Source organism: Salvelinus namaycush, chromosome 21, assembly GCF_016432855.1.
Source record: "Salvelinus namaycush isolate Seneca chromosome 21, SaNama_1.0, whole genome shotgun sequence".
Taxonomy (NCBI): Eukaryota; Metazoa; Chordata; class Actinopteri; order Salmoniformes; family Salmonidae; genus Salvelinus; species Salvelinus namaycush.
The window spans coordinates 14,269,525-14,413,703 of NC_052327.1; the positions used below are offsets into that span (position 1 = coordinate 14,269,525).

At 42.2% G+C, this 144,179-nt stretch overlaps 3 protein-coding genes across 6 annotated transcripts; 2 read left to right on the forward strand and 1 right to left on the reverse strand.

The window, feature by feature from the left end:
- Nucleotides 1–8,858: 8,858 nt before the first annotated feature.
- Nucleotides 8,859–31,943, reverse strand: LOC120066624 (plasma membrane calcium-transporting ATPase 1-like). The gene is made up of 19 exons (XM_039018050.1): nucleotides 31,745–31,943; nucleotides 27,044–27,241; nucleotides 26,048–26,305; nucleotides 25,570–25,695; nucleotides 24,281–24,517; nucleotides 16,292–16,438; nucleotides 15,940–16,154; nucleotides 15,583–15,825; nucleotides 15,043–15,284; nucleotides 14,697–14,934; nucleotides 14,295–14,474; nucleotides 14,114–14,201; nucleotides 13,889–13,995; nucleotides 13,560–13,751; nucleotides 13,164–13,377; nucleotides 9,904–10,115; nucleotides 9,693–9,800; nucleotides 9,383–9,571; nucleotides 8,859–9,230 (listed from the first exon to the last, which is right to left on the reverse strand). The coding sequence occupies exons 1-19, from the start codon at nucleotides 31,941–31,943 to the stop codon at nucleotides 8,859–8,861; spliced, it is 3,765 nt and encodes a 1,254-aa protein (XP_038873978.1).
- A 27,025-nt stretch (nucleotides 31,944–58,968) lies between these two features.
- LOC120066128 (GRAM domain-containing protein 4-like) lies at nucleotides 58,969–102,125 on the forward strand. 4 transcript variants are annotated; one of them, XM_039017263.1, is made up of 20 exons: nucleotides 58,969–59,062; nucleotides 70,572–70,779; nucleotides 72,630–72,753; nucleotides 79,065–79,188; nucleotides 79,478–79,542; nucleotides 84,987–85,119; nucleotides 87,751–87,776; nucleotides 87,979–88,070; nucleotides 88,562–88,653; nucleotides 88,763–88,811; nucleotides 88,998–89,069; nucleotides 89,215–89,258; nucleotides 91,324–91,433; nucleotides 91,613–91,767; nucleotides 93,521–93,538; nucleotides 96,228–96,375; nucleotides 96,613–96,706; nucleotides 97,704–97,794; nucleotides 98,361–98,429; nucleotides 99,467–102,125. In XM_039017263.1, the coding sequence occupies exons 2-20, from the start codon at nucleotides 70,615–70,617 to the stop codon at nucleotides 99,572–99,574; spliced, it is 1,779 nt and encodes a 592-aa protein (XP_038873191.1). In that variant the 5' UTR covers nucleotides 58,969–59,062; nucleotides 70,572–70,614; the 3' UTR covers nucleotides 99,575–102,125. The 4 variants fall into 4 exon arrangements, with proteins under 4 accessions (XP_038873191.1, XP_038873193.1, XP_038873192.1 ...); XM_039017265.1 differs by having other exon boundaries at nucleotides 88,562–88,626; XM_039017264.1 differs by lacking the exon at nucleotides 93,521–93,538.
- A 13,208-nt stretch (nucleotides 102,126–115,333) lies between these two features.
- LOC120066129 (L-amino-acid oxidase-like) lies at nucleotides 115,334–121,782 on the forward strand. Its single transcript, XM_039017268.1, has 8 exons — nucleotides 115,334–116,387; nucleotides 116,887–117,095; nucleotides 117,228–117,340; nucleotides 117,807–118,008; nucleotides 118,150–118,218; nucleotides 120,057–120,193; nucleotides 120,543–120,840; nucleotides 121,139–121,782. Exons 1-8 carry the CDS (start codon nucleotides 116,357–116,359, stop codon nucleotides 121,613–121,615), a joined length of 1,536 nt encoding a protein of 511 aa, XP_038873196.1. The 5' UTR covers nucleotides 115,334–116,356; the 3' UTR covers nucleotides 121,616–121,782.
- The last annotated feature ends 22,397 nt before the right edge of the window (nucleotides 121,783–144,179 follow it).

Consider the following 144,179-nt stretch of genomic DNA (forward strand, 5'->3'; position numbering starts at 1 on the left):
CAGTCATTTCAAAAGGTGGTAAAGTAATTAAGTTAAATTAATCTGCAATTCATACCTTCAGGAAGGGGAGCAACTTTCACTGGGAATGGGGGGACATGGATCAGACCACATTCTGAAATTGCATTTTTGTCCTCCCCCAGTTTTAAAAACAAAACGCCGCAACGGTGTGCGTTAGGACCATGCGGACGCCTCCAAGCGGTCGGGTAGGCTTTTTGGAGTGTTTATCAGACTGGATTTAGGACCACAAGGACACCACAGAGACTGTGTGAAAGGCTGTGTGAAGGCAACGCTTCTGGAAGGCTGGCTGGACCAGCACAGGAGAGTTGAGCATAGTTCAGTGTGCACTGGCTACTCTTTAGTTGACTGATGTAGTTGGCAAGGTAACTTTCAGAAGTAAATTAACTTGGCAAGCTTTCGCCAGTTGATGCACCTTTAGAGAGAGAGCTGGCCAAAAGTTGGTTTACATTAGCTATTATTTTTGCCTCAATCAAACTAGACCTGAATCAAACGATGAAACCATCGGCCAAACGATTGAAGATTGATATTCTGACGTTTTTTTCAGTGCAATCTGAGTTGTATTAGCAGTGGCGACCCGTCATTCATGAGTCCCACATTTTTAGCAAAAAACATTTTTTGCATGTTATTTTGGCATTAATACGTGTCACATATCAGTTTGCAAACAATGTAAAAAAGAAAAAAATCATTGCGTTAATAAAGCCTCTATACAAACATGGTCTCTTTTTTGCTTTCTTGAGTAAGGCAGATCCAAAATGCAGGTGTTTCAGCCTAGCTCAGTGCTTTCTGTGGTGGTGGGGCAGCCAGCGGAAAATACGGAGCGTAGGAGTTGGTAATGTTCTCCAGTTGCACCGTGATTGGCTCATTGTTCTGTCACTCATGGGGACACTACTCCACTGACAAATCTAAGGGTAGAGCTCCAAAATTCAAGCCCCTTGGGTGCTGCCATAGAGTTACATTAGAAGTGCCCATCGGAGAAGGCACTGGCCACAGATCAAGGTCATTGGCCACAGATAAAATGACTCCAAATCACGTTATACCTACAGTAGCTTTGATTGGACTGTCAACTTCATACTTTCAAAATCTTAGCTAGCAGTTATCATTATGAATCAAGTCAACAATCTACTGGCAAATCCTGTTTAATCCTTGTCAAATGAAGAGAAATAATGAAGAGAAATTATAGATAAAACGTATCAGTGCTCATTGGCCATTGGACATAAACATTACACAACAAGTTGGAAATCGCAAATTCAAGTGGTTTGGAAGGAATCAGTGGCTAACTGCAAGCATTACAAAGCAGTCACTAGCCTGTTATTCAGTGGAGTGGGTGTGTGGTCCCAATTCTGGGTTTAAGGGTCTCTTTTCCAAGCTTAAAATGATAAACATTGGCCATGCTGTCAATCCAGCATGATTTCTGCCGTGCTCAAAATACATTTTGAATGGTCATCCAACTTGGAATTGTAAGTCAGGAACTCAGGGAACTTCTAGATCTACGACCTGAAAATCACTGACGTTTGTTTCCGAGTTTCCAGTTGTCTTGAAAGCACCATAAATCCAGTGAATGCCAGACTTTGATGACAAAGTTTGATGACCAAATTTGCCCATGAAGGAACACTGCGCCACCTTCTTGTTCAAGTGAGCACAGCACAACAAGGTGAGCCCAAAAATGTCTTGCATGCTGCTACATAAATTATGTAATAAGCCAGAGAGATATGCATACTGTAGCTAAGAAAGTAATACCAAGTGTATGTTGTGTAGTAAGCTTTTAGTAGCCCATGTGCCTCACCCTAGTAATTTGGTATATTTTCCCCTCCTAATTTCGCCTACTGTTTTGACTTGGTGGTGCACATGTAGCCTATAACCTGTTTTAGAGAAATGTAATCATCGAATATTGTAAGAGCTTTCATTGTCTGCTTATGTGCCCCCTTTATTTATCCTAAGGTTCTGACTTGGTGTACAGGGAGAACACTGTAAGAATGGTCCCTGTTCTGAATTGTGTCGCTGTACATTTCAAAAGTGCTGAACAAGTAGTTATATTGACTACGTCCTTCCTAACTCGCTCATTAATGTCTTCATCGCAATTAGGGATTGCCTCTTATCCGTTTGTCGTCCCTTTATGCCAAAGTTCATACATCTCAATTGTCAGTAGAAATCACATTTATTTAAGCAAGTCAGCCATATCAGCTATGTTTTTTTAAAAGGCAGTAAATGAGGCTGAATGAACTGTTTCGCTGTCATACAATGCTCATCTGATAGCCAGGTGTAGCAGTGGTAAGGTGTTGGGACTGCTGTTGGGACTCTGCTGGGACAGCTTTATGTAGGCCCTAAACATTTGTCACCGTTATAGTGCAATTAATGTATTGTTTAGTGTTGTGTTGTGTAGTGGCTTTGATGACATGCCACTGTGTATTAGTCAGTATGTCAGTGTAACGGTATTGATCTGTCAATTTCCCAAGATAATTCCCTACTTTTCAGTTGTTCTTTTGTTAGGCTATTAGTGAAAGGTGCCACACAATATTGATTATTGTATTATCATGGATCTAGTTCAGTCTTATCAATCACTTAAACATATTTAATAATCTCTTACCTAGCTTGATGACTGTGGGCTTTTTTGCTTACTTTTTGTTGTTATAAATAGAGATGCTAGAAGGGTAATGGGTCATATTAGATTGTGTAGAAATGCAGGAAATGTGCTTTAGATGCCCCCCCAAAAATGGGAGGACCCCCAGACCACTGCCAAGTTATCCTTTACTGCTCCAGCGTTCCGCCAGCGGAACTCCTCCCACATTCCACTGAAAAGGCAGAGCGCGAAATTCAAAATATATTTTTTAGAAATATTTAACTTTCACACATTAACAAGTCCAATACAGCAAATTAAAGGTACACATCTTGTGAATCCAGCCAACATGTCCGATTTTTAAAATGTTTTACAGCGAAAACAGCACGTATATTTATGTTAGCTCACCACCAAATACAAAAAAGGACAGACATTTTTCACAGCACAGGTAGCATGCACAAAGCCAACCTAACTAACCAAGAACCAACCAAACTAACCAACAAACAACTTCATCAGATGACAGTCTTATAACATGTTATTCAATAAATCTATGTTTTGTTCGAAAAATGTGCATATTTCAGGTATAAATCATAGTTTACATTGCAGCTACAATCAGAAATTGCACCGAAAGCAGCCAGAATAATTACAGACACCAACGTCAAATACCTAAATACTCATCATAAAACATTTCTGAAAAATACATAGTGTACAGCAAATGAATGACAAGCATCTTGTGAATCCAGCAAATATTTCCGATTTCTTAAGTGTTTTACAGCGAAAACACAATATAGCGTTATATTAGCTTACCACAATAGCCAGAAACACAAGCCATTTCCCAGCAGTAAAAGTTAGCGATCGTGACACACCAGCAAAAGATATATAATTTTTGACTAACCTTGATAAGGTTCATCAGATGACAGTCCTATAACATCAGGTTATACATACACTTATGTTTTGTTCGAAAATGTGCATATTTAGAGCTGAAATCAGTGGTTATACATTGTGCTAACGTAGCTATTTTGTCCCACAACGTCCGGATTTTTTTCTGACACTTTTTCCGACACACATATTCTGACCAAATAGCTATTCATAAACATAACTAAAAAATACATGTTGTATAGGAAATGATAGATACACTAGTTCTTAATGCAATCGCCGTGTTAGAATTCTAAAAATAACTTCATTACCACATAAGGCTTACGTTATGTCGACCGAGTGCCCAAAACCTGGGCGCAAAACTAATAGTACACAGTTCGACAGATATATGAAATAACATCATAAAATGGGTCCTACTTTTGCTGATCTTCCATCAGAATGTTGTACAAGGTGTCCTTTGTCAAGAACAATCGTTGTTTGGATTTAGAACGTCCTTTTCCCTCTTGAATTAGCAAGCGCACTAGCCAAGTGGCGCGAAGCTCTCCTTTCTGAACAAAGGCACACAACGCAACACGCTTAACGTCCCGAATAAATTTCAAAAGTCTAATAAAACTATATTGAAAAAACATACTTTACGATGATATTGTCACATGTATCAAATAAAATCAAAGCCGGAGATAGTAGTCGCCTATAACGACAGCTATTCAGAAGGCAAATCCAGGTCCAACTTCGCGCCTTCCTGAAAACATGAAATGGGTGACACGTCATTCCAAGAGGACGTATTCCATCTCAGACCAAGATAAACACTCCATTTCTTCTCTCACTGCATCTTGACATCCAGGGGAAGGTGTATGACGTGCATGTATACTAATAGGTATCATGCCCATTTATAGGCAGGACCCAGAAGAGAGCATCGATTTCAGATTTTCCACTTCCTGGTCAGGAAGTTTGTGCCAAATGAGTTCTGTTTTACTCACAGATATAATTCAAACGGTTTTAGAAACTAGAGAGTGTTTTCTATCCAATAGTAATAATAATATGCATATTGTACGAGCAATAATTGAGTACGAGGCCGTTTAAATTGGGCACGTTTTTCCCCCAAAGTGAAAACAGCGCCCTCTGTCCTCATCAGGTTATGTCAAACAAAAGATTGTAAAATATACTGTGTCCGTAAAATGTATATACTATGCATACGCTGGAAGTATAAACCTAAGTCTTGTTGTCCATTAGTTTACTCCAATTAGGGGACGGATGGTAGGGTTAGGGGAAAATAATAAAGGAAAATGTATATTTTTATATTTTTTATTTTATTTTTAAAATCTATATATATTTACAAAAAAATACAGTGCCTTCGGAAAGTATTCAGACCCCTTGACTTTTTCAACATTTTGTTACGTTACAGCCTTATTCTAAAATTGATTAAATAATAAAATGTCTTCATCAATATCATCAACACAATACCCCATAATAACAAAGCGAAAACAGGTTTTTAGAAATGTTTGCAAATTTATAAAAAATGTAAAACAGAAATACCTTATTTACATAAGTAAGAGAAGGGCCTTGGTCAGGGAGGTGACCAAGAACCCAATGATCACTCTGACAGAGCTCTAGAGTTCCTCTGTGGAAATGGGAGAACCTTCCAGAAGGACAACAATCTCTGCAGCACTCCACCAATCAGGCCTTTATGGTAGAGTGGCCAGACGGAAGCCACCCCTCATTTAAAAGGCACATGACAGCCTGCTTGGAGTTTGCCAAAAGGCACCTAAAGGACTCTCACACCATGAGAAACAAGATTCTCTGGTCTGATGAAACCAAGATTGAACTTTTTGGCCTGAATGCCAAGCGTCACGCCTGGAGGAAACCTAGCAGGGACTGGGAGACAAGTAAGGATTGAGGGAAAGATGAACGGGGCAAAGTACAGAGAGATCCTTGATGAAAACCTGCTCCAGAGCGCTCAGGACCTCAGACTGGGGCAAATGTTCACCTTCCAACAGGAGAACGACCCTAAGCACACAGCCAAGACAACGCAGGAGCGGCTTCAGGACAAGTCTCTGAATGACCTTGAGTGGCCCAGCCAGAGCCCGGACTTGAAACCCGATTGAACATCTCTGGAGAGAACTGAAAACAGCTCTGCAGAGAAGCTCCCCATACAACCTGACAGAGCTTGAATGGATCTGCAGAGAAGAATGGAAGAATCTTCCCAAATACAGGTGTGCCAAGCTTGTAACGTCAGACCCAAGAAGAGTGGAGTCTGTAATCGCTGCCAAAGGTACTTCAACAAAGTACTGAGTAAATGGTCTGAATACTTATGTAAATGTTATATATTCATTTTTTGAATATTTATACATTTGCAAAAAATTCTAAAAACCTGTTTTTACTTTGTCATTATGAGGTATTGTGTGTAGATTGATGGGAAGAAAAAAATATTAAATCCATTTTAGAATAAGGCTGTAACGTAACAAAATGTGTAAAAAGTCAAGGTCTGAATACTTTTCGAATGCTCTGTATTTGATACCATTTCACTTATTCCACTCCAGCCATTACCACAAGCCAGTCCTCCCCAATTAAGATGCCATCAATCACCTGTGCCAGTAACTGCCGATCATCCCTTGAGCAAGGCACTTAACTTGCTCCAGGGGCGCTGCTCTGACCGTGCTGCTCCAGCCTGTTGTGTGTAGTTGTGTGGTACTGTGACACCAAAAATTAACAAATCTGGATTTGGATTTACAGCATTCAACTTTATTTAGACTACATGACATTTAATTTTTTTTAAAATCTTTTACTCATGGGTTTTTCAATAATAGGGTATTGTAATGCTAGCATTGCAGACAACTGGGAGGACCACATACCAGTAGGCATACATGTGTTGTGGTTTTTTTCAGCAACATGTCTTGCTGCACCTACATTTCTTATGACACTGATGACCAAATTCAATAGCATTTTTCAATTCATTGAGTATGTTGCAACAATGACTGACAGTTGAGAAAATAGAGAACAGATTCAATACCATTTTTAGGTAAGCTAAATATGAATCCTTTATTTTCAAAAACCATACACAGCACTCAATAAGTTTCAAAAATAAATATCAACCACAAGAACCATTTACACTGCTCAAAATAAACAGACATTAAGTACTTTTTAAAAAAACAAATATTGAGATATAAAAATGTATAATCCATAAAGAGATTGATAAACATTCATTCCCAATTGTGGAATGAAACTACAGAGAAACACAAAAGTGACCTACGGAAACGTTCTCCCATTTTTACCACCTAAGTACTTTCTTTGGATTTATACCTATCTTTCGATGCCGTTTGTAATTGCAACACAGGGAAGAAATCCAAAATAATTATGTCTTCAAATAAAATTGATCCTATACTGTGAAAAGTTGCATTAAAAAAGTGTAATGAAGTTAATCATTTTTAGACCATAATGTAACAAAACTATTTTTTTTAAATACAGGTCTCCACTGCCCAGGACCTCTTTTTTTGTTCTAGCATTCCTGGTTATTAGGTTTCTCTCCTTTTTTATAGCACTTGGTAAACATTTAGGCTATTTCCAATGACAGTGTGAGGGTATTTGGACTTTTGGCTTGCAAAACGTTTTAAATAATTTTCCATCCTCTCCCAACTGATGATACCTTGACTTTTGTGACAGATGAAAGCTACAGCTCTCTCTAAGAAGATACAAAGCTAGGCTATATTTTACAAAATGTAAGTCTCCCTAAAGGAGGTTTAGTGCAATAAAGTACTCTGTGCTGAGAGTCTTTTGTGTCTTGAGTATTTTCTGTTTCCTAAAAAATACAACATTCTCCAAGGTCACGAGAGAGATCAAAATTAAACGAGTATCACTTAATCAACTCATACTGTACATGTTAATGATATGGAGAATCAAGTTATTTCTGTTCGCTGGACGAACCCATTGATACTATTTTGTGAAATACCACTCAGGTCCTTAAAACCATTCAATAAATGTAATTCCTTTGAATTAGGTTATTTTTGATCAAACAACAACTTTCTCTTGATTTCAAAATCCTAATAATAACAATCTACTCGCTTTACAAAATGTTCTCTACAGAAAAATCTGAAACAGTAATTGGTTTCTCCTCTCTTTTTCTGTAATGTATGGATCTTATCCTTGATTCATAATGAGCCTTTCAATGGATCAGTGGTCAGTGCTTATGATCAGTGGTCTAGATTGAAAGCACTAGGGACACAAATAGGAGCTCCACCACTTTCTAGTAATCATGAAATTGAGTTTTGGAATGATTTGGGAACAAAGTTAAAGAGATTCTCCGGTACTTTAGTTTACTTTTTAGCCAGTAGTTCTGAAAGTAGCAGCACTCACGAGCCAAAAGCGGTCCCTGAAGATTGCTTACTACGTCACACATGTGCGTAAATGTGCACCATGTCATTGCTATATCTCTCGCTCTCTCTCTCTCTCTCTTCTGTGTCCACTGAGCCGGTGGGCCTGCCCTGCAACTTCATTGGATAACACTGGGCAGGCCTCTTGCTAGCTGTCACTCAAATGCTGAAGCTCATTGGCTAGAACTTGAATTGCTAGGGGGCTGACCCACGTGGGGGGAAATGTAGGGACAATTGCTCTGCAAAGCTTCAAGAAAACAATCACTATCAAAATAAGGATTTCTTGGCTAATTGAGATAAGACAGTAATTATGCTCATAGATTATGCAGGTATGTACTACATATTGACACATTTAGCCCAAAGCTCGAGGTTTATAAAACAATTTCTTAGTCGCCAAAGTACCGGAGCATGTCTTTTAATATTTACAGTGTGGAAGTGTGAACATGGATATTTGAGGACATTTTCCAGTTTTCTCAATGTCTTCTTATAAACATTGAAAACCAATTTCTTCTTACTTCACTAGATATTTATATGTACCTAGAAAAAACCCTACCAAATAGAACCTGCAGGCATATTAGTTCAGTTTCAACAGAAACCTTGCTTTTCTCCTAAAAGACAGCAATATCTAAAATACATTATTCATTTTTTTCATTTCGCAGTATGCAGCCCCACTTTGTACATATTATAACGTTGGTTTTTCACGGACACTCAAAGTTTCACAAACGTGTAAACAGGGTTGCTTTCACAACATGAATGAAATCATAAAAATATATAAATAGCCAATGCATGAATTCTTTAGAAGTACTGCTGATGTACAGCAATGCATACCAGTCTCCCTGTTCATTTAATTACACCAAAAAACGGTCTATAATTATTCCATGCAAAATGTGCACCTCTCCTCGATACAAGACCCAAAAATGTTTTAGGAACCAAACATATAAGTAAAAACAGAAACCCATGAGGCTTCCAGAAGCCCTCTCTCCCCACGTCTTGGTATTGTGAAGTGGGCTGAGGTGAGTGGGTAATTACTGGTATTAGGGCCCAGCTCAGAGGGAGGTCTCCAGGCTGTGCAGCGGGCTCCCAGGGCGCGGCGGCAGCACAGCACTCTGGGGGATCCCGCCAGTCTTTGGGCTCTCTTTGTAGAAGGGGATGATCCTGTCCACAGCATTATTGTTCTGGTTGGGCGTGGATGGAAGGGTGGCCAGCGTGGAGGGTGGGGGCAGGGTCTGTGCAGCGTTGCGCTTGGTGGGAGCATCGTTCTCCCCCTCTGTGTCGTCGATGAGGGGGATCTGCGGCTCCGAGTCTTCTATCCGGAACTCCGGGGTGGTCATGAAGTTGTGGATTGAGTTGCGGGACTCAGGGGTCTCCAGGCCTTCGTAGGGGGACAAAGTGTCTTGGAAGGCATTCACTACGCGGATCTGTATGGTTTGGGGATGAAGACACAGTCAAAATTTTAGTATTGAGTCCCCATCGAAAGTTAAAGCACAATCCTGCGTTTGTATCCTTGGTTTGGTGTAAAGCTGAGGGATGATTGTGAGCTGAGATGTAATTATGAGTTGATCAAACAAACCTGAGTCTGGATCCTGCCTAGGCCTCTGCACCAGAGCACCTGCCCCCTTCTCATCTCCATCTCACCATGGTCAATCTCATCCAGGTCCTCCATCTCCTCCAGCTCATCCTCAGGGATCTCCTCCTGCTGCGTGCCATGACCTGCAGACTTCAGGAACTTCAGCCGGCTGGTGGGGACAGTGGTGACCACCTAGAAATGAACAGACAGGAACTCAAATGTTGTCACTAATTTGTGACAAAACATTTGTGACAAAGCTTCATAACAGCCAAGGAGATCATTGGAAGACATTAGAAACCTGTGAGAATCTCACCTGGCCCCATAGAAGACATCCAAAGCCCAAGAACACACACCAGAGCCACTGGTCGATGCTGAGGCCCACACAGCTGAAAGGTTTCCCTCCAAACTGAACGATCACAATCTGGACAAGAAAACACAGGTTGATTAGAGAGCAATGTTATTTTCTGTCCAATGTGAAATCTCCTCTGTGTGAATATCCTGTATGGATCTGAAGGCTAGCTCACCTGGATAATGAACGTTCCGAACACAATGGAGCAGAAGATCATGTTTTTGAAAATGCCGTCAAAGACGTTACGCTCGCCGTGGATCTTGCGAGCGTTGATTTCGTTGAAGAGCTGCATCATGACGAAGGTGTTGAAAACAATGGTGTAATGTTCCGAGGGAGGGGCATGGAGAGGCGCATACCTCCCGCTGTCAATATCGAAAATCTGCTCCCCTGTGGTGGCAATATACAGGTACATAAATAACAAGGCCCACTGGAGACAAGCAATACGGATCAAGTCATTTATTAGATCAATACATTTGCTTTCATATCTTCATAAAGAACAAAGTTAGATGTCCAATTGGCACGACTAACTAATTTGAACCCAGGCGGTACTCACCAGTAAGGATGCAAAGCTACTGGTAATTTACCAAAGTTACCGGAATCTTTGGCAATCTATGGCAATCTATGGCAATCTATGGTAATTTATACTTGAATAACTTGAATTTAAAAAATGTATTCATATATAGTAAACACTTTTTATATCAAAGGGCAGTGGTGGAAAAAGTACTCAATTGTCATACTGTAAAAGTAAAGATATTAAAAGTGAAAGTCACCCAGTAAAATACTACTTGAGTAAAAGTCTAAAAGTGTTTGGTTTTAAATATACTTAAGTATCAAAAGTAAATGGAATTGCTAAAATGTACTTCAGTATCAAAAGTAAAAGTATAAATAATTTCAACTTTCTTATAAACTCAGCAAAAAAAGAAACGTCCACTCACTGTCAACTGCATTTATTTTCAGCCAACTTACATGTGTAAATATTTGTATGAACATAACAAGATTCAACAACTGAGACATAAACTGAACACGTTCTTCAGATATGTGACTAACAGAAATTGAATAATGTGTCCCTGAACAAAGGGGGGTCAAAATCAAAAGTAACAGTCAGTATCTGGTGTGGCCACCAGCTGCATTAAGTTCTGCAGTGCATCTCGTCCTCATGGACTGCAGCATATTTGCCAGTTCTTGCTGTGAGATGTTACCCCACTCTTCCACCAAGGCACCTGCAAGTTCCCGGACATTTCTTGGGGGATTGGCCCTAGCCCTCACCCTCCGATCCAACAGGTCCCAGACGTACTCAATGGGATTGAGATCTGGGCTCTTCGCTGGTGACGGCAGAACACTGACATTCCTGTCTTGCAGGAAATCACACACAGAACGAGCAATATGGCTGGTGGCATTGTCATGCTGGAGGGTCATGTCAGGATGCACCTGCAGGAAGGGTACCACATGAGGGAGGAGGATGTCTTCCCTGTAACGCACAGCGTTGAGATTGCCTGCAATGACAACAAGCTCAGTCCGATGATGCTGTGACACACCGCCCCAGACCATGACGGACACTCCACCTCCAAATCGATCCCACTCCAGAGTACAGGCCTCGGTGTAACGCTCATTCCTTCGACGATAAACGAGAATCCGACCATTACCCCTGGTGAGACAAAACTGCGACTCGTCAGTGAAGAGCACTTTTTGCCAGTCCTGACTGGTCCAGCGACGGTGGGTTTGTGCCCATAGGTGACGTTGTTGCCGGTGATGTCTGGTGAGGACCTGCCTTACAACAGGCCTACAAGCCCTCGGTCCAGCCTCTCTCAGCCTATTGCAGACAGTCTGAGCACTGATGGAGGGATTGTGCGTTCCTGGTGTAACTTGGGCAGTTGTTGTTGCCATCCTGTACCTGTCCTGCAGGTGTGATGTCCGGATGTACCGATCCTGTGCAAGCGTTGTTACACGTGGTCTGCCACTGCAAGGACAATCAGCTGTCCGGCCTGTCTCCCTGTAGTGCTGTCTTAGGCGTCTCAAGGTACGGACATTGCAATTTATTGCCCTGGCCACATCTGCAGTCCTCATGCCTCCTTGCAGCATGCCTAAGGCACGTTCACGCAGATGAGCAGGGACCCTGGGCATCTTTCTTTTGGTGTTTTTCAGAGTCAGTAGAAAGGCCTATTTAGTGTCCTAAATTTTCATAACTGTGACCTTAATTGCCTACTGTCTGTAAGCTGTTAGTGTCTTAACGACTGTTCCACAGGTGCATGTTCATTAGTTGTTTATGGTTCATTGAACAAGCATGGGAAACAGTGTTTAAACCCTTTACAATGAAGATCTGTGAAGTTATTTGGATTTTACCTAATTATCTTTGAAAGACAGGGTCCTGAAAAAGGGACATTTCTTTTTTTGCTGAGTTTATTAAGCAAACCAGACAGCACAATATTTTTTTTATGTTTTAACGGATAGCCAGGGGCCTACTCAAACACATAATTTACAAACAAAGCATCTGTGTTTAGTGAGTCTGCCAGATTTAATGAAGTACTTTACACCACTGTCTAGGGATGGATCGAAATATAGAGAAGGGTTACCTGGAGGAAAATGGGTGAGGGTCATGCTTTTTGAATTTCAACCAAGGAGAGGGTTTAGTCTTTTTTTAATCTAGTCCAGGGGAGGGTCATGTAATTTGTCATTGATGAAATCTCTATATTTCTCAGTGTTTGAGTTGTTTATCTTTGTGTGCCTGATGCTGCCCCTTATCTCTGATTCTCCGCTGGGCGGGCAATATCAATAGGCTATAGGCTACGAAGTGCATCCTCTGAGAGGCACAGAGCAAAGTTATATTTCTAAGATAGCTGCTGGGATGGTATAAATACAACTAGGCTGCATTACACCCATTACTCCCTGAGCCCCGGCCTGCTCTGTTCTTGCTGATCAAAAACATTTTTGTGTGCTGCCTAACCAATGGCTCTGCTGTGTAGGCCTAAAGTGGCAGTTCAGGAGGAGAGTCAAAGGCTTCTTCCGAATATTTTATTTATTTATTAGGCCTAGTCCAAAAAATCTTGCTCCCGGACTAGCCTATAGCCCAGGTCTTTCCAACCCTGTTCTTGGAGAACTACTCTTCTGTAGGTTTTCGCTCCAACCCCAGCTGTAACTAACCTGATTCACCTTATCAACCAGCTAATTATTAGAATCAGGTGTGCAAGATTACGGTTGGAGTGAAAACCTACAGAACGGTAGCTCTCCAGGAACAGGCTTGCTGAAACCTTCATTTTAAACACAAATTGTATCCACTATTTATTCTTAGGATAATGTTTTAATTAATTGCATTATTTTATATATTAGGCCACACATAGGGCCAGACATAATTTCAGACACCTGTGATAATATGAATTACCCAAAAGGGCCACTTTGAAAGTTTCCAGTAATATACCCTCCCTTTGCAACACTACTCACCGGTGAAGAGCAGGGTGAAGATGACAGTGAGCTGGTAGACAGCATGGCCCAGGATGTTCTTCATCATGGTGCGGGAGATGAGGGGCTTGTTGCGGCCATACGGTTTCCTCAGCAACAGAGACTCGGTGGGGGGCTCAGTGGCCAGGGCCAGGGAAGCAAAGGTGTCCATGATCAGGTTCACCCACAGCATCTGGACAGCTTTGAGAGGAGAGTCCTGGGGGGAGATGTAGTTTGTGTTATGTATAGCTCCCCACTTTTCAAAGACCGTTGTAACTTGTAGACTTGATAAGAAAAACTCCCTATAGTGAGTCAGCCGCTCTCTAGACCTATGCATCCCCTTTTCAAGCAGAAAGACAAGATGGGAAGGATGAACATGACAGCAATACGGTGTCTCACCTGTGTGATGCATGCTCCTGTGAAGGCCACGATGACAGCCACCACGTTGACTGTCAACTGGAACTGGAGGAACTTGGAGATGCTGTCGTAGACGTTCCGCCCCCACATCACCGCCTTGACGATGCTGCTGAAGTTGTCGTCTGTCAGGATGATGTCTGAGGCCTCTTTGGCTACGTCCGTGCCCGCAATGCCCTGTGGGGACAGCATGTCACAGCGCATTAGTCACAGGACCAAAAGTACCCGTCTGGTCAAATCAGAGAGACAACATACTCATGAAATATTGATGGGATATAACATACGCCAGATCTTGAAGTATAAAAATACCATACCATGGCAAATCCAACATCCGCTTTCTTCAAGGCAGGGCCGTCATTAGTACCATCTCCTGTTACAGCAACAACTTGTCTTGGTTCTAGTACAGTGCTGTCCATTATACCTGTGAACAGAGGCAAGCATCATCTCTTTAGATAATAATAATAATAATAATAATAATAATATGTAAGACCTAAAAATGTATCTGTAGTGATAAATGAAAAAATACCCCCCAAACATACCTTTTACTAAAGTATGTTTGTCAGTGGGTGAGGATCTTGCAAGCACACGGAGTTTAGGCCAAATCTTATCAATGCGTTCTTGCTCAATCTGGAAGTAGATTGCTTCTTGGGTCACTCTATCATCACCATTTTTTTTTCACAGAAACAGATTCATTTTGTGAGAGAAAGAGAGGAATATTACCTCTCCCAGTTGGTTTCTTATCCGTCGGTTGAACTCTTTGCCGTCTATACAGAGGAAGTCATCTCCGGGGTGCACTATGCCACACTTACTGGCAATGGCGCGAGCCGTGTCGATGTTGTCCCCTGTGACCATGCGCACCGTGATGCCAGCGCGCTGACACCTCTTAATGGCGTCAGGAACCTAGGGTGGAAGAAGAATACTTTATTTTTCAGATTATGGATATGTGTGTTTTGCTTATAATCTAACACCCCAAGACACACTCAGAAAGACCTGCTCTCCCCTTTAGGGGGATTATACATGTACATTGTTGAGGGTTATACCACCACAAGCATCTACCTCCTTGAATTAATTGGACCTTTGCAACAAGGACCTTGATTGGGCATATCCCGCTTGCCCTTTTACCTCTGGCCGTACAGGGTCCTCGATGCCCACCACACACAAACAGGTGAGGCCGGTGAGGATGTCAGTTTCATTTTCCCAGTCAGGCTCGCCGTCGACCGGCGGGAAGTCCCTGTAGGCCAGGCATATGGTCCTCAGGCCCTCGGAGGCCATGGGCTCGATCACATTCTTCACCACATTGTCTCTGTCCCTGGGCTTGAAGACCTTAGCCTCCCCGCTTGCTGTCATGATCTTACAACACCTGCGATGAGATAAAGAGGAAATCTATATTACATTTCGGACAAATAATACTGGGGAAGTTCATTGAGTTAATTTGCAAGAAAGCAAGAAACTGAAAGTGCCAGCCTACTTCTTTAGGAGGATCTCTGAGGCTCCTTTGCTGAACATGCGGTAACTCCCGTCTGCGTTCTTCAGCACTGTGCTCATGGACTTCCTGACTGAGTTGAAGGTGTAGACCTTAAAGAGCTTCTCCTCTGGGATCTCGTTGCGGATGGTCATATAGTCACGTCTCAGATCCAAGACAAAGCCCAGCAAGGCACATTCGGTCTTGTTGCCCACCTGGCGTGGCAGCCCGCCCTCCTTCTCAGGAGACTGAGACAAACCATTTACACGTTAAGGTCAGTTCCAAACTTCAAATCAACTAACATAACTGATACTTTATACGAAAATGTCCCATTATATCAATGCATGATTTAAATTAAAATCTGAGTTCTCAGATTTCAAGAGGATTTGGCCCTGGCTTGAAATCCCTGACCTGGCACTCAACGTATTTGCTCAGGTGTCAAGGAACGATTGCTATGAAAATAACTGTATTGCACATCTCTTTGTGTTCTGTTTGACAGAGGTGAAAACCTCAACTCGGAGTCTCAAGTGAAGTATGTCCACTTACCATGATCTTGGATGTGTAAGCACAGTTGACTCCGATGCCCATAATGAGCAGGTCCAAGACTTTGCCTGGGATGAGGTCAGACTCAGGAACCTTCCTGTAGTGCCTGTCTCCCAGATAAGCCTGGACCACGGTCATCCTGTTCATGGTTAATGTTCCCGTTTTGTCAGAGCAGATGGCTGTGGCGTTGCCCATGGTTTCACAGGCATCCAGGTGCCTCACCAGATTGTTGTCTTTCATCATTTTCTGAGGAAGATAGGAGGCTATGATTTGGGATCTGGCAATGCCTTTCTTAATTGCTCCTGTCTGTAATATATATATACTACAGTAACATAGTAGTGACAAAGTAGGGATACCTACTTTGACAGAATACGCAAGTGAGATGGTGACGGCCAGGGGGAGACCTTCGGGCACGGCCACCACAAGCACAGTAACACCAATGATGAAGAACTTGACGCAGAACTGAATGTAGATGGGTGTGCAGTCTGCGACCCACGGTAGTCCCTGGATCCAGAAAGTGTCCACCATAAACAGAGTTATCAGGATGATGACTGTCAACCCTGACATGAACAGGCCTGGACAGAGGAAAGGATAGTAGTGTACTGTACACCATGAAATAATACAATATTTGCAATAATGACAAACTGGGACAAGCTGCTGCTGAAAATCAAACACACTTTCAACATTCAGAATTCCCTTGTGATGGTCTTACCTGCTTTGCCGATCTGCACCGCTAATTTGGTCAATTTCCCCTGGAGCACAGACTTCTCCTTCTTAGGGTGGGCTTTCTTCTTCTCCTCTCCTTCGTCGTCACTGTTGAGGGCCTGCATCTCCACGCCTGCACCATCCTGAGACTTACCTGAGGGAGAGGAGATGATGGGTCCAAAGACGTTAAGTTTAAATAGGGACATTTAAATATGAATTGTTGATGCAGCCAATAAAAAAAGTATGAAATGGGACAAATAGTCAAAAAATTGTACATTGGTGTTTAAGGGTTCATAGTGAGATGGCACTGCTACTGCTTGGAAACAGATAGGGGGTGCTATTCTATGTGATACACCGCACGACACTATGCTGTTTGGTTCACAGTCCTTAATCCGAGTCTGGGGATTATTGCTCCTTCTAGGCTGAGATTCTTTACAAACAAATTCTTCCACCATCATCCCAAAACATGCCCACGTTCTGTAATAGTACAAACACACATGCACCAGAACACTAACTACTCAAAACTTTTGTAAGTGAAGTAAAGGGACATTGTTCATCCAGGCAAATGTGTCTAAGTGTGTACAGTATGTGTGTCTGTAAGTGTGTACAGTATGTGTGTCTGTAAGTGTGTACAGTATGTGTGTACAGTATGTGTGTCTGTAAGTGTGTACAGTATGTGTGTCTGTAAGTGTGTACAGTATGTGTGTACAGTATGTGTGTCTGTAAGTGTGTACAGTATGTGTGTCTGTAAGTTTGTACAGTATGTGTGTCTGTAAGTGTGTACAGTATGTGTGTACAGTATGTGTGTCTGTAAGTGTGTACAGTATGTGTGTCTGTAAGTGTGTACAGTATGTGTGTCTGTAAGTGTGTACAGTATGTGTGTCTGTAAGTGTGTACAGTATGTGTGTCTGTAAGTGTGTCTGTAAGTGTGTACAGTATAGGTGTCTGTAAGTGTGTACTGTAAGTGTGTCTGTAAGTGTGTACAGTATGTGTGTACAGTATGTGTGTCTGTAAGTGTGTACAGTATGTGTGTCTGTAAGTGTGTACAGTATGTGTGTCTGTAAGTGTGTTGATCCAAAAACAGTACATAAGGTTGTTAGCTAAGGGAAGAAAGGCACGGGGAAAAATCAGCTGCTGAGCTTAAGAGCTGTAATCTCCTTGGTCCTAATCACCATGAACGGAGTCAAGAGCACCTGCTGCTCGGACCACAGGAACACACACATGACCATATGGCCAGACTATACACACCTTATGCACAAACCGGAGCCCTATACTATGAATTTAGTTTGGTCAACTCTGAGTTCAACTTGGGATAACCAATACCACGAAAGTGGCTCACCTTAAAGCAAGGTCAATTTCTATGCCAACGAATCCTTCAGATCTAAACTGAGCCATATACTACAAATCTAGTTTGAGGACTTAGTGAGGTACAGTGCTTTCAGAAAGTAGTCACACCCCTTGACTTTTTCCACATTTTGTTGTGTTACGGCCTTTAAGATTTTTTTTGTCACTGGCCTCCATACGATACCTTATAATGTCAAAGTGGAATTATGTTTTTAGAAATATTTACCAATTAACTAAACATGAAAAGCTGTAATGTATTGAGTCAATAAGTATTCATCCCCTTTGTTCTGGCAAGCCTAAATAAGTTCAGGAGTAAAAATGTGCTTAACAAGTCACATAATAAGTTGCATGGACTCACTCTGTGTGCAACAATTGTGTTTAACATGATTTTTGAATGACTACCTCATTTCTGTATCCCACACACACAAATATGTCTAAGGTCCCTAAGGCGAATAGTGGATTTCAAACAGAGATTCATCCACAAAGACCAGGGAGGTTTTTCAATGCTTCATAAAGAAGCGCACCTATTGGTAGATAAAAAATAAATTAAAAAAGGAGACATTTAATATCCTTTTGATCATGATGAAGTTATTATTTTCCCTTTGGATGGTGTATCTATACACACAGTCACTACAAAGATACTGGCGTCTTTCCTAGGTCAGTTGCCGGAGACAGAGGAAACCACTCAGGGATTTCACCATGAGGCCAATTGTGACTTGAAAAAGGTTGAATGACTGTGATAGGAGAAAACTGAGGATACATCAACAACATTGTAATGCTAAACAATACTAACCTAATTGACAGAGTGAAAAGAAGGAAGCCTGTAAAGAATACAAATATTTCAAAACATGCATCCTGTTTGCAAGGCACTACAGTAATACTGAAAAAAAATGTGGCAAAGGAATTACATTTTTGTCCTGTATACAAAGTGTTGTGTTTGGGGCAAATCCAATAAAACACATTACTGAGTACCACTCTCCATATTTTGAAGCATAGTGGTGGCTGCATCCTGTTATGGGTATGCTTGTTAAGGACTGGAGAGTGTTTCAGGATAAAATACTAACAGAATGGAGCTAAGCACAGGCAAAATCCTAGGTTCAGTCTGCTTTGCACCAGACACTGGGAGATTATTTCACCTTTCAGCAGGACAATAACCTAAAACACAAGGCCAAATCTACGCTGGAGTTGGTTACCAAGAAGACAGTGAATGAGTGGCTGAGTTACAGTTTTGACTTAAATCTACTTGAAAATCTATGGCAAGACCTGAAAATGGTTGTCTAACAACCAATTTGAAAGAGCTTGAAGAATTATGAAAACAATAAATAGTCAAATGTTGCACAATCCAGGTGTGGAAAGCTCTTAGACACTTACCCAGAAAGACTCACAGCTGTAATCGCTGCCAAAGGTGCTTCTACAAAGTATTGACTCAGGGGTATGAATAATTATGTAAATTCGATTTCTGTATTTAATTTTCAATAAGTTTGCTAAAATGTCTAAAAACATGTTTTCACTTTGTCATTATGGGGTATTGTGTGTAGATGGGTGAGCAAAAAAAGTATTTAATACATTTTGAATTCAGGCTGTAACACAACAAATTATGGAATAAGTCAAGGGGTATGTATGAATACTTTGGTCAACTCTGAGGTCAATCATTTAGAACCACACCAAAGCACACCTAAGAAGCCATTAACAATAAGTAATAACATAAAGAAGGCACTTCTAAAAGTCTAGATAACCTGCTGAATTTGCAAGATAACTTTTTTTTCATTTTGATTTCGGGAACAAATGAAAATATGGCACTGACCCACCCATGGATTGATGTTTCAGCATTGAATCAATGACGAGTACTTTGTTCGACTAGCCACGTGCTGCATGCATGCGCAGTTACAGCTGTAGGATCTTAATCTGATCACTCTTTTTTGTTGCTGAGAATTTTCCTGCACAACAGGAAATGCAAATGTGTATGAGGTTTAAAAAGGCATCGACATTTTTTAATTTTCACTTTGAAATTTCAGACTTCATTTGCCCTAACGAAAAACTTATCAACCCATAGAAACATTTCCATGAATTATAATCCACATAATAATTTACAATTCCTGTTGCTGCAGGTTTATTTTCCTGCTGTAGTAAACTGGCTCAAATTAAGATCCTACATCTGTACAAGCCTGCAAGAGTTAGTGTCTGAGCAATGTACACCGTCGTAGTATGGATGAAGCTAACTGAAGCTGGCTAGCTTTAGAAAATCTGAGTAGATCTAGCTTGCTTCGCAGTATACCCCTCCGACCATACAGATTCTATATACTGTTAACACACACAAACTAAACTAGTAAGTACCCAATATAAACACAACATGGTCATGGAGTGCACACAAACTAAACTAGCAGTCTCAATATAGATATAACACACAATGAGTACGGTTACATGCACACAATAATGTGATTATTGTGGATAGTACGATTAATAGTTATATTACAACGTTTACATGCTTTGCAAAAATAACGATTTCCCTAATAATCCTGTTTACATGGACACAACTGAAATAAGGCTATTTGATGGCACTGATAAATGCATTTGATTCTGAGTTTGTACATATAAAGTTTGTATGTGAATACTACTTCTAAGACCATACATTCAGTATGTTCAGAGTTTGCTCTGAACTCACTTCACTTTGTTTTTTCAGATCAAATACACCGCTGGAATGCCAATTAAGCTGTTTTCATGTCATAATAATTTGAAACATAACTCAGAAAACCAGGTGTTTTAATCTGTGTATACTTACTGCGATTTTGACCTTTGGCCGATTTAAGATAAGCAAAGTAAGGTGTTTACATGACTATTGCATAATCTGCCTACTGCCATAATCAGTTTAATATCAAATTATTACTGTGGATTTAAACGCACTCATTGACAAACTTACCTTTCTTGTTTTTCTCATCTCTTTTATCTGTGGAAAAATAAACGACTGCAGTTAATAATTTGACCATTTACACATCGGCAAAGAGCTTCTCACTTTTGCAGAGTGGCAAAACACTTTTAGTTCTAATATGTTCCCTTGGATGTGAGTTCCCTTGATGGCTAGCCCTTAGACACTGAATTGGAAACTATGAGGTGTGAATGCTCTGACATGCATTTCTGTGTTAACTCCCTGATACAGTCCTCACTCACTCTGAGAATCCCCTGATCAATGATACTGCGACTACAAACGTAAACAAAACACTCCCCTAACACACTTAGCAGCTATGCACCAGGTTGGTTAATTCACAGGCGGTAACTTTTCTTTTGCCTTGGTATGGCAGGTTAGGTAACGTCCATAGTCCAACTGACCCAACTGCAGTCAGTTAACTAACTGAGATGTTAACCAACTGTGTCTAAGTCAGCATCCTCTATAGCGCTCTCACATGCCATAATTAACCTGCACCAAGATTCAGCTACAGATACTCTGTCTGTGTATTGTGGTGTAAGGTGGGAACTTCCTCTATTTGGCCCAGCATCTGAGTGTGAATGTTGAATGTGCATGTCACTCTCACGCCACTGGCAGACACATCATATAATTCAAGATAGTTGAACAAAAAGCATAATTTCATTTGACTACTTTCATGAATTATTCTTTGACCCTTTCAGTTAATACAGAGTTAATGTTGCAGGGCTTTCAAGCTATCACAGATTACAAAGGAAAACCCAGCCGTGAAATGCCCACCGGTGCTAACCTAACAGACGAGCTTAAAGCCTTCGACCCTCACTTCAAGGCAAGTGACATTGAACCAAGCAACACTCCTCCGTAGCACATCAACACCATCATCCCAGACACCCTGTACCCACTCCAAATTCCATACCACCCCAACAGATCCACAGATGACGCAATCTCTATTGCACTCCAACTGCCCTAGCCCACCTGGACAAAAGGAATACATATGTAAGAATGCTTTTCATTGAGTACAGCTCAGCAAGTTTGACAAACCCCATCATCAAGTTTACTGACGACCCGGCGATGGTATGACTGATTACTAACAACAATGAGGCAGCCTATAGGGAGGAGGTCAGTGTGGCGCCAGGACAACAACCTCTCCCTCAATGTCAGCAAGACAAAGGAGCTGATCGTGGACTACAGGAAATGGAGGGATGAGCACGCCCCCATCCACATCGATAGGGCTGTAGTGGAGTGGGTTGAGAGCTTCAAGTTCCTCAGTGTCCACACCACTAAGGAATTAACATGGTCCACACACACCCACATAGTTGTGAAGAAGGCACGACAGTGCCTCTTCCCCCTCAGGACGCTGAAAATATTTGGCATGGGCCCAGAGATCCTCAAAGTTCTACAGCTGCACCATTGAGAGTATCTTGACTGGCTGCATCACTGCTTGGCATGGCAACTGCAAGGCACCTGACCGGAAGGCGCAACAGAGGGTGGTGAGCTCCCTGTCATACACGACCGCTATACCAGGCGGTGTCAGAGGAAGGCCCCAAAAAATGTCAAAGCCTCCAGCCACCTGAGCTATAGACTGTTCTCTCTGCTACCGCATGGCAAGTGGTACCAGTGCACCAATTCTGGAACCAACAGGACCCCGAACAGCTTCTACCCCCAAGCCATAAGACTGATAAACAAGACTGCTAAATAGCTAATGAAATGGCTACCCAGACTACCTGCATTGATCCTTTTTGCACTACCTAGTGCTGGGCGATAAAACAAACAAACTAAAAAACATTTCAGTTAAACAACTGATTGACCAACATCTGTTATATTATTTGAATTCCATTTCCTTTATTTTCTTTTCTTCTGTGAGCTCAATACGCAGTTTCTGTAGAGATAAATCGTTTTTGCGCAGTTAACGTGCTAATTAACTACAATGAGCAAAATCCATTGCATTCGTACTTGTCCGGTCTGTGTTTTTCTTTATTACCTGCTAAGTTAGGTTAGTGTGGGGGCAGACATGGAGAGAGAGAGAGAGAAGAGCCAAAAGAATGAGCGATCGAGAGGGATAGAGAGCAGTTCCTTCACGAGGTATCTCTACCTGAAAATACATGATCTAAGTGATTGATAGTTGGTATTCAGCATTCATAAAAGTATGCCTTATTTACTTTGAAGAACTACTAAAATAGTGATTTTGTCCAACAGCATAGGCAGCAGCTCAATGGAGATAAGATGTTGACTTGGAATGAAATAATAAAGTCACCAAATAAAACAAATGTAATATACAAAACAACTGAAATATTTTATTAAAGTAATGTAATGTGAATAAATGAAGGTTAATAAGCAGTAATTGTCATGCCCTGATCTGTTTCACCTGTCCTTGTGCTTGTCTCCACCCCCCACCAGGTGTCGCTCATCTTCCCCATTATCCCCTGGGTACCAACACCTGTGTTCTCTGTTTGTCTGTTGCCAGTTCGTCTTGTTTGTCCAGTCAACCAGCGTTTTGTCTCAGCTCCTGGTTTTCCCCAGTCTCTCTTTTTCTCGCCCTCCTGGTTTTGACCATTGCCTGTCCTGACTCTGAGCCCGCCTGCCTGACCCCTCTGCCTGCTCCTGACCCTGAGTCTGCCTGCCATCCTGTGCCTTTGCCACTACTCTGGATTATCGACCTCTGCCTGCCTGGACCTGTCGTTTACCTGCCCCTGTTGCTGTAATAAACATTGTTACTTCAACACAGTCTGCATTTAGGTCTTACCTGAAACGTGATAGTAATGGGCAGTCACTACCATCATGGGACTTTTATTAATTGTTTTATTCTGTGTTGTTACAGAATTCAACCCACATAATGCATAGTGCATTTACTGTTTAAAAAAAATATGGAAACCGAAATAGAAAACCGTGATTACAAAAAAAAATATAGAACCGAAACGACCTCAAAAAGCACTAAGTGCTCAGCACTAGCTCTCTTGCACTGACTCTATGCACACACACACTTAACTCTACACACTCACACATAATTACACTGACACCCCAACATATACACACACACTATATGTACCCACACACACACATAACATGCGCACACATGCATGCTTACACCACACAATAGCTGCTGCTATTGTCTATTATCTATCCTGTTGCCTAGTCACTTTACCCCTACCTATATGTACATAGTTACCTCAATTACCTTGTACCCCGGCACATCGACTGGGTACTGGTACTCCCTGTATATAGCCATGTTATTTTCTACTCCCTATGTATATATATAGCCCTGTTATTTTCTACTCCCTGTATATAGCCATGTTCTTTTTACTCGTTATTGTTATCCGTTATTCCCTGTGTATTTTGTATCTTTATTTTTAACTCTGCATTGTTGGAAAAGTAAGTAAGCATTTCACTGTTCGTCTACACCTGTTGTTTACAAAAGCATGTGACAAATAACATTTTATTTTAATAACCTTGTCTGACACCTTCTATGGTGGCAAATAGCTTTATGTCATGCCACTGGCAAAATGTAACTTAATAGAATCTGTAGGCCCTATAGGATAGCATCATGGAATATCTCATAACACATATTGTTGGACAGGGTTTTTCAAAGCAATTATATTCTACGCTTACTCCTATGATGGTGAGTCTCAACCAAAAGCAAGTAGGCCTATATTTCACAATTAATACAATAGAGATGAGGTTAGTTTTACAAATGTTGTGTAACAGATGACTATAAAAGTAGAATCCAGTTCCACATACTTTTCTTGTCCAGTTTGTCCTTCTTGTCCTTCTTTTCTTTCTTCTCTTTCTTTTCCCTCTCTTTCTCCTTCTTCTTCTCCTCCCTTTCCCTCTTTTTCCTTTCCTTCTCTGCTTTTTCCTCCTCATCGTCATCTTCGTCTTCCTCGGCTCCGAGCAGGGTGAAAATGATGCCCGTCTGGGAGTTGACACCTACTGCTGTGATCAATATCTTCCCAGAACCCTCCATGACGTGGGTACCTGACGAAAGACAAACATGGACAGTCATTGAGACATGGTCATAGGAACCTGACAAATATAATATAACTAAAATGGGATAGTAAAAGATGCTTCTTTCTTTTACAAGTAAGGCCATACAAATGCATTTAAATGTTTAACGGATAACATTTTTGTGAGGTGAGCAAGCGAATAACATTTGATTCGATTTTTTTGAAAAGTGAAGAGGGGCATGCATTAAATATTTACTGACATGTGTATGACCAAACATTATTTATGCAGGAATAGCAAGATCATGCTGTTTCAAGTAGTTGTTAACTTCTAAGCGCTCTTATGAAGATTGATTGATTGAGTAATAAGATGCCAGGGTAAACAACAAATGAAAACAACAATGGAAAAGCAAAGGGACCCAGTGGTGTAAAGTACTTCAATAGTACTTTAAAGTATTTTTACTTTACTTCACTATTTATATTTTTGACATCTTTTACTTTTACTTCACTACCTTCCTAAAGAAAAGAATGTACTCTTTACTCCATACATTTTCCCTGACACCCAAAAGTACTCATTGCATTTTGAATGCTTAGCAGGCCAGGAAAATTGTCTAATACATATCAAGAGAACATCTCTGGTCATCCGTATTGCCTCTGATCTGACGGACTCACTAAACACGAATGCTTTGTTTGTAAATGATGTCTGAGTTTTGGAGAGTGCCCCTGGCTATCTGTAATTTAAAAAAACAAGAAAATTGTGCAGACTGGTTTGCTTAATATAAGGAATTTGAAATGATTTATACTTTTACTTTGATACTTAAGTATATTTTAGCAATTCAATTTACTTTTGATACTTTAGACTTTTACTCAAGTAGTATTTTACTTGAGTCATTTTCTATTAAGGTGTCTTTACTTTCACTCAAGTATGACAATTGGGTACTTTTTCCACCACTGCCACCACCTTAATTCATAGTTGAAAGAACAAACGAAGCGATGCCTCTGGGCGATGCCCAGCTTGATCCAAATTGGACCTGCATCTAGACATCAGCCATATTACATGAAGAGAGGAAGGTTCATCATCATTACCTGACAGCAGCATTGGATCGTTGTCCAAAGTCTTCTTGACATGGTCAGATTCACCAGTGAGAGAGCTTTCATCGATTTTCAAATCATTTCCCTGGATCAACATACCATCAGCAGGAAGAAGGTCACCTGGGAAAAACGTACATACTATACATGAACATCAGACAGTCCAGATGGGAAAAACGTACATACTATACATGAACATCAGACAGTCCAGCTGGGAAAAACGTACATACTATACATGAACATCAGACAGTCCAGCTGGGAAAAACGTACATACTATACATGAACATCAGACAGTCCAGATGGGTGAGTTAGCTCATTTAACCCAGATTCAGACAGAGTAGTGGAAAAAGAAGGGTAAGGAAAGTTATATCAAAAGTAGGATTGAAGATGCTCTTTGTTTTTAAGGCACACGCGCATACGTAAGCTCTCATGGACACACACACATATACAGGTCACTTTTCCTTCAGGACCATACCGTATTTCACTTGTGCAACGTCGCCGACTACGATCTCAGCCACGTGGACCTGGATGACTTGGCCTCCGCGGACCACCGTAAACTTCTGCTCCTGTTCGATGCGGCTCTGCAGCCCGCGGAACTGCTTCTCTTTACTCCAGTCGTTGAACGCTGTCACCAGGACCACACAGACGACGGACAGGAGGATGGCTGCACCCTCAATCCAGCCCGCGTCTGCCTCCCCCTCATCCTCCACCCCTCCCGCTGCCTTTCCACAATCTGAAAAGAGGGACAGTTGTCACTATCTGGACATGCTACAAAGAACAGAAGTACAATGCAATCCCTCCAGAATTGTGTTTTTAAGCCTAGGCCTAACCCTAAATCGAGGACAAATGGCTAATTCATTCTGACGACATTGCCAATGTTGTCGTTGGTAGCATGGCCATCTAGTGATTACCCAAGGGGACAGATACAGTGAGTCCCACAGAAAGTAGCCTACAAAAGTAACCTACAATGATTATAAGACAGGAAGTATCACTGTCTTGATCGCAGGAAGTTAAACTGGCTACCCACTATGCCTCTAAAGAGTCCTTTGAAGAATGGGATTATGGATTGATTGATGTGTATCAAGAGTATCAGAGTAAATCCCTTTATGATTATTCAATGGGCAGGATACTCACATTTTGTACCAATTGATATCTCTTTGTGCCAATAAAGCCAGAGACATGAGATCAAACCAAACTTTGTGAGCATCCTCGGGAAGACGCAGCAAAACATCTGAAATTAGATCTAGGCTACTTGTTTTGGCCTCCAATGAATTCCAAAGTATCTGTCCAATAAACAATTACCAGAAAGTGCACAAACCAGACACGTGGAAATTGCATCACTGCATGCATGAAGTTTACAGGTGCAAAGTAGCAACAATCTGATCATTTGGTATTAGACTGAGTAAATATTCATTATCTGGTGACGAATCAATTAGAATACATGACATTTCAAATGAGAGGAGATACTTACTTTCTCTTTCGGCATCTGGAGGTCTATAAAAAGAAAGGCCTAATGAAATGATGGCTGCCACTTCTAGGATGATTAGTGTCACATCTTGCAATGCTTCCCACACTAATTGAAGAAATGTTTTTGGCTTTTTTGGAGGTATAACGTTTTGTCCAAACTCCTCTTTCCTTCTGGCAATGTCTTCGGCATGGCCTCCTAAACCTAGAGACAAAAGAGGGAAAGGAATAATGAACAACTGTAAGGCATTTGTATGGTCTAGAATTCAAACATTAGCAAATACATGCGTCACTCTCTCCTGGCTGAACTCCCTTTTTAGAGCCATGTAGTGCAGACCTGTGTTTATATTTGTTCTATGTTCACAGACTGAACAGCAGAAACAGAACCTGTCAAGAATGGTAAGCTTGGCTTGTTTTTGGAGGCTTTCGAAGCTGAAGCTTCAGACCTTTGAGGTGGCTCTGCATGGGGGCTGTGTTCATGACAAAAGAGGGCCATGAATATAGCCCATGCAGCGTTACCACAAGGGTCTTCAGCACAGGCATTCGATGTCAACAGCAGGGAATCAATGACTTTCAAACGCACAAGCCCTCATCTGCCCTCAGACAACATACTCAACAGTCGGTTTAAAAGCAGTAGCTCTCAAAATACTGTAGTTCCAGTGAGATGGATCTCAAAACCTTTTTTTACGTTGTGCATGAGATGACGGCAATACCATGCAGAAATTATGCAAATCCCAACAGTCCGTATGGGATCATGTTTATTGATGCACTTGTGAGCTGCAATATTCCAATATCTTTGGTAATATTTTGTCATTTTGCAGACAGAACGTGTCATAAGAAAACCACCCCAATCCACACCAAAACCTTTTTGTTGGACATGTATTCTCGCTGAAAGGATTTCATCGATGAATTCCTCACTGTGACACTGTACTTTTCTTTACATTAAATCATTGACAAAGTTATAAATAACAAATACCTACATTTCCATTATGTGACTCAGCCTCTGCAGCTCTGATTCAGAAAGCAAACCAAATGAATCTCTGAGCTATATGGACAGGCAACCCGGCAAAAGACGTCACACAACGAACCATGTTTATCACTCGTATATTCTCATTCGATCTAACAGAGATGACTAGTGGCTCTATGATAACAACAAATAAAAGAGACAAGAGAAGAAAGCCTTGTGCTAATGTGAGTTACACGTGAACATTGAAGTTACAACTCTGCCCTGAGTGTGTATGTATTTAACGTACCTAAAAAGTAATGGTCAGAGCCACAAACGATGTGTGTGAAACAGAGACGCTGCTCTCTGTTGTGGCAAACATCTGGATTTAAAAAAAATCATGTCATGTAACATTTAGCAGTTCAAAATGACAAGCATTGCTGTTTGCGGGCACAAAACGTCAATCAAGGAATGAAGAGTAACAAACCGGGAAAGTTCAACTAGTGAGGAGAGATGGTCTGCAATTGATCATATGAGCCGCCCAAAACTGGTCTGCACAAAACAATTAAAAGTAACTACCAATTGGATATCACAAAATTGGGGAGAAAAAGGGGTACATATATATATATATATATATATATATATATATATATATATATATATATATATGTATATATATATATATATGTGTGTGTGTGTGTGTGTGTGTGTGTGTGTGTGTGTGTGTGTGTGTGTGTGTGTGTGTGTTGTTGTTTATGCTCCAGGAGACTAGTAGATGTAATTAAATTAGACTGAACTTTAATTGTAATCAAAGAGTAAGAGTGCAGCTCTTTGAACTAATATCATGAGACATGACCTATCTTGCGTTCCCCCTGGAGAGCTGATGACTCCATTGTTATCACTGCAGTAGGGGTCAAATGGCTGCTTTTGTGACTCCATGTAGCACAGCATTGGCCTTCTCTGACCTGAGTTGGGTTAGTATGCTTATTCCCTCTAAATCCCTCTAAGCAATGCTGCTTCTTCTGACGCTTTAAGGTTAGATTCCAACTCAGGGAAAAACCCCTGCGGTGATTCTTCACCCTATCACTGAATTGCATATTTCTTGACTTATCTTAGATTCATTCTGACTATTTTGAGGAGGTGTACTTGTTGCTACAGCGTCTCAAGAAGGACAAACAGTTATATTGCCGCTTTTTTCTCATTTTTCAAGCAAAGCTCTTTTAAGGGAGAATGCGAGGCACAGACGTTCACTTCGCCTAGCCGAGTTCTGCTAGGAGCAAACCCAACCTAGTATGCGGGTGCCTTTATACTAGCACCTGCCATTTGCATTTTATAGTGCAAAATGTATATGTGTGTCACATGGATTTGTAACTGTACTCATTTTCTTATACCGTCTTAAATTGGGAATCATGTATGCTGCAGGATTGGAAATGTTTTTTGTAATCTGAGAATCGCATTCAAATCCCATTCCCTAAGAGTTCACCAAAAGGTCATCAAAGGGATTATGCAGAAGGACAATAGAGAAGCAGTACTGAAAGGCTTGTCACAATTTGGCCTGTGTACGCTATGTGTGTGCTTGACTGACAAATTCAGGTATAGATTGGAGCAGAATAGGGCATCATCACAAGCATAGCAGTATCAAAATGGGAAAAGGTTCATGGCCAACATGTTAGCCAAACAACATCTAACATCACATAATTCCATCCACATAGGGATTTATAAAACGGCTTGGTCTGAGTAAAGCTGGTTCCTGTTTCCCAACAGCCTACAACTGGCAAAAACATACATGAAAAAGCCATTATAATTGCTAGTAAATGTGTATCAATGCATATTTCTGAATTATAAAAAAGGATTTTAGTTGTCATGCTTTTAATGCTTATACATGTTTACAAATGAATGTATTAATTGTATGTACAGTGCCAACAGAAAGTATTCACACCCCTTGACAGTTCCCACATGTTGTTGTGTTACAGCCTGAATTTAAAATGGATGCATTTGAGATTTTTGGTCACTGGCCAACACACAATACCCCATAATGTCAAAGTGGAATTATGTTTTTTCGAAATTGTACCAATTAACTAAAAATGAAAATCTGAAATGTCTTGAGTCACAATAAGTATTCAACTCCTTTGTTAAGTTCAGGAGTAAAACTTAGCTAAATACGTCACATAATAAGTTGCATGGACTGTCGGCAATAATAGTGTTTAAAATGATTTTTGAATGACTACTTTATCTCTGTACCCCACACATACAGTACAATTATCTGTAAGGTCCCTCAGTCGATCATTGAATTTCAAACACAGATTCAACCTCAAAGACCAGGGAGGTTTTCAATGCCTCACAAAGAAGGGCACCTATTGGTAGGTGGGTAAAAATAATACCTTTGATCATGGTGAAGTTATTAATTACACTTTGGATGGTGTAGCAATACACCCAGTCTCTACAAAGATACAGGCGTCCTTCCTAACTCAGTTGCCGGAAAGGAAGGAAACCGCTCAGGGATTTCACCATGAGGTCAATGGTGATTTTAAAACAGTTTAATGGCTGTGAGGGGAGAAAACTGATGATGGATCAACAACATTGTAGTTGCTCCACAATACTAACTTAATTGACAGAGTGAAAAGAAGGAAGCTTGTGCAGAATAAAATATATGCTGCAAAGCAATTCACTTTAATTCCTTAATACAAAGTGTTGTGTTTAGGGCAAATCCAATACAACACATTACTGAGTACCACTCTCCATATTTTCAAGCATAGTGGTGGCTGCATCATGTAACGGGTATGCTTGTAATCATTAAGGGCTGGAAAGTTTTTCAGGATAAAAAAGAAAACGGAATGCAGCTAAGCACAGGCAAAATCCTAGAGGAGAACCTGGTTCAGTCTGCTTTCCACCAGACACTGGGAGATGAATTCACCTTTCAGCAGGACAATAACCTAGGCCAAACACAAGGCCAAATCTACACTGGAGTTTCTTACCAAGAAGACAGCGAATGTTCCTGAGTGGCCAAGTTACAGTTTTGACTTAAATCTACTTGAAAGTCTATGGCAAGATCTGAATATATTTGTCTAACAATGATCAACAACCAATTTGAAAGAGCTTGAAAAATGTTGAAAATAATAAAATGGGCAAATGTTGCACAAACCAGGTGGGGATATCTGTTAGAACCTTACCCAGAGAGACTCACAGCTGTCATCGGTGCTGTGTGAAAAGTGTGAGTTATCCCCATGTGTAGAGACGTGACAGCCGGGCCCTGCAGAGTGCCGTCCACTCAGAGCCCAAACCGTAGCCCACACCGGTTCCCCTCAATCAACTCAACAAGACATTGTGCTAAAGGGCTTGAGATTGGTGTAGGAGGAGCAACTCATGACAACTTCAATGGAATCAATGCAGTATCTAGAATCATTCTGCATGGCAGTTGTAGATGCTATTTCGAATTGTTCTTGTATTCAAAATGTAACCATAAACTTGTTATTGGGGGGTCGGGTTGAAGTCAATTTAATTTCAGTCACCAGATAAATCGGCAATCAACTCATAAATTGAATATGTCCATTACTTCAATTAGGGGTTTTCAATTTGAAATCATTACAATTCGCTGCAGGGGGGCCCAACCAAATCTCGCTTAGGGCCCCCGAAAGGCTTATGGCCCCCGAAAGGCTGATTGGAGCTAAGCCTATCCCCAATGAGTAATAGGAGAATTGGTGTGTGAAGCACCAGACCTGAAAAAAGAACAAAAATACAAAGCAAGATTCTCAGCAGCATATTTACCAGAAATAGGTGATGTTCTTAGTCTGGTACAGAGTCCTTCGACATCTCCGTAACATTCCTGGATTCTAGCTATTCCCTCAGGTCCCCTGAGTTCCATGAGAGACCGCAGCTCCTTGAGAGAGCAATTGAAGTCTCCAACATCATGATTGGCCTGTGCATGTCGACCACGCTTTGACCCACGGAACGAGTTGCTGGCCATGTCTCCTCTACAGCGCACCACTCAAGGGTGGTGGAGAGAGGCTTTCCCAAAAAGGCAAGTAAAATCCTCAGAGGCAAAATACGGTGTTTCCCATAAACTGCTGTTATTTCTCAGGGGTGTAGGTTGCTTGACTCCTTAGAGCATGACTTGGACATGTAGAAAGCCATTTTAATTTGATTCCTGTAAGCCCACTCTCTCATCTTGGCTGTTGATGTTGGCTTAAGTCCTCACAAGGCTACATCTGAAAAGACAAAAAAATATTGAGTAAAGGTTTTTCCGTTTATCTCTGAAGTCATTCATGTTGAAATAAGGAACTGGATCCCGCATATGGCTGAAATGCTATCTAGTAATGTCACACTAATAAACAAATACATTGAACCCCAAATCATTTAGTTACACTGATACTCCTGTCAACATACTACAATACGATCAAAACATTTGTAGTAAACATTTTACATTGCATTTACATGTTAGTCATTTAGCAGATGCTCTTATCCAGAGCGACTTACATCTGAGTGCATACATCCTCATATTTGTTTTGTACTGGTCCCCTGTGGGAATTGAACCCACAACCCTAGCATTGCAAGTGCCATGCTCTAGCAACTGAGCCACACAGGAACTCTCAGCAACATATGGAATCTGCCTTTTGAAACACACGTCTGTTAAAGTAAATATGGATATGGAGATCTTTAGCAATGTTTATGCCAAGCTTCTGCACAGCCTCTGTATAGAAAAGCTATTTGAGGAAGAAGTCACCCAGAATTCTACCATGACATGACCATGAAATCATTCCCCTTCTCCTGAAATGATGAGGACATTTTGATGGTCTCTGGTATAGCTCTAGACCTCCCATCTCAGTAAATCAATCAATCAATTGTTTTTTGACTCAATCAACTTGAAGGGAGAGTTCTGTTAGGGGTGAGCCTGTCTGACACTCACACCCACTGGCCAGTACACAAAGTGACAGCCGGCTTTAAACACAAGGCCCTGCGAAATCTATTTAAGACAGGAAGGCACAAATTAGTTCAGTTACATAAAAACTGACACTTTGGCCCTGAAATTATCAGCTTTGGGCAAAGTGTACTTGACTTTGTGTACTTAAAATTTGGAGAGAAATGCTGGAAAAAGGACCCAAAGATGTTGAGGACCTATCTGCTCATCCTTACTGACACATCTAAGCCTAGTGGGGCTAATAATAACACACAGGGTGCAACTAATTGTCGGCACGATGGGTGTGCCTTGCAATGAAAACTGTGACGCCTGAAGACATCGATCCTTGGAGTCGATTCGGTGGTCGAGAAAGTCTTGTAATTTAACAGCTGATCAGACAGTGTCTGTGACGGAGGGAGACAAGATTAGCAGGCCCCGACTCAAACACCAGACATCAGGCCTCTCTTATTTGTATCCGCACGGAGCAATAAGAAGTATAACCCCTTCAAAGAATGACACCGTGCAAGCACGGCTAACAAGTGACACTGGACGACACCTTACAGCGGTAGCAGAGAGAACCAGCTTGAGCATTATTAAAGAGACATGACACATTTTCCGTACAACAATTAACACTGACACTCACGATGGATTTTAGAGATTGCTTCTGTGTTGACCAAAAGATTGAGTGTACTTACTAGAAATCCACTCTTTTCATATCGTCATAGCAACAGGAGGTATATGACGGTAACACCACAGGTCCAATTAGGGAAGGCAGTGTCTTTCACAGAACTCCAGAAACATCCCCATAATCCCCTTAGGAGCATCTACCAGCACTTCTCAGAGGGTATCCAGTTAGTTACCCTTCTCAGGGTTACGTCCAAATTGCAACTCTTCCTTTGAAAATCAAAGTTTGACCTTCAGTGCACACGCTCGACCGACACAGGCTTCATTAGAGGGAAAAAGGCTCGCTCAATGATTATCTCAGGAAAGCTTCTTCCTTAATCTAATTAGACAATCTGTGGCATCGGTGCGCTCTACAGCCACTGCTTGCCGTCCCTGAGAGAGCCACTAACACTGTGATGGGGAGACACTGTGGAAAAGTGAAGACACAGCCACCCCATATTCTTCTCGACCAGTTTCCCTACCACTGTCCATTCAGCTCTACTTTGCCTGTGGTGAATTACATCTGTCAAAATGCAGACTAGAGAACAATTAAAGGCACTGAATTAGGATGAATATCTTACAATCACAACCAGGGAATGTACCGTGTTCTGGAATGTACCCGTCCTTGGTTGAAACCTTTCCAGGTAGACTGAACTTCCTACTCAAGGGAGGCACACTGCCTAGATATCACAGACCCCCAGATGTTTTATTCACTTCTGTTTGACACTGAATGGCCATGGAATACAATCTTCTCTTGACAATTTGGATTATATTCTGAGGACGACTTTATGCCCTCAAGCACAAACAGATGAGCGCTTTCTATTTAAATAAATAAATTGCTACACTAAATACTCTTTCACAGCCTCGACCGGTGAAAGGTTATTTTTTGGTGAAACGTTTTAATTATGTAGATCTCACTACAAGACAAACTAGAGCCATGGAGTTATAACCAAATGGTTCGAGCACATTCTAGCCTAAATAGCCTAGATTAATTGGGCCACAATACAACAACAAACAAAACGTCACAGGGTCACCTGTAACATACAGGAATGGATTAGTTGCATTGCGGCAACCAATTGTTGCGTGCCACGTCATCAACTGTGCAGTTAGGCATCAGATTGCTATATGATAAGATGTGGTAAACGTATGTGTTAAATACCTATCCAGGCGTTGTAAGATCTGGCATCGGTCTGCATTGTAGTCCTGATCTAGTGACACTACAAGTGTAATTACGCCAAATCGCGGACCGAAGCTGATTAAGTTATATTCATCAACTCCGGGACACCCTACAACTTCAGGGAGCAAGTCATTAGAAAATGAGTGTCGAATCTAGGCAATAATGTGAACAATATAAAATATGAATATTTCTATAAAAATGACTCACAGGATACAGAGCATTGACCTAAGATATATTTTGGCTGGAAGCATTCTGCTCTTTCATGTCAGGACCTTTATATCAGTTTGGACCTTCCCCCAGGATCTCTGTCTATGGCGTTCTCTGCCTTTGAATTCATACACTGCCCGCAGAAAGAATTCAGCCAAAAACACGTATGGATGTTAGTTGCATTTCAACAGAACGAAAGTAGCCTCATGATCCCGCTGATGAGCATGCATGTTTGTCTCTTCCATCCATTACACGTTTGTCTTTGTGAATCTCAGTTACTACGGAAATTATTGAAAGACCTTGTAAAGGTAAGCACCAAAAAAATGACTCTCTCGATCTTTTTCTGTTGTCTTAATGCTGAATGGAGGCTGGAGAAACACAAATGTGTGTGTGCTTGTGTGTGTGTGTGTGTGCGACGTGCATGCGTGCCTGGATGCAACGTGTGTGATGTGCATTCGTAGTGTGTGCTCTCGGGTTTGTGTGTGTGTGTGTGTGTGTGTGTGTGTGTGTGTGTGTGTGTGTGTGTGTGTGTGTGTGTGTGTGTGTGTGTGTGTGTGTGTGTGTGTGTGTGTGTGTGTGTGTGTGTGTGTGCGTTCAAGTATGATGAATTGATCACACTTCCACAACAACAAAGACAACAGGAGAAAATGAGTCAATGGATTTCTGCTGTAAAGGTCAAAGTTGGGGAGGTTAAGTAATTCATTTGGACAGCTTTCCTTCTCCACTGAGGCCATCACTACTACAACAACAGGCATAATCCTGAAATCTACTTGAAATGATAGTCCTGATGGCACCGCTAATGACTTCAGATCACACATCCCCCCCTTTGGATAGGGGTTAAATTCTCGGCAGAGCCCTTTCTGTCAACATGCCCCTCTATCTGTATCTCTCTTCTTTATTTGATGACTTCACTACAATAAATAAAGAAAAATACTTAAAAAGACAACAATTCCCACGTTGATACGTCATCAAATGGACATTATATTAAATTCCGTAAAAAACAACGTTAAGGTTCACGGAAACACGTTGATTCAAACAGCTCGTGACATGGCAACATTTTAAGCCATGTCATGTTGCTTCCAGTTACATAGATGCTTCATCTTAAAATGGTGGCACCTACCTATCCCCTTGTAAATGCATTCTCAGACAGAGAATATATTAATAACGTCTTATGTGTTGCTACGACACAGTGTGCGTGTGGTGTTAGCGTGACAGAGCAAATAACAAATAATAAAAGGATAAATAAACAATTGGTATAGCTTTTAAAATTCAATTCTAAATACAAAAAGCTCCCACAACTGGTAATGCAAATGTCTTATTTTGACCAACAAAAAGGGAATAATTTCAGAATTCTACTAAAAAAAGTAATTCTAATAAAATGATCTGCAAATCCAATGAGATCCAAGAAACCACCCAAGAGCCCACAAATGATTGTTTATGTTGGTTTGATATGATAGTTCATGTCAAGGCGGAATCACTTACAGGTGAGTCACAGAGGGGGCCGCCGGTGGGGCAGGGCTCGTGTGCAGAGGTGAAGAGAAGCCGCCATGTCAGAAACATCCAGAAGAGCCCTGTCTATCTGTCCATCAACGGTCCCACACACGAATGGAGCCCGGTCTGCTGCCCAGCTTCATCCTTTGCCAGCCCTCTCTTGCACGATGACAGCACGCAAGCGGCGCTTAACTCCGATTGCTCCGTCTCAGGGACAGTAGAGAGCACAACCTCACCGAAACAGGATTAGCTATAAATAGGCATGCATATCCGTCCACGGGCGGCTGCGTGGCAGTGGCTCAGTCTTTGCCTGTGTGGTACTCTGTAGCACTAGAGCGCTAAACACTTGTGGAGTAAACTACTAAACCTGTGTACCCTCACTCAACCCCACCCTACTTCACCCACCAGACATTGGGTTAGCTATAGCTCCAAGGGATTTAGGGAGTGATGGGCAGGGGATTATGTTAATCAGACTCCTTTCCCGTCCCCTTTGTTCTACCGAGTCCTGCCTCTCACTATGCCCCCAACTCCCCAATTAAGAGATCAAGCCAAGTATCCCATGATCAAGGCCTCATTTCACCTCACTACTGCTGTGTTTTACACATACTGAAATGCAGTGCACATATCGCACATGCATGCAAACACCCTCCCGTGCACAGATGCCCACATTCAGAGGAGGATTAAACTACACTGCACCTACACTGATGCACACACAGCCAGATTACAGACGCACATATACACACGACACAGAAGGATTATACACAAATGCACACACCCACACATACACTGCAGCTAGACAGCAGGATTAGAGGCACACACAAGTACACACACAGAAAGAGACAGACAGAGAGAGAGATTACAATGCAGTTCAGACCCGGTTGCCTCTGCAGAATGTGCAGATCTGATATGTAGGGCAGCAGAGGAAGAGGACATTATTTAATGCAATCTCTCCAAATAATATGATACCCTCCCTGCCAGTGACACTGTTTGAAAGCTACCCTAACTTGACATTCGGCCAGGGCAACCACAAAGAGTGATGAGCCATTGAAAAGCATAGCGACCAGGCTGCGTTTCTCTACCATGTCAGCTTCTTTCTGAGAGGATTGTTTGTTGCTTGTGGCTCCTAGGTATTCGACCCTTTAGACAAAGGGCAATTCCACAGTAACGGAATGCCGCTTTGACTCAGTTTTTCACTTGAAAATGCATACCAAACAAAAAACATTGATTTCAAAGATCAACAAACCATACAAGGACTACTTTTTGTACAAAAACTAATTTAGTGGAAGAACTGTCCAGACGCAAACTTTGGTAACATAATTTTTATGTGACCACGTTTTCCAAAAACGTTAAATACCTGCTCCGAATTCTGATTAGATGATATCTGCATAAAGAATGGGGTATCAGCTATGGCATGGCATCTTGAGCTTGAAAAAAATCTCTTTTGGTTATTGAACTACAGCAAGTGAAGTAGATTTACACCTGATAACTGAGTTACGGTAACAGATTTACATCATGGGTCCCTGATCTCTACTACGCAGAAATGCCTAATTATGGATACGAATGTCATTCTCCTCATGTTTCACATGTTTGGACATCAAAGCGCAGCACAGTAGAGTACAGCACAGTACAATACAGCACAGCAGGGTACAGTACAATATACTGTACTCTACTGTGCTCTACTCACTGTACAGTACTGTGCTGTACAGTACTCAGTACTGTATTGTACTTGTTATGTACTGAACTGCGCTACCCAGACTTGTGAAACAAATGTCTATGATAGGTTCAGATTTGGTAACGGAATTATGAGTTTTAATCACTTCATTATTAATAATCAAAATTGATATAAATTAAATCACTATGACTAATTGATAGGTCTACCATTACTTGTTACTTCTATGAACTTTTATTATCCTTCCTCCTCATGCAGTTTTTGATAACAGAATCACAAGCAACAAGGCAATATTCCTTAAACTTACAGACGGTAAACAATTTCTCCAAAACAACATTTTGATATGTTGGCAGGGGTCTTGATGTCAACATTATTGTGTTTTGATTTATTTCTGATACCTTTTAAGACTTTTTCTGGTAGATGTTTTCTAAGACCCCGTTTCCATCCGTTCACCTTAATCATTTTGAAAATGGAAAATGGTTGAAAAATGTAACTTTATTCAGGGAACAGTAGTTATATTCATAACTGTAGGTTTCCTTTCAGTCGGTCACTCAGTATAACATACGATGGGGAAATACAATCCCACCCCAGGCCGGCTCAGACGGTACCAATCTAGGAGGCCCATGGCAGCACAAGCACACACAGGTTCCACTGGCTCCTCCACCTTTTTCCCTAATACTTACCGAGAAACCTGAACTGTCAGACCCCCATATAGGTAACCAGAACCTGCTGCAAATTGGCTATGCGCCCTGACCATAGAGTCCAAGTCCATAGACCCCACAGTTCCAAGAACAATACTTACCTTGAGAGTCTGAAATGTCAGAACTCGTACAAGGAACCCCAAGTCTAAAACAACAGAACACCTGTCGTGACTTAGTAAAGCACGCACGCGCACTGCATAGCATCGATCAGAGTCAGGGAATTATGGTAACCCGGGTTAAATGCGCAACCTGCACAGTGGTCTAAGGCACTGCATCGCAGTGCTAGCTGTGCCACTAGAGATTCTGGGTTCGAGTCCAGGCTCTGACGCAGCCGGCCGCGACCGGGAGACCCATGGGGCAGTGCATAATTGGCCCAGCGCCGTCCGGGTTAGGGAAGGGTTTGGCCGGCAGGGATGTCCTTGTTCCATCGTGCACTAGCGAATCCTGTGGCGGGCCGGGCGCAGTGCACACTGACATGGTTGCCAGGTGTACTGTGTTTCATTCGACACATTGGTGCGGCTGGCTTCCGGGTTAAGTGGGCATTGTGTCAAGAAGCAGTGAGGCTTGGTTGGGTAGTGTTTCGGAGGACGCACGTCTCTCGACCTTTGCCTCTCCCGAGTCCGTGTGGGAGTTGCAGCGATGAGACAAGACTGTAACTACCAATTGGATACCACAAAATTGGGGAGAAATAAAATAATAAATAAAATAAATGCGCAACCTGCGGGCTGCCTAACACCCACTCCTGAACCCAGTAATAAAAACACTATGAGGCACACTGGGAGCAGTTACATCCAAGTGATACAACTGCAGCAAAGATATCACCAATTGTCATACTCCTGCAAAATGCCCAAGCAGCTGCCACACCCCTAGTGGAGTGAGAACCCTTGTCCTTTGCTTTCATACCCCAGGGAGAAAGCCTCCACAATCCAATGAGAAATACGCTGCTTAGAAAGAGCCCTACCCCTAGCTAGATTAGTGAAATAGACACAAAGCTGGTCACAAATGCAGATATCCTTGGACCTATCCAAACAAGTGCATAAAGCGCGCACCGGACACAGGCCATGCAACATCCGTTGTTCACTGGAACAAATGGAGTAGGTTAGAAAGGGAACAGCTTGAATGCCAGGGACCTGTAAGACATAGGCATAACCTTGGGAGCAAACGCTGCATTAGGACATAGCATCACCTTGGAGTCGTCAGGTGCAAACTCCAAATAGGAAGGGTGTACTGATAGCGCGGAGATCCCCAATGCGTTTGGGCGACGCCAAGGCCATGAGTAGCCCAGTCTTGTAGGAAAGGATCTTCAGGTCCACAGACTCCAATGGTTCAAATAGAGGCTCACACAGTGTCCAGGACCAAATCCAGGTCCTAGGTCGGTGCCATAGGCTTAGACACTGGTCTGAGCCGACGCGACCTTTCAGGAATCGCCCCACCAGAAGATGAGACCCCAGGGTATTTTCTTTTATTTATTTAACCTTTATTTAAATAGGCAAGTCAGTTAAGAACAAATTCTTATTCACAATGACGGCCTACCCCGCCCGATGCTGGGCCAATTGTGCGCCGCCCTATGGGACTCCCAATCACAGTCGGTTGTGATACAGCCTGGAAGGGTCTGTGGTGACACCTCTAGCACTGGGATGCAGTGCCTTAGAACACGCCGAGATGGCTGCCATATAAACCTTTAACGTGGAAAAAGAAAGGCCCTGCTTAAAAAGCTCTTGCAAGAACATCAAAATCCACCAAAGAGCTCTGAAAAGGCGTAACTGGTTTAACCTGAGAATGCGCATTTTGTCTTATAAAAGTGGGACTAAACACTTCCCTCTGAAACTGGATCCTGGACTTCCTGACGGGTCGCCCCCAGGTGGTGAGGGTATGTAGCAACAGGGGACTGCGTGCTCAGTCCCCTCCTGTACTCCCTGTTCACCCACGACTGCATGGCCAGGCACGACTCCAACACCATCATTAAGTTTGCAGACGACACAACAGTGGTAGGCCTGATCACCGACAACGACGAGACAGCCTATAGGGAGGAGGTCTGAGACCTGGCCGGGTGGTGCCCGAATAACAACCTATCCAAAATGTAACCAAGGCTAAGGAGATGAAGGTGGACTATAGGAAAAGGAGGACCGAGAACGCCCCCATTCTCATCGACGGGGCTGTAGTGGAGCAGGTTGAGAGCTTCAAGTGCATTGGTGTTCACATCAACAACAAACTAGAATGGTCCAAACACACCAAGACTAGAGGTCGACCGATTATGATTTTTCAATGCCGATACCGATTATTGGAGGGCCAAAAAAAGCCAATACCGATTAATCGGCCGATTTTTTTCCCCCGATGTATTTATTTGTAATAATGACAATTACAACAATACTGAATGAACACTTTTATTTTAACTTAATATAATACATCAATCAAATCAATTTAGCCTCAAATAAATAATGAAACATGTTCAATTTGATTCAAATAATGCAAAAACAAAGTGTTGGAGAAGAAAGTAAAAGTGCAATATGTGCCATGTAAAAAAGATCACGTTTAAGTTCCTTGCTCAAAACATATGAAAGCTGGTGGTTCCTTTTAACATGAATCTTCAATATTCCCAGGTAAGAAGTTTTAGGTTGAGGTTATTATAGGAATTATAGGACTATTTCTCCCTATACCATTTGTATTTCATATACCTTTGACTATTGGATGTTCTTATAGGCACTATAGTATTGCCAGTATAAGAGTATAGCTTCCGTCCCTCTCCTCGCCCCTGCCTGGGCTCGAACCAGGAACACATCGACAACAGCCACCCTCGAAGCATCGTTACCCATTGCTCCACAAAAGCCATGGCACTTGCAGAGCAAGGGGAACAACTACTCCAAGTCTCAGAGCGAGTGACGTTTGAAACGCTATTAGCGCGCACCCCGCTATCTAGCTAGCCATTTCACATTGGTTACACCAGCCTAATCTCGGGAGATGATAGGCTTGAAGTCATAAACAGCTGTCCTGTTTTTGTTTCTCCTCGAAACAGGCCTGTAAGGACTTCATAGCTGAGCCAAACAACCTTGTTGGCGAAACTGGCTCATGAGCGAAAGCCACCTGAGCATGTTTCCACCCTAGACAAACAGGACAGCCCTCGTGAGTATCTTTCATTTTCCTAAAAATAGGGCACGGTCAGAGGTTCAAACTCTGCTTTTTGAAATGACTCTTACCACTGGCCATCTTGGCTACACACACAGAGCAGAAAGTAACGTAAACTCGTACATCGCCTTGGTCCGCACAATTGCCCTCATTATAGCGCCCCAAAAACGTAACACTTCCAGATCAACTGTAGTGTCAATACCATTGTAAAGCACAATTTCTCCCCATCCCAACATTATCAATTACATGACCTAAACGCTGCCCGTTTCTGCATAATTCAAGCAGGCAATGAGCCCCGTCGGGTCTTTTTAAAAATGGCGGTTGGGGAAGCGAAACTAATGCGTGATAGTGAGAAGGAGAGATGTGTGTGAAAATTGCTTTTTTTCACTCGATCTGTCCAATTTATCACCTTATCGCCTCTAAAATGTAAATAAAACACTATAAAGAGTTTATATAATGTGTCATTACATACCTATTTGAAGGTTTGTGTCGAATTTGAATCGGGTTTTTAGGGCGGTGCTAAAGTGATCTTAGAAGTTGTCACATTCCTGACCTTATTTCCTTTGTTTAGTCTTTGTTTAGTTGGTCAGGACGTGAGCTCGGTGGGTGTAGTCTATGTTATGTGTTTCTATGTGTAGGTTTGTCTATTGGCCTGATATGGTTCTCAATCAGAGGCAGGTGTTTTGCATTGTCTCTGATTGGGAACCATATTAAGGTAGCCTGTTTGCACTGTTGGTTTGTGGGTGATTGTTCCTGTTCGTGTGTTCATGTATTTTGTGTTCCCATGTTCAGGACTGTAGCTTCTTTGGTTTTCGTCTGTTTATTGTTTTTGTTCGTGTTGAAAAGTATTCCAATAAATATGGAAACGTACCACGCTGCGCTTTGGTCCTCCTCTCTTTCCAACGACGAGAACCGTTACAGAATCACCCACCAAACTCGGACCAAGCAGCGTGGTAACAGGCAGCAGCGGCAGCAGCAGAAGCAGCAGCGATGTCAAGACTGGACGTGGGAGGAAATCCTAGACGGGAGAGGACCCTGGGCACAGCCAGGGGAATATCACCGCCCCAAGGCAGAGCTGGAGGCAGCGAAAGCAGAGAGGCGGCGTTTTGAGGAGCTAGCTCGACAGCAGAATGTGGACTGTGTTACAACTTGGGAAGAGATAGACAGGTGGTCGGTCGACCCAGGGAGAGTGCCGGAGCCCGCCTGGGATTCTATGGAGCAATGTGCGGAGGGATACCGGCGAATGGAGGCAGCACGGCAACGCAGTAGGAAGCCCGAGAGGAAACCTCAAAAATGTCTTGGGGGGGGGATAAAGGGGAGTGTGGCGAAGTCAGGTAGGAGACCTGCGCCAACTTCCCGGGTTTACCGTGGAGAGCGAGAGTACGGGCAGACACCCTGTTATGCGGAAGAGCGCCGGTGTCTCCTGTACGTGTGCTTAGCCCGGTGCGGTACATCCCAGCTCCACGTATCGGCCGGGCTAGAGTGGGCATCGAGCCAGGTGCCATGAAGCCGGCTCAACGTATCTGGTCTCCAGTGCGTCTCCTCGGGCCGGTGTACATGGCACCAGCCTTACGGATGGTGTCCCCGGTTCACCAGCACAGCCCAGTGCGGGCTATTCCACCTCGCCGCACTGGCCTGGCTACGGGGAGCATTCAACCAGGTAAGGTTGGGCAGGCTTGGTGCTCAAGAGCTCCAGTACGCCTTCACGGTCCGGTATATCCGGTGCCACCTTCTCGCCCCAACCCAGTACCACCAGTGCCAACACCACGCACCAGGCTTCCTGTGCGTTTTCAGAGCCCTGTTCCTCCTCCACGCACTCGCCCTGTGGTGCGTGTCTCCAGCCCGGTACCACCAGTTCTGGCACCACGCACTAAGCCTCCTGTGCATCTCCAGAGCCCTGTACACCCTGTTGCTGCTCCCCGCACTAGCCTTGAGGTGCGTGTCCCTAGCCTGGTACCACCAGTTCCGGCACCACGCACCAGGCATACTGTGCACCTCAGCAGGCCAGAGTCTGCCCTCTGCCCAGCGCCGCCTGCGCTGCCCGTCTGCCCAGCGCCGCCTGCGCTGCCTGTCTGCCCAGCGCCGTCTGAGCTGCCCGTCTGGCCAGCGCCATCTGAGCTGCCCGTCTGTCCTGAGCCTTCAAAGACGCCCGTCTGTCCTGAGCCTTCAGAGCCGTCCGTCAGTCAGGAGCCGCTAGAGCCGTCCGTCAGGAGCCGCTAGAGCCGTCATTCAGCCAGGACCTGCCAGAGCCGTCAGTCAGCCAGGACCTGCCAGAGTCGTCAGTCAGCCAGGAGCTGCCAGAGCTGCCTGTCACGCCGGCGATGCCGGAATTGCTCCTCAGTCCGGAGCTGCCCCTCAGTCCGGAGCTGCCCCTCAGTCCGGAGCTGCCCCTCTGTCCAGAGGCGCCCATCAGTACAGTGGGGTTGTTTGGGTGGGTCGTCATTAGGAGGAGGCCACGGAAGCGGGGATTAACTATGGTGGAGTGGGGGCCACGTCCAACGCCAGAGCCGCCACCGTGGAGAGACGCCCTCCCAGACCCTCCCCTATAGGTTCAGGTTTTGCGGCCGGAGTCCGCACCTTGGGGGGGGGGGGGGGGGTACTGTCACGTTCCTGACCTTATTTCCTTTGTTTAGTTGGTCAGGACGTGAGCTGGGTGGGTGTAGTCTATGTTATGTGTTTCTATGTGTAGGTTTGTCTATTGGCCTGATATGGTTCTCAATCAGAGGCAGGTGTTTTGCATTGTCTCTGATTGGGAACCATATTATGGTAGCCTGTTTGCACTTTTGGTTTGTGGGTGATTGTTCCTGTTCGTGTGTTCATGTATTTTGTGTTCCCATGTTCAGGACTGTAGCTTCTTTGGTTTTCGTCTGTTTATTGTTTTTGTTCGTGTTGAAAAGTATTCCAATAAATATGGAAACGTACCACGCTGCGCTTTGGTCCTCCTCTCTTTCCAACGACGAGAGCCGTTACAGAAGTAAACAGCGGCTTTGAGAATGATGATCGCATGCAATGATGACGCAAAAAAATGAATAGGTATCCCCCCTTACCCCCGTCACTGTCCATTTCTTGTTTTTAAACGATGAGAGAAGTGCTACACCTGGTGTAGAGAGATTGTAAAACAGAAATAGTTGCTTTATGCGTGCTGTACGTTACGACATGACACGTCACGATGTAACGGAGGGTTCGTTTTTCAACTTTTCTCCAATACTATAGAGCCATTACCATGTTGATCAACGCTTGAATAGAAACCTAGTTCACACCCCCAATTTTGAAGTCAACACAGTCGCTACAGTCCCATTCGTTTTCTTTGTAGCCTTGTGTGAATGTTGCGGTTGCGCACATTTGTACGGAATGGGGTGAGTTTAAGTTAGTGGGGTTTTACAAACACAAATTGTACCCAAGCAAGGAAGCATTAGCTACACAAGCAGAGCAGAAAGTAGTTAGCTTTTAGCAAACACAAAAACCGATACCAAGACCTAAACTTGCAACATCTAGGGGGACGAGTACTCTCTCCCCACTAACAGACTAACAGAAGTCAGAGACGAATCCCTTAGTCTTCAAATGCTTAGTAAATTAGTTAGTAAATTGCGTAACACCTACTTCCTTCAGGCGAGCTAAAGAGAGAAGCATTTAGGAAATGGATGCGAGCCCCGGTATTATAGCCAGGAAGGCGTTACTTCCAAGGGCATACTAGGTATTCATTGGCCCATTGGGCGTGATTTCAGTTTTCTTCAGGTGAATATAATTGGTTGTTGACTCCCCATATTGTGTTATGCCGAGTGACCGACTGAAAGGGAACTGAAGATGCATGCTTAGTCATTCATTTTTGTTTTTAGGCATGCAGAAATCATGGCCTGCTGGTCAGTGTGGCCTTTTGTTTTAGAGAGAGTATGTCTGTGTACACGAACCATGGTCACATGTGGGTAAGCAAGCATGTCATTAGCTTAGAACTAAGGATTGTTAGCAATTACAAATCTATAGTGTGTCTTTAAGTTAAAGTAAATATTCTGGCACAAAGCTGCAGCACTCATGTCTGCCCCAGAAACCTTACACACACACACACACACACACACACACACACACACACACACACACACACACACACACACACACACACACACACACACACACACACACACACACACACACACACAAAGCCACTGAAGAAGATTAATCATTTTAGAGGTTAATAACATCAGTATGCACACAGATTAGCCCCATGGGCATCACTAGGCAACACACATCATATGGTGGCAACCGTGGCATCAAATGAATCCACACCTTACCCACTCAACCTGTCTGCTAATCAAAGAACTGGTCATGGACACATGTTTGCAGTCCAGGTAATGACTAGAGGGTGTGAAAGGCAGTAGAACCTTCTCATTAACATTCAGTGAAAGCCAATGTCCTATCAGGTAACAGGAGAACAGGATCACGTTACTGTACATGTTCAAACTGTTTCTGTTCAAACTGACTAAATGTGGAGCTCAATAACTAATGTACTGAAGGCAGAGCAAAGATCAACGGTCAAATGGATTAGATGGTTTATCACCAGGTTTGGGGGGGTTCAATTCACTGTAATTCTGTCCATTCAGCAAATGTATTGAAAATCACTCCATCAGGATCTAATGGAGAATTTCCCAATCCATTTTAGCCAAGGTAAGTGGACAAATCTTGTTTGTAATTTGAGAGGAACATCTTTTTAATGCCTGCACCAGTCTTTAAAGGGATGTTTCACCCATAACACAATATAATCTGTGTAGCTCAGTTGGTAGAGCATGGTGATTGCAATGCCAGGGTTGTGGGTTCACTTCTCATGGGGGACCAGTATAAAAATGTATGCACTACTGTAAATTGCTCTGGATGAGAGTGTCTACTAAAATGTAAATGATTTTTGACGAAAGGGTCCTTGCTGCTTCTGTTTACATAGTACACCGTAGGCTACTAGAGAAGAATTGTCTGCATCCAAATGTTGCATTGTATTTTAGGGAGAATATATCGATTTCATTTACTTTCAATCATCCTTTCTCCAATAAAATTACATGCAATCTGCAGTGTTGGAAGAAATCAAATACATTGACCTCACAAAATACTGGCAAATATTATGTGATACTGCCTACTTGTGGTCATTGTTGACCACCTGGAATGTTTTCTCAAAACTTGTAAAACATTTTCGCGAGAGCTGCCTCAGCCACAATTTATATTGCAATGGAATACATACGAGGCTCTGAATATTTCCTAAACCTAGAAGAAAACAGTAACATTCATCACACCAAAGAGAGATACATTAACTTTACTGGCGTGGTAAATTGTTTCCCTACTTTTTAAACCGAGAATACTCAGTATATAACTCTGATTGTGCAATAGTGCATACAAGGGCACACTTGTGTGGAGAATTAGTGGCTGTATCATTTGAAGCCCTAGAAACATGTCACATTCAGTCTCACCTCACACTTTGACACATTTGATGGAGAATGCAGGCGCCCACTACTACAGGACATTAGGACTGAAGAAATAGAACTTCCCCCCCATTGGAGTGGTCAATGATCCTAAAAGAGTCGTTGAGGTGGATCTCTTCACCTGATGAAGACCATCAATGCCATATCCAGCGATGTGGTGAGGGAACTTCACCAGGCTCCCTGGGAGGAGGAGCAGGTCCATCTGAAGCGACAGAGAGCAAACCTGTGCATGTGCTGCCTGCAGCAGAGATGAGGCAGTTTAGTTTTTCATTCATCTTGTTCCAATTTATCTTGTATCCTTTTCATTGTATTCTGGTACTTTTAAAGGGGTAGTTCAGGCCCTTTATCCACTTCCCCAGAGTCAGATTTAATTGTGGATATCATTTGTATGTATCTGTGTGCAGTTTGAAAGAAGTAGCTAACCAGCATTAGCACAATGACTGGATGTCTATAGGAACAGCTGTTCCAGTCATTGGGCTAATGCTAATGCTCATTAGCATTGGCCGTGAAACTACCTCTTAACTTCCTTCATATTGGACGCAGATACATAACAATGGTATCAACGAGTTCATCTGACTCTGAGGAAGTACACAAATGGCATTGCCAGCATCCCATACTATCCCTTTAATGACCATGTTTGAGTTGTTGCAACCTAAATTAAATCTCTTGAATTTGAATGTTTACTATGAAATAATATATTTCTCAGTATTATCAAAGTAGGCTATGAAGCAAAGTATAACATTGTGGTGTCCTCCTATAGCCTTTTCCCGCCCTCCTTCCCATACCCCCAGTGCTCCTTCATGTCACACCTACAGTTGAAGTCAGAAGTTTTCATACACTTAGGTTGGAGTCATTAAAACTCGTTTTTCAACCACTCCACAAATTTCTTGTTAACAAGCTATAGTTTTGGCAAGTCGGTTATGACATCTACTTCGTGCAAGACACAAGTAATTTTTCCAACAATTGTTTACAGACAGATGATTTCACTGTATCACAATTCCAGTGGGTCAGAAGTTTACATACACTAAGTTGACTGTGCCTTTAAACAGCTTGGAAAATTCCAGAAAATGATGTCATGGCTTTAGAAGCTCCTGATAGGCTAATTGACATAATTTGAGTCAATTGGAGGTGTACCTGTGGATGTATTTCAAGGCCTACTGTAACGGCTGTCTAATGCCTCCTCCTCGGATGAGGAGGAGGAGTAAGGGTCGGACCAAAACGCAGCGTTGTATGCAGACATAATGGAATTTATTAAAGACAAGACGAACACAACAAACACTTGAATTGATTACAAAATAACAAACGACGTAGACTGACCTGAACAAGAACTTACATAAACACGAAGAACGCATGAAACAGGAACAGACTACCCAAACGAACAAACAAAACAGTCCCGTGTGGTGCGACAGACACAGGAACAATCACCCACAAACAAACGGTGTGAACAGCCTACCTTTATATGGTTCTCAATCAGAGGAAACGTCAAACACCTGTCCCTGATTGAGAACCATATAAGGCTAATTACCAATGAACCTAAACATAGAAACACATAACATAGACTACCCACCCAGCTCACATCCTGACCAACTAAACAAAGTAAAACAAAGGCAAATAAGGTCAGGAACGTGACACCTACCTTGAAACTCAGTGCCTCTTTGCTTGACATCATGGGAAAAGCAAAAAAACTGAGGTCTTGGCTGATTTATTTTGCTTTTCCCATGATGTCAAGCAAGGAGGCACTGAGGTTTTTTTTTACACCTCCACAAGTCTGGTTCATCCTTGGGAGAAATGTCCAAATGCCTGAAGGTACCACGTTCATCTGTACAAACAATACTATGCAAGTATAAACACCATGGGACCATGCAGCCGTCATACCGCTCAGGAAGGAGACGCGTTCTGTCTCCTAGTGATGAACGTACTTTGGTGCGAAAAGTACAACTCAATCCCAGAACAACAGCAAAGGACCTTGTGAAGATGCTGGAGGAAACGGGTACAAAAGTATCTATATCCCCAGTAAAACGAGATATATATCGACATAACCTGAAAGGCCGCTCAGCAAGGAAGAAGCCACTGTTCCAAAACCTCCAATAAGCCAGACTACGGTTTGCAACTGCACATGGGGACAAAGATTGTACTTTTTGGAGAAATGTCCTCTGGTCTGTTGAAACAAAAATAGAACTGTTTGGCCATAATGACCATAGATATGTTTGGAGGAAAAAGGGGGAAGCTTGCAAGCTGAAGAACACCATCCCAACCGTGAAGCACGGGATGGGCCAAAATTCACCCAACTTATTGTGGGAAGCTTGTGGAAGGCTACCTGAAACGTTTGACCCAAGTTAAACAATTTAAAGGCAATGCTATCAAATACTAAATCATTCTCTCTCTACTATTATTCTGACATTTCACATTCTTAAAATAAAGTGGTGATCCTAACTGACCTGAGACAGGGAATTCTTACTAGGATTAAATGTCAGGAATTGTGAAAAACTGAGTTTAAATGTATTTGGCTAAGGTGTATGTAAACGTCCGACTTCAACTCTACCTGCAGAAGTCCTCTTCTTCCTGAGCAGCAGACCCATTCTACCCAACAGACAGGCGATCTAACCCTCGATATGAGCAGATCAGTCCCCAAAATGCACACACCGCAGCCGCCATCCTTCCCACACATTGACCTCTCTGACCTTTCATCCTGACAGGATCACTTACTCCTGCTCATCTCAGAGGTACTCCACCTCAAAATCAAGATATATCATTTGAAATTAATGAAAAATTAGACTGTACCACTCTGTCGATGTTAAAGACAAAACTCTTCTATCATGTCAATAGCTAAGGCTACTTTATTTTTATTTGAGAGCTTCAGTGAGCCTCTCTAGGCAATGCCTAGGCCTACAATACCTGCCTACCTTTACTTTACACGAATAGGATATAGCTGTGTCACGTTCTAATTTCTTTGTGTGTAGTTCATTGAAAAGAAACACTGTGAAAACATGAATTTAAGATCACTGTCATCTACTAAATGTACTGGTAGCTAGCCTTGAATGCCTCACTGAAAGCAAACAGAACTTTGAAACAGCTTATTGTTGTGGAATGATTTCATAAAACTCTAAGAACTTTAGCGGGACTTCAACATTTTTTGTGTATGGACTTCTTGCATTGTTTGCCATAAGATAATGTTATTTATTGGGGTTCTGTGGAGGCTGGTGGGGATGGGCTATAGGAGGATGGGCTCATTGTAATGGCTTGAATGGAATTGATGGAACGGAGTCAAACATGTGGTTTCCATATGTTTGATACTGTTCCATTGATTCCATTCCAGCCATTAAAAGGAGCCCGTCCTCCTATAGCGCCTCCCACCAGTCGCCACTGCTGGAGTTCAATGTTAAAGAGAAACTTCACCAATTTTCAACTTCATATTCATCATCTCCAAAACCACCCCAACATCAACATATGTGAAAATGTGTTTCTATGTTCTGCAGTAAAAAAGATTAAGATAAGTGTTTTCGATCATCAACCAATTAGTAGACAAATTGCAGCCAATTAGTAGGCCACGCCTACTCACAATTGGTCAAAATCACACAAATAATACTGATGATGTCATTGGAAAAACTTATCTTCCTCAATTGTTTTACTACAAAACATAGAAATGCACCATTTTCACATACTGTATGTTGATATTGGAGTGGTGCTGGAGATGATGAAGTTGAAAAATGGTGAAGTTTCCCTTTAATACTTGGAATGGGGGGTTTCTTTGGAACGTGTGTCCTGAACAGCATTAGTTTGAGCAACATTAGTGGACACTTCCCTTGACAGGAGGACGGGAAGGGTCATATAGCCTAGTAACTTTTGTTGTGATAACTAGGGATGAAACGGTTACCAGACTGTAATTATTACCGTTTCAAATTTGAATTATCATTGAAACCGTGTTTGATTATTACGGTTTGAAAAACTCACAGTAAATACTGTCCAGCATCAACCAAAGTTAGCAACAGTCGGACGCAGGTGCAGCATGTAACGTGGGTTTTGTTTTGTGTGAAAACATGGCCGGAGATTTTTCACATGACGGGAGATTTTTGCCTTCTAAGAGGACCAAATCTGAAGTGTGGTCGTATTTTGTGTTTTACAAGAGTGCTGAGAGAAACTTAATCGAAGATGGTCACCCTTTCTGCAGAACATGCAAAAATAAATTGCTGCGAAAGGGGGCAACACTTAAAATCTCTTGAGTCATCTTCGTGACCACCAACCACACTACTTTATAGCGAATGCAAGGTCAGTTAACTTTTAGCTCAATGCATGATGTGAGGACTTTGGAATGGGGGAAAATGTCATGGTTTGTTTGTCTGTCTAACTTGCTAATGGCTTGTCAATAATGTAAACTGAAGCTTTCAGTGTTACCTACTGCTGTAAAAACACTACACGTTGTTCTGCGGCTGTATGCGTCATGTGTCTGTAGACTCTATTCACCCATTGCACACGATAGCACGTTATGTAGTTTAGTCACCCAACCAACATATTTTGTTCATTTAAAATCCGTCAGTCGCCGACTTGGTTGTAAAAGTGTTCCAACAGGAGAAACACTATATACTCCTATACAAGACTCCTGTATTTATGTCAATTGTTGGGCTCATTGCAATTACTATCACTGTCTTCTTAAGACTCATTTGTATTTATGTAAATTATGCATGGGGTCATTACATATACTCAAATGCAACACAGAAGTGAGTGAGATAATAATTATAATGTAGCACTAATAATAATACTACATTTGATATTCCCTTGTTTACAGAGTGGATGTGCAGCAGGCAAACCCAGTGATGCTACTGGTCCCTCATCTACAGTTGTGACACAGACACTCAAGCAAGTATTTAAAAGGCAGGTTGCTTATGCACCCACACAAAAAAATGCTCAAGACCTCACTGCAGCCCTTTCATATTACATTGCAAAGGACATGATGCCATTTCAAATTGTTGAGAGGCCTAGCTTTCTGAGGCTGAAGGTTGCCGTGCCTCACTACAAAGTGCCATTACGAACATTATTTTCCAAGACTGAAATCCCAAACCTGTACAACCAGGCTAAAGCTGATGTTGGGAAACGTTTGGCTCAAGGCACATGGTTTGCTGCAACTACTGACCTCTGGACCAGTGAAAGCAGGGCTGGTCAACCCTACACCAGCTTCACTATCCATTACCTCACCCCAGACTGGCAACTGGAATCAAACTGCCTAGAAAACACAGTTCTTCCCAGAATATCACTCAGCTCACAACATCAGAGTTTTTTGAGAATATGCTGGAAGAGTGGGGGGAAATCAACAAGAAAGACCTGGTTTGCATTACCACAGACAACGCAACAAACATGATCATGGCTTTTGAAGAGTTCCCAGATCTGTGGCTTGGGTGCTTTGGCCATCCTTTGAACCTGGCCATCTCAAAAGCTCTGAAATCAAGTCAAGGCCTGCCATCATCTGGTCCAAGACTTCTCACGGAGCTGGAAGAGAAGGAGAAAACTGAGAGAAAAGCAAGCTGCCCTCAACATGCCACAGAAGGCTCTGATCCATGATGTGGGGACCCGATGGGGATCTACACACAAGATGCTTGAGTGTTTCCTCAGTCAACAGCAGCCAGTCTGTGCGACACTGGGTGGAGAAAAAGGAACATGGCATCTGATGCTGAAATAAGTGTCACGGAGCAACTGTGCCAGCATCTTGAACCTCTGAAGTACTTGCCTCAGAGACACGAGTGACACTGTCAGCCATCAAGCCTGTCCTGGACCACATCACCCGTGATGTTCTGGTGGAAAAGGATACGGAGCCAATCCCTGACCAAGGAGATGAAAAGGGTAATGAGAGAAGACCTTAACAACAGATACACAGAGAAGACAAATAGAGTCATGCACATGGCTTGTTTCATTGACCCCCGCTTCAAAAGGAGCTTTTTAGATGAGCTTGAGGCTGTAAAAGTTAACACTGACAGCTGTGTCCAGGAGGCTTTGAAGCTGGCAGCTGCACAAGTCAGGGAAGAGCCAAAAAGCACCAGCAGCATCTCCACCACCAACACCCCCACAGCGGCATTGGAAATCCCTGGCTGGGTTTGCTGAGAAAGATTACCTCGCTGGCCATGGCAGAACACTGACATTCCTGTCTTGCAGGAAATCACGCACAGAACGAGCAGTATGGCTGGTGGCATTGTCATCCTGGAGGGTCATGTCAGGATGAGCCTGCATGAAGGGTACCACATGAGGGAGGAGGATGTCTTCCTGTAACGCACAGTGTTGAGATTACCGGCAATGACAACAAGCTCAGTCTGATGATGCTGTGACACACCGCCCCAGACCATGACGGACCCTCCACCTCCAACTCGATCCTGCTCCAGAGTATAGGCCTCGGTGTAACGCTAATTTCTTCAACGATAAATGCGAAGTTGCCAGTCCTGTCTGGTCCAGCGGTGGCGGGTTTGTGCCCATAGGCGACGTTGTTGCCGGTGATGTTTGTGTCCAGTGTGTGTCCAGTGTATGTTTCCACTGTGTGTGTGTCCTGTGTGTTTGTGTGTGTCCACACACACACACACACACACACACACACACACACAGAGGACACACCTCTCTTGATAGTGAAGCTAACATTTTAAATGTGACTCTGTACTCCAGCATTTTGGGTTTCAGATCAAATGTTTCATATGAGGTGACAGTACATAATGTCACCTTTGATTTGAGGGTATTTCCATACATTTAGAAATGAAAGCACTTCATGTATCTAGTCCCTCTATTTGAAGAAGTCACACGTATTCTGACCAATTCACTTATAGTGTATTAAACCTGCACTAGGGAAACTTTTACTTCTCATGGCCACATGGTGTCATCTTTAATGTTAATGTTATTAATTTAATGTTAATGCACACAAAAAGTGCATAGTGCTGCTAATTTAATTTGTTGGTTGTTGGTTTTCAATATAAAACTTGACGAAATGATTTCAGTGTGTGTATCAGTACTTTTTGAACATTCCCAGCACATTTTAACAATACTGCGATAATACTGATAACCGTGATCATTTAGGCCATCGATTTCATACTGTCTGGCCCAAACGAGTATGACATTGTTGCAGCACGTAGCATTGAATGTAATGCAAGGGAAGCACAAGCATTTGGCCTCCCTTGACGAAAAAAGTATTAAAAAAATTGCCAAAACTGAGCGACCTCACCTGTGAATGGTCCTGGTGTCAAGGGAAGCCAGCTTGGATGTCAAATCAAATGTTATTTGTCACATGAGCCGAATACAACAGATGTAGACCTTACTTACAAGCCCTTAACCAACAATGCAGTTCATGAAATAGAGTTGACAATTTTTGGTGTCACTCCTATACAACCGCATTGAGAGCATACAGTACGTCATTGATAGAAACAACTTGAATTGTTTCATCTCATTGTGTTGTCCTCCGGTGGCTTGCTAGCTAAAGTTGGCCCTTTCCTAAATTAGCCATGGATGGAGATAGGGATTTTGACTTGTGGTTTTACTTAATTCTCTGTATTGGCCAATGATTATAACGGCGATTCTGGTCCAACCATTAATTCATACATTGTTGTGCCCCTGGCCTGAGAGGATGGAAGTTCAGTATGTACTTTGATGTAAAAGACTAATGTTAACTAGCTAACATTGCACATGAATGGAAGTTAGGCTAGCGAGCAAGCATTTTAGCCAGGTAGCCTATGACAACAAAAAATAAAAGCGTGTACTGTATGACAGAGTGATAGACCGTTTCGTCAACATGAAAGTGAGGAGGATGGCATTGGAATATCTCTACAAGTAGGGTGAGTCAACATATTTTCTACTTGCACACATACACGCACACAGAAATCAGAACCATGGACAGGCACATCATATTTAGCTTACGTTGATTGCAGGCCAGGCTGCCAGGGTGCAGGCCAGGCAGCAGGCTGTTAGCCAGCCTGACAGTGTAGTGGAGTCTTAGTGCGGTCTGCCACTAGCACAGTCAGTGTAGTCAGCTCAGCTATCCCCATTGAGACCTTGTCTGTGCCTCGATCTAGGTTGGGCAAAACTAAACATGGCGGTGTTCGCCTTAGCAATCTCACTAGGATAAAGACCTCCATTCCTGCCATTATTGAAAGAGATCGTGATACCTCACATCTCAAAATAGGGCTACTTAATGTTAGATCCCTCACTTCAAAGGCAGTTATAGTCAATGAACTAATTACTGATCATAATCTTGATGTGATTGGCCTGACTGAAACATGGCTTAAGCCTGATGAATTTACTGTGTTAAATGAGGCCTCTCCTTGTCTCCTTGTCCAACATGTCTCCGGACATACTCACTGCCACAGTCATACTCTGGACCTAGTTTTGTCCCGTGGAATAAATATTGTGAATCTTAATGTTTTTCCTTATAACCCTGGACTATCGAACCACAATTTTATTACGTTTGGAATCACAACAAATAATCTGCTCAGACCCAAACCAAGGATCATCAAAAGCCGTGCTATTAATTCTCGGACAACCTAAAGATTCCTAGATGCCCTTCTAGACTCCCTCCACCTACCCAAGGACGTCAGAGTACAAAAATCGGTTAACCACCTAACTGAGAAACTAAATGTAACCTTGTGTAATACCCTAGATGCAGTCGCACCCCTAAAAACAAAAAACATTTGTCATAAGAAACTAGCTCCCTGGTATACAGAAAATACCCGAGCCCTGAAGCAAATTGGAGCGGAAATAGCGCAACACCAGACTGGAAGTCTTCCGACTAGCTTGGAAAGACAGTATCGAAGAGCCCTCACCGCTGCTCGATCATCCTATTTTTCAAACTTAATTGAGGAGAATAAGAACAATCCAAAATGTATTTTTGATACTGTCGCAAAACTAACTAAAAAGCAACATTCCCCAAGAGAGGATGGTTTTCACTTCAGCAATGATAAATCCATGAACTTCTTTGACGAAAAGATCATGATCATTCGAAAGCAAATTACGGACTGCTCTTTAAATCTGCGTATTTCTCCAAAGCTCAGTTGTCCTGAGTCTGCACAACACTGCCAGGACCTAGCATCAAGGGAGACACTCAAGGTTTTGACACATTAATGAAAATAGTAATGGCCTCTAAACCTCTAAACCTGCATACTGGAACCTATTACAACGAAACTACTGAAAGAGCTGTTTCCTTTGCTTGGCGCTCCTATTTTGAACATAATAAATGGCTCCCTATTCACCAGATGTGTACCAAATTCACTAAAAGTGGCAGTAATAAAGCCTCTCGAAAAAGCCAAACCTTGACCAAGAAAATATAAAAAAACTATCGGCCTATATCGAATCTCCCATTCCGCTCAATTTTTTGGGGAAAAAGCTGTTGCACAACAACTCACTGCCTTCCTGAAGACAAACAATGTATACGAAACACTTCAGTCTGGTTTTAGACCCCATCATAGCACTGAGACTGCACTTGTGAAGGTGGTAAATTACCTTTTAATGGTGTCAGTCCAAGGCTCTGCATCTGTCCTCGTGCTCCGAGACCTTAGTGCTGCTTTGACACCATTGATCACCACATTCTTTTGGAGAGATTGGAAACCGAAATTGGTCTACAAGGACAAGTTCTGGCCTGGTTTATCTGTCGGAAAGATATCAGTTTGTCTCTGAGGATGGTTTGTCCTCTGACAAATCAACTGTAAGTTTCAGTGTTCCTCAAAGTTCCGTTTTAGGACCACTATTGTTTTCACTATATATTTTATCTCTTGGTGATGTCATTCGGAAACATAATGTTTACTTTCACTGCTATGCGGACGATACACAGCTGTACATTTTAATGAAACATGGTGAAGCCCCAAAACTGCCCTCCCTGGAAGCCTGTGTTTCAGACATAAGGAAGTGGATGGCGGAAAATGTTTTACTTTTAAACTCGGACAAAACTGAGATGCTAGTTCTAAGTCCCAAGAAACCAAAATATATTCTGTTGGATCTGAACAATTAATCTTGATGGTTGTACAGTCGTCTCAAATAAAACTATGAAGGACCTCTGCGTTACTCTGGACCCTGAACATATCAAGACTGTTACAAGGACAGCTTTTTTCTATCTTTGTAACATTGCAAAAATCTGAAACTTTCTGTCCAAAAATGATGCAGAAAAGTTAATCCATACTTTTGTCACTTCTAGACTTTGACTACTGCAATGCTCTACTTTCCGGCTACCGGATAAAGCACTAAATAGACTTCAGTTAGTGCTAAAGACAGCTGCTAGAATCTTGACTAGAACCTCAAAATTCGATCATATTACTCCAGTGCTAGCCTCTCTACACTGGCTTCCTGTTAAGGCTAGGGCTGATTTCAAGATTTTACTGCTAACCTACAAAGCATTACATGGTCTTGCTCCTACCTATTTCTCCGATTTGGTCCTGCCTTACAAACCTACATGTGCGCTACGGTCACAAGACGCAGGCCTCCTAGAATTTCCTAGAATTTCTAAGCAAACAGCTGGAGGCAGGGCTTTCTCCTATAGCGCTCCATTATTATGGAATGGTCTGCCTATCCATGTGAGAGACGCAGACTCGGTCTCAGTCTTTATTGAAGACTCATCTCTTCAGTAGTTCCTATGATTGAGTGTAGTCCAGCCCAGGGGTGTGAAGGTGAACGCAAAGGCACTGTAGCGACGAACCACCCTTGCTGTCTCTGCCTGGCCGGTTCCCCTCTCTCCACCGGGATTCTCTGCCTCTAACCTATTATGTAAACCTGTCACTCACTGGCTTACTGGTGCTCTTCCATCCCGTCCCTAGGAGGGGTGCGTCACTTGAGTAGGTTGAGTCACTGACGTGATCTACCTGTCCAGGTTTGGCGCCCCCCTCGGGTTCATGCCGTGGGGGAGATCTTCATGGGCTATACTCGAGAATCCGGATTGGGACACCTCCCATAGGCCAACGTTTTCGGAGACGTGAAAATGCCCCTCTCCCCTCCCCTCTACAATATCAATCTAAAGTATAACATTTTTCCATCAATGGCCATGTAGTTGCTTTGATCGGCCCGAGCTCTTATCGCCATAACACAAACCATTAAGACACCATCAAGTCGGCATGGTGTTGGTCCATGGCACCAGTGGTGGTTCTAGACCATTTCAACTGGGGGGGCCAAGCTGGGGCCAATTGTACTGTTAGAGGGGCCAGTTACATTAGACGGTATTGTTGTCATATTTTCTTCACTGAATTGCAGGCATTAGCAGGCAAAATACCATGTTCATAATCATCATCGTTGCCACTGTCTAATAACGGATGTAAAAAAAGAATGATGGCAAAAATTAGTTATGTAAAAAGTATTTCATACTCCACATTTAGGGGGGCCACAAGGGGGTCAAGAACCCCCCCCCAGAAGCGCCACTGCATGGCACCCGACGCAGACTCTTGCCAAGCATGGCTTCACTCAAACGAGTTCGGCTAGAGTCCTGGTGCTAGCTGGGATTACAATTGATGTTTACTTTGTGTCAAATTAACTAATTTTCTTTTGTTTTACTTATATAACAGTAAAACAGTGTTTAGCATCATCTAGTCAAATTGCATCGGTTTGCATCAGTTTCAATGGGTGACTTTTAATTTGAAGGCGAGCCGCCGATTTCGCTATTGTTGTCCACAGCACACTGGTCTATGAAACACTGACAGGTGAGAAAGGGCGACCGAAGGACTAACAACAGCGTTAATGAAACTTTGTTGCTGATTTCGTTATGGGTAAGAAACTTTCTGACCGGATCTTATTTATTTAACCTCATAGTGCTAAGATCAACAGTCGCAGTCCTGTGCAATTTTTCGTGGCACCAAAAATATCTTGGTTTAATTCGATATCAGGCTCTCATTCTGCGCTCATAGAGAACATGATATTTCACAACGTGTCGTCTTCCCCTGACCACATTTAAAGTTTTTGATAGAATTCTATAATTTAGCCTAGCATAACCTACTGTTATAGTCTTTCTTATTAATATGTACCATTGCCTCATTTTACTCTTGTGTTAGCCACCACTACGACTAAAACTGGCTACTTTTGTCTGCTTTACAATAATCTAACGTTACACTGTAACAATGTTCTTTCGATCATGATTAGCTGGTGACGGCGCAACATCGTGTAACGAAATGATGTTTGTACATGTGTTTCTACAAACCCTCATCCAAACGTCTTGCACTTGAACGTTCGGATTTTTACATTTCATTTTGCAATGATATGTGGCGATGTAATCTGCCCAGCAGCTACATAATTCAGTCTTTGTTGGCCCATTTAAAAACACATAATGACCATTAACGAAGACAGTACAACCTAAAGGACCAAACAACATATACCATACTGCCTCTCTTTCATTAATATTTATAAGCTTATTGATCTCCTGTTCAAGGAGTGGTTCTTAGTGTGTTGCACCCAATGATGTACTTTTACACTAGATCACTGTAGGGGGGTGCTGTTTTGAAGCTTACGCGCCTCCATCTTGGCACAACCCACCAAGAAAAAAAAGACCAATTCACTAACTTTGTACTTTGTAATGCGAAATATGCTGATTTTAAATCTGATTGCTGCCTAAACTTTATTCATTCACTTAATCGGTCTCTCTCACAAAGATGATCTATTGCCTCAGTGAACTGACTGTGTCTGTGAATAGGGCTTCCACAGGCCACCTCGTGAATGGCCACATTACTGGTTAGAGATAGTGGGCACTTTTGTAAAATAAGCTACTTTTATGCAGATGTTGTTGATCAGTACAATAAAACAAGCTCAATAACTCAATGCATGCACACACACCTATTGAATATGCATTCAACTGTATTATGAGTAGGCCTAGGCTTGATTTACCCAATCGAGATTTACCATTAAAATACATTATCACTATGTTACCAAAGTCAAATTGATTATGATTTATTCATTAATGCATACATGGCTGTCACTGAAAAATGATGACGTGTAAAATTGAATGATATTGAACTCAAAATATTCCCAACGATTTAAACAGAGCAGAGTTTCTCTCTGGCTCAAGTGCCATTCTGTGATTTTGGTTAATATGCCTTCTTTTTTGCCGTGGTATCATTTTAGTATCGTGATGGTATTGAAAATCGTGATACTAAACCCGGTATCGATGTAAACATTTTGGTAATGTGACAACACTATGTCACATAAGACCTTTACCCTTTACATCTTCCATGATAAAGGAATTGGATTTGTGAGGGACTGTAAAAAAAAGTTGCATTATGCTCCCTTTCCTCCCTATGCTTTCCTTTCCTCCCTATGCTTTCCTTTCCTCCCTTTCCTCCCTATGCTTTCCTTTCCTCCCTTTCCTCCCTATGCTTTCCTTTCCTCCCTTTCCTCCCTATGCTTTCCTTTCCTCCCTATGCTTTCCTTTCCTCCCTTTATGCTTTCCTTTCCTCCCTATGCTTTCCTTTCCTCCCTTTCCTCCTCATCAGCAACTTGTTGCCAGGACTGAAAATAGGGTAAATCCATTTAAATTCAACCACTTTTTGTCAACATTCATTTTGATTTAAACAAAACTTTCAATACATGTTTGCTCATGGAAGAAGCGGTCAGAAATGTACTTTTTGGACCAGAATGCCAAAACATTCAGTGTATAAAGGTGCTCAAAGTTGACCCGTTTTGCATACCCCACCATACCATGTGACATTCATGTCTTCATCACTGGAAAAGATAAACGGTTGATTGATTATCATTTAAAAGCTTTTAATAAACATTTTAAAACTTTAACATCAATTATCTAAACGCATGTATTTTCATATTCACATACAGTTAATTCGGAAAGATACTGCCGCCACCGTGCTTCACCGTAGGGATGGTGCCAGGTTTCCTCCAGACGTGACACTTGGCATTCAGGCGAAAGAGTTCAATCTTGGTTTCATCAGACCAGAGAATCTTGTTTCTCATGGTCTGAGAGTCTTTGGGTGCCCTTTGGCAAACTCCGTGTGCCATTACTGAGGAGTGGCTTCCGTCTGGCCACTCTACCATAAAGGCCTGATTGGTGGAGTGCTGCAGAGATGGTTGTCCTTCTGGAAGGTTCATCCATCTCCACAGAGGAACTCTGGAGCTCTGTCAGTGACCATCAGGTCAATGATTTCTCAGTTTTGCCGGACTGCCAGCTCTAGGAAGAGTTTTGGTGGAATGATGGAGGCCACTATGTTCTTGGAGACCTTCAATGCTGCAGACATTTTTGGTACCCTTCCCCAGCTCTGTGCCTCGACACAATCCTGTCTCGGAGCTCTACAGACAATTACTTCGACCTCATGGCTCGGTTTTTGCTCTGACATGCACTTTCAACTGTGGGACCTTATATAGACAGGTGTATGCCTTTCCAAATCATGTCCATTTTAATTGAACATACCACAGGTAAACTCCAAGTTTTAGAAACAACTCAAGGATGATCAATGGAAACAGGATGCACTTGAGCCCAATTTCAAGTCTCAAAGCAAAGGGTCTGAATACTTATGTAAGTAATTTCAGATTTTTTTGTTTGTTATACATGTAAAACATTTCTAAAATCCTGTTTTTGCTTTGTCGTTATGGGGTACTGTGTAAAGATTGATGAGGATTTTTTATTTATTTAATCCATTTTAGAATAAGGCTGTAACGTAACAAAATGTGGAAAAAGTCAAGTGGTCTGAATACTTTCCGAAGGCACTGTATGTTGTAGCGTAGACCCTATTTCACATCATCGGAGGTTTTTGTGTTGTGCCCGTCATTATTTGAGACACAACATGCTCTTGAGTACAGGGTGGGTTTCATTTCAATCGTATAAATATAATTCATAGAATGGACCTATCCCTTCAGACCACTGCAATTTAGCTGGTACACCATTGACATTTTTATTGACATTTTTACCACACAGATGACTTCAGGTCCATCCGCCATTGAACGTCAACTTAAATGGTCATGTCTATTCTATATCCATATTTCTATGATTTCAATTGGTTTCCTATTGAGTTTGACAGTATAATTTAAAACAGATATTTCCATTCAAGTCAACATTCTCTGATGTGTGGACACCCAACCTTCTTTGTGGTAGCATTTGAAAGTAGAAATGTAATTTCTTTTCTCCCAATTTTAGTACATTTATCAGTCAAAACATGACACCCACCGTGCATGCAAGAGTGGGCACAACACAACCTTAGACTATGTAAAATAGGGTCTAAGCGACAACATATGCAAATATGGAAAAAATCGGAGTTTAAGCATTTTTTGATAATTGCTGTTATTAAAAGTTTTAAAAAATTACAATTTGTGTTATTTAAAAAAAACTTTTTTTTTTCTTCCAGAAATGATAAAATAGTTTGACAACCCTGTTTGTAAGCTTTTAAATTATATCAAACTCAACCCTTTATCTTTTGCAGTTATGGTATGGTGGGGTATGGCATTCAGGTCCAAAAAGTTACTTTCTGAGTACTTCTACAATGGGCAAATATCTATAGAATGTATCATTCAAATCAAAAGGGCTGCTGTCAAAAAGTGATTGAATTCAAATGGATTTACCCTATAGGCTTAGAGGATTTTAGTCTTCTCATTGCTCTGTTTACTTTGCCTTTGTGCACAGACACAGACATCACACCTTTCTGCTCATGATTTTCTCTCAATCGGTAGGGCTTAGCTGCATATGTCAAACCCCTTAACTCAGAAAAGATTAATGGTTAACCTTAGTCCATTCTTAGACTTTAGCATTTATTCATGCAGTTATCTTCTGGCTGGGGGAGTTTTGTTAAAGGGCACTTCCTGATTTGGCCTTCTTTTTCATCAATGCTCATTAAGAAATCCTTGCAGCTATGACAAAAGTCAAACGAGATTTGTCTTGAGGGTGTGGTTTGATGTGGTTGTTTCTTGGGTGTGTCTTTGCCATTCAATCACAATAAACAAGACCAGTAGTGAGTACAGTGAGGTAAGCTAAGCTAGCTTTGATATGGAGAGAATTAAGTTTTGAAGTTGAGGACTTCTCCCCTCCAGACTGATTCGCCATCTCAAGATGGAAAGCTAATTCAGTTCTTGGTGAAATACTGCACCAAACATCTTAGTTAGATGTAAAATTGCGAGACTAAGATCTCCTCCGCAAAAACGTCAAAATTAATGACCGATTTCTTGAGTTATTTTAGTATACACTTCCTCAAAAGTCAGAATTAATCTAACTACGGCGTCTCAAAATGGACAAACGGTACTATTGTCGCTTTTTTCTCATTTTTCAAGCGAAGGTCTTGTAAGGGAGTATCACACTCCTTCCTTTCGGCTAGCCGAGTTCGGCTAGGCACCAGCCAAACTGAAGCATGCTGAGGCCTTAACCACACACTGATATGCACAGCTCTCTGGGTGAGATTCTGTCTTTAAGTCTCCAGTGGTTGATGAAGTCCCTTCCATCTATGTAATGTATTACAGGTTATGGAACGGTGAGGTCAGGTGGCAAGAGGGCTGGAGTGCATGACACTCCATCCTGGATATGACTGAGTTTGCCTCAACCCATGGGTCCAGCAGGCAGAGTTCAATAAATACAGGCAGATGTGAGATGCAAGAGGATGACACTCTTCTAATACCACTCCGTAGGCTGTCTAATTCAAAGCTTCTGCCAGAAGGAAGCTTTGATTAGGTCTGTAGCCTACAGAGTAATATGAGAAGAGTGTAATTGCTGAACTTATGCAGATATTCTAAACAAAGTGTTTTGATAACTTTCAAGTGTAACAGTTTCATGTAGAATAATCCATATTCTGCTAATATAACAATGTGCAAATATTATACCTTCCGGTACGGTGTCATGTATGAGAAAGAAGCTCCCTGACATGTTTGATAGTACCATTCGACTCAATAATAACAAAAGACGATAAAAAGTAATAGATGTCTTGTATAATTTTAATGCTGAGTGTAGGGTCTCTCCCAATTCAGACATCAGTATCAACCTGTTTCAGGACTCCATTTCAAAAGCATCTCTTCTGCCCATCTGTTGAAAAACAAGGAAGGGTTGATGAGTGACACGTATCAAAAGGGTGATATTATTAAACACTTGTGATGTACTGTCTCATTAGCAATCACCTTTTGTCCCTTCTGAGGTATTTGCCAATGCCTGATGGGCATGGTAGCATAGATCAGCTCCAGGCCCCTCGTCACACATACTGGTCATGAAGGAGCCTGACTTTGGCTCCTGTATCCAACCCAGCTCCTATAGCACAGAGGGAGAGAGAGAGAGACTGCCACCATACAGTCATGGAAGCCACAAGTAAATACACGGTTGAACATAGTCAATCGGAGATGCTAATTCACAAGGGACACATGCCAGCATGGTACTGATTGGTTGGCAATACACACGTGCCCAGGAGTAGTCCATTGGGACAGTGGAAGGGGCCACCTCCTTACAACATACAAGTCATACAGCACTGATTACATTATCAATGGTGGTTAGGTGAATTCCAAGATAGATAGTATATTGACCAGATCAAATGTGCCCAACCTGATTCAAGTGTCCTCCATTACTCTGAAGCGGGACTGGTGTCTGGCCACTGCCTCAGCCTTCTGTAACAGCTCTTGATATGTTAGCGGGGTTCCCAAGACGCTGCTGAACAATAAATCCACCAGGTTCTGTACTTTGCCTGTGAATGGAATAAAGTATCACCCAATAAACATATAGCGAGGAAAAATAACTTTCTCTAGTTTGGAAGCAATTTATATCCTAAAAGAGGGACTGTAACTACAGAATAGATTCAGGCCGGTGACGCTGATGCCGTGACTATGCAAACAGCTGTGTACATTGCTGAATGCTTGCTGATACATGTTGATATTTGCTGCCAGAGCCGTAGCTGTATTTTTAGTAGACAAGTACCATCCTTAATTCGTTTTTGCCTTAGAAAATACACAAACTTTTATGAGAACAGGCATGTTGTTTTGGGTTAGAAGACGAATCCGAAATGCTAGCTAGCTAGCTACTTAACTTGCAAATCCGGGTTAGTTATATTTTTGTCTGAGTTGAAACAAGTTGGCTAGCTAGCTAACGTTGGCTAGCCAGTTTGAGTTGAAACATCATTGAAAGCAAGCTAGCTACATCCTATGATAAGCTTGGAAGCTAGTATCCAAGAGCCTGTCCTGTATTGACCTAAATGCCAATGTACTACAGTTAGCTGTTGTTAGCAAGGTAGCTAGCTAACGTGAGCTACACACATCTTCATCTGACTACATCACATTACACATTATCTTGATGTGGTGCCTTTTGGACCTCATAACTTTTAAGGGAAAAAAGTGTATATACTGATATATATAATACAGGTCAAAAGTTTGGACACCTACTCATTCCAGGGTGTTTCTTTATTTTTACTATTTTCTGCTTTGTAGAATAATAGTGAAGACATCAAAACTATGAAATAACAGATGGAAACATGTAGTAACCAAAAAAGTGTAAAACAAATCAAAATATGTTATATTTGAGATTCTTCAAAGTAGCCACCCCTTGTCAGTTTTTTTTGTATGTGGTTTTGTTATAAACATTTTTTTTACCCCTTTTTCTCCCCTATTTTGTGGTATCCAATTTGTTGTTAGTCCTGTCCCATTGCTGCAACTCCCGTATGGACTCGGGAGAGGCAAAGGTCGAGAGCCGTTCGTCCACCGAAACACAACTCCGCCAAGCCGCACTGCTTCTTGACACAATCCTCGCCGCACCAATGCAAGCCGCACCAAAGCCAGCCGCACCAATGTGTCGGAGGAAACACCGTACACCTGGTGACCATGTCAGCGTGCACTGCGCCCGGCCTACCACAGGAGTCGCTAGAGTGCTATGGGACAAGGACAACCCGGTTGCGGCTGGCTGCGACACAGCCAGGATCTGTAGTGATGCAGCTAGCACTGCAATGCAGTGCCTTAGACCGCTGCGCCACTCGGGAGGCCTGACATTTTGTTTTTTTACATTGGATAAAAGTAGAGACAGAGCTACAAAATGGTATGTCATGGGAAAGTAATTCTGCTTTGAAAGTTGATAAACTTGTAACCCCACTTTTGAGAAAGTGGCCCTTGAATGTTTTGGTACGCCTACTGGAGTGCTACTTTGTCTAGACCTATTCAACATTGTTCACACCCTCTTAAGCTTTAGCCCCGCCTGTCTCTTTAATGATTCACTTGTGAGGCCATGTGCTAAACAGAGGGAGTAAGATAGTCTTGAACTCTTTGGTTGTTTACTATACTAAAAGTGGTTTAAGTAGTAGCCTACAATAAGGGAAAAACTCCAGGTAAAAATACTATCTAGTTTTTGGCCTATATCTTAATCTGACTTTCCAGATAAAAAATATTGTATAAACATTTTCTAATTATTAGATGACGCTTGTCTAAACACTTGTCTAAATTGATGGGTCATGTGATATAAATGCTATAACCAGCCACATGTAGCTACGTGGATGGTTCACAAAAAAAGTAGTCTGAAGTAGTGACGTGTGACATATGCATAGCTTCTTGAAACGGGTTACAATTATCCTATTTACACTTTGTAGTCAAGTTTGACACTAAAAATAATGTTTCTGAGTCATATCGACACCACATTTTTTTGGTTTTAAACGGCCTAAGGGTCAGTTGACCTTTTAGAGCCCCGCATTAACACACATCGCTTGTTTATAAAAAGACGAAGGTTAAATTACTACACATCTTGATAAGTTTAAGGTTAGTGTTCCCACGCAGCCATATCTCCATGTTACAGCGCTTGTTTACAGAAGATGTGCTACACCTGTGTGTAAGTGTACTCGGGAAAGAAGTGTAGCGGAAGTGTATTTTGTCGGCTGAAGTCACAGCCGTATGGATCTCTTTTTTTTTTTTTTTTGAAAGATTCTCGCTGATATGAAAGATAAGATCCATATGTTTCGAAAACCTTATCGCAAGCAATGATTATTGATGTTTCTAAACGATAAAACAGAGCGTCGGGGTTGTAGTTCACATGGTCCCACCGGTAAGCGGTGCTTATAGTTGAGAACCCTTGGGATTTGGATTTGATTTATTAGGATCCCCGTTAGCCGACGCCAATGGCAACAGCTAGTCTTACTGGGGTCAGACACAACGAAAAAGACACAATTTACATGCACACACACATGTTCATGTTTTTAAATGTATCTATCAGTTACACATACAGTGCATTTGAAAATTGCCATGCACTTCCAACTGTGGGATCTTATATACTGTAGATAGGGGTGTGCCTTTCCAAATAATTTCTAATCAATTGAATTTACCACAGGTGGAATCCAATCAAGATGAAAAAAGTACAAGCTTATATATCAAACTCAACCATTTATCTTTTCCAGTGATGCAGACATGGATGTCTCATTGTATTGTGGGGTATGCAAAATGGGTGAACTTTTGGCACCTCTATCTCCTGAATGTTTTGGTATTCAGGTCCAAAAAGTATTTTTAACCAGGGGCAAATATGTATGGAAAGTTTTGTTCAAATCAAAAGGAGTGCGGTCAAAATGTGATTGAAATGAATTCAAATAACCCTCCTAAATTAAACCCCTCGTCTTATAAAGGGTGCCTAGTCTCCTAATTAATGATGCAAGTTGGCCATGTACCACATCTCTCTTTCTCTTTTCCACTCTCTTTCAATCTCGCTCTCTGGGCAGAGGCTAAAGGGTCCGGCGTTCTGTCTGACCTACATAGAGTAAAGAGATAATGCTGGAGCGGCCCAGCCCTAAAATCATTGCCCGACTCACCCACACCGCCTCAGTCACATTGGTCTCACACCGCTCTGCCCCTACTTTGCTGGTGCAACATGTATAGCAAGTTAAGTTTTGAGGAAAGAATAATACTTAGAAAAATAGATTCTAGATGAAAAGGGATCAAAGTTACGGTAGAAGAAATAAACAATCTTCCTGCCCACCATTTGGCTATTTTGTCATTGTTTTAGAATTGTCTAATCATGTGGAGAAGTGATGGGAGTCAAGTTTATTCTACGGTAAGTGTCTCATTACTGATTTGAGTAGAGGGTTTTATTTCTCCCGTAGGAAATTGATAGGAATGAAATCATGCTGTGTGCCCATTACTCTTGCAGAATTGAATGACTGTATATGGATGACTATGCCGTTCATACCACCCTCATGCCTGTGCTAGAATGCAATGTCATGTGGAATGCACATGTAAGTATTACACTGCTCAAAAAAATAAAGGGAACACTTAAACAACACAATGTAACTCCAAGTCAATCTCACTTCTGTGAAATCAAACTGTCCACTTAGGAAGCAACACTGATTGACAATAAATTTCACATGCTGTTGTGCAAATGGAATAGACAACAGGTGGAAATTATAGGCAATTAGCAAGACACCCCCAATAAAGGAGTGATTCTGCAGGTGGTGACCACAGACCACTTCTCAGTTCCTATGCTTCCTGGCTGATGTTTTGGTCACTTTTGAATGCTGGCGGTGCTCTCACTCTAGTGGTAGCATGAGACGGAGTCTACAACCCACACAAGTGGCTCAGGTAGTGCAGCTCATCCAGGATGGCACATCAATGCGAGCTGTGGCAAGAAGGTTTGCTGTGTCTGTCAGCGTAGTGTCCAGAGCATGGAGGCACTACCAGGAGACAGGCCAGTACATCAGGAGACGTAGGAGGGCAACAACCCAGCAGCAGGACCGCTACCTCCGCCTTTGTGCAAGGAGGAGCAGGAGGAGCACTGCCAGAGCCCTGCAAAATGACCTCCAGCAGGCCACAAATGTGCATGTGTCTGCTCAAATGGTCAGAAACAGACTCCATGAGGGTGGTATGAGGGCACGACGTCCACAGGTGGGGGTTGTGCTTACAGCCCAACACCGTGCAGGACGTTTGGCATTTGCCAGAGAACACCAAGATTGGCAAATTCGCCATTGGCGCCCTGTGCTCTTCACAGATGAAAGCAGGTTCACACTGAGCACATGTGACAGACGTGACAGAGTCTGGAGACGCCGTGGAGAACGTTCTGCTGCCTGCAACATCCTCCAGCATGACCGGTTTGGCGGTGGGTCAGTCATGGTGTGGGGTGGCATTTCTTTGGGGGGCCGCACAGCCCTCCATGTGCTCGCCAGAGGTAGCCTGACTGCCATTAGGTACCGAGATGAGATCCTCAGACCCCTTGTGAGACCATATGCTGGTGCGGTTGGCCCTGGGTTCCTCCTAATGCAAGACAATGCTAGACCTAATGTGGCTGGAGTGTGTCAGCAGTTCCTGCAAGAGGAAGGCATTGATGCTATGGACTGGCCCGCCTGTTCCCCAGACCTGAATCCAATTGAGCACATCTGGGACATCATGTCTCGTTCCATCCACCAACGCCACGTTGCACCACAGACTGTCCAGGAGTTGGCGGATGCTTTAGTCCAGGTCTGGGAGGAGATCCCTCAGGAGACCATCCACCACCTCATCAGGAGCTTGCCCAGGCGTTGTAGGGAGGTCATACAGGCACGTGGAGGCCACACACACTACTGAGCCTCATTTTGACTTGTTTTAAGGACATTACATCAAAGTTGGATCAGCCTGTAGTGTGGTTTTCCACTTTAATTTTGAGCGTGACTCCAAATCCAGACCTCCATGGGTTGATACATTTGATTTCCATTGATAATTTTTGTGTGATTTTGTTGTCAGCACATTCAACTATGTAAAGAAAAAAGTATTTAATAAGAATATTTCATTCATTCAGATCTAGGATGTGTTATTTTAGTGTTCCCTTTATTTTTTTGAGCAGTGTATATTGCTGCACAGGAATCTTTAAATTGGCATTTAGAATTGGTCATATTGATATAGTTTCATCATTTTCCGATTATTTTTATTAATGATGATGGGTTTGGATTTCTGAGCTTGAACTATTATTAATCATTAGTTATAAAAGAGACATGAAGGGTGCCATATTAAAGCTGGGGGGGGGGGGCTGCTGAGTGCAGGGAAAACGGTCACATGTGGCAGTACAGATAAGGGGAGGAACTGTTTAAGGCCCATATCACTCAGCTCCCAGCCTAGCAATAATGATGCAATGTTTAGCGATAAGGAGGAGACTGCACCCAAAGTGGGTTATGTATACTACCACGGGTGGAACCATGTCTTTGTCTGTTTAGCTGTTCAATCCTCTGGGAAGAATACACTTGGTTTGAGCTTTCATAGTGTCTGAGTATTTACTCTAATAATTAGAACCTAACAATGACAATATAACGCCTTATGGAGACACATCCTGGTCAGTGAGTTGGCAGTACAATGTTTTATTCTAATCACCTGTCGCTTTCTTCCTTTTTGTCCCCACAGGGATGCCATACGCCATGTTAAGATAAAGACGACTGTGTTTAACATGCTTAAGCGGTTGGACAAAATCCGGTTCCGAGGTCAGCGGACAGATGTGTTTCTGGATCTGGGCGACTCGCCCAACACTTCTGACACTGAATGTAGCGAAGAGATTCTGATGAAGCCTCGGCCCTCACTTGAAATGAAAGACACTGAAGAAGTGCAAGACCCTGTAAGTGAATATCAGTGTTAATAGAACCACAGAAATGGCGTCTCTTCAGACTCTTTCACTTCACTAATTCTCACTGAAACAAAACAGATATTTGCTTCCTAATTTTGTTTGGAATCTTCCAGATCACTTTGTTAAGTCTACTCACTCGCCATGCCAAGGTGCCGCTTCCTGTTTCGGGGGGATTTTGGCCAAAATGTCCCCCCTTTGATACATGGCGTTCATGTTTATTCAACCTCCTTCCTGTTGATGTCGTTCACTCAAGCGAGGATGGAGAGAAAGACTTAACAACCGCTGTCTGCATCACTGCAGGCAGAGCTTAGTCAAACTAGACATGAGCCAAGGCCTACCACCAACTCAACATCCCTGAGCACATTAGAAGAACAACTGTTTTTCATCTTACTATTTCATTTGTCGGCATATTCTGGTGCGTTGATGTTTATATTTTTGTGGAAAGAGGTTGATAAAACTGCTTGATCTTTGAAGATATACTCAGAGGAAAAAGTTGAATGCATGTTTTCCCCATTTAACACAGATCAAAGTTATCATGAGTTATTGATAACATCATCCCACACTGGGTCAAATTGATTGCGTTCTTTATGAAGTGTCCAAAAAAAAGCTCACAGTTGACAGATACACACTAAAGACGTGCAAACTTGGCACTGGTGCAAATGCTCAGCTAGCCGATCTGGTTCCTAAATATCAAGACCCAACTTGCACGTCGAGTCTACATAAGAGAAGACAGTTGGAGATGTTGATCCTTTTAAGATCGCTGTGTCTCAAACAAACTTTGACCTGGAACGCCTATGTGCAGTGGAATTAGGGCTTAAACACGGCCCCTGTAATGGCTTAACCACACACGTCTTGGTTCTGGGAAACTGGGCTTCAGCCAGTTCAGTACTGTACAGTGACACATTTTGTTTGTGTCTTGGGCTTGTTCTCATGGAAACAGGAACAGTGTGGTTCTTCTCACTCTGGTTATTTATCATAAACTTGACACCTTTGTCATTATGTTGTAATCGATTTATGAACACATGTCAAATAGCTGTTCCAGATGTATTTACACCCGTAGCAGGCCTGGCTGTCATTACTTAACACTTTTGATGCACTTCAGCTCTTTTATGGGATACGTCTAATTAACGTTGAGGTCTAATTTACACAGATGGATTACATTGATGTACATTACATTTGTCAACTAGTAGACCTAGTGAAAGGCGTCACTGCTTCTTCGGGTAAATGGCGCAAAGAGGGACAGTGTTAATGTCCTTCTATTATTCTCATCATTTTACAGAGCAAACAAGCATCACTATTGCAATCTGCTATTGCACTGATTTCTCTCCTGACACAAGCGGTCTTTCATCCTGCTGAGAGGATGTGAAATTAAATCATCTTTCCCTCTCCCAGCTCTGTTGTCTGAGTAGTGTCGTACAAGTTGGCACTAGTGGCTATCTCACTGTGGCAATCCTCTCTCTCTCTCACACTCACTTACTCAATCTTTCCTCTTGCGCACTCTCACCATCTCAATCTCCTTTTGTTTCTCTCTCTTTGTCAAAATCTTTGTTCCTTTATCAGTGTTTTGGGTCATGATACTAGGCATACAGGATTATACTGCTGTTTTTGAGCCAGGCTTGATGGTGCAGGGAGAAACTGTTGGGTGAAATGAAGTCTTCTGCAGTCAGCTTGCCTCCATTTCTGTTTGTTTGGGTGTTTGTGTGTGTTTGCTTTGCAATATCCGAATTTTGAGGTTCTGTGTGCAGCTGTTTTGAACCAGAGCCTACGATAGCTCACATCGGCAAGGAGGTGTTTCATCTTTACTCACCCCTGCATTTTCTTGTGTGTTTGCCCACATCCAGGCTGGTCCAGGGACACTTACTATGCCTGCTGCAGCCATCCAGGACTACCAGAGGACTGAGACAGATCGACTCAACGACTTGAAAGGCCACCTGGAAATTGCCTTACTGGAAAAGCATTTTCTACGTGAGTACTGCACTGTGTACTGCAGTTTATTTTTCAACCTAGGTGATAGTTTGTCAGACCTCTAGCCGGAAGTCTTTGATTTGCAAAAAGGGATATCTTCACACATTTTGTTGTTTGATTGCCAATCTTCACAGCAGCTTTGGATATCTGTCTTTCCTGTCCAGGTGTCTGTTGGGGCATTTTCACACATGCAGTAACAGTCAAAAGTTTACACACACCTACTTATTCAAGGGTTTTTCTTTATTTTCACTATTTTCTACCATGTAGAAACTATGAAATAACACACATGGAATCATGTAGTAACCAAAAAAGTTTTAAACAAATCAAAATATATTTTATATTTGAGATTCTTCAAAGTAGTCACACTTTGCCTTCATGACAGCTTTGCACATTTGTTAAACTTTTTTTGTTGCTACATGATTCCATATGTGTTATTTCATAGTTTTGATGTTTTCACTATTATTCTACAATGTAGAAAATAGTCAAAATAAAGAAAAACCCTTGAATGAGTAGGTGTGTCCAAACTTTTGACTGGTACTGTATTTCTGAGCTCTAGTTCGAATCAGTTTGTTTATTTGTTACATTGTATTTTTTTTATTTGATAAGGTTGGTTTCAAATTGTCAAATTAACTAAAATGTCTAAACGAAACCACGTGTTCATGTAAGTCATTTGTTTATTGGGCAACAGTGCTCACTTTAAAACCATCTATAATATCATGGAGCATCACTTTTTGTCCCAATTGTCATATTACTTTAACTTTCTCTTCCGACAACATGCGGGAGGGAAACAGCTCAATAGCTGCTCTAACTGCGACGTGAAGTGAATATATTCAGTAGGCTATATCCTCTATACAGCCCCCGTCTCCGCTAATCTGCATAGGATGCACTCATAAATGCTCTGCTGCTCACGCAATGTTTCAGAGATATCAAGTTATGTTAATGTGTGCATTTTATAAAACGCTTGCATCAAACCACCAATAATACTGTGCGCCTCAGGAAAATAACTAACGTTTGGTCCGGACTGCGTTCTCACCTGCAGCGAAACCGCACCACGGTACTAATAGAAACGGACAGAGGCCACCCTTTTTGAACGAACCCCAGTGCTTTGTTTGGTACGTTCCCGTGTGCGGTCACACCAGTTCAAATGTACACACTAACGGGGTAAACGCACTAGAGTTAGAATACTTTTTTTTTGGTGTGAAAGCCCCCTTAGTTGGTAAACTCATTAGAATTTGTGTAAATTGTATTTTTCTCTCTTTTGGGGCTCTCCTGGCTACAAAATTACTGGCTCATATACCCCTCTGGCAACGTTAAGTGTTAGCCTCTTATTACCCTAGCTAGGTCAGTGATCGTACATATAGTATCTGTGAGTGAGTGACTATCACTACTAAATGATGATTAATTTTGGGCGTTATTGTCATCATACTCGGGCATGTATCAATACATTTCGCACATTGAGGAGATCAAAGTACAGAAGAGGTGTGTGTGTGTGGCCTTCATTTCACATCAGCCCTTCATCTGGGATGCAGGATGTGTGTGTCAGCAGTATGTGTCTCATTGTACAGCCTATTGACCTCTGTCTAGCACCAAAGGGTACTATGGGAACGATGACAATCTCCAAATGTACTTTTGCTGCTAAAGCACACGTGTAGTGACACGTTTTTTTCAGATTCCAGATTTCCGTGTTGTCACAGTTGGTATTGAAGTTGATAATCCAATGACTGGGAGAGCATCGTGCATTTGCAATGCGAATGTTGTTTGTCTGCCTTGATTTGAATCCTGGTCTGTAACTTATAAGGGGCGGGAGAATGTTTTCTCATGAGCCTTCAGGGAGGTGGTAAATTGAGTAAATGATCAGCTTTGTCCTTTTTTAATTCTGCTTTGAGTCAGTAAGACCTGCAGCTCCGAGACGTGTTCAGGAATGGTGGTGTTGCATTGCACTGTGTTGGCAAACCTTGTTTATCAAAGTGACCCAGCCTTTAATTTCAGTTAGTGTTTTAGCAGGCCCAAGAGATTACCCCTATGCTGATCAGAGAATGGTTAGAAACACACACGCACGGACATGCACTACAGTAAATGCAATCGCTACCAGGAATTACCAGTTACATTTAAACACACCGACCACAGTCATGTGTTTAACACACATGCACAGCACACACTGCAATGCTGATTAATTGATGCCAATCTGCCCCGCGCTCAATACATTAGTCTAACAGACAGTCCATGTTGTGATATCATCAGCCTCTACAACGGCACAGACCAAGGCATTACCACCCTTTTGAGTTGGATACAATTGACAGATTTAATAGTGCTGTGAGGTTGACCATTTCCCCTAAATAGCTTGGATTTCACTCTCACTATCGATTCTTTCACACAACCTGCAACAGGAAGAGCCTCAGAGAGCCAGGAATGTGTATTTTTATGAGTTTTCCCCCTGCTTGCTCTCTTGATGTTTAAATCCTAGAGGCCTCCGCACTTACCACCTGCACTGACTCTCTGCACCTTAGCACACATGCACGCACACACAATTTAAACACTTGCCCCCCACCAATCCCCTCTTCCCTGATACATGTGTACATTTTGTACTCTAAATTGTGCCTTCCTGTATTATACTTATGCAACAAACCAAAAAAAGATTCTGCTAAACCATTGACTTTGTTTTGTATTCTTATCTTTTATAAATTATTTTGGAAGGTGTATAACATGTGTATCCTGTACATATGACTAATACAACTTGAGTCACTTCACAAGATTGTAAATAACGTGAAGTGGGGTAATTGTCCACTATGAGTGCGGGAGGACATGAAAAGTCAGACGAGGACATTCTTACTGTGCCAGTAAATTAAATCAATTATTACGGATAGTCGATGTCACAGGAGCCTCCCTACGCTCAGAAGAAAGGCAGGCAGGTATTGAAGGACCATTGGGTGTCTCTTGTCTGATCCGCTGGTACAGAGACCGAAGGATAAGAGGTCTCACACAGTTAATTTCACAGTAGTAGTTACTTCAGAAGCATTCACTATGGCCTCTCCCTTGCTCTAGGCAACTTAATCTATGCTGGCTAGAAACCACAATAATTTTTTTTATAGTCTCCAATTCCAAACTCGTCTGTCCACACGCCTGGGCGTGTGTAACCAGGGCTACACTTTTAACGACAATGGCGGCGTAGAATGAGAGAGTGGTGGTAGCAGTAGTATGATGTATTTTAATAGGCGTTAATTATGCCTATGTTTGTGTAAACACTGTTAGTAAAGTAGTCCAGGTTCTGTTGCACATTTTATGTAACAGCTTGCCCCCAGAGAAATGGGGATGTTTCTACAACAGCGAGTGTTTTCATCGTCCAATAGGGCTATATCTAAAATGCGTTTAATCTTCACTTGAGCTAAAGGTTGGTAGGTACTAAAGCGGTCGTACCTCCCAGGTGCCCTGTATTTGAGGGATAGCTTTTGTCTTTAGAGATCAGGGTATGGGGTGGTTGTGCCAAAACGAGGCAGAAGCCGTTTTTGATTGTTTCCAGTTTACTCTGCTAGTCTCTGGCTACAGGCCAAAACAAGGTCAAGTCACACGGGTCCACCTCCTCCTGTTTTACATTGTGAAATGCCTGGATGAGGTTACATAGCGATACCTCAGGAATGTCCAGGCCAGCCTGTAGACGTCATTCCACTCACTGTTTCCTTGTCGTGAATCATAGGGCGCTCTGTTTTCTTAGGGAAAGTATTAGTGTGAAGAGATGCTACATGTCCTGGATGGCATTAGTCCTTTGGCTCACTTTTACATTTTTATACCCACTGTTAGACACTGATTCTGGGACAGTTGGTCAAGGTTATATGATACCCTGCCCCCCTTCCCCATCTACCTAGAATGTGTGAGGATATAGCTAGCTTTTGAGTATGACGTGCACCTCACACAGAACACTATTGAAAGTTACAGGAATTCAACCTGTTAAGCATTGCGTCATGGAATTGAATATCTAATTCTCGGCATGTCTGTGTGGGAGTTAGAGGCGAAACTATGTGCCTGTGTAACAGGAGTAAAATACCTTTGTTTACCCTGGCACTCCTTTCCCTAGCCTGGCAACATATCCATTAGCTAAGTGTTAGCCAGTGATAAAGATACAGCACCTCCCTTACCATAGGTGTCCCATGATACCGACGCTGGAACATTTACTTGAATATAATAGACGAGAGCGACCTCAACAGCGTGTTGGAGATGCTAACATAAATGGTTGTCTTGCGTTGGCAGCCAGCCAAAACAAGGCACTGTGGGAAAGAAGAAGCAAGGAGGTCAGAGAGATATAAGCTGGCCTTCAAATACGGGGAACCTGGGAGGTACAACCGCTCTCTGTGACCGCCGGTAACTTCAGGACAAATTTGACTACAAATACAAAGTTACCAATGTCGTCGCAATTGATACAAACCAGCGACGTATTAAAAAAGATGCTTCAAGTTAAAACCGAGATGACTGCGTTAAAATACAGTAGGCCTATTTCAGCAACATTTAAGGCAGTTATTAATGTATTGTAATGTTTTTAAAATGTATAACAGATTTCACAATGTTTTAAGTGTGTGCCCACAGGCCTCTACTTTACTACCACATATCTATGACACAAAATCCATGTTTACATGTGTGTATAGTGCGTGTGTTTGTATGCGTGTGTCTGTTTGTTGCTTCACAGTCCCTGCTGTTACATAAGGTGTATTTGTATCTGTTTTTTAAATCTAATTTTACTGCTGGCATGAGTTACTTGATGTGGAATAGAGTTCCATGTAGTCATGGCTCTATGTAGTACTGTGCGCCTCCCATAGTCTGTTCTGTACTTGGGGACTGTGAAGAGACCTCTGGTGGCATGTCTTGTGGGGTATGCATGGGTGTCTGAGCTGTGTGCCAGTAGCTCGGTGCATTCAACATGTCAATACCTCTCACAAATAGTGATGAAGTCAATCTCTCCTCCACTTTGAGCCGGGAGAGATTGGCATGCATATTATTAATGTCACTTGACCGTACGACCAAACAGTTGTGCTGGTGCGTCAACTAGGGCCTGTAGGACCTGCCTTGTTGATAGTGCTGTTAAGAATGCAGAGCAGTGCTTTATTATAGACAGAGTTCTCCCCATCTTAGCTACTGTTGTATCAAAATGTTTTGACCATGACAGTTTACAATCCAGGGTTACTCCAAGCAGTTTAGTCTCCTCAACTTGCTCAATTTCAATCAATTGAGTTCTATTTTTCTACTTGTAGGCTACCGTCTGTAATTTGTCTCAATATATTTCATGATGTGTAGCCTAACGTGCGCAATGATTTACCAAATCTTGATTTATTGCATTATTATAGGGTAAACAATAGAATAAGCCGCCTCAATATTTGCAAACATGGATATTATCACCTATCTAGGAGCTGATCCGTCGTCAGTATTGTGGAATAATTCTAATGTTGAGGTAAGATTTGAATGGATAAATCTGATCCGAGAGCAGCGTTGCCTTTCCTGCGATCCTCAGTGTCGACACATGCCTCAACGACACGTTTAGCGAACATTCTCTCTGGGTGGTGTTTTGGGAAACGTGTGTTACATCTTCGGCCGTCGTAGGAAAGACGCATTGTTAAAACACTCGGAAGCCTAAATTCCATCGCTATCCAGAGACCGGGCCCTAGACAGTTGAAATGAACATAATTGATACCTTGTTGCCTGTCTACCTCCTCCTTATTGTGTTAGCCTATCCCATTCAAATAATATCAAGTCATTCGTTCTCTTGGGGATTAAGGAAGGACATTGAGGAAGAGTCTTCTTGAGATCTTTTCTGTATCTGTTATTCTGTGTCATGGGGGAACATCCCTTGTGAAAAATGTCATTTTTCTTTTATAAGGTCTTAGTTCAATTACAGTGATGAAGTAGGTTGAGGTGTTCTCTGCCAGAACTCTGTGCTACATTCATTTTTAATGACCTAAAACAGTTGCATTAACGAGAAACTTTACGGGTCTTAATTCATCTTCTTTTTTCCCCTCTCTCTGCTCAGGCAAATAAAAGCTCAATGATTTGGGGACTGTTAAGGTAGTTGTGGGCAAAAATATCTGTTCCCATAGAACAGGCGTAGGCAACCCTGGTCCTGGAGTGCAGCAGATTCTTATTTTAGTTCCAACCAGGAACAACATCTGATTCTACCAATCATCAGATGTGCTACTTGAGCAATATCAGTAACTGGTTAAAGACTTACCAGTTTGTCCAGGTGCCTTTGATGGGGACTCTCCAGGAGCAGGGTAACTGTTAGGAATATTGGCTGAGACAAATTGATGAGCTTTTATTGCTTTATTTTTCAGAGGAAGAGTTGAGGAAACTTCGAGAAGAAACCAACATAGACACTCTGAAACAGGAGTTGGAGAAAGAGAGATCGAAGAGGCTGGACTTGGAACAGAAACTGAACTTGGAAGTTATCAAAATGGGGTAAGGCGCATGTGCGCACATGCTCCACCGCTGGCGTCCTTGTGTTAGTGTCCATGTGTGTGTCAGTTGTATTTGTCAGTCCTTGTTAAAAATGGAGCCTCTCCCTAGAGTTGGGAGTGGGAATTTCTCAAGAAGCAGAGCCAGGCTGCCAATAAGCAATAATTGTTTTTCCCCTATCATTTTGCTTTCACTTGTCTGACACAATTATGTCTCAATAAGTGAATGTGTTTTTCTGAAGCCTTGACTAATGCTCTACCTACCATCAATGCTTTTTCTTCCCTGTTCCTAGACCGGAAGATTCCCCATCACAGCGACCCAGAGAAACACCTCCACCTCCCACTGCCAACGGTACAGGTAAGCCAGAAACAGGTATTCCACAATAGATAACTAAAGATACGCACAGACACGCTGACAGGCACGCTAATTCACACATTTTTTGAATACCTTTCATTGCAGACATGACACTCCCCAGCTTGCGTATCCCAGGATTTCAGCTCCATAACAGGCCATCTCTCTCACCATTCAAATGACCTGTCTCATAATGGTTCAGAATGGAAATGTGGCATTGGAGATGGTCTCGGCATCTCTGTGTGGGAGTTAGAGGCGAAACGATGTGCTTTTCTAAGCCCCTCTGGGTTTTGATGGGTAGAGAGCTATCTATCTTTCCCGTGTTTGTGTGTATGTGTGCAAAGCTTAGCATGAGTATCAGGAAGGGTGTGTGGCGACAGGAATTGCATCCTTCTCCCTCTCTGTAGGGATTGTCACACATTCATAGGTGGATGAATGCAGCTGTGGGACATTGCCTCTTATGGTGGAACATTGCCTTTCTACTCCCCTGTGACCGTGCCCAAGTCTTGATTTTGTCTCACACCAGGTTTCTTCATTCAATTCTGTCAGCCTTGTTTTCAGATGAGGGTTTCTTTGTACTGCGAGATACAATATGTGACCGACTGGGTCGATTCGGTCCTATGTAGCAAAATGTGTTTTTTAAATTTTTATATTGGATAAAGTACACTCGGAGCTAGAACATGGTATATCATACACCGCAGTTGAGGAACAATGGGAAAGTAATTATGCTTAGAAAGTAGATAAACTTGAATGCCCTTGAATGTTTTGGTGCACCTACTGGAGAGCTCTTCTTTGTCTACACCCATTCAGCATTGTTCACACCCTCCTTAAGCCTTAGCACTACTGATCTCTTTAAGGATTCACATGTGAGGCCATGTGCTAAACAGAGTAAGATAGTGTAGTAAATAACCGAATATTTCAAGACTAAAAGTGGTGATAGTAGTAGCCAAAATACATTTAATCTAGTTCAAAATATGACTGTAATCACCCCTGGCTAACTTGATGGGTCATGTAATTATTTGACGAATTGGAGTCTTTTGTTCAGACATGTAGTTAGCTAGCTAAACAATTAACCTAATAGTGCTTTCAAGACGACTGTGAACTTGGAAAAATACGAGGTCAAATCATGACCTCAGTGATCTCCAGGTCGGAAGATCTAGAAAGAGGCCAAAGTTCCCGAGTTGGAAATACGAGTTAGATGACAAAAAAATAAAATCCCATTCAGAGCTAGTTTTTTCCTGAGTTTTCAGTTGTCTTTAACGCGCTGAATTCAGAAGTCAGAGTTCTGAGCTCCCAGTTGTTTTGAATGAGGCAATAATCCCAACCCAGATACTACTAACAATACAAACGGATTGTCATAGCTAGCCACCATGCATGAATCTGCAGGTAGCTAAAGCTAATCAACGAGGTTCAATGTTAGCTAGCTAGCTAACATTAGGCTATAACTAGCAATGCAAATGGCTTTCTGAGATACACAGATCATACACATAACGTTAACTACCAAGCCAGCCAGCTAACGTTAGCTAGCTAGCTAACAGTACACTTTAACTTGCAATGAAAACAACTTTAGAAATGTATAATATCTGAAAATGTAGCTAGCTAGACCATCTTACCCGTATACATGGATGAACGCTTCTCGCTGTCTGTCACCGATGCCATGGTTGCCCTTAGTTTGAAGATGTAATCCGCAGACACGTGTTTTATTCAACTTCTCTTTTCGACTCCCGCCACATATTTGCAATCAAACGGCAGAATTTTCTCCATCGCCTTAGCTATCATACTCTGCTTCCACTGGGCATTCCACTGATTTCAAAACTGGGTAAACTCCTTTCATGACAACAACACTGCTGTCTGTTGTTTTAAAAGACTACAATGTCTGGTTCAATGAAAATGTTTTTACCTAAATCAGGGATTTCCTCATCATCTGATTCATTTTCAGAGTCCGAGAGAGTCAGCATGGCATGATCGTCCTCTAGAAAGTGGAGCGCATTAACAACACTTTTGCAGTTCTTCATGTTATTTCTTTAAGAAAAACTTGGTAGAAAGGTTTAGCTACACATACTGAGCAGGTCATGTTATAGACAGAACTAATTTCTCGGCAGGCTAGCGGGAAGGTTCCTGTGTTTTTCTGTGGTTAAACCAACTAGGGTCGTAATTTAACAAATGTATTCGTATTTACAGATGGCATAAATATTTGTTATTATGGCACATGAAAGTTCACATGTTCCAGAAGGCATTTCTACCAAAAAAACACATTTTAATAACAAATAAATGTTTACATTCAAATGCCTCTCCTGTGAAATAGTGACGTGCAACATCCGCCTAGTTTCCTGAAACGAGTCAAATATTTGACTAAAACATAATCTTTTCAAACCTTGCTTATGGGTGGGAATACTTTGGAACAGATTTCCAAAATTAAAATCACTTGGATGTCACCTGGAGATGATTTGCTGGTGTTTTATAGTCTTATGTCGAACAATGAATACAAATAAATCAATACTAATGGGCCAAATAAAATCACCCTCAGACCAAGTTCAGCCTGCGGGCTGCCAGTTGGGGAACCTTGCCTTAAAAAAAGAGATTTGTTTAAAAATCTTTTATGTAAGTTGCATGTTATGTAAAGGTCCAGAGGCTTTTTTTTGTGATTTCACGTGGTTCTGAAAAACATACCCAACATGCAATAGACTTCCTCATTGCTCGTTCTGCAGTATGGGGGCTCTGAAAAACATGAAAAAAGGCTCCAAAAACACCCAAATACTTTCTTTTGAAATGACAAAGCTCTCAGTATAGTGATGCAGATGTTTAGAAATGATATAGTGTACTTTATCTGCTACCTTATATTCCATTTTGTGCGACTCAAGCTGTTTCCCCTACCAGATGTGCTGCGCGGGCTACACAGAGAAGCAGCACAGATGATAGACACTCGTTGGATGTGGTAGGGCTTCCAAACTATCAGGGATTACAAAGGGAAACCCAGCCACGAGCTGCGCAGTGGAGCGAGCCTACCAGACAAGCTAAATGCCCTCTGAGGCAAGCAACACTGAACCATGCATGAGAGCACTAGCTGTTCTGGACGACTGTGATCTCGCTCGCCGTAGCCGATTTGAGTAAGACCTTGAAACAGTTTAACTTTCACAATGTCGCGGGGCCAGACGGATTACTAGGATGCGTGCTCAGAGCATGCGCTGACCAGCTAGAAAGTCTCTTCACTGACATATTCAACCTCTCCCTGACCCACTCCAATTCGCATACCGGCCCAACAGATCCACAGATGACGCAATCTGAATTGCACTCCACACTGCCCTCTCCCATCTGGACAAGAGGCACAGTGTTCAACAACATAGTGCCCTCCAAGCTCATCACTAAGCTCAGGACCCTGAGACTGAACACCTCCCTTTGCAACTGGATCCTGGACTTCCTGACAGGCCGCCCCCAGGTGGTGAGGGTAGGCAACAATACACACGCAACGCTGACCCTCAACACGAGGCCCCTCAGGGGTGCATGCTTAGTCCCTTCCTGTACTCCCTGTTCACCCTTGACTGTGTGGTCACGCACGGCTCCAACACCATCATGTTTGCTGATGTCACAACGGTGGTTGGCCTGATCACCGACGATGATGAGACAGCCTATAGGGAGGAGGTCAGTGACCTGGCAGTGTGGTGCCAGGACAACAACCTCTCCCTCAACGTCAGCAAGACAAAGGAGCTGATCATGGACTACAGGAAACAGAGGGCCGAGTACACCCCCATCCACATCAACGGGGCTGTAGTAAAGCGGGTCAAGAGCTTCAAGTTCCTCGGTGTCCACATCGCTAAGGAATTATCATGGTCCACACTCACCAACACAGTCGTGAAGAAGGCACGACAATGCCTCTTCCTGCTCAGGAGGCTGAAAAGATTTGGCATGGGCCCTCAGATGCTCAAGCTCTACAGCTGCACCATTTGAGAACATCTTGACTGGCTGCATCACTGCTTGGTATAGCAACTGCTTGGCATCTGACAGCAAAGCGCTATAGGGAGAAATGCGGCTGGCCGAGTACATCACTGGGGCCGAGCTCCCTGCTATCCAGGACCTCTAAAAAATTGTCAAAGACTCCAGTCACCTGAGTCATAGACTGTTTTCTCTGCTACCGCATGGCAAGCGGTACCGATGCACCGAGTCTGGAACCAACAGGACCCTGAACAGCTTTTACCCCCAAGCCATAAGACTGCTAAATAGTTAGTTAAATAGTTAACCAATAGCTACTCAGACTAACTGCATTTACATTTTTTGACTGATCACATATGCTGCTGCTACTGTTTTATCATCTATCCTGTTTCCTAAACACTTTATCCTTACCTATATGTACATAACTACCTCAATTACCTTGTACCCCTGCACATCGAGTCGGTACTGGTATCCCCTGTATCACAGGAGGTTGGTGGCACCTTAATTGGGGAGGACGGGCTCGTGGTAATGGCTGGAGTGGAATGGTATCAAATACATCAAACACATAGTTTCCATATGTTTGATTCCATTTGATACATTCTGGCCATTATTATGAGCTATTCTCCCCTCAGCAGCCTCCTGTGCCATTTGTCGTTACTCATCGTGTATCTATTCCTCGTGTTATTTTTCAATCATTTCCCGTTTTTTTCCTCTGCATTTTTGAGAAGGGCCCATAAGTAAGCATTTCACTGTTAGTCTCCACCTGTTGTTTACGAAGCATGTAACAAATACAATTCAGACATGTAGTTAGCTAGCTAAACAATTAACCTAATGGTGCTTTCAAGACGACTGTGAACTTGGAAAAAGACTGAACTTGGACACCCCTAAGAAAAAAAAAAAGTTGAACCACCCACCACCACATAGTCTCGGAAATCCCAGACCTATGCTGGAACATTGTTAACATTGTGGGATGCAACCAGTATGCCTTGGGAGACTAACCACCACATTGCTCGTCAGCTCAGCCACATTCCAAACTAAGCGAGGATGGAGTACAGATTTGAATGGTACTTGTGATGTGTCTTGGGGAATAACCCGAGGTGTCTATTTTAATTGGGTGTGATGTCAGGCTGCAATTTATTTTAGTGAGGTGTCTCGTAGCGAGCTGTTAGTTAATTAGTTCCAGAGACGTGCTGTAGTGACGATACAGTATGAGGGAAAAGGAGATTAGAGAAACTGCTAAATAAAGACAAGGTGTTTGGATACACTGTAATGAAGAAATACAGGTGCTAATGTAGGTCTAACAAAAAGCATACAGAGTGTTGTATTCACATAGTTTCATACTGCTACGACCATGTAACATTGAGTTGAATACTGGTCAAATGTATACAGTATAAGTAGTGGTCACCAACACTAGTCCTGGAAAGCAACAAGGTGTGCAGGCTTTTGTTCCAACCCAGATATAACCGACCTGATTCAATAAAACAAGGTCTAACAATATCCCATATGTTCCTTTGCCCCTGCAGACAAGCAGAAGGAGACCATGTACTCATGGCTGCAGGCGTGGCTATACAACCGGTTTGGAGCGTACATCGGGGACTTCCGTTTCCAGCCGGAGGAGAACACAGTGGAGCCAGAGGAGCCGCTAAGCGCTAAGAGGTGAGAACTGTCACACTTTTTCCCCCCGTTGAGAACATTTGTAGGGATAGTTTTGTGGAATTTCCCTTACCTTGAGTTCTGCCTAAAGGCCCATAGTGACGGAATCCACAATAATCCATTGTCACAGCCAGGAGCTAGGATAATGGGCATCGTCCAAATTCATGAATTTAAACCAGCGGACTGATGTTAGCAAAGCGTCACTATGGACCTTCAGCTAGGGTTGCAAAGCTACCGGTAATTTACCAAAATTGCCAGAATCTTCAGTATTTTTGGTAATTAACAGATTGCCATAGATTTTCCATCGTAACTTTGGTAAATGATGCTTGAATAAAATAAATCTATTCATATTGTATTCTTTTTTTAAATTATCTGTCCATGAGTTTCTAGTAGATAGACCACAGGAGAAAATAGCCTAATTGAATGAAAAATATCTATCACCAATGGCATTATTTTCTATTAACTCTGCAACTCTTCCAACTATTGACTTCACAACTGCCACCAGTTTGACACCAAAACATTGACAAAATAAATGAGTGTGTAAAAAAAAAAAAAAGGATATTTCATGCAGAAACCCTCATATTTGATGCACACACACACTACATGTTAATGTTTTTAATGGATGTAAATTGTAAAGTCTTTTGTCTGTAATGTCTTTTTCGTTATGTGTCGGACCCCAGTAAGACTAGCTGTCACCATTGGCGTCGGCTAATGGGGATCTTGATAATTCAAATCAAATGTTCACTAAGTTTATATTTAGGGTAATGTTTTACAATTTTGTCATTGTATTTTTTTATTTTAAAGTCATTTTATTTAAATCTGCAATATATAACTTTTTGGGTGACCCGACCAAATTCACATAGAAATATGAGTTATAGATCTTTCATTCTCTTTGAAAGTAAATCTAAGTAGTGTTAGATATGCTTCATATATGCTATTTCTATGCTTCCCGTTCTTAAGTTTCATTTTTGCGTTTTTTACTTTCGGTTTTGTACACCAGCTTCAAACAGCTGAAAATACAATATTTTGGGTTATTGAAAATATATTTCATAGTGGTTTAGATGGTAAAATGACTCTACACTATGCGTTGTTTGTTTTGTCACAAACTGTAGTTATGCAAACTATTTGAATTTTAGCAAACAGGAAGTGGCTAAGAGATTTCTGCATATTGCAACTTTAATTATTTCATATTTTTTAAATGTGATAAGGCCACACAGAGGGTCGGAGATAATTAGACACCTGTGATAATCTGAAATACCCAAAAGTGCCAGTAGATGTCTTGTGATAGATTACATAAATTCCTTGAAAGATTATGGTAGTGTACTGGTAAACGTCAAAAGTTTCCAGTAATATACCTTCCCTTTGCAACCCTAGACACAACTCAAGGTAAGGTTAATTCCACCCATATGTGGATTTTGCCTGAACTATCCCTTTTTAAGATTCTGATTTCAACATTTGCTCTGACGTTGCTCCCCTCTGCTTCTCCCCTTTCATTTCAATCAGCCAGCCACTAGTCATCAGGTTAACCAGCTCGGATGACCCTGAGTACATGCTGGTTAGAGAAGGGTCATAAAACTGATTGCTTTGTAATGGGCCTAGAGTCTGTCAGCATGCTATTCATCAGCACCCACCGTAAAGTAGCCGTCCCCATGTCTTCACCCTGATGTCAAATTGGCCTGTTATTATAACCCACAGCCAATCCCAGGGCTTTCAGCACAGTAGAAGTTGTAACCCTGTTGTTGTGGAAGTGGGAGGATTGTCTGACCCCTGGGGCTAGATTGAGTGCACTGCAGCAGGCTGTTGTCATTCTATGCTAGTTAAAACTGATTTAGGATCAGTTCTTCCTGCTCCAATCCAAACAGTGACCTTTTATAGTTGCCCTGGATCAGTCCTCTCCTGATTAACGCAGAGTGGAGTCATGGGTACTCTGACTCAAACTGTGTTATGAAACTCAATCCAAGTACAATAGACAGGGGTGAGAGGAAGAGGGGAGGAGAGGAAGAGAAGAAGAGAACACTCAGTGTTAACAATGCCAGTATAGTCATGAGTAGTCTGACTCAAACTGTGTCCTGTAACTTTATCCAAGTGCATAAGAGGACGGAGAGTGAGAGAGCAGAAGAGGCAGGGGAAGAGAAGGAAGGAGCGTTCACTGCACCCTGCCAGTTGAAATGAACTTGATGTTAGTTTTGGAGGCTGAAAGAGAAAGGGAGATGAGATAGGAGGCAGACAAGAAGGCTTTGGCAGACAAGTGATTATTTCAGGCAACACATATGGCAGGTAGGTAGCCTAGTAGTTAGAGCGTTGGACTAGTAACCGAAAGGTTGCTAGATCGAATCCCCGAGCTGTCAAGGTAAAAATCTGTCGTTCTGCCCCTGAACAGGCAGTTAACCCACTGTTCCTAGGCCGTCATTGAAAATAAGAATTTGTTCTTAACTGACTTGCCTAGTTAAATAAAGGTAAAATAAAATACTTTCCCATGAAGGATAGCTAAATGTGATGAAATCAGTTTTATTCTTCCTCCACCAAAACCTATATAGCACTGTTTGTGCTTGTTCCTTACATCATTTTGTTCTTGCTTTTGTCATGCTGAGTTCTAATTGAAAAAACTCCCCTTCTCTTGTCCCCTGTACTCAGATTGACTGAAAACATGAGAAGACTCAGTAAGTTTAAGTAAATTTAGTGAACAAGATGTACCGATCACACTCAATGTCAGCCGTATCTTGATGAATATCATATTCTGAGTCTAATGCTATTCCAATGACATATCTTTATTGTAATAAAATATGTATACATGATTGATGCATCAGCATTTGTCTTGATAGTGTTTTTTAAAATGTTTTAATACTTTCTACATGTCTGTAGAGCGAGGTGCCAAACCTGTCATAAACTTTAAGAGGAACCTTTTTGCCTTATCCAGCTGGCAATCAGTGTATACGTCAGCCTTCGCCTTCATTGTGAGTGTACACACACACACACACACACACACACACACACACACACACACACACACACACACACACACACACACACACACACACACACACACTGTTGAGCGTGAAAACCCAGCAGCGTTGCTGTTCTTGAGACAAACCGGTGTGCCTGGCACGTACTACCATACGCCGTTCAAAGGCACCTAAATCTTTTCTCTTGCCCATTCCCCCTCTGAATGGCACACATACATAAGTCATCTCGATTGTCTCGAGGCTTAAAAATCAAGATTCCAGCGATAAAGATCAATAGCTCTATCGCTCCACCTGTATAGCAACATCTATTTATGTTTTAGAGAGATATTTGCATGAAAATCTATATCTGCCCCAAAACGGTATGCAATATGTGTTGCATAGTACCGAGATGTTTCATACTCAGTATGAGTATAGACTAGAGGTGGATAGATGGAAATAATAGATTGTGTGTGACCTCTTCTCCCCCTTTATATTTTACACAGATCTATATGAATGCAGCGTGGCACGGTTGGGCCATCCCCATGTTTATCTTCCTAGCCATTCTAAGGTTGTCCTTGAATTACCTAATTTCCAGGTAGCTAAGCTCATTACAAGGTGCATTGCCTGTTCTAAATTGTTCCATTTGAACATATACAATCTCTTGTGAGTTGAGTCAAACTTGTCTCTCTCCACTTTCTTCTCAGAGGTTGGAGGATCCAGTGGAGTATTGTGCCCGGGGTCTCTCAACCTGTGGTAAGACTTTAATGATGTCACCTCTTTTGGGATCTAGCTTTACCTAGGAAAGGTCCAAAAAGAATCCCCTTGCACCTTCCACACGCCCCTACACCGTCAGTGTTTGCAGATTTTAGGGCACTGGGCGTTACCTTAATGCTGTTTGCTTTCGGGGGAATAGTTTGGATGTATCTCTTCTTTTCCTAGGAACCACCAAAGGAGGATCTGACTGTTTCAGAGAAGTTCCAGTTAGTTCTTGATGTAGCTCAAAAAGCACAGGTGAGCTGTAACAACTGTTTCACCTTTTTGAGTTAGAAATTGTTAGAGATGCTTGATGACATCTATTCATAGTCATGGAGCTGCGATGTGAGGTGTTTAAATTGTTGTGCCATTTTCACAACAACAATGTGTGTGTTCTTAACAGAATCTTTTTGGAAAGATGGCAGATGTCTTGGAGAAAATAAAGAAGTGAGTGTGTGTTTGTTACCGGTATGTTTAAGTTTGTTAACCAGCGTGTGTTTTACACTTCGTGTGTATATATACAGTTGAAGTCGGAAGTTTACATACACCTGAGCCAAATACATCCTCGTAAAAATTCCCTGTCTTAGGTCAGTTAAGATCACCACTTTATTTTAAGAATGTGAAATGTCAAAATAATAGTAGAGAGAATTATTTATTTCAGCACATTCCCATTAGGTCAGAAGTTTACATACACTCAATTAGTATTTGGTAGCATTGCCTTTAAATTGTTTAACTTGGGTCAAACGTTTCGGGTAGCCTTCCACAAGCTTCCCACAATGAGTTGGATGAATTTTGGCCCATTCCTCCTGACAGAGCTGGTGTAACTGAGTCAGGTTTGTAGGCCTCCTTGCTCTCACACGCTTTTTCAGCTTTGCCCACAAATTTTCTGTAGGATTGAGGTCAGGGCTTTGTGATGGCCACTCCAAGCCATTTTGCCACAACTTTGGAAGTATGCTTGGGGTCATCGTCCATTTGGAAGACCCATTTGCGACCAAGCTTTAACTTCCTGACTGATGTCTTGAGATGTTGCTTCCATATATCCACATAATTTTCCTCCCTCATGATGCCATCTATTTTGTGAAGTGCACCAGTCCCTCCTGCAGCAAAGCACCCCCACAACATGATGCTGCCACTCCCGTGCTTCACGGTTGGGATGGTGTTCTTCGGCTTGTGAGCCTCCCCCTATTTCCTCCAAACATAATGGTCATTATGGCCAAACAGTTCTATTTTTGTTTAATCAGACCAGAGGACATTTCCCCAAAAAGTACGATCTTTGTCCCCATGTGCAGTTGCAAACCAATCTGGCTTTTTTATGGCGGTTATGGAGCAGTGGCTTCTTCCTTGCTGAGCGGCCTTTCAGGTTATGTCGAAATAGGACTCGTTTTACTGTGGATATAGATACTTTTGTACCGGTTTCCTCCAGCATCTTCACAAGGTCCTTTGCTGTTGTTCTGGGATTGATTTGCACTTTTCGCACCAAAGTACGTTCATCTCTAGGAGACAGAATGCGTCTCCTTCCTGAGTGGTATGACGGCTGCATAGTCCCATGGTGTTTATACTTGCGTAGTATTGTTTCTACAGATGAACGTGGTTCCTTCAGGCGTTTGGAAAATGCTCCCAAGGATGAACCAGACTTGTAGAGGTCTACAATTTTTTTGCTGAGGTCTTAGCTGATTTCTTTTGCTTTTCCCATGATGTCAAGCAAAGAGGGACTGTGTTTGAAGGTAGGCCTTGAAATACATTCAAAGGTACACCTCCAATTGACACAAATGATGTCAATTAGCCTATCAGAAGCTTTTAAAGCCATGACATCATTTCCTGGAATTTTCCAAGCTGTTTAAAGGCACAGTCAACTTAGTGTATGTAAACTTCTGACCCACTGGAAATGTGATACAGTGAAACAATCGGTCTGTAAACATTTAATGAAAAAATTACAAGTGTCATGCACAAAGTAGATATCCTAACCGACTTGCCAAAACTATAGTTTGTTAACAAGAAAATTGTGGAGTGGTTGAAAAATTAGTTTTAATGACTCCAACCTAAGTGTATGTAAACTTCTGAGTTCAACAGTATATATATATATATATATATGTGTATATGTATATGTATGTGTATATATATATATATATATATATATATATATATGTGTATATGTATATATATATATATGTATATATATGTATATATGTATATATATATATATGTATGTATATGTATATGTATATATATATGTATGTATATATGTATGTATGTGTATATATATATATATATATATGTATGTATGTGTATATATATATATATATATATGTATGTATGTGTATATATATATATATGTGTATATATATGTATATATATATATATATATGTGTGTATATATATATATATATATATATATGTGTATATGTGTATATATATATATATATGTGTATATATATATATATATATATGTATGTATGTGTATATATATATATATATATAATTAAATCCGTGTGTGTGCGCATATGTATTTCAGCCTGTTCATGTGGGTGCATCCTGAGTTTACTCGGAAGCTTTACGTTGGTCTATGGGTGGCCTTGATCTGCTCCTGTCTCATCCCCTACAAGCTCATGGGCTTTATGATTGGTAAGGACAATATGTAAATTGTACCCTGGACTGACCTAAGGTCAGCATAGGGGTCACTACCTGCTACACCTACTCAGTGAGAGCCCCAAGCATTGAGATGAGAAAAAGACTGAGATATACCAGATGTGGAAAGAGACTCTTGATCTTCCCTCATGCCTTTCTGCATGTCTCCTCTTCAGGGCTGTATGCGGGGATCAAGTTCTTCATCATCGACTTCATGTTTAGGAGCTGTCCCAAGCTAAGGGACAAGTATGACACGCCCCACATCATCTGGACCAACCTGCCCACTGACCCCCAGCTGAAGGAGCGCGGGGGCGCGGCATTGTCCAGACGGGTACGTCTCAAACTCTACACATACTATTGTATATAATGTGTTTGTGTGTCTGTATATGTGCAAGTCTTTTGTGCCTACAGTGGATTCGGAAAGTATTAACTTCCCTTTTTCCACATTTTGTTACGTTAAAGCCTTATATTCTAAAATGTATTAACACGTTTTTCCCCCTCATCAATCTATACACAATACCCCATAATGACAAAGCAAAACCAGGTTTTTAGAAAATGAAAATATGACATGTACTTAAGTATTCAGACCCTTTACTCAGTACTTTGTTGAAGCACCCTTGGCTGTGATTACGGCCTCGAGTCTTCTTGGGAATGACGCTACAAGCTTGGCACAGCTATATTTGGGGAGCTTCTCCTATTCCTCTCTGCAGATCCTCTCAAGCTCTGTCAGGTTGGATGGTGAGCTTCGCTGCACAGCTATTTTCAGGTCTCTGCAGAGATGTTCGATCGGGTTCAAGTCCGGGCTCTGGCTGGTCCACTCAAGGACATTCAGAGACTTGTCCCTAAGCCACTCCTGCTTTGTCTTGGCTGTGTCCTGAGCGCTCTGGAGCAGGTTTTCATCATGGATCTCTCTGTACTTTGCTTCGTTCATCATTCCCTCGATGCTTACCAGTCCCCAGTCCTTGCCGCTGAAAAACATCCCCACAGCATGATGCTGCCACCACCATGCTTCACCGTAGGGATGGTGTCAGGTTTCCTCCAGACGTGACGCTTGGCATTCAGGCCAAAGAGTTCAATCTTGCTTTCATCAGACCAGATAATCTTGTTTCTCATGGTCTGAGAGTCTTTAGGTGCATTTTGGCAAACTCCAAGCAGGCTGTCATGTGCCATTTACTGAGGAGTGGCTTCTGTCTGGCCACTCTACCATAAAGGCCTGATTGGTGGAGTGCTGCAGAGATGGTTGTCCTTCTGGAATGTTCTTCCATCTCCGCAGACAAACTCTGGAGCTCTATCAGAGTCACCATCGGGTTCGTGGCCACCTCCCTGACCAAGGCCCTTCTCCCCCTATTGCTCAGTTTGGCCGGGCGGCCAGCTCTAGGAAGAGTCTTGGTGGTCCATTTAAGAATGATGGAGGCCACTGTGTTCTTGGTGACCTTCAATGCTGCAGAAATGTTGTTGTACCTTTCCCCAGATCTGTGCCTCGACACAATCCTGTCTCGGAGCTCTACAGACAATTCCTTGGACCTCATGACTTGGTTTTTGCTCTGACATGCACTGTCAACTGTGGGACCTTATATAGACAGGTGTGTGTGCTTTTCCAAATCATGTCCAATCAATTAAATTTACCACAGTTGGACTTCTACAATCAAGTTGTAGAAATCTCTCAAGGATGATCAATGGAAACAGGATGCACCTGATCTCATTTCTGAGTCTCTTAGCAAAGGATCTGAATACTTATTTTACATAAGGTGTTTCAGTTTATTTTATTTTTATATATTAGAAAACATTTATAAAAACTTTTGTTACTTTGTCATTACGGGGTATTGTGTGTAGATTTATGAGGAAAAACATTAATTTAATCAATTTTAGAATAAGGCTGTAACGTAAACAAATGTGGAAAAGGTCAAGGGGTCTGAATACTTTCTGAAGGCACTGAAGATACGTGTACACACACATGACATATTGATGTGTGTCATTGTCACAGTTCATCCCTATTAATGTTGGTGGTCACAGCAGCTGGGACTGTGGGAATCCTTATGTTTGTGTCTGATCACCTGAGTTCTCTGTTGTTTTTCCTCTCTCAGCTCTCTGGGTGTGAAAAGGTAGGGCTCCCTAGCGTGCACTTTGGTTGGAGAGTGTCTGTGTTTGCGCCACCATCGTGTATGTGTCATTAGAGATAAGCTGCATTCCAAATCGACCCCTTGCCCCTTTGGATATCAGCAGTAGAGCAATGCTAACAGTGTCTATGTGAAGGATCAAAATGTGCCTTGTCTTTTAAATATGTGCATCTACCACAGTGCTGTTGAAAGTGTTATTTTCCATGTGGCACCAAAGTAGAGATTACCATAATGGTGTTTTGAATGTTCATTTTGTATCCATTCTGATAGACGCGATCAGAAGGAACCCTATATTCAAGGTAGTGCTATGTGTATTGAGGAAGTAACTGGAAGCTAAAAACTGCTCACTGGTTCTTTTGAAAGATAGTGATTTGTTAATAGTATTTGTAGTTTGTGCAAAAGTGTGATTGCATTAGAGTAATGTCTATCATAATATCATACCGGAAACTACTCTTCCATAAAATCCCATGCAATTATTTAAGGTTGTTTTTATAATGTTCTAATAGTTAGCAATACTTATCAGTGTGTTCGGGCCAGTTTGTGTTTTCTAGAGAGAATTCCTGCCAATGGTCAGCAAAAACACATTAAAGTCAAATCAAATAAATAATAATAAATAAAGGAATAAAATAAATAAGAATGTAGCTATATACAGGGAGCACCAGATCAATGTGCTGAGGTACCATGAAGGCAGGGTAAAGTGACTAGGCATCAGGATAGATAATAATAAGGTATTTGAGGTAGATATGGACATTAAGGGGCAGTGTAAAGTGACTAGGCATCAGGATAGATAATAATAAGAGTGAAATGAAGAACAGAGTAGCAGCAGCAAATTATGAGTTTCAAAGTGTGTGTGTATGTTGTGAATGGGACTGTTAGTGTTGTGTGTGTGTGTATAGTCTAGTGAGTGTGCGTAGGGTCCGTGCAAGATGGAGTCAGTGCAGATAGTTTGGGTACCATTAATTTACTATTTAGCAGTCTGGCTATTTAGCAGTCTTATGGCTTGGGGGTAGAAGCTGTCTCGGCGCCTGTTTGTCCTGGAGCCGATGCTCTGGTACTGTTTGCTAGGAAGTAGCAGAGTGAACAGTCTATGGATTCAGTGGCTGGAGTCTTTGGCAATTTTTCGGGCCTTCCTCTGACACAGCCTGATACTGTTTAGAGGTCCTGGATTGCAGGGACCTCGGCCCCATCACCCTCTCTCCACACCACCCTCTGGAGCGCTATGCTAAAGAGGGTGGTGTTTCTGCGGTCAAGGGCGGGTCATTTGGTATACCAAGCGGGGAAGCAGCCAGTCAAGATGCTCTCGATGGTGCAGCTGTATAACTTTTTGAGGAGCCTAGGGCCCATGCCAAATCTTTTCAGCCTCCTGATGGGGGAAAAAGCCCTGCTGTGCACTCTTCACGACTGTGCAGGTGTGTGTGGACCATGTTAAGTCCTTAGTGATGTGGACGCCAATGAACTTGAAGCTCTCGACCCGCTCCACAACAGCCCTATCGATGTGGATGGGGGCCTGCTCTCCCCTCTTTCTCCTATAGTCCACGATCAGCTCCTTGGTTTTACTAATGTTGAGGGAGAAGTTGTTGCCCTGGCATCACACTGCTAAGTCTCTGACCTCCTCTCTGTAGGTTGACTCATCACCTACCACCATCGTGTCGTTAGCAAACTTGATGATGGTGTTGTAGTCATGCGTGGCCACACAGTCATAGGTGAACAGGGAGTACAGTAGGGGACTAAGCACTCATCCCTGAGGGGCCCCCGTGTTGAGGGCCTGCGTGGCGGAGGTGTTGTTGCCTACCCTTACCACCTGGGGCCGGTCCGTCAGGATGTCCAGGATCCAGTTGCAGAGGGAGGGGTTCAGTCCCAGGGTCCCTGACTTGGTGATGAGCTTGGAGGGGACTATGGTGTTGAACGCTGAGCTGTAGTCTATGAACAGCATTGCCGCGTAGTTATTTCCCCTCTTGTCCAGGTGGGAGATGGCAGTGTGAAGTGCAATTGAGATTGCATCATCTGTGGATCTGTTGGGGAAGTAGGCGAATTAGAGGGGGTCTGGGATGATGGTGTTGATGTGTGTCTTGACCAGCCGTTCAAAGCACTTTATAATTACAGATGTGAGTGCTACAGGGCGATAGTCATTTACACAGGTTACTTTGGAGCTCTTGGGAAACATGGACAATGGTGGTCAGCTTGAAACATGTTGGGATAACAGACTGGGACAAGGAGTGATTGAAAATGTCTGTGAAGACACTTGCCAGTTGGTCTGCGCATGCTTTGAGAAAACCTGTCCAGTCATTTTTCATGTTTCATTCTTTAGAATGAAAGGTTGTTATATACAGTACAGGACATGAGTCCATTGCGTCATGCTTTGCATGAGACACACCATAAACCTATCATTCACATCCCCATAAGCAATGTATCCAATGCTCTCCACTAGTACCCCAGCCAATATGCACTGCTAACCAAAAAACTGTGTACGCTTTGAGTCACCTGCAGTGAAGTTGACTGAGTGATGCTGATGTCCAAGTCAAGCCACTGGTTTGAGAGAGCCTGCTATAATACACATACGCTGCTTAGGTCTAGCCAATTCCCTTCCCACACTCCTAGTCTAAAATGCTGACCTCTCTCCTCCATCCTTCCTTGTATCCTACCATTCTTATCCCCGCTCTCTGTTTCTCTTTAGATCCATCCGATGGTAGCTCATGGCAGTCTAGGAACAGCCTTACCATGTGGTATCAGTCTAGAGGAACAGACTGGCAGGGCCTACAATACTAAGAAGGGGGCTTTCCACGAGGTCTTCAATCTTTCCGGGGATGAGCGCCCCCTAGCAGGTTGGTAGAGCACTACATGATAATTCTCAGGAGAGACAGCTGACTATTTGTGCCTGGATCACCACCTCACCCTTTTCCATGTTGACCTATTTCCATAGTTTTTGTTGATGAATTTAGTGTTTATCGATTGTGTTATGTTGGTGCAGTGCAAGCAGTGAAACCATGACTATTGACTGTGTTTGTTGGCAGTGTGTCAGACCTGATATATATGTGTGTGTCGACTGGTTTCGTTGGCAGTGTGTGAGAATGGCTGGCGATGCTGCTTGATCAACAGGGACAGGAAGAGTCCCACAGACTACATCCGTAATGGTGTGCTCTTTGTCACTGAAAAGTAAGCCATATACTGCTAATACCTAGCTGTCACATGTAGATATGCACACTGAGTATACCAAACATTAGGAACACCATACCCCGTTCAAAGGCACTTAAAATCTTATCTTGCCCATTCACCCTCTGAATGGCGCACATACACAATCAATGTCTCAATTGTCTCAAGGCTTAAAAATACTTTTTTTATTGTATTTATTTTGATTTAACCTTTTATTTAACTAGGCAAGTCAGTTAAGAACAAATTTACAGTTAAGAACCAATTTATTTACAATAACGGCCTAAAAATAAAATAAAAAAATAGGACAAAACACACCACGACAAGAGACACCACAACACTACATGAAGAGAGACCTAAGACAACAGCATAGCATGGCAGAATAGCTTCATTAAAACCCCCTAGAGTCGATGTCCGGGCCCCCGTGGAAATCGAATTAGCATAATACAAAAATCCCCATAAAAATCCTTCAGTTTAAACTGGAGATATGTTTTTATGCATTGGATGCATCTCAATCCACCGTGTCCGCCGATGTCGCACATTCGCATCGGCGGCGAAAGGTGACCGAGCTAGAGCGGTGTTTGTCAGATCATGAGACATCCCGAAAATCGGTCTTCTCACAACATCGTCTGTAGCGTCTGAACGGGTTTGGCCTACAAACTATTATGACCCCTCTATGGCAACATGAGACTCACACGAACATGATGGTGTTCTACAACCCCCACAAGCGTCTTGGGACTCGTCTGAAGGGCTTAGACTGTTATGGGTTAGCTTGTCTCCTGCCTTTCATCTACACTGATTTGAAGTGGATTTAACAAGGGACCATAGCTTTCACCTGGATTCACCTGGTCAGTCTGTCATGGAAAGAACAGGTGTCCTTAATGTTTTGTAAACTTAGTGTATGCATGTGCTCTTGCAGCACCCTGTTGTGTGTTTTGTATTGGTTTGTGTGTTCAGGTGTAATGTGTCCTTCTCTGTGCTTACAAAGTGTTTCCCTCCCCAGTTACCTTTGCTTTGAAGGCTCAAGCTGCAGGTCAAATTCCTCTAGAAAGAACAAAGTCATCAAACTGATTGACATCACTGATATTCAGAAGGTGGGTTTCTCTATTTTCACTTCACCTTCTGTCCAATGTCTAAATTCATTGGTTGAACAAAAATTTGAGTCGGGCGGTATCCGTATTTTCTGTACCATACCGAGGTATACGGTATTACCGAATGTGCACGCAAGGGGTGCTATTTCCAAATTATAAAGGGAACTTTGCAGTAGTTTAGGAATCACAAAGACAGACGTGACTGGACAGGGATGTTAGTGAACTTTGTTTACTAGTGTTTAAATAAAATTTAAAAAATGATTCATGTTTTTTTTTTTTTGAGGCACAAACAATTTAGGCAAGAAGGATCTTGATCCAGGAGGATGCATAGCTGGAGCCCTCTGCTGGATATACTTTATTTGACACATCTTAGATTTCTTAAAGTTATAAGCAGTGGCATAACACGCACACCCAAACCCCAAAAAATAAACATAATTTTTTACAGTATTGAAAATCATACAATCAGTATTTCGGTATAAACGGTATATCGCCCAAGCCTCCTAAAAATCGATTTCTGCAGTAGAATGTTAAGGTTGTCTGAGTTTCTGGTGTTTTTGTTTGTCCCACAGTACAAAGTCTTGTCTGTATTACCTGGATCTGGAATGGGAATCTCCATAGCAACACCGTCCACCCAGAAGGTAGGAACACTTATGGACAGTCCATTTTAGGCCATGTTTCTTTTCTCTCTATTTAGGTCTGAGTGTTTTGTCAAATATGTTGTTAACAAGTTGAGAAGATTGTTTATTTTTTGTGTTAACTTTTATTTATTCAGGGGAGCCCAATTTAGACCAGGGTCTTCTTTTCAATGGTGCTATGGGGGCAGAAAAGAAAATATAGAAAACTATAAGATAGAATAACAAGTGCATTACATTAGAACATCACAGCCATCATAAACTACTGTAGCTGTTAAAGTAAATCAATCAACAAAATTGCACACCTGGGTGAAGTCGTTTATCATCAGGGTTTTAAAGTGCCCTAGTGGCACCAGGGAATCCAAATGTAATTAATTTTGTAAGTGGTTCCAAAAATGTGGAGTGTTACAACTAAAAGCGGATTTACCTAGTCCAGTGGAGACCCAAGGAACCTTGAGTGAACGGATTTGGTATCTCATGTTTTTATACTTTACTTTTTATATATACTTTAACAACAAAGTGAGGTAAGTTGGAAGCTTGTATAGTAGAGCTTTATAAACAAAAAGGAAGTAATGAAGTGATCTACGGGACTTTAATGAGGACCAGCCTACCTCTTGAGACAGGATGCAGTGTTGAGTATTAAAACGGTCACCTGTGATCGAGCGAAAGGCACTATGGTAGAGTGGTGACTGCTGCTATCTGGTAAATGGTATCACCATAGACAAGATCTGGTAGGAAAGTTGACTGTACAATCTGCTTCCTGCTATTTAGGGAGAGGCAATATGTGTATATATATAAAAAAATTAAAAGCCCACTTTAAATCTTAGCTTTTTAACTAGCTCATCGGTATGGTTTTTAAACATAAAATCTTTGTCAATTCAAAAGACCAGATATTTATAGGCAGGAACCCAATCATTGAGCTCCATAACAGCTTTTTGACAGGTTTATCAACGCCTAAAATAATCTTCCTAAAAATATCCCCTCCTATTGTCACTGTTTTTCTATCCCCTCACTCTCCCCTTTATTTACCTGTGCTCTCTCAGCCGTTGGTGTTTGGTGCCATGATCCACAGGGACGAGGCCTTTGACGCCATCTTCACACAGTATACGAAGAAAGTGACCATGACCACAGCCACCAACCCTGAGACCTAACATACCAAAATGGCTGCCTTCACCAGGGATGTCCTATACTGACACAGCGAGTTCTCTATGTAGTACACTGCTACTGGCCAATTAGTATATCTGCACGTATGTTAAGCTAGTGTCCATGCCAAGGTGGTGGATTCCTCCACCAAGCCACATTAGGTTAGTATGTGAGGATGGTATCCACTTGATCTGAGGCCTGGTCCATCACTATAGAGCCCAAGGTCTTCTTATCCTCTCGTTGATAACCACAACTCCTCATTAGGTCTAACTAAGGAACTACAACTCCTGGACCCGCACACCATCGCTGCCTCCTACTGGTTCGGTTGAGGCTATTGCATCCAGGGAAGTAGCCTATAGAGCCTAGAGAGCACCCTTGTCTTGATTTGCTGTTGTTCTGTACTCGGGTAATAGCTTTTCAATTCTATCTCTCTTTTGTTGTCAGTTTTTTTTTTTTTTGTGCACGCGTGCGAGAATGTGTGCTGCTAAAAAGCGTATGTGTGTGTGTGTGTGTGTGTGTGGTGGGGGGTGATCATTTTATGGTCAACACTGTTGTGCTGTTTCAGGAGGAGTCTGGATCTCTTTGCCTATCTGACAGGACTGCCTGGCACTCCCATTTTGTTTATCACACACATTGATGCTCTTTGCTCTACTTAATGCTCTCCTTCAATAGGATGTATTTGGTTTGATATACAGTATATATCATTGGTGGCCTTGCACAGGTCTTAACTCACATTTTGTAAAGTGCACCAGAAACCACGTTTATGAAAACCTCAAGCCTTCATGTTCCCAGATAATGAATGTGCTTTAGATATCATTTCTGCAATAGCCTTTCGGTGTAACTGTTTTATTTAGCCTTTTTTCTGAGAGTGGAGGGACGGAACGGGAATAATTTAATGATGGGCAGCCAAAAGTCATTGTAGTCAATATCTTTCTCACACACATTGTTGTCTTGGCAAAGAAAAGGTATGGATTTACATGTCCATGTTAAGGAGTCATGAAGCATTCATAAGCACTGCATAAACATTACTCTGAAGCCTCAGAGTATAATATGTGATTTGTAATATGTGACATTGCACATAACTAATTGGATCAGTAAAAACGATAACTTATGTAGGTTTTGTGGAATGTTTATGAATGTACTCTAAGTACTTTATGGGACAGATTACATGTAAAGCAATTCCCAAAAAATCTATCTCCAAAAAAGCAGGAGCCTTTTCTTCACTGCCTTGTTCAACCTCAATGAAGCCTTATCTAATTCTCTCACAGATTTAGGCCAGGATTCAAACCAATGCAGCACTGCACTTTCTACTGATTCTGACGTGTAACTTCAGGTAAATTGCCATTGGATCACGAAACCACATGTTCTTAAAAGTCGAGTGCAGTGCAATGCCAGTTATTTGTGTTAGTTTGAATCCCGGACAAAAATTTTGGCAATAAAGTTATCTTTTGGGTTTTGACAGCAAACGGGAATGGGGTTTATATTAAAATGCTAGTGACCTTGTCAAGTGTAATGGTTAAGGTGTTGGCTTGAAGGTCGCTGGACCCGGCTTTGAGTCCCGGTCGGGGCTACGCCCTGAATTCGCTACATTGGTGTCAGAAGTGGGATGGTGTCTTTGAGGTCATCGGAGAGGCGTGTACACCTGAGGGACTTGGTGAAGAGAAAGTATGGGGGGGGGGGGGGACACTCTCCCGAAGGAAGGGGGTAATGTAGCTTCATTAACCTAACACCTAGCGACCTTGTCAAGATGTTCAGAGCTCTTGGCGTAACGGTTAAGGTGTTGGCTACAATATGTTCTAGTTGAGCACATGCTAGGCAGGCTAACTGGACATTTGCTTGATGTCTTTTAGTCCACACCAAGTAACTTAGGTATCTCACTCTCCAAGCCCCTCGAAAAAGTTAGATATACTTAAGAAGCACAGTATGTACTGTATGTATGCCAAAATGTTTTCTTCATTTCACTACTTGTCATTTAGTTCTTTCACCCTATATCTGTAATGTTTACAGATGTTAGGTTCTAAACTCCACTGCTTTAAGTCAGTTTGATTCCTTGTAAGACTATGAGGTCATGAAGACTGACCGGTACGTCTTGTGATGGAGAAATTCTGAATGCTGATAAACCTGAGTGGTCACATCTCAGCCAATCAAAAACTTCCCCTGGGTTTAGCCACACTCTTTGCCAGTGGATGGTGAATTGAAATGTGTCAATTCGTGGAGTCATGTTGCTTCCAAATCTGTTTGAATCAGCACTGTCTGAACAATGTCAATTTATGGCATGGCCGTCAACTTGAAGATGGAAAGTAATCATTATAGTACCGTGTGTGTCCCAAACCATCGAAGGTGTTGTAAAAAAAAATAGCCTCGCTAATTGATCATGCCCTTGTTGATCGATCATCCTTTTCGTCGCTTGCAAATTCCCAGTATGATGGCAATGGCTTCACCAAGCCCACCAAGTCCAGTTTGTTGTGTTGCAGCCTGAATTCAAAATGGACAAAAACAAAACATTTTCTCTCACCCATCTACACACAATACCCCATAAATGACAAAGTGATAACATGTTTTTAGAAAATGTTGCAAATGTATTGAAATAAAATACAGAAATATCTCATTTACATAAGTATTCACACCCCTGAGTCAAGACTTTGTAGAAGCACATTTGGCAGTGATTATAGCTGTGAGTCTTTCTGGGGTCTATAAGTCTATAAGCGCTTTCCACACCTTGTTTGTGCAACAGTTGGCAATTTTTTTGTTTTTTTGTTTACCTATCTACCAATAAGTGCCCTTTGCGAGGCATTGGAAAACCTCCCAGGTCTGATGTCGAATCTGTATTTGAAATTCACTGCTCGAATGAGGGACCTTAGGCTTGCTATAACAAAGGGCTTGAATACTTTTTGACCCAAGACATTTCAGCTTTTCATTTTTTATTAATTTGTAAAAATGTCTAAAACTTTGACATTATGGAGTGTTGTGTGTAGGCCAGTGACATAGACATGTTGTCCTTTTTAAATTCAGGCTGTAACAACAAAATGTGGAAAAAGTCTAGGTGTGAATACTTTCTGAAGGCACTGTATTTCTTTTAAATCAAAGTACTTGTTTGCTAATTCATTTTTCGTAATACTTCCCAATCAATATGTAACTGTTTAGGAACGATAACCAGTTACAGTAGGTGTGAATACTTCTTTGTAATCTGCGGTGTCCACTGCCTTCCCAAAAAATTATACATATGAAATTTTGTAATGAACACATTTTAAATCCCTGTAAAGTTTTTAAAGAAAATTGTTTTATTATAAAATGTTATGAACATTTTCACTTAAGTAAACACATTTTAAAGTAATGATTGTTGGCCGTTTTCTTTAAAGCATCTCAGTAACTTTATCACTATTTCTTTATCCCTGTAATCTGGGATTATCCCTTGATGAAGGTGGGCATACACTGGAAAGGTTTGGAACGCACTGGGATAGAAGACCACGGAAAATCTGATTTTGTTTCTGGTGTGAATGGATTATAAATATGTTTTATATGTGCTTACTAGCCGAGGCTATAAGGCTGCACCATCAATTTGTTAATTTAGCAGACATGGCTTGTGTATATTCAGTCAACACATACTTTAAGAATATAACAGAATGTTATACCAATTTATGTTTTAGTTTCTCTTAGAATAAAAACCTTACAGTGTAACAGTTTTAGTAAGTAATAGGCTACAGCTACAGCTTCTTCTGACAAAGTAGAAACAAAAAGTGCACGGAACAGAGGAAGAGCAATTCTTACACTATTGTTCTAAATTCAATTACCCTCTTCTTCTTCATCCTCATCATTCAGTTCATTCAAATTGAATTGTAATACATTTTGTCCCGTTCAACAACTCCAAATCACCATTGCATGCGCTCCAAAGGGACAACTTGAAATAACATGATATAGGTTAAGTAAATAATCAAAAGGAAAAATGTGATTATTTATTAGCCTAGTGGATATAAGTATTTTAGGTATATTATGTGAATTAGGCCTCATGTAAAATCATTGTCAAAAGCGCAAGATAAACAGGTGCTTTTAGATTACAGTATTATTTCCTGCCCGTTTAGAACAATGTAAACAACACCAAATCCTTTATTACAGCATAGCAAAGTTTAAGAAGACGGATTTGTGAAGTTGCTTTATCTGACATTTTGTGGTTGCATGAGGCTTGGTGATCACAGAATCAGTAGGATATTAAACAAACACTCAACTAGGCAACAGAAGCAGGAACAGACTCACTCATTCCTGGTTTTCATTCAGTCCTGCATCGGGTCGTCCCGGAGTTGAGAGAGAACTTTGGTAAATACAATGTCGCAATTACACTTGACATGTGAACTGACGATTTTCTAAAATTAGAATACTTGTGCCTTACCGCTCATTACATAAACAAAGAGTGGGTGTTATCCACCACAGAGTGGGACAGTGCAGCTCAAACTGCAGATAACATAAGGCCAGCTATTGTGAAAGAATACTTGTGGATCTTGTTGATTTCCTCTATCGCTTCAAGAGGCCTGCTGTCCACCTGGTAATTGTGTGGTTCCAAAGGACAAAGCGTCACCGTTAGATGGATCTGTGATTTCCAAGAGAAGCCAGCTGCGACCAGGCGCCGTGGATGACATCCTTTTCTTGCGCAGCAATTTGAAGAAATCCAGTGACGAAAGGACTGTTTTTTAAGTTATTGTGTAATTGAAATTCAACCCCAGGGACACCTGTCAATGTTAAATGAATCACTCTTTATTAACAGTTAACTGGAGCGGTTCCAACGAACTTGATGCACCATAGTGAACGTCTGTCAGGACGCCCCCGGGGGCGGTCCCTTCAGTTCTCTTATATACTGCTTACACAGACATATTTGCATGATTTACATGATTCATTACTCATCACTAACGTTGGCTCCTGCATTTGACTGACCAATACCTCACATGGCTTCCTCTCTCCAAGACCTAGAAACTGAGATACCTCGGTTTCCATAGCAATGTTCTGGGCGCACTGCCATGTTGCTTATCAGTGATGGTGAGGATTCCTCCATACACGATCAGTCAGTCACCTGCACGAAGCCGTCTAATTGGTTATTAGAAAAGTAGCATTGATTTGATACGCAAACGGGACAGTTTCCCTCACATTCCCTCCTCTTATCACTCTGATAATTATCGTACCATTTTAGGGTAAGCATTAGATTATAGCTTCTATCAAAGGAGGTTCAATCAAAATAGTTCTGTTAACGTAAGTGAAATCAACACAGAAAACCAGACACTTCATCCTTTCAAACCCTTCACTCTGGGTTTTACAATCTAAAATACACACACACTCAGAGGTGACTAAATCTCTCAATGTATAACCATTGTTTACGTAGGTCTTACCACAATCGGGTTGCAGTGACATTTGTTCTGCGCCAACTGTTCCAGAGACTAGTCAAAACATAAAACAAATCCTCTAGGGCCTTCTAAACATGTCAAACAAAAAAGAACTTTCAATTGTCACTCATCGTCCTTTTCTAAAGGGGGAAAAGGAAGCTCTTCCAGAGTCGGCAGCTCATCAGTCTCATCATCCTCTTGAGGAGTATTAAACATGATGGCTGCCAAAATCTTATCAGCTAGGGAGGCACAAATTGCCTTACAACATGTTATTAATACAATTAGATAGACTAAGCAAAAAACAAACGCTGCAGCCCATTTGGCAATTTGGGATCCCCAACATCCAAACAGAGATTTCAAGTTGCAAGAGTCCACTCTGGCTGTCGGGAATTGTTCTTAGCCACAGTGGCAATGTATTCGGCAAGATCGGTAACAGAGTACCGATCCAGGACAAAAGTGCAACACTCATCTCCAATTCTTACACAAGTGCACCCTTGACCTGCCAAAAGATAGTCAAGACCCTCTCTGTTTTGCAGAGCCAATTTACGCAATTCTTTCAGTTCGTCATTCAATTGTTTCAGGGCATTTCGGGTAGCATTGCCAATTTATTCTACGTGTTTAGAGATATCACGAATTTGGTCTCGTGCGCATGTGACTCCATACCCTGGAAAAAATACACCAAAGAACCTGGAGGCAGGTGCCTGAGTGTGAGTGATGTCAGCCAGAGACCTCTTATCTCTTCTCATTCCAGGAGGTTTGTAGGCTCTAAACAGAGTCTTAAGACTCTTATCATTGTTTGGAACGGTTCTCATAGCTGTCACTACAAACCCAACAGTACAACTACCTCCCCAGTTCAGGGGCAGGCTATAGTAAGCCATTTCCCCACACAACCAATAGGTGCCATCTGGGGCTCCTCTCAAAGGGATAATAACACTATAGACTGAAATACCATAAGTAACATTACCAGGTTCCCCAGTGTCGGCATTGTTAACAGTTAACTTACAGGTATTGGACCCGTTGTAATACATTGTACAATTACATTCTCGTTCACCCAAATGATTAACTCCTTCTCCTCTAATATACCAAGGGGCTGTCATCACCCCTGCTACTGAGATGGGTGGGAGTAAAGTATTATCTGGCCTAGCAAACGACGGTGGGCCTATGTGGTTGTGTAATGCAGAAAACGTCATGGGGTCAGGGTTACGTGGCGTTTGTGTAGTTAGATTTACCATATGGGAACTTCCACAAGTGGTAAACCTGCTCCTACCTTAACTGGCCCCAACCCACACACCCAACACTCTTTTTGTCCAGATGTAAGATTAGTAACCATTTCTGCTCTAGAGAGGAACAGATTGCCCTGATGGTTATGATAAAATGGTAACAGTGTTAGGCACCAGAGGTGCTCTTGCATGTACAGCATTGTTTACTATCCTAAAGTCTTGCCCAAAACGATAATCACCAGATGGTTTCCTAACAGGTAAAATTGGTGTGTTGCATGGTGAATTCGGGCAGGGAACCAGAGTGCCTCTTTCAACTAACATACTATGAATGGGAATGATACCCTTTTCGGCTTCTTTGCTAACAGGGTACTGAGCTTTGTAAGGTCTGTCGGTGCTTTTTGGAACGACCACAACTGGTGCAGCTCCTTTCATACGTCCAACGTCGGTCTTTGATTTAGCCCACAGTTCATCAGGTATATCCTTTAGCCAATCACTGTCAATTATCTTGTAATACCACAGGCATGGTTTCAACGGGAATTGTTTATTTTCTTGGTATTGTCATCGCAGTAGCCCAGTATGGCGAAAGTTGCTGTTGAAGCTGACCACTTTCCTTCCCCTTCCCAGGCCACCCAATCAGTTTCTTCCATCGCTTTCTTCATCCAAACACCCACATCTTTCCATTGTGTTCCAGGAGCTTTTGATAAGCTACAATGGGGAAGAGAGCCAGGGACGTCATACAAACTCATGTTAGTGTCTGTCAACAACACTCCAGCTGCTACGAAGTCTTCTCCTCTGTATATCCCATTCATGGTTATCTCAACTTCCTGTTTTTGTTTTGACCTACAATGTAGGTATTCAGATAATTCCCAGTTAGCATGCAACGGGGAAGAGAGGGATTGCTAGCTTAGCTGTCCCTCCAACATGTTGATTTTTCATAGTAATAGTTCATCAGGCACGGGAAGATTCCATTTTCTATTGATCCCAATGACAATCCTTCTTCAGTACAGGCAACAGATGAATTCATTTTACACATCAAATCTCTTCGTAAGAAATTTACTGGGCAGGCAGATGAGTATAGGAATCGGTGTCTCCATTTGCCCTCTCCCCACTCCACGTCCAGGGGAAAGGTCAAAGATTCTTCAGAGGGAATTCCAGACACTCCAACTGTGTGCATTGTTTTCTTTGAGGGCGATACAGACAGGGCAGACATTTTCAACACTGAGACCGCAGCCCCAGTGTCCACCAAAAATGTAATTGTATGTTTATTAACTAAAATATCAATATCAAGTGGGTTTTGGGTTGACACGGTGGTCTTTTTTAGCATTTGACAGGTTTCTTCTGGTTCTTCATCATTTTTTTCATTCGTTTCTTCTTCTGTTTCCGCCTCATCCTATGATTGATAGGCCCCTCATCCACCTCTTCCAAATGGGTTGTTCACCTGCACGCCCACAGGTGGGGACATCCACTCTCCTTGGGCTTCTCCAGGACAGTGTCTTGAAAGATGCCCTACCTTCCTAAATTTGTAGCAACTCTAGTCTCCCTCCGTCAGCTCCAGCAGGGGTCCCTCTTCCTCTACCTCTTAGGTTTCCATGGTTGCCACCATTTTCTCTATGTCCTTTTCCTCCTCCAGAGTAGCACATCAGCTGTCCCTTCTTCACTGTATTTCCGTCCTTAGTTTCATTTTCCTTCAATTGTCTTTCTGAATAGGTTATAGATGGCTTTATGTCAGACAGTGGGTTTTTTCCCCATGCAATACAAGTTGTAGTTACAGCTGTTTTCAGATCTTGTGTCAGGCCTGTCACCACAGCATGACACAATAGGCTGCTTTAGGAGTCTTGGTCAGGCGTCAGGCCTAAATGTTGGAGGAAGACTGTCTCCATTCTTTCCATGTAGTCACTCACTTTTTCATCAGTTCCCTGTTTGGTGGAATGGATTATCAGCCAGTCTGTGCGTTCCCCCCCCAACCTTTATAGCGGTAAAAACTGCAACCAACTTGTCACCGCGATCAGCCACTAGTGCATCGCGGTCCCACATGTTTATAGTCCTTCCATTTAAATTTCAAGCAGCGGCGGAGTATCTCTTCAATTCCTCTGGTGGTGGGGTTGTACATGGAGATGATTGCTTTTACCTCTTCCTCAAACCTCACAGCATCTTCTGCTGGGTCAGTGACATCACCCACTATTGCTTTTATTTCGTCAACATCCCACGTTCTCTCCATTTCCAATATCCCACCTCCATTGGGGTTGAGGTAGCGTATTATTGGAAACATTCCCTCAAGCTTCTTGAGGAGGTTTTCTTTCTATCCTTCTGCTGGTCTTTTCTGCTTTTCCTTCGTTGTTGTCCCATGGCTCCTCCACGGCTCCTCCACCTGGCACAGGCCCAACCCCAAATGGGTTATGAGGGGGTGGGAAGCCACCATCTCAGGTCTGCTGGTGGAGGATTTGGCAGTGGCAGATACAAGGGGAGCCCCATGAATGGGTTCCCCTCTCAGAAAGGCCAGTCAGGCTTCTTCTTCCTCTTTCTTCTCCGGTTCTACTTGCTTTACCATCAATCCTCTTACAGCTTTATCTTTTGCATTTTTCTGCTTCTCCCTCCCACTCTCTGAAATTGTCCCACTTCACTTAAATGTTCTTGTGTTTTCTTTCTTTACTTTCAAATTGGCCTCACAGACTCCAGTTTTTCTGTGCTCAGTGTCCCATCAACACGGAAATGTCAGTCTGTCCATCTTGTCCAGTCTTCTGACACGCTGCAAATAAGCATCTGATTATTCGTTATGAATAGCATTTATTTCATGTATTTCGTTAACATTCATTTTAACCACAATGTCAAAAATAATTGAACATATACACACACACATACACATGAGCAGATTAACTTGGTCAAAACATTTATTTATTAAAGATTGTCAGAATGTTGGTGCTTATTAACTTTAATCCAAAGCCACGAATGAGTGAGTCACTCAGCTTTATGATGACAAATCTAGATATATGTTGCAAAATAGCCTACTAAGTATGTCAAGCGTAAACAAATATATTAAATTGCCTAAATAAACTAGTACATTTCATAAATTAAATAAATACATTTAAGTAGCTCAGGTCTTGAAAATATGGACAACCTTTTCCCCTCCCTATCCTCACTGGAATCTCTTTCATTCAGTTTCTTCTTCTCATCAGCGAAGAAGGACTCCATGTTTCAGAAATTCAATTCATATAGAGGGGCTATTACTCTTTCACACTGGTAAATAAAGCCAGTTTGTCATTTAGAATATGTTCTTTCTACTTTTATAGGGAGATAAACCAAATGCATTATCAGCGTTCTAACTCCTCCTTGTGAAAGTGTGGCGCAATAACAGAATGACATCATTTACCAGAAACTGACGCAGCATAAGCTCAAAACTTTTAATTGAGGAACCACTATACATCTGTGGCTTGAGGAAACTTCACCCCAGAGCAGTGGTCATGGGAGGTGGTGTGGCTGTGGCATGCACAGGGGAGACCAGGATGTGTGAACAACTGACTTCTCAAATGCAGTGTTTCAGTTTTAATTCTGTAATATTTTGAACCATTTCCATCATTAGGCCTACGTCTGTCATTTTAAATGGTTTGTGACCAGAGTGTATGGTAAATTAATGATCTATTCTCTGTGTCGATATGCCATTTTAACCCTTCTGAGCACATCCTGGAAACATAAAAAACAGTCCAGCTTGGAGTAAGGAAATTGTTTTAATATCATGATAATAAAAAAAATATCTACCAGAGTTGCGGTCAATTCCATTTAAATTCCAGTCAACTCAAAAAGTGAACCAAAGTCTAATTCAATTCAAATCCATGGTGAAGTCCCTTCCCTCCAGAGCTTCTGCCATTGATTTATTCACACAATTAACCCCCTCCAAGTCCCTAGGACTAGGCTGATGTTGTACCCACATTTCTCTTTCACTTTCCCCCATTCTTCTATGGGTGTGTTTGGATGGAGTAGGTGTAAAGTAACAGGTCTTTTCCACACCCAGAGTCTTATTAATCTCACTATCTACTCCCAACCCCATTATGCCGCGACAGCCTGGATAATTACCCCCTCCCGTTGGGTGACTGGTTACAGTAATTGGGGCCAAACACCCCTCTGGGGGGCATGGTCCCCCATCTACCCACAGACCTTTTATCCATATTCAATATCGCGTTAACACACTTCTCATAATATTTATACATTGCAGGGTCTTTTTTAGTCTGCATTTTAGTCGTGATGTTCCTTTAGGATAATTGCTTCCGGTCCCCTCAGCGTTAATAATTCTTTCTATCCCTGGGCATGTCGAATTTAAATTACCCCAGAACAGACTTGACCAGGGTATGTTTACATTACATTCTTTCAGTCCTTGGTTTGCTGTTTCTACACACTCATTTTCCCATAAAGGCGTGCCCGGATCCCCTTTAAGGTATTGAACACATCAATGTGTGTATAGCCTTAATGTTCCCTTTCCCTTTTAATCACGTCCACTTGTATGGCCTTATCTTCTAACTCGGTCCACTGCAGTGTGACCCAGTAAAATTCTTGCGGCCCCAGTTTACGTCCAAGACTCTGTAGCCAACCTCACCATTCAAGTGGCCGTCAACCTTCCGATTCACTAACCTCTGTGAGCACCCGGCTCAAGTCTCATTTGTCTCTTTTCCTATATCCTTTAAAAAGCTTTTCTCATTTTCTGCTGACTTTCCAGTGCTTAAATATCAAACCACCTTTAGTAGAGATCATACCCTGCGCCCATTCACATATTATCGGGAGTGCACGAGTCTTAAACACTGGAATGCGGGCAGTTTTGTTCAATCTTTCCGTTTTCTTTATCCCTACTCTAACATGTGTTTGTTCCCAGCCTGGCTCTCCAATCAAGTACAAAGACACCAACAGCAGTACTAAAAACAGCATGCCCATGCTCCAGCGGTAACAATACTTACACTTTAGAGGACGAGAATGTTATTAGTCTAAACACGAACGAGCGCTTCCTGGACGGCTCCCCACCACGCCCAGCATTTCCTCCTTCACCATCCTCACCCTTTTCATAGAATCTTTGGCCTCCTTCTTTGGGGCCTTTTCCACACTTGGACAGCTGCGCACCATCCCACTTACAGAAACAGTCAGTGGGCATTGTTACTTCATCACCCTTATTTTTCACTCCACAACTATCTTCAGCTTAGGGAGTAGGCAATGGTAGCAAAACAATATATTCCCCACTTTAACTGGTCCTGCTGTTATTCCATCTAATAACATTGTTCTCCGCCCGGTATCTTTCTTGGCCTTTCCGTCCCACGACACTGCCAGACAACAGGCGGGTGGCACACTCTCCTACTACATCTTGGCGCCACTTCAGACCTTCAGGCACCGTGCTAGTCATGCCGTCCTTCGCTACTATAACTCTGGTAGCGGTAAGGCTCTTCTGGACCATACGTTTTTCCCTAGTTCGTTTTATCTCTTGGTGTTTTAAACCCATATGGGCGCCAGACATCAGCTCTCGCTCAGCCTCCCCAGGGAGTTCTCCCTTTAGGAATTGTTTTCCAGCTTCTTCCCCTTCCACTATTACACTCCTCATCTGAGCAATAGAGTCTACTTCCTCATTACCCTGCCAGTACTCTCCTTCTTTCACATGTGCTTGCTAGTGTATTATTTCATGTTGCAATTCAGCTATTTTTGCCCATACACCTTGGTTAGCTATCTGCTTTCCTTTAGCTCCTTCATAGCAATTTTGTTCCTAGATCCCTAGGTCTTATTTTAGGGCTCTATGGCAGTAGTCACTATCAGTTATTATTCTCACATTTTTTATGTACTTATATTTAGTTTTTAACAGGCCTTCAAATACTGCAGTTTGAAGTTACCACATCTGTTGGGGCTCTTCAGAGAAGCCATACGTGTCTATGTTTAACTCTAGATACTGTAGGTAGTCTATATCTTTTAGGCAACACTGTCTATAATATTTTGAGTTCTCACAGCACATCAGACAGAAACAAGGTTCTCATGGGTATTGCTTGTGGTTGTGGTAACCCAGCTTCCTGTAGCGGTCTGTCAGAGCTCAGATCAAAACTGCCAGCGTGTCCTCTCGAGGACGCACTGGGTCCCAGCAGCTCTTGCTGTTTAATGTCTCAGAGCTAGAGTCATCTCAGTCTTCAGCCTCTGAAATTCTTAACTCTCCTTTTCTTTTTTACTTTCCACTTGTAATTATTTTCTCATCTTTCTTCTAGGCTCCTGCAACATGGCTTCATGTGCCACCTCCATTATGGACGTTTTAAGGGCGAGAGTCATCAAATGCTCTGAGAAGGGGTGGTTGGCAAAATAATCACCATAATGGAACCCTGTGACACAAGTTCCTTCAACCATCTTATCGATCCATGATCTAGGAGGGGTAATAATGATCTAGGAGGGGTAATAATGGTCTCTTCTGTTCTAGGAACATAGTATTTATAGTATTGTTAAGTGCATGTTTTCTACTTTCTACTAGCTCGTTTAGGGTTTCTGTCCCTCCTGTTATTGTTATCATCCCTATCATCCTCAGGGTCGTTATTATTTGTTTAATAAGCCACACTGGCCTGTTGGTGTCATGGAGCGTACACTTGGACTGGACCCCTGGCCTGACCATAGGTCTAGGGGCCACCATCCCGTACCTGGGTGGCTATCTCATTTCCGATATATGTGGTCCCACATGGTCCGTCCACCCCCAAACCTTGATAATATGCATTCATTCAAATTTTCCATTGATAGTCACCTTGGGAATAGGCCACTATCATTATGTGTTTAACCCTGAGGGCTCATTACAGTACCTTTCCAAGTACCATTTCAGTTCTATTGTGGCTTGTGCAGATTCCTCTGTGGTGGCTCCGAATATCCCGGCACCGAGGATATGCCTGCCTTATGACAGGTCTCCAGGACCCTTACCAACGTTTCCCCTTACCGCCGTTTCCTGGATTTCTCCTAGGAAATCTTGTGAGATTTTTTTTCTCTGGTACCACTGCATGTTCCACATACTTCCTAACCTCTCCTGAGGGGGTGCTTTTGGTCAGATTACTTCCATTAATTATTAAAAAAAATGTATATCCTTTGCTGGTCCCTTTACTGCAATCTGGGCTTGTCTTTCGGCCTCCAGTCGAGGTCCTCCCAATAGCAAATTTCCTGTGCTAAACCTCCTGCATGATTCGGCCGGGATGTAATTTAGGAGCAGACATGTCTCCTTTCGCTTCCCCTTCTCTTTTGCGGTTTCCCCCTTCAAGATCCCAGTTCACTGTGGCTTTGGCCCCTCACGGCTCTGTCACTCCTGCTCATTTCCATTTGCCCCCTTGGTTGAGGTGTTTGTTCTATATCTCTGGGCGGGTCCACTTTCTTCCCTTCCTATTTTGTTTAGGGTGGATGCCGAAGGATGTCCATGAGACCGAGATTTTTGGTAAGAGGGAGGTTGTGGTAGAGGGCCAACCCTGCTGGCTCTGAACCAATCCACCCAGGTTCCATCTGTTCCTCTTTATCCCATTTTTGTGCAGCTGTAACCAGCGTATGCACCATTCTGGTTCTGAGGGCACCAAGGGAGTCGACATTGACACCGCAATACTGCTAGGTGCTATTTAAGAGTGGCTGGCCTAGTGCTCCAGTTGTCTTGAGAGATGTTTGCACTCAACACCTTTAGTTTGCACTCCCTATTTGATTTCTCCTAAAACATTATTTTGTCTGATCTTCCCTGTTTTCGTTTTGCACCACTTTTTGGTTTGCTTCTTTAAGTTTGGTGTGGGTTTTTATTTTGCCTGCCGCTTTCTGGGCAAATTTAGTTGGCGCTCATGGTGGGTGTCATTTCAGTTTCCAGGTTCCAGTTATCTTTACTAAGATTAAGAGGTTTCTTTCCACAACAAATGACTTTAAGTTGCTTTATCTAGTACCAGGTACAGTTGAAGTCAGAAGTTTAAATACACTTAGGTTGGAGTCATTAAAACTCATTTTTTCAACCACTCCACAAATTTCTTGTTAACAAACTATAGTTTTGGCAAGTCGGTTAGGACATCTACTTTGTGCATGACACAAGTAATTCTTCCAACAGACAGATTATTTCACTTAGAATTCACTGTATCACAATTCCAGTGGGTCAGAGGTTTACATACACTAAGTTGACTGTGCCTTTAAACTGCTTGGAAAATTCCAGAAAATGATGGCTTTAGAAGCTTCTGATAGGCTAATTGACATCATTTGAGTAAATTGGAGGTGTACCTGTGGATGTATTTCAAGGCCTACCTTCAAACTCAGTGCCTCTTTGTTTGACATCATGGGAAAACCAAAATAAATCAGCCAAGACCTCAGAAAAAATTATTGTAGACCTCCACAAGTCTGGTTCATCCTTGGAATCAATTTCCAAATGCCTGAAGGTACCACGTTTATCTATAACAAAACAATAGTATGCAAGTATAAACACCATGGGACCACACAGCCGTCATAACGCTTAGGAAGGAAACGCGTTCTGTCTCCTAGAGATGATTGTACTTTGGTGCGAAAAGTGCAAATCGATCCCAGACCAACAGCAAAGGACCTTGTGAAGATGCTGAAGGAAACAGGTACAAAAGTATCTATATCCACAGTAAAATGAGTCCTATATCAACATAACCTGAAAGGCGGCTCAGCAAGGAAGAAGCCAGACTAAAAAAAGCCAGACTACGGTTTGCAACTGCACATGGGGACAAAGATCGTGTTTTTGGATGAATTTCCACTTCCACTAAATAGTTAATAAAAACCAGTAACACTTCCTTTTTTTGTTCCTCAGCTTCGCAACTGATGGATTTAATAGATCATTTTTAATAGCAATTACACTCTACAGTTGCTTTAGTAATTAAGCTCTGTGCTTACCTTGCCTCAAAGTCTTCACACTTATAATACAGCAATCAGCTCCTGCTCTGTCAGTCCTAGAATCTTCCCTTTCCCTATCTTTTACATTGGCATGTATACATTTTTCCCAAGCCGAGGCCTCTCTTGACTACAGCCACACATCACATCCTCCCTCTCACACGTGATGTTTAAGCAAAGTTTAAACCGAGTGGCGCAGCGGTCTAAGACACTGCATATCAGTGCTTGAGGCGTTTCAAATCCAGGCTGTATCACAACCGGCTGTGATTGGGAGTTCCACAGGGTGGCACACAATTGGCCTAGGTTTGGCCGGTGTAGACCGTCATTGTAGATAAGAATGTGTTCTTAACTGACTTGCCTAGCTAAAGAAAGGTTAAATAAAAAATATGTATAAAAATAAGTTACATAACACTTTGACTCCTTTTACACGTGGTGTCTACGCAGGTAGGTTAACACATTGTTTCCTTCATACATGAGAACAATCTGTGGTGTCATCCGTTTCAAAGGCCCACATGCCATCCGGCAGCTATAACCCAGGGCTTGAGTTTAACGGGGGTGTTGCTATATTAGATGAACCTCCGTTCTCCAGCAGAGGAGCATCTGCATACAGTCTACCCACACCAGTCACTTCCTCCCTGCCTTTAACTGGGTCAAGCTGTTCTCTAGCTGCTTATGGTTGGGTCTTCTTCCTTCCTGTCCTCCTTCCGCTTCTTCTTATTCTTCCTGGTTTCAGTGTTGCCAGAGTCCTCTCGGGAGATTGGAGGTGTCATGTCATATTGACCAGGCTGATTCACGACATCATCCAGACCTGTCATTTAAAAGAGAGCTCCGTGTTCAGATTTCTTTAGGGGGACAAAGAGCATAGCTGTGAAGCACTGTTGCTTCCATTGAGTGCTATTCACACAAAGGTGAGACAACAAACTATATTTTATGCAGCTTTGTGGATTGATTGCCCCTTTAATGTCTATACAACACCACCAGGCTAACTCAAAACATGAATTATCTGCCATATCAAACACTTTGTTATCCAGTTATACAATTCACGGAAATAAGAACTTATTATGATGCAATCTTTCTTACTCTTGATTGCCTGATACATCCTTATAAAAAGACAAGTCGGCAGCTTATTGCCATTTGACAGAAGAACAGGGTGAGTACACATCATTCTGATAGACACATGAACACAATGCAGTTCAATTTACTTATAAAACAAATGAAACAGAAAACTATTTTCTTTCTCAGGTAAGGTGAGCGGTTAGAGACTCGAAAATAACACCAGCGTACAACTTTATCAGAAGAAAATAGGTTTAGTTTTGCTATAATTTACCTTTGGAAGTAATTGGGCTTTGGAGTGAGGATGATCGCCTACTTGGCTCTGTGTAAATACTGTAAGTATTTGATTGATTATATCCTTTTTCTTCTAAACATCATTATGTTCTCATAGCCTATGATGACAGCTTGATTCATAGATTAGTCATAGTTTATTATGGTCTTCAATGTGCACTCAACTTAGCCTACACATTCAAAATGTATAGCTGAGCATGCTGTCAAATGCCACATAAGAGACTGATTTATCTTAGATTGATTAATGCAAGCAATGTGAACCAGTAACTTCATTCAATGTGAACCAGTAACTTCACCATTCAATGTGAACCAGTAACTTCACCATTCAATTTGAACCAGTAACTTTGTTGGTATTTCCACATTGTTGAGAAGTAAAGAAAGGGATGTTGTTACATTCTGCAAAAATGACTAATATGCACAAATTATTTTGATTTCTATTATTGTGCTGTTCATTGTTGCCATTTACATTCTTGCAATTACTGATAATTGATCTCTTATTTGTTATTCATTTGATTTCCATGATCTATTTCTGGCCTCCCCTAGTCTCTCTAGCCATAGTTGTGGTCATAGTTTCCAGTGTGAATGGAAAGGACCCTCTATCTGATTGCCTACAAGACTCAGACTACAACGAGCTACTTAGAATAGTGGACAAGGGTCTCCCCCACACCAACACATCTCATCATATTGCCATCATTGGGGCTGGCATGGCTGGCCTGACAGCAGCAAAGTTTTTGGAGGAGGCAGGACACAAGGTAGTCACCCAGATTCACTGAACAGTATCTAAACACAATGTGAATGTCACACTTCTGTGTCAGTATAACACCTATTACAAATAGTGCATGTGCAGTACATGATCACTTTAATGACTTTTATTGGACCACCAGGTAACCATAATAGAGTCAAGCAATCGTATTGGAGGACGGGTAGAGACGTACAGACCTAAGGGAGAGCACTGGTACGCAGAACTTGGTGCCATGAGGATCCCTAACTTCCATACGTGAGTAAGGCCTGTTATCCTTGACTTATCATTGCAGGGTTAGGGTCAATTGAATTTGAATTCAAATGGTTTCATGAAGTGAATTGAAATCGTGTTTTCCATGGGGATTTTCTGAATCACATTTCTTGCTCTTGAACCCAACACCATATGATAGATATGAGTCAGAGTGTTGCAATGTTGGTCATGGGGTAGTTCTAGTAGTAGACGTGAGAGATTCAGAGTTATGTAGACGTGAGAGATTCAGAGTTGTAAAAACAGGAAATAAAGCAGTTCAGAATGATCTTGAATGAAGTCAGACATTCAGTTCTATAAGCCACAATACAAAGGTATCACAATATCTCTTACTGTTTATTATTGCAAAAAAGTTAAGTATCTTATCAAAAATGATTTGCATGGGGAATGACATCATGTGCTCACTTTTCCCATCAACATTTCAATGTTAACCATAAGATATCTCACTCCATAGAATTCTGTTGAAGATTGCAAACAATGCAGGCCTTAGTCTGAACCCATTCATTGAGGATGACATTAATACCTACTATTTGGTGAATGGGTTGCTGCACAAAAACTATCAGGTGAAAGGGGACCCAGACGTCCTCAACTATCCCTTGAATGAAGATGAGAGAGGGAAGTCAGCTGATCAGCTCTTCGACTTGTCTCTGCAGAAGGTTGGTGCAGATGCAGTGGAATCAAATAGGGTTTTAGGGTCCAATACAGTAAACTATTTTCGATTCTCCTGAACAGTTGCGGTGACATCTTATCACAAAATGTACATGACAAATACATGAGCTATACATGATTTGTTGCAGATAAGAGATTATGTGAAGAACAATGGCTGCCGTGCCATGCTGGACAAATATGACATGTTCTCTGTAAAGGTAAAGAAAGAAACATCTTACTTGTAGTCCTACTGTACATGGTTGGCTTCTTTGAGATAATCCATTTTGAGTGATGACACCAGACAAGATACAGCAGCTGCTTTGAGTAAATGAGAATGTGATGGGTTGATATTGATTGTAACATTATTACAACATTATGTATACATTTTGCATATACAGTTGAAGTCGGAAGTTTACATACACCTTAGCTAAATACATTTAAACTCAGTTTTTCAATTTCCATGTCTTAGGTCAGGATCACCACTGTATTTTAAGAATGTGAAATGTCTACTATGAATAATAGTAGAGAGAATGATTTATTTCAGCTTTTATTTCTTTCATCACATTCCCAGTTGGTCAGAAGTTTACATACACTCAATTAGTATTTGGTAGCATTGCCTTTAAATTGTTTAACTTGGGTCAAACATTTCGGGTAGCCTTCCACAAGCGTTGGCCCATTCCTCCTGACAGAGCTGGTGTAACTGAGTCAGGTTTGTAGGCCTCCTTGCTCGCACATGCTTCTTCAGTTCTGCTCACAAATCTTCTATCGGATTGAGGTCAGGGCTTTGTGATGGCCACTCCAATACCTTGACTTTGTTGTCCTTAAGCCATTTTGCCACAACTTTGGAAGTATGCTTGGGGTCATTGTCCATTTGGAAGACCCATTTGCGACCAAGTTGTAACTTCCTGACTGATGTCTTGAGATGTTGCTTCAATATATCCACATACTTTTCCTTCCTCCATTGATGCCATCTATTTTGTGAAGTGCACCAGTCCCTCCTGGAGCAAAGCACCTCCACTACATGATGCTGCCACCCCCGTGCTTCACGGTTGGGATGGTGTTCTTCGCCTTGCAAGCTTCCCCCTTTCTTCTCCAAACATAACAATGGCCATTATGGCCAAACAGTTCTATTTTTGTTTCATCAGACCAGAGGATATTTCTCCAAAATTACGATCTTTGTCCCCATGTGCAGTTACAAATCGTAGTCTGGCTTTTTTATGGCGGTTTTGGAGCAGTGGCTTCTTCCTTGCTGAGCGGCCTTTCAGGTTATGTCGATATAGGACTCGTTTTACTGTGGATATAGATACTTTTGTACCTGTTTACTCCAGAATCTTCACAAGGTCCTTTGCTGTTGTTCTGGGATTGATTTGCACTTTTCGCACCAAAGTACGTTCATCTCTATGAGACAGAATGCGTCTCCTTCCTGAGCGGTATGACGGCTGCGTGGTCCCATGGTGTTTATACTTGCGTACTATTGTTTGTACAGATGAACGTGGTACCTTCAGGCGTTTGGAAATTGCTCCCAAGGATGAACCAGACTTGTGGAGGTCTACAATCTTTTTTCTGAGGTCTTGGCTGATTTCTTTTGATTTTCCCATGATGTCAAGCAAAGAGGCACTGAGTTTGAAGGTAGGCCTTGAAGTACATCCTCAGGTACACCTCCAATTGACTCAAATTATGTCAATTAGGCCTATCAGAAGAACATTTTCTGGAATTTTCCAAGCTGTTTAAAGGCACAGTCAACTTAGTGTATGTAAACTTCTGACTCCATGGGATTGTGATACAGTGAATTATAAGTCAAATAATCTGTCTGTAAACAATTGTTGGAAACATTACTTGTCATGCACAAGGTAGATGTCCTAACCGACTTGCCAAAACTATAGTTTGTTATCAAGAAATTTGTGGAGTGGTTGAAAAACGAGTTTTAATGACTCCAACCTAAGTGTATGTAAACTTCCGACTTCAACTGTATGCCTTTGAACGTAGACCCTTTCATCCAGCCATTCTACATATACAGTACAGCTAATGTTAAGTCTAAATGGTTTGTTTCTGACAGGAGTATCTTGTGAAGGAGGCCAATCTGAGTCGTGGTGCTTTGCGGATGATTGGGGATATTCTGAATGAGAACAGTTTATTCTACACTGCACTCACAGAGGCACTGTATGATCAGTCTGATATCAATGATGAGACTTTGTAAGAATGACCCTTCTGTATATACACCACAATCATCTGATTATAGAGAGCCCTACTTGGTAGAGTTCAATTATTTCTGCAGAGGGTCGGTGTGGGTCTATGCTTTCGTTCCAACCACAGTCGCAAACCTGATGCAGCTACGCCTTGAATGAAGACTGTAAATCATTTAACACACGCGTATAGAGATGTTACTTTTTGGTTGGAACAAAAGCCTGGACCCACAACTGCTCTTTCAGATAAAACTAGGCACCACTGCCTCACCACTTTGGTTACAACACATTTACACATGTGCGGTATAGCCTGAATGCCCAAGCTTTACAGCAGTGTGAATATTTTTTTTTTTTTCCAGCTACTTTGAGGTGACAGGCGGGTTTGACAAACTACCCAATGCCATTTGCGAGGACTTGAAGGGCACCATCCACCTAAATTCCAAGGTGAAACGTATCAGTCAGACCAGCAATAAAGTGACCGTGTCCTACCAAGACCACCATCTCTGGAACAAACCATCCTCCCTCACCCACCTGACAGTAGACTACACCTTGGTGACAGCCACCGCCAAGGCTACTCTCTTTATCGACTTTCAGCCCCCGCTCTCAGCAGATAAGATGGAGGCGCTGCGTTCGCTGCACTATGATAGCTCCACCAAGGTAAGAGTTGCAGTGTAATATAGTGTAGTTTAAGTTTTCTCAATTCTAGGTCTGGAGGGGGGCCTTGGTGATTGCACATTTTTGTTCTTGCCAGCACTAACACCCCTGATGCACCTAATCAAACGCTCAATGATTAGTTGAACCAGGGGTTACTGAGCTAGCATTAACATTTGCAGTCCTCTGGGTCCCCAATACAGGAATTGGTGTATTACGCACGGTGCATTCTGATAGTTTGATCCTGTTATTTGAAACTGTTCGAATGAGAAAGGCTATTAATAAAGTTGATATCATTATGAAGGTGGTCCTGATATTCAGTGAGAGGTTCTGGGAGAAGGAGGGCATCAATGGAGGGAGGAGCATCACGGATATGCACTCTCGTTTCATCTACTACCCCAGCCACAGATTCCCTAACACGGACATCGGGGCCCTCTTGGCTTCCTATACTTTCTCGGATGATTCCACCCTCTTTCAGGGGGTGAATGACGAGGAGCTGCAGGGTCTGGTGCTGGAGGACCTTGTCAAGATCCACGGGGAGGGCATACGGCCACTCTGCATTGGAGGGCTGGTGAAGAAGTGGGCGCTGGATCCCTATAGTCTTGGGGCGTTTGCCCTCTTCACCCCGTACCAACATATAGACTACGCCTCAGAACTGTTCAGGAACGACAATAGGATCCACTTTGCTGGGGAGCACACAGCCCTGCCTCATGCCTGGATAGAGACGGCCATGAAGTCTGCTCTAAGGGCAGCTAGAAATATCAATAACCTCAGAGAGTAGAGAACGGGTGCAGTACAGTATATACTCTAATCCACCGGTGGAAGCGTATGTCTGTATACTCTGGAGAAGAGAGAACACGTACAGTTGAAGTCAGAAGTTTACATACACCTTAGCCAAATACATTTAAACTCAGTTTTTCACAATTCCTGACATTTAATCTGAGTAAAAATTCCCTGTCTTAGGTCAGTTAGGATCACCACTTTATTTTAAGAATGTGAAATGTCAGAATAATAGTGTAGAGTGATTTATTTCAGCTTTTATTTCTTTCATCACATTCCCAGTGGGTCAGAAGTTTACAAACACTCAATTAGTATTTGGTAGCATTGCCTTTAAATTGTTTAACTTGGGTCAAACGTTTCGAGTAGCCTTCCACAAGCTTCCCACAATAAGTTGGGTGAATTTTGGCCCATTCCTCCTGACAGAGCTGGTGTAACTGAGTCAGGTTTTTAGGCCTCCTTGCTCGCACACGCTTTTTCAGTCAAATTTTCTATAGGCTTGAGGTCAGGGCTTTGTGATGGCCACTCCAATACCTTGACTTGTTGTCCTTAAGCCATTTTGCCACAACTTTGGAAGTATGCTTGGGGTCATTGTCCATTTGGAAGACCCGTTTGCGACCAAGCTTTAACTTCCTGACTGATGTCTTGAGATGTTGCTTCAATATATCCACATAATTTTCCTTCCTTCATTGATGCCATCTATTTTGTGAAGTGCACCAGTCCCAAAGCACCCCCACACCATGATGCTGCCACCCCTGTGCTTCACGGTTGGGATGGTGTTCTTCGGCTTGCAAGCCTCCCCCTTTCTCCTCCAAATATAACAATGGTCATTATGGCCAAACAGTTCAATTTTTGTTTCATCAGACGAGAGGACATTGCTCCCAATGATGAACCAGACTTGTGGAGGTCTACCATTTTTTTCTGCTGTATTTTCTGATTTCTTTTGATTGTCATTGAACATCTCTGGAGAGACCTGAAAATAGCTCTGCAGTGATGCTCCCCATCCAACCTGACCGATCTTGAGAGGATCTGCAGAAAATAATTGGAGAAACTCTTCAAATAAACGTGTAAATGTCATATTTCAGTTTACATTTTTTATAAAGTTGCAAAAATGTCTAAAAACCTGTTTTTGTTTTGCCATTATGGAGTATTGTGTGAAGATTGATGAGGGGGGAAAAAACTATTTAATCCAAGGCTGTAACGTAACAAAATGTGTAAAAAGTCAAGGGGTCTGAATACTTCCTGAATGCTCTGTACATAATTGTAATTACATATCAATGATTCTGTTATGATCAGTACATTTACTAGTTGTAACTATTGTTGCCTTCAAAATAAAACTTTTAACAAATCCAATGGGAGAACCAAATTGTTGTTGATCATGACAATTACTTGAACAGTCTGGACAGAAATAGAAACAGATCTACTTACTGAATATTGCACGCAGAATGGCAATATGCCATAGTTGTTCCCATTTGCCCCATGTATTTGGCAGCCTGTATTAGGGTGTCTAATACTATATTGATAATGTAAGGTTATTAATATAACCACTGTTCCCTGAAGGTTGGAAACTAGATATAACATTGCTATGGGGGATCGCTCATCAAAATGCGAGACCGGCTGAAGACCTTTCAACATGCCTGTAAGGGCCAATAGAATTGCAGTGTCCGAGGAGGTCCCACTCTCCTCGTTTATATGAAATCCATAAAAAACAGTCCCAAAACCTTCTGGTGTTATATCTAGTTTCCCTCTTTCAGGGAACAGTGGTTGTATTCATAACCTTACTTTCCTTTTCAGTCGGTCCACTAGATATAACATTGCTATAAGGAAATACAATCACGCCCACAAAGTACAATGCAGGGAAATTAAACATGGGCCCAGGCAGACCTACCAAGGCAGAACCGTTTATAAGACAGGAACGTAAGGGCCTCCCGAGTGGCGCAGCGGTCTAAGGTACTGCATCGCTGTGCTAGAGGCGTCACTACAGATCCGGGTTCGATCCCGGGCTGTGCCGCAGCCTGCCGCGATCGGGAGACCCATGAGGCGGCACACAATTTGACCAGCGTCGTCCGGGTTAGGGGAGGGTTTGGCTGGCTGGGATGTCCGCTCTAGCGACTCCTTGTGGCGGCCGGGTGCATGCATGCTGACTTTGGTCAAATCAAATCAAATGTTTTGTTGGTCACATAAACATGGATAGCAGATGATAATGCGAGTGTAGCGAAATGCTTGTGCTTCTAGTTTCGACAGTGCATTAATATCTAACAAGTAATCTAACAATTCCAAAACAAGTATATGTACATATAAATATATGGATGAGCGGAATAGGCAAGATGCAATAGATGGTAAAAGATACATATGTGATGAGTAATGTAAGATATGTAAACATTATTAAAGTGACTAGTGATCCATTTATTAAAGTTGGCAATGATTTGAGTCTGTATGTAGGCAGCAACCTCTCTGTGTTAGCGATGGCTGTTTAACAGTCTGATGGCCTTGAGATAGAAGCTGTTTTTCATTCTCTCGGTCCCAGCTTTGATGCACCTGTACTGACCTCGCCTTCTAGATGGTAGCGGGGTGAACAGGCAGTGGCTCGGGTGGTTGTTGTCGTTGATGATCTTTTTAGCCTTCCTGTGACATCGGGTGCTGTAGGTGTCCTGTAGGGCAGATAGTTTGCCTCCGGTGATGCGTTGTGCAGACCGCACCACCCTCTGGAGAGCCTTGTGGTTGAGGGCGGTGCAGTTGCCGTACCAGGCGATGATACAGGATGCTCTCAATTGTGCATCTGTAAAAGTTTGCCAGCTGTATGGTGTTTCCTCCGACACATTGGTGCGTCTGGCTTTCGGGTTAAGCGAGCAGTGTGTCAAGAAGCAGTGCGGCTTGGCGGGGTCGTGTTTCGGAGGACGCATGGCTCTCGACCATCGCCGCTCCAGAGTCCGTACGGGAGTTGCAGCAACAGGACAACTGTAACTACCAATTAGGGGTAAAAAGTACCCCCTACACATTTATATTACAAATGTGGTGTTCGGGTCCACTGGGGGTAATAAAAGTGTGTGTGTATGAAAACAAGTAAAAATGAAACAAAAATGTTTGCCCTGTGCCTTCACTCTGTCTTCCTCCTCCCTGGGCCTGCTGTTTCAGCATAGACCCAGGTACCTGTTGGTCTCCCTGCCTGTCTCCCACTTTTCTCCCACTCTTTACCCTTTGTAGTGTGTGAAACTACACAATGGCTTGAGGGAACCTGCACAATGTTATTACAATACATTGTAGAAAATTCAGTATTTTCCCACACTCTACCCCAGCCAGGTGCAAATTGGGGGAGGGACACAATAAATAAATAGCTTTGCATGTGTGGCAAAAATATTTCAGTATGGCAAAAATGTTCTCTGCTCAGAGGGCCTTAGAAATGATTTTTGCAGAGAGAGAAGCTAGTGTGGAAGGAGCGTCTTCCACTTTGAAGATTTAAGAATTTTCCGAATATGAGAATCATGTCTCTGTCAATTCGGAGTCTAACAGTGAGTTGGAAGAAGAGGATGAGATTGACCCTCAGCCAGCCCCAGGACTAGCTCGTCAGCAGCCAGCCCCAGGAACAACCCGTCAGCAACCAGCTCATCAGCAGCCTGCAGGTGGAGAAATATGGATGTCAAAGAATTGTGAAATTGAATGGTCTTCTTGTCCAAGGAATGAGCCACCCTGCATGGCTGCTAATGTGATAAGGAAGCAACCATGGCCGACGCGGATGGCGGTTACTCACGTGCAGGACATAGTCTTCTTTTGAACTGTTCATCCCAGACACCCTCCAGAAAATCATTCTGGACTGCACTAATTTGGAGGAAAGGCGCGTTTTTGGAGAGATGGAAGGAGATGGACCAAACTCATTTACATGCATTCTCTGGGGTTCTTATCCTTGCTGGTGTTTTCAGATCTAATGGAGAATCCACAGAATCATTGTGGGATGCAGAAACTGTCAGATAACTTTTCCGTACAACAACGTCTCTGGAAAACTTCCTCATTATTTCCAGGATTATCCGCTTCGATAACCGAGACACTAGACCAGCTCAGCGGCAGAGAGACAAGATAGCTGCAATCAGGCCAGTGCAAGTGGGTGGACCACCATCCTCTTTTTTACAACCCTGGGCCTAACGTTACTGTCAAGGTTTTACTGCTATCCTACAAAGCATTACATGGACTTGCTCCTACCTATCTCTCCGATTGGGTCCATCCATACATACTTTCACATATGCTACGATCACAAGACGCAGGCCTCCTTATTGTGCATATAATTTATAAGCAAACAGCTGGAGGCAGGGTTTTCTTCTATAGAGCTCAATGTTTATGGAATGGTCTGCATATCCATGTGAGAGACGCAGACTTGGTCTCAAACTTTAGGTCTTCACTGAAGACTAATCTCTTCAGTAGGTCCTATGAATGAGTGTAGTCTGGCCCAGGGGTGCGGAGGTGAATGGCAAGGCACTGGAGTGACGAACCACCCTTGCTGTCTCTGCCTGTCCTGCTCCCCTCTCTCCACTGGGATTCTCTGACCGTATTACGGGGGATGAGTCACTGGCTTACTAGTGCCTTTCTATGCCGTCCCTGGGAGGGGACGTCACGTCGTGCCAGGCTTGTTTCGCTATACCTGACTTGAGTAGGTTGAGTCACTGACGTGATCTTTGTGCCCCCTCTGGCTCGTGCGGTGGAGGAGATCTTCATGGGGTGTACTCAGCCTAATCTCAGGGTAGCAATCACTATCAATAACGATAGTGATAGACTAGATAGTTGTATGCATACCATCAGGGGTAAAGTGGCTGAGCAGCAGGATAAAAAAATAGTAGCAGCAACGTATGGCTTTTGTGTTAGGAGAGAGTCATTTGAATAGAGGCACCACAGATATTGCTGATGACTGGTCCATTTGAACCATGCATGAACAAGAGAATCTATATTCGGAGAGCCTGTTTCTGTCCCGCCCTTGACTTTGGTGCATGGCATGTGATGTCCATAGCCTCTTTGTCGCAAAACTCCCTGATCTTCTCAAAAATATATGTTTGTCTAGCTGTGTCCAGTCCAGGTGGTGCTTGTACAGGCAGACCATCTATGGGAGGAAGGATGTCAGCGTTGCGCGGCAGCTGAAACCTGGTCTCGACTGATTCCGAACACTCCTTGGCTGCAACAACACCAGGCTCCATAGCAGCAAAAAATTACAACCTTGCACAACATTCACCTCCCAAGTTTATGTAAGAAGAATAACCGTATACAATGCAATTAAAATAATATTCACCTGAAGTGCTGGTACTGCTTGATCTGTGGCAGAGGCCTGAAGTACGGAGTCAGGTGTTGATGCTAGACATAGCTTTCCACAAAACACTAGTCTCAACGTCAACAGTGAAGAGGCGACTCCGGGATGCTGATTAAGATGGACAAAGAACACAGACACTGGACAGAGGAACTCGCCTTGAAGGCCAGCATCCCAGAGTCGCCTCTTCACTGTTGACGTTGAGACTGGTGTTTTGCTGGTACTATTTAATGAAGCTGCCAGTTGAGGACTTGTGAGGCATCTGTTTCTCAAACTAGAAACTCTAATGTACTTTTCCTCTTGCTCAGTTGTTCACTGGGGCCTCCCACTCCTCTTTCTATTCTGGTTAGAGCCAGTTTGCAATTTAGACTTTGGTCACTAGATGGCATCAGTGTATGAGCAAAGTTTTCGACTGATTCAATGAACCATTGCATTTCTGTTCAAACGTTTGCATCAAGAGTGCCCAAATGTGCCTAATTTGTTTATTAACTTCTCTGCGCTACGGATACCAAATACGGGTTCACTTTCCTAAACAACCGCTGAATTGCAGGGCGCCAAATTCAAAAATATTACTAAAAATATTTATAATCATGCAATCACAAGTGAAATATACCAAAACACAGCTTAGCTTGTAGTTAATCCACCTATCATGTCAGATTTTGAAAATATATTTTACAGCGAAAGAAATCCAAGCTTTTGTGAGTGTAGCTTTCAATGCTACAACAGCTTAGCCTTATATTAGCTTGGTTAGCTTGGTCACGAAAGTCAGAAAAGCAATAAAATGAATTGCTTACCTTTGATAATCTTCGGATGTTTCCACTCACGAGACTCCCAGTTACACAATAAATCTTCTTTATGTTCGATAAATATTACTTTTATCACAAAAAAACGCCATTTGGGTTGCGCATTATTTTGAGAAAACAAAAGCCGTGTTCCGTTCGACAAATCCCAAAAAGTATCCGAAATGGTCGTAGAAACATTTCAAATGTTTTTTATAATCAATCCTCAGGTTGTCTTTAACAAACATAATCGATAATATTTCAACCGGAGCATAACCTATTCATTAAGAGACAAAAGGAAAATGGGGTGCCCCTCTCTCGCGCGCAGGAAATATTCGCAGGACACTTGACTAGTTTTGAAAAAACTTGTTCATTTTTCAAAATAAAAGCCTGAAACTATGTCTAAAGCCTGGTCACAGCCTGATGAAGCCATTGGAAAAGGAATCTGGTTGATATCCCTTTAAATGGAGGTTAGACGGGCCAGGAAACATAGATAAAAAAAGAAAATATCACTTCCGGTTTCTTTTTCTCAGGTTTTCGCTTGCAGAATAAGTATTATTTTTCTCACAGACAATATTTTGACAGTTTTGGAAACTTTGGAGTGTTTTCTATCCTAATCTGTAAATTATATGCGTATTCTACGATCTGGGCCAGAGAAAATGTCCGTTTACGTTGGGCACGTTATTTTAAAAAAGTAAACAATTCTGACCCCTAGCGCTAACAGGTTAATAACTTTTCATGTTCAAAATTGTGCACTCTCCTCAAACAATAGCATGATATTATTTCACTGTAATAGCTACTGTAAATTGGACAGGGCAGTTAGATTAACAAGAATTTAAACTTTCTGCCAATATCAGATATGTCTATGTTCTGGAAAATGTTCTTGTTACTTACAACCTCATGCTAATCGCATTAGCCTACGTTAGCTCAACCATCCCTTGGAAGGGACACTGATCCCGAAGAAGCTAGCTAAAAAAAGTACTCAAATCCCAATCCATAAAGTAATGTTAGCAAGCCAGTCATCAAACTCCAGCTGGCTAGCTAACAGCAAGCTTTAACTAGCAATACAAACCAATTGTCATAGCTAGATAAAGTTAAGTAAATAGGTTCAATGTTAGCTAGCAAGCCAGCCATCTAACCTCCGCTAACGTTAGTTTGCTAACAACAAGCTTTAACTTGGTCTTTTGTTTAGATATGTAACGTAACGTTAGCTAGCAAAAAAATATACAAAAATCCCAATCCATAGAGTAATGTTAGCAAGCCAGCCATTGAAGTCAAACTGGCTAGCTAACGTCAAGCTTTAACTAGCAATACAAACCGATTGTCATAGCTAGCTAAAGTTAACCAAATAGGTTCAATGTTAGATTCTTACCCGTATACATGGATGATAGCTTCACGGCAGACCACAACCCCTTTCATTAAATAAGACGTCCTGTGTCGTTTCTGATTAGTTTGCACAGCTTGTTTGGCCAGTTGTGTCAAGTCACTCTTTATTAATATCCATAGAGTAACGTTAGCAAGCCAGAATGGCACGATCGTCCTCCAGAAAGTAGTCCATCACAACTTTTTCCCACTGACCTTTGTCGATGGCGCCTGATAAATTCAGGGCAGCAATTTTATTGAGAGCAGTGGCAACATATTTGCAGGTCTCCATGGCTAACGTTATATCTTTAAAAAAAACTGCAGTAGAAAGGATTATTTACACATTACGAGCAGCTCATTTTATAGACACAACATGCTACACCGCAGACCAATCCAAACCCATCTCTCGGCATGTCCAGTCCACTCATTATCTCAGCCAATCATGGCTAGCGGGAAGGTTGCTGTATTTTTCTTGGGCTAAACCAACTAGGCTTGTAATTTAACAATTGTATTTGTATTTACAGATGGCATACAAGTTTGATATTAAGGCACATGAAAGTTCACATGCTCGAGAAGGCATTTCTGCCAAAAAGCACATTTTGATCTAAATAAAAATACTTTCAAATGCCTCTCCTGTGAAGTAGTAACGTGCAACATATGCCTAGCTTCTTGAAACAGGTCACATATGGCACCAATTTTGAAAGGGGAGACTGTCACGAACACAAAGGTGTCGGTTCATCTGCTCTACACAAGGGGGATGGGAGTCGTCTGAAGGTAACCCAGTTATGGCTTAAAAAGTACATAGGGGTAAAATGCGCCACGAATACTGTGACCGAACATGGGTTGACTTTGTTTTACTGTTGTTTGTTTTGTTTTTCTCATATCTCTCAAATATAGGACAGACATTTCAAAACCTTGTTCTTTGTGATTTTTTTCCTGTATGTTTTGCAATGTACAAATGTGTCATTATATGCGTTTCTATGGGCTATAGCAGTAAAGACCAAATTCTATGTTTCATCAAATCTTTTTTTAATATATATATTTTTTACTTACATGGATCCTAAAATTCTAAATCAAATGGCAAAATTATACATTTTATGTCCATCTTAAATCAATTCCATATGTTAGTTTCGTAGATATTGCAATCCTAGGGATTACACCGGTTTAGGAGAACTTCTAAGTTTTGTTCTATGAGATGATATCAGTGAATTTACATTACCTTTATGAGTTATGAAGCCTTTATGTGCTTGTTTTGATTACATAAATGATTCAAAATGCACCAAAGAAATCACAGAAATTGACAACGTTTACCACATACCTTATTTCTGGTGTTTAGTAGATACAATTATTCTCCTATTGGGGGTGTGGCTTTCAGATGATTATTTTTGGCCACCCGTTACAGAAATGTCATTCCTGTTCATGTTAAGTTTATACACTGCAAATGTATATTTTCCTTTAATATTTAACCGGAATGACATTTACTCTCACAGGTGGCCAAAAAAATGATCTCAACCCCACTCCCGTACTAAGCCATGCCTCCAGACTTCAAAGAAAACAACCTAACTTAGTGACCCAAATGGTTGGGTCAAAATTAACCCAAATTGTGTTCTGTCCACTATTTACTCAGTGTTGGGTTGTTTTTAAAACCTTTTACTGCAGTGGGCTAAATTAGGGTCACACATATTGTGTCTTGGTAATCTTTAAAAAATCTACTTTGACACAAAAGTATACACCTCACACACATGGTTATGGGCTTAAAAAAAGTCACATGTACAATGTCAGATATAGGTTAGTGATTCATTTTAACTATATTTCTGCTTTTTCTAACTCCTATTGTTGGCTGAAAAAATGGCTGTGTGTGTTTGTGACTTGGCTCTGACCTAACATAATCATATGTTGTGCTTTCACTGTAAATCATTTTTGAAATCGGACACCATGGGTAGATTAACAAGATGTTTATCTTTCATTTGCTTTATTGGACTTGTTAATGTGTGAAAGTTAAATATTTAAAAAAATATATTTTTGAATTTCGCGCGCTGCCTTTTCAGTGGAATGTTGTGGGTGTTCCGCTAGCGGAACCCCTGAGCTAGAAACGTTAAATGTATTACATTTTGAGTTTGTATCCCAATATTACACTTTATATAAATCACAGAAGACTGACCATTTGACATAGAAACACGGGATTTTCGGCAGTTTACATTTTTTTGTTTGTTTATTCATTATAATATTAATGTTTCACCTGTCCTCGTTTTTGTCTCCACCCCCTCCAGGTGTCGCTTGTTTTCCCCAGTGTATTTATCCCTGTGTCTCTCTGTGCCAATTCATCTTGTATGTTTCCTACCAGCGGTTTTTCCCCGTTTTCCTGCTTTGCCTTTTCTCCTTTTTCTAGTCCTCCCGGTTTTGACCCTTGCATGTTCTGGACTCTGTACCCGCCTGCCTGACCATTCTGCCTGCCCTGACCTCGAGCCTGCCTGCCACTCTGTACCTCCTGGACTCTGATCTGGTTATGACCTTTTGCCTGTCCACGACCATTCTCTTGCCTATTCCCTTTGGATTTATTCAACATCTTAAATTCCAACCATCTGCCTCCTGTGTCTGCATCTGGGTCATGATAATTAAAATATGAATGATATTCCACCCATGAGGCCACTAGAGGGCGACCCCAGCATGTTTTTGACTGTACTCCTCTTACTGTAGGAAGTTCTGCACAAGATCTGATCTTTTAACAGTTCATAACTTAAGACATCACAGGCGAGTACACACTGGAAATACATCTTATTACTGTTCTGACTGAGGGAAGTGGTTCACAACATCAGGTGATCTAACAATTCATCTGAGTGCACACAGGAGAGAAATTTTACTCCTGTTCTGACTGTGGGAAGTGCTGTACCCCATCAAGTGGTCTAACGGTTTATCTGAGATTGCACACAGGAGAGAAATCTTACTCCTGTTCTGACTGTGGGGAGTGCTTCATAAGAACTGATATTCTAACAGTTCATCAGAGTGCACACAACTGGGTAACTTAAAACATAATACACACTGGAGAGAAACCTGATCAGTGCTCTTCTCTCAGACCTCCAACAATTGAAATCACTCAATTCTCAGCTCATAAAATACATTGTTAGAGTGAATTGGATTAAATGAAGAGTTGCACACAACTGTAATCCCATTGTTTCTTACAAGGTGGGGGACTGCAAACAATGGAAAACTAGCCTACTCCTGGTGGGCAAAACTGGCTGCAATTACATTAGGCTAATGTCCTAATTAGTTAGGTTGTATACTGATTGTAAAAAAAAATTGGCATCTTTGTGACCAACAAAATCTTTATTTATTTATCTGACATAGATTCAATCAGATATGTCATGTTGAAAAGCCAAAACAAGTAAGACTTTGGGAGTTCACCTCAAAAATATATTACAGTATTAATCTTATTAAATCAAATTTAAAAAAAAATGTATTGGTCGTGTACACATGTTTTGCAGATGTTATCGCAGGTGCAGCGAAATGCTTACGTTTCTAGCTCCAACAATGCAGTAACAAATAACAATTCAAAACAATGCACACAATTCCCAAAACATTTAAATAAAGAAATTAAGGAATATCAGAACGAGAAATGTCAGAATATAAATATATATCTAGGCGTGCCATAACAAAGGGGTTGAATACTTATTGACTCAAGACATCTCAGCTTTTAATTTTTTATGAATTTGTAAAAATCGCTAAAAACATAATTCCACTTTGACATTATGGGGTATTATGTATAGAAGTGACAAAAAAAATCTTGATTTAATCCATTTTAAATTCAGGCTGTAACACAACAACATGTGGAAAAAGTCAAAGGGTGTGAAAACTTTCTGAAGACACTGTACATCCCTGGCTGTTCGAAAGCCTTGCTGGTCATCACCAGTAACACATGCAGATTATAACACGGTCTGCTGACTTGCCGACGGCATCTGTTTTCTGTCTTCTGACCTCCCTCCAGGCCATTCAGAGTCGTAATAAAAGAAAGGGAGAGCAATTTATTTGTCTTGTGATAGGGAGGGCTGACCTCCCCCCTTTCATTCCATTGATGCGGTCCAGGGAATATCTGTTTTCCAATACCCCTGACTGAGGGTGCATGATTTCACTTGTGGGCTCTCGCTAAAACAACATGTTTTTCTTTCTTTCAAGTTTCTCGGTAGCTTGGTATCACTGCTCAAAGTTAGCAGAGTTTGGGACTTAATTGCTCACTCATTTCATTTGTATATGTCCTACCAAAGCCACTTGGTGTCACTAGATCATAAGATTCAGAGCTATGTTCAAGAACGTTCTCCAGTCACATGTAGTCTACAGAATACTACGCTTCCAATTTGCCCTCATTCCGATAACCAGTTTGTGAAAGGCTTATAAATAACAGTATAATAATTCATATTTTCACCCATTCAAGTGATGGTGTAGAGAGAAAACAATTAAAAAACTATTTTAAGGCATAATACTGCTGTCCCTGCAGCTGTTTGTAAACTGTTGTGATGAGCTTTTGTATGTTGAAATATCAGGCTTATTCCCCAGGCTGGTCCTCTTGTTAAGAAGCCATAGGGAAGCTATGCAAATTTTTCTCTGTATGAATAAACCATCTGGCTCCCCCCGGTACTGAGCAGCGTATTCACTTACAGCTCTCGCTGGAACCACGGGGGTGTTTCCTATACCTTTATCAAACTGTAAACTGGCAGGTTGCACCTTGTAAGAGCCATGTAGGTATGGTTGCATACTCAGTGGAAGGGCATGCTTGACAGAGAAAAGGGGTAACTGGATCAAAGTTTATGTAGTATGACTTCTGTGATTTGTGAAGCAGTTATGTAGTGCTTATGAAGCCTTAATACATTATGGTTTTTATATAGAGGGACCCACATTGATAAAGAAAGAGGCAGTGAAGATTAGCCACTTGCCTTATCAATTTGTGTCAACTTTTACCACCACTGGGACTTCCCTTAAACCACGCTATATTATGGAGGCACAACAGACAATTATTACTACAGGTTTTCATAATGACTTCACCTACTGACAACCCTTATCTCACAATCTCTAATTTGCTCCATGTCTACTTATTTTTGCTCCAGTTTGAATTTTCCATGTGAGGCGAATATTAATGTCACTTATGTAATGCGGTGGCCAGGCGGTTCTCTGTGCAGTGCAGCTGCAGCAGCCAGCCAGTGTGGTTTAATAAGGAAAGTCCCAGTGGTGGTAAAAGTTGACATTTCAGAGCATATTATTCCTGGAAACATCTTCTGGTTACCCAGCTGTTCCTGCTAATTGCAGTGTAATAAATTCCTAAAGTTAATGTCAGTCAGACAAATACTCCCTGGTAAAGAGGATACAGGAGCATTAATACCAAGGTTTGGCTCACTTGTTATATGATAATTGGGGTTAAAGGTCCTGTCTAGTAAACATCATGTTTTCTGTTGAATTCTCTTGTATTTAGCCAGATGAACTTAGCATCATCAATGGTTGAAAAATGTGTTTCATTGCTTTTTGTATGTATGTATGTAATTGTATGTTGCTAACGCTCTATATGAAAAGGTCTGAATCACACGTTTCAAAGACCACTAAGACAACTTATCTTGTTGTCACTGGTTGTTTCTACAGCTACACCGGGACCAGGACTATACAGTAGATAACGGGGAAGCAGCCTGCCATCATTGTGCAATCAAATCTGTTAAAAAATATTGACCCTTTGCCATCCTTAGAGTATATGTGTAAAATAAAGAGACCGGGTGGCAAAGAAATGTTTTGTATCTGTATTCCATTTTCACTGGTAAATTCCCATTGGTGAGTCTCTAAGCGTTGCACCAAGGGAACAAATCTTGGAACATTTTAATTTGGCCCAAAGGCCTTCTCTGCCAACACCTCTCCCAGGACACCAAGTAAACACATCTCCTGTCTTAGAGGTGTGATTGTTTTCATGGTTGCTCTTGGGATACTTTCCTCAGTAATGGGCTCCTATTCTGTCTTGGGGACGAATTTGAATATCTTTCAGTCTGCTGTGTTATCACGGCCCTTTTCCATTTGAACATTTCCCTTTTCGGTGCTATGCTGCATCGTGCCGCAGAATGATATCTGCTCTCTGTCAGCAGATGCTGGATTTAATCATAGCCAGGGAGGCACCCTGTTTGCAGCAAGCACCAGTATTTTCATTTGCCGCGACTCTTCACCATTATTTGTTATCTGCATGCCCTCACTGGAGTGGCGACAGCACTTCTAATCCTTGCGGGGCCCTGCCTCATACTGAATGTAATTTTTTTGGGGTGGTTTGCTCGCGATTCTGCTCATAATTGCAAACAGAGACAGCTCTGGACATATTTGGGTTTGGAACCATTTTTGTGCATGTACTGTTATTACACTTTCTGTTGAACCTGAAGGGGGAACCTTCTCAGGAATGTTCCGGTTTCCCTCTGACAGGGAGCCTGCACCTCCTAATGTATATCCTGAGTGCCCTCTGCTAAACTGCTCAACTGTGAATGAGAGAGTCTGAGGACAGTACAGTCGTTGCTTTGTTTGGTTCAGTGCTTGTCACCAAAGTGTTTTCAAAGGGTACAAAATTGCCATTTTGTATCTATGTTTTTTTTAATGGTGAGAAGAATAGAATAGATTCGGAATACACTTTTTCTGGTGGGAAACATAAGGTATTCATGGTTTTCTGGAATTTCATTTATATTTGTCAAGAATTCAATTCCCAATTTTTTTTTTTTTATAAATTAATAAAACCGAAAGCTTACCTTTACTTGGAAAAGTTGCAGTGTTGGATAGCCTTAGCCAGCAAGCTAGCATACATATCATTCCTCTCTATTTGAGTCAGGCTGTTGAGTTTTTGTTAAGGATGTCGGGGTTAAACATATGTTGAAGTTAAGGAGACAGATGATCCAGATGATCCATCTACATGGAGAGACATCTCTCTCTTGCCCACTGTCTATAAAGTGTTAATGAAATGCTTGATTGCCCGCGTACTACCATGGCTTGTAGATACAGGCATTCTCTCTCCCAAACAAAAGGCATATATACACTGTAGACAGACAGGGCTTTAATGGATATGTATTCTGCCTAAAAACTGGAATTGCTGACTTTAAGCAGGAATCCACAAAGTGTAACACTGTGTTATTGGTCTTTTAGATATGCCTTTGGTACTTTATCAAAGTGTAGTGATCAATGCCCTTGAAGAAATACACCTGCCTCAGCCTTATTTGGACATTATATCCAATGTATACAAAGGCAATTTTTTCCAAGTTATTTGTGGAAGCAGCTGACTGAAGAAGCATTCGTAAGAAGCATTTGAAGGTCCTGGAGTGGCCTAGCCAGTCTCCAGATCTCAACCCCATAGAAAATCTTTGGAGGGAGTTGAAAGTCCGTGTTGCCCAGCAACAGCCCCAAAACATCACTGCTCTGCATGGAGGAATGGGCCAAAATACCAGCAACAGTGTGTGAAAACCTTGTGAAGACTTACAGAAAACGTTTGACCTCGGTCATTGCCAACAAAGGGTATATAACAAAGTATTGAGAAACTTTTGTTATTGAATAAAAATACTTATTTTCCATCATAATTTGCAAATAAATTCATAAAAAATCCTACAATGTGATTTTCTGGATTTTTTTTTCTCATTTTGTCTGTCATAGTTGAAGTGTACCTATGATGAAAATTACAGGCCTCTCTCATCTTTTTAAGTGGGAGAACTTGCACAATTGGTGGCTGACTAAATACTTTTTTGCCCCACTGTATACTTCCATACATTTTTTCAATCTGTATCAGGGGACCTTCGGACGAGTTTTGTGGGGCCTGCGGGCATCCTCGAGCAATACTGTGTACCGCAAACTGTTCGGACCCTACAGACAATTTTTTGAGAAGAGCGATTTTCAGGATGTCTCATGGTTTGACAAACACCGCTCTAGCTCTGCCACCTTTCACCGTAGACGTGGGAGTGCGACAACGGCGGATGTGGTGAACAGATATCTTAAACTGACAGATTTCTATATGGGTTTTTCATATTATGTTAATTATATTCCTGCAGGGCCTTCAGATTTATTCAACAAATACGATAGTCAGTTTAAAAAGTCAGAAACGTCCAGCTAACCCTATGCCCTATCTCAAAACTGAACTTGGATTGAGCTCGCCTAGAGCACATGTGCGCCGAGCTGGGCTAATTCAGGAGACATATTGTAGTTTTTATGCCCTGATATCAGGAGCTGGCGGCGAAAAATTTGATTAAACAATTCAGAGACTGAAACTAATAAATCAGGTGACTTATATTTAAGTAGATCGATAGACAATCCTGAAATCAGCTGTCAATAGTAAAACAAGGTTTAAACGATGTTTGAGTGAACCCTGAATACAGAACATTTATGGTGAAGTCGTTTCCGGACACTGTAGACTTCTCCTTCTCCTTGGTATCAGGCAGATGCAGCTACGGCAGCACTGGACTAGCTTGAGGCTGCTTGGGAAACTCGCTGCTATGGACTGTGCTTACCATTCTGTCTCCCACTCCATGTATCAGAATGCTGCTATTGGCGAAGACATTCTCACTTTTAGTGTTAAGGCGAGATTTCAGGTCCTACCAACAAAATACAACCTAGCACTTTGGTGTCTGTTGCACATCAAATCAAATCAAATTGTATTGGTCACATGCACATGTTTAGCAGATGTTATTGTGGGTGTAGTGAAATGCTTGTGTTTCTAGCTCGAACAGTGCAGTAATATCTAACAATTTCACAACAATACACACAACACACACAAATCTAAAGTAAATGAATGGAATTAAGAATATATGAATATTTGGACGAGCAATGTCGGAGTGGCATAGACTAAAATACAATAGAATAGAATACATGATGTACATATGAGATGAGTAATGCAAAATATGTAAACATTATTAAAGTGACTAGTGTTCCATCATTAAAGTGGCCAGTGACTTCAAGTCGATGTATATAAGGCAGCAGCCTCTAAGGTGCTGGTGATGGCTGTTTAACAGTCTGATGGCCTTGAGATAGAAGCTATTTGTCAGTCTCTCGGTCCCAGCTTTGATGCACCTGTACTGACCTCGCCTTCTGGATGATAGTGGGGCGAACAGGCAATGGCTCGGGTGGTTGTTGTCCTTGATGATCTTTTTGGCCTTCCTGTGACATCGGTGCTGTCGGTGTCCTGAAGGGCAGGTAGTTTGCCCCCAGTGATGCATTGGGAAGACCAAACCACCCTTTGGAGAGCCCTGAGGTTGCGGGTGGTGCAGTTGCCGTGCCAGGCGGTGATATAGCCCGACAGGATGCTCTTAATTGTGCATCTGTAAAATTTTGCGAGGGTTTTAGATGCCAAGCCAAATTTCTCCTGGCACCACCCTCCCAGGGCCCTCAACTCCTCCCTTTAGGCTGTTTTGTCATTGTTGGTAATCAGGCCTACTACTGTTGTGTTGTCTGCAAACTTGATGATTGAGTTGGAGGCGTGCGTGGCCACGCAGTCATGGATGAACAGGGAGTACAGGAGGGGGCTGAGCACGCACCTTTGTGGGGCCCCTGTGTGGATCAGTGAAGTGGAGGAGTTGTTTCCTACCTTCACCACAAACCCGTCAGGAAGTCCAGGACCCAGTTGCACAGGGTTGGGTTCAGACCCAGAGCCCCGAGCTTAATGATGGGCTTGGAGGGTACTATGGTGTTGAATGCTGAGCTATCGTCAATGAACAACAACCGTACATAGGGATTCCTCTTGTCCAGATGGGATAGGGCAGTGTGCAGTGTGATGGCGATTGCATCATCTGTGGATCTATTGGGGTCGGTAAGCAAATTGAGGTTGGTCTAGGGTGTCAGGTAAGGTAGATGTGATATGATCCTTGACTAGTCTCTCAAAGCACTTCATGATGACAGAAGTGAGTTCTACAGGACGATAGTAATTTAGTTCAGTTATATGTTGTTAATGGTTGACACTCATACAAAGTACATAGCTAGACACTGCCTTGTCGACCTGATAGCTACTGAGGTGAGACAGGAAGTCTCACCAACAACACACGTTCACAAACTCTCTCAGGCTGGTTTAATGTTGATGATGATATGTTTCTTGTATGCCAAATATGCCAGACGTTGTTGTGGGGGAGGCCAAAGGGAGGTGCTCATTTTGGAAGTAGGTTGCTCTTTTGACTCTTACATGGAGCAGACCTTTTCTGACAAGTGACTGAAATACCAGTCCTTCGTGTCATGTCTTAACAGCCTTGGTTATCAGTGCAAGCTTGTGGTGCTGATATTTGGGAGTCGAGGCCATGTACATAGACTGACAGTACGTGGCCTTCAGATTGCAGGCCTGCATAAGACAAAGGCAGAAGCAGCTAGCGAGGAACTGCTCTGTGTCAGCGGTCATGTGCACCTTTGCTGTGTGGAGAAGAAGGTGCTATCTGTATCCATGTGTCCAGATATCCATGTCCTTTGAAATGTTTTAATTCATCTCAACTGTAATGTGATTTAAATAAAGTATTTCAACTGTGCCTGCAGTCTGGCATATGAAGAACCCACTTACTATATCCCTCCATGCTACATGTCTTCAAACGAGACGAGTGAAGCTTCCAAGAACATTATCTTTGAAAAAAAAGTCATTAACATCAAGATGATGTTATTTGTTTACTAGTCAAAGAGAAATACTCACACTTTAAGCAAGAAGATTCCCTCTTTCAAAATGTGATGCCTTGTATTTTCTTATGATGGGCATTTTAGAAAATAACAATGTTAGGGTGACGATGTGTGTACAATGGGTATTTCAGATTCGTCTCCTTGACATGGAATGTTGAAGCCGGGGGGTTATCTGTTGAAAGACACAATCTGTTCTCGCAGACATCTAGAAATTGGCGTGTCACCTTTCTATGTGACTTCATGAAATCCGTGAATCAATCATCGAAAAGGATTGGTTGGTGAGATGGAGTGAACAGTGAGTCAGTGAACCTTGGGGTCACTTAGTTGAAGTCAGACACTTCAAAGCGATATTGTTTGAAACTCTCAAGGTTGTCTGATGAAAACAGACATTGTGTCACACCACGTTATCAGGGTTTCCTGTTCATAGACACAATAAAGAGAGGAAAGACTCAGACGCGTGAATGACATTGATGCTGCTGTCTAATTGGATAAACAGATGTGAGGGTAAGGTGTGCCGACGCTCTAATATTTCCCACTTCTTTAAGAGTGAGTGGAGCTGGGGAGTGTGTTTATGGGAGAGTGAAAGTGGGTGGAAAACTCTACAATAGATATGTACCAACATTATGTGAACGCTTGTGCGACGGTTTCTATCAGTGTTTGTGTTTCTCCAGAGTGGGCATGAGGTGGTCGGCGTGGCGTTCGTTGTGATCGAGTTTCTGTCTTCGCCGGCGATGCATGATGGCCATCTGGAGGGAAGCGCATTTCCCATTAATCACCTCCCTCTGGACAGACTTCATTAAACATTCTGCTAAGGTGCGCTTCACTAATTCACTGTTCTTTCTTTCCATTTTCAATCTCTTTCTCTCTCTCTCTGAGATACTATTTTGATACTGATAGCATTTTCTTCCGAAAAGGAACTGCATTTAACTGCTGGAGGTGGAACAGGAATCTAATTGGTTTCTTGCACAGTACAGGGGATTCAGAAGGTAAAGCTGAAAACTTATCAGGCAGTACGCTGTAATGCTTCCATTCACCACAACATGGCAGTGTGTCTACATGAATGAGAGCCATGGAGCAATGAAATAGTCCATGGTTGCTGGCTGCACTGTTAAAGAGGGTGCACAGTAAAATACTGGACTTTTTCTGTTATGTTTCTATCTGTTAATTTTGTACGGTGCACTCACACACACACACACACACACACACACACACACACACACACACACACACACACACACACACACACACACACACACACACACACACACACACACACACAATATCTCTCACTCGCTCTCTTCACATTGCTCCTTGGATTAGGAAGGTAGCTTAGAGCTCTTACTAAGACGTATCTTATATATGGGCTTCCACAAAAGACAGTTGAATCCCTTTGGATATTCGAGTATCTCTTTCAGTAATCACACACACACGCACACACACTTTGTCTGCCCCCTCAGGCCTCTGCTGTGCTCGTCTCAAGTGCCGGACAGAGGAGAGCAGTTAGAGAGGCCTGGAGGAAGTAAACACTGTATATCATTTAGGATGAATGCCCTGTATTATCCCTCGCTCCTCTCCTCCGCTCACACATTGGCCCACAGGTGGGAGTTACAGTAGCTGGCCCCGCTGCTTATTGCAGTCCAGATGCCTGGCTGGGGTGTTTACTGTGAGAATGGGACTGGCTGTGTTCAGAGCCATCCACTCTGTTTCAGAGGACTGACAAGGCATGCCACATGTTGTGAGTTGGCTCGAACCGAAGCAGACAAATGATATAGCCATGCAAGGTGTGTTTGTGTTTACATGTATTTTGCATACATCATATCTTCCAGCTTTCATCTCATCTGCTGTTGGTAATGTGTGTGTGTTTATTTCTAGACCATCACTATGATATATGTTTGGCCCCTTGTATCACTTTAGAGACCCATATAGTGAACTCCCCTCAAATACCTGCAAGATAAATTGACCCCAACCCCCGCAGGTGTGATGTTCCCACCAAATGGTTCAACTAATGTGGGTGTACAGGAGGCATGCATGGCGGATGGGTGACTTTATTGCTCAGGGGGATTTGCCCAAACCTGCCTTAGTGGCCCCCAGGTGATTACAGTACTGCAAGCCCACCAGGCTCTCCCACCTGGATAGATAGAAATAGGAGAGGAGAGAGGAAGAGAGGTTGTTCCCTTTGATGTATACCTTTATCCTAGATTATAACTTTGGTGTTTAGAACAGTTCAAACACAGCAATCTGTGATCTGTGTGAAGGTTTTAAGGTGGGTGTAATGTGCATGGTAGGAGGCTGCTGAGGGGAGGACAACTCATAATAATGATAACTGAGCAAATGGAATGGCATGAAACTACGTGTTAGATGTATTTAATACTATTCCACTTATTCCGCTCCAGCCATTACCACTAGCCCGTCCTCCCCAATTAAGGTGCCACCAGCCTCCTGTATTGTACATGTAGTTCCATGGAACATGCATTAACATATCACAATATCTGGTACTTTGGTTCTGAATCATGGACCAACCACTCAGGCAGGTAGCAGAATTTGTTTGCAATCTTGTAACCCATAACCAAATCTAGCTAGCTAACTCAATATACTTCTGGGGGTGTGAAACATTAAGCATAGATCAGGGTACCAAACACTCCAGGATCCGAATCAGAAAATGCCCTAAATTAAAATGAAGTGCTTCTCTGTTGTCAAATCAGCAGCTTCTTCCTCCAAACCCCCTTGTTTAAATGTCCTCCACATGAGTCCCCATCAGACTGCAACCAGCCTCCTAGCTGCAGGGAGATAGTCTCCACTAGGTCCTGGAACATTGTGTGGTACCTCATCAAGGCCCCATCTGTCATTCACGCTGCACCACTGTGTCCACAGAGGCCTGAAGATAATGATAACCGTTAGTCCATTTGCCACAAAGCACTGGGCGACCTCCTTTTCAGACACCCTCACTCGCTGGATGATGGAGATAACTGGACCACAGCCTCCGCACTGTTGTTTGTTGCTTAGGGCCTCATCCATCCAGGGAACAGATAGAGACAAAATGGCAGGCAATCATGGCCACGATAAAAACGAAGGCAGTTAGCATGACAGCCATTGATGTCTTTCATAATTAGCGAGTGTTTTATAATTAGCTAGTTAGCTAATGGGCTGATGGCTGTTTTTCTCCTCATCCCGTCACCGTGGTTGCAGAGGCAAGACCACCACCTCCTGTGGTTTTGGACAAAATGGCAGGTTAGTCAGGTCGCTTAAATGTGCCCAGCAAATGTCCCTGGTGGCTCCCAGACGTGTGATTCAGACTGCCATTTGGCCACGCTCCTAGAACTTTTCTGTGACACTGCCACCAGGGCCGGATAGGCGGGACAGCTGGTGCCAATGACAAATCATATAGGGGTGTGTTTTTTTATTTGGGGAGCTTCTCTTCAGTATCTGGAACGAAATCCCAAAGTCTCCTTGCTTTGGTTTTGTCTGATTCCGGTTGACCGCCTCTGCTACGTTCCAACTGCTCTACATACAGCCAAGAGAAACAGTCCTTTCTTCTTAATCTATATTACTCCTCACCCATTAGGGACTCTCCTTTTCCTACCAACACCCTTCACCTTGAAAGTCAAAATAATCTCTTTGCTCTTGGATTTAAATTAGAGTTCATATGGGAAGGCTTGTAACATTGACAAAAAAATTGGTGGCTAAACTTCATCACTCCCTGATGAAGGTTGTGTGAAAGCATAACATTTTGGCCATAGATTGAATGGCCATATGATCGAATGTGCTTATACCTATCCTATCATTTCAAATCCAGTGCCTAGGACAGGGGTGTCAAACATACAGAGGGGGTCCAATCTGGCCTGCGGGTGGTTTGAGTAAAAAACATTTTATATATATATACTGTAAATATTTTATTTATATTTGGAGGTGGGAGCAAGGAAATATAACACATTTGCAGTGCAGCCCACAAGCCCTCGTTGAAGACCGAATGCGGCCCCCGGGGCAAAATTAGTTTGACACTCCTGCCCTGGGAGATAAGGAATGGGGGTCGATTTGAGATTGAGTGACAGCGATTGACCTACAAAGATGATTGAAGACAGCCATTTTGAGCCGATGTCTGCCTGGAGACACACAGGATGTATGACTGAGATCTGAGGCAGGACTGCAGTGATATGTGAGGAGAAGATAAAAGAGGGGAAAGGTGTCACAGCTCCAGGGAGGAGACCAAGGGTCGGACAGCATGTAGGAGAGATGGAAGAGGGGGTTAACAGCACAGGTCTCCGCTGTCAGACAGGGTCAATCTCCCGGTTTGTATAACACTCTGAAGATGAAATAGAAGACATTGACATTGAATTGGACAAATCGTTACTTCCCAGCATCTCCTCTACCATGTGAAATCCAACTGACAAACTTGATTTGAAATTCCACAATCTTTATCTGAGCTGAGTTAAGCAAGGCTTCCGTTTGTGGGAAGCGTGCGTGTAAGCATGCGCGTGCGCGTGCATAGACAGGCTTGTGAGGGGGCGTTCACATGT

What these genes read in the sequence shown, in the direction of transcription:
- LOC120066624 (XM_039018050.1), bottom strand. Translation starts at nt 31,943, where the DNA reads ATGGCCAGCAACTCGTTCCGTGGGTCAAAGCGTGGTCGACATGCACAG. An exon ending in CACTTGCGTATTCTGTCAAA is followed by an intron (nt 15,826 to 15,939) that starts GTAGGTATCCCT and finishes TATCTTCCTCAG; the next exon opens with AAAATGATGAAAGACAACAA. An exon ending in CTTCACCCTGCTCTTCACCG is followed by an intron (nt 10,116 to 13,163) that starts GTGAGTAGTGTT and finishes TTGCCACCACAG; the next exon opens with GGGAGCAGATTTTCGATATT.
- LOC120066128 (XM_039017263.1), top strand. Translation starts at nt 70,615, where the DNA reads ATGCTTAAGCGGTTGGACAAAATCCGGTTCCGAGGTCAGCGGACAGAT. An exon ending in TTGAATTACCTAATTTCCAG is followed by an intron (nt 88,654 to 88,762) that starts GTAGCTAAGCTC and finishes CTTTCTTCTCAG; the next exon opens with AGGTTGGAGGATCCAGTGGA. An exon ending in CAACACCGTCCACCCAGAAG is followed by an intron (nt 98,430 to 99,466) that starts GTAGGAACACTT and finishes GTGCTCTCTCAG; the next exon opens with CCGTTGGTGTTTGGTGCCAT.
- LOC120066129 (XM_039017268.1), top strand. Translation starts at nt 116,357, where the DNA reads ATGATCGCCTACTTGGCTCTGTGTAAATACT. An exon ending in TGGAGGAGGCAGGACACAAG is followed by an intron (nt 117,096 to 117,227) that starts GTAGTCACCCAG and finishes TTGGACCACCAG; the next exon opens with GTAACCATAATAGAGTCAAG. An exon ending in ACTATGATAGCTCCACCAAG is followed by an intron (nt 120,841 to 121,138) that starts GTAAGAGTTGCA and finishes ATCATTATGAAG; the next exon opens with GTGGTCCTGATATTCAGTGA.